The sequence below is a fragment of the Pristiophorus japonicus genome, chromosome X (assembly GCF_044704955.1).
Source record: "Pristiophorus japonicus isolate sPriJap1 chromosome X, sPriJap1.hap1, whole genome shotgun sequence".
NCBI classification, from domain to species: Eukaryota; Metazoa; Chordata; class Chondrichthyes; family Pristiophoridae; genus Pristiophorus; species Pristiophorus japonicus.
This window is the reverse complement of record NC_092010.1, coordinates 35,139,145-35,240,132: the sequence shown is the minus strand read 5'-3', so window position 1 is coordinate 35,240,132 and position 100,988 is coordinate 35,139,145. Positions and strand designations below refer to the sequence as shown.

The window sequence follows — 100,988 nt, the reverse complement described above, 5'->3', positions numbered from 1 at the left end:
TGTAATATATATGGACTTTCAAAGACCTTTGATAAGGTTCCGCATGGTAGACTCATGAGTTAGGGGGCGAGTAGCAGAATGGATAGCAAGCTGGCTACAAAACAGAAAACAGAGTAGGGGGTTAAAGGTCGTTACTCAGAATGGCGGAAGGTGAGAAGTGGTGTTCCACACGGATCAGGGCTGGAACCACTGTTGTTCACCATTTACGTATACTGATTCCTGAGTCCAAATCATTTATCAACATTTGCAAACACCAAATTGGGAGGTAAAGTTAATGCTGAGGAAGACTGCAACAGCGTACAAGAAGACGTTAACAAACTTGCACAATGGGCGTGTAAATGGCAAATTAATTTCAATATGGAGGTAGTATATTTCGTAAGAGTAAGGAGGCCACATACTCCTTGGAAAATAGGACTTTAAATGGGATAGAAACACAAAGGGATCTAGGGATTCATATTCAGATTAAAAGTAGCAACAAAGCCACAAAATGCATACATAGCACTGGAATACATTTGTAGAAGAATAGAATTTAAAGGCAGAGAAGCTATATTAAATGATATAAAACCTTGGTTAGACCACACTTGCAGTTCTGTGCACAGTAGTCTCCATTTTACAAGAAAGCTATAGAAGCACTGGAGAAGGTGCACAAAAGATTTCAAGGATACTAGAACTGAGAGGTTATAATATCAGGAACGATTGAACAGGCCGAGCCTCTTTTCTCTGGAAAAGAGAAGGTTAAGGGATGACCTGATAGAGGTCTTTAAAATTAGGAAGGGGAGTTAGAAAGTAGAGAAGATGTTTCCACTTGTGGGGGAGTCCAAAACTGGGGGCCATAAATATAAGATAGTCACTGATAAATCCAACAGGGAATTGAGGAGAAATTATTGATGGTGAAGTTCAACTTCTACATATGAGCACTCTGAGCTCTGCTAAATAATCCTCTGTATATACTGAGGTGTGCACAAGTGGATATTTATGGACACAATTCCTGTTCTTTTTATTACTGTAATATTCTCACTTGTAGCAACACGTATTTTATTGCTGCAGAGCATCGCTTTGCGTAAAGCCTCCAAAATGTCTAAAGATATATTGAAAGCAAATGAAATTAGTTCCTCTAAACCTATTGTAGTTTGGACCAGTGAGTTGCTTGTGGCTGCTAATCGATCAAAAACGCCGAATAACGCGAAGTTTCAGCGTCGAAAAATGTAAATGAACAAAACTGCATCGTAATGACCTATGCTATTAAGGCAGATGTCATTTAACCAGCCAGCGCGGTAAATCCGAGCTGTGCGGGGCTTTGCTGGGCGGGTTAATGCTGTGACGTGTTACAGGAGGTGGGGCTTTGCTCACATACACAGTAACACAACAATTGGAAACTTTTCTGGTTAATGCTGCCGTTGTCCTGGAGGATTTAGTAGGATTTGATACATTAGTCCAGAAAAAGCAATTTCATTTTCTAGAGTTCCAACCACACATGTTTCGAAACCATGGATTTGAGAGCGTGACTATAGCCGAGTATTTGTATATGAGGGTAATTGTGAACGCAAAGCAGGGTCAGGCTAATGCGAACACGAGTACTGAGTGAATCAGTGTGACTAAACATAAGTCTTGAAAGCCTTCGAGGCAGAGATTCTTAGAAGTACAAAATACAGTATTCCTGTGCACATGGCATCCAGGGGAGCCCTGAAATAACAGTGCACATGACATCCAGGGGAGCCCTGAAATAACAGTGGATATTACATCCAGGGGAGCCCTGAAATAACAGTGGATATTACATCCAGAGGGGCCCTGAAATAACAGTGGATATTACATCCAGGGAAGCCCTGAAACAACAGTGGATAATACATCCAGGGGTGCCCTGAAATAACAGTGGATATTACATCCAGGGGAGCCCTGAAATAACAGTGCACATTACATCCAGGGGAGCCCTGAAATAACAGTGGATATTACATCCAGGGGAGCCCTGAAATAACAGTGGACATTACAGTCAGGAGAGCCCTGAAATAACAGTGGATATTACATCCAGGGGAGCCCTGAAATAACAGTGCATATTACATCCAGGGGAGCCCTGAAATAACAGTGGATATTACATCCAGGGGAGCCCTGAAATAACAGTGGACATTACAGTCAGGAGAGCCCTGAAATAATAGTGGACATTACAGTCAGGAGAGCCCTGAAATAACAGTGCACATTACATCCAGGGGAGCCCTGAAATAACAGTGGGTATTACATCCAGGGGAGCCCTGAAATAACATTGGATATTACATCCAGGGGTGGCCTGAAATAACAGTGGACATTACAGTCAGGAGAGCCCTGAAATAACACTGGACATTACAGTCAGGAGAGCCCTGAAATAACAGTGGATATTACATACAGGAGAGCCCTGAAATAACAGTGGATATTACATCCAGGGGAGCCCTGAAATACCAATTCACATTGCATCCAGGGGTGCCCTGAAATATCAGTTCACTTTACATCCAGGGAGGCTAGCATGACTGCCCATTACATCTAGGGAACACCTGAAATAACTGAACATTGTATTCAGGGTAGTCCCACAGTAACTGCACATTCTATCCAGGAAAGACTTGCTGTAAAGGTGCACAATGCTCTGACATAATCCTGAGACTTTCTTTAGGTTTTTTTAATTGATCATGTGTACTTTTTATCGATTTGCCCATCAATCATGTTTCAACCCAATAAAATGATCTCTTCCTGTTATATGTTGCACAGCTATACAACAAAACACAGAGGTCATAATGGCGGTAGCTAGCATCATGAAGGAAAATTGGTATCAATAAGGAACATATTACTAACACTGAATAGAAAAACTGAGCAGTAGGGAACATTTAAAAACATGTACAGAAATCCTTACTCACTGGGTCTAACTGTCTGCATGCATCTGTTTGGTGTTGTGGAGGATGGATTCTGTCATGGAGTATGTTATTCTCATGTATTCCACTGACCTGTATGGCTTTGGACTATGCTAGCTCTAGAATTAAGACAGGGATTTTCTCTGCAGCCTGTTAAATAGAACTATAGTATTTCACCACTGACTCAATGTGTGCATTGTGGAACACTGAAGTTGCTGACTATGACAAGTATTGTTGAGCTTTTTTGATGATTTCCCCCATTCTTTTTGCTTTTCCAGCCACTTCCATCATGTGCTTGCTGCACTGTAGTTCGTAGATTCTAATGAAATAAGAAAGCACAGAGCGAGAAATAGCCATTTGGCCCATTAGACCCGTTCCTTCCACAGATCATGCACAATTTGCCCTTTCATGGAGTAAACCCAACTTACTAATCTCATGAGTGAAGGTTGTGTAGTTTCTCCCTGTCCCCTAACAGTAATCAGAATGTCGATTTAACCATACAACCCACATTATTCATCTTTGACCAGATTTTTCTCCATAGGATGACACGGCCATGGTCCAGAAACTATCATTGTTCCTAGCTATTCTTAGAATCATTGAATGATACAGCACAGAAGAAAGCCATTCAGTCCATCTTGGCTGTGGTGACTTGTATTGTCTACTTAGAACCTGCAAACCTGTTCCTAACTAGACATTTATCATGTTTTAAAGGAATTAATCAACACAGCATTAATTGCTTTTGTTGGGAGTCTGTTCCACTTATCCACTAAATTGTATGGAAAAAAATCTTTCCAATCTCTAGTGTCACTTGAAGCTTGTAAATATAATTCTTGTGTAATCTAGTTCTACATTCACTGTCCACGTTAAATAGCCTGCTTACATTTACATTTATTAATGCCTCGCAACATTTTAAAGACCAGGATCATGTCCCCTCTGAATGATTGTTTCTCCAATGAAAAACAAGTTCTGTTCTGCAAGTTTTTCTTCCTAACTTTGAGCCCTAAATCAGAATGATTCTTGCTACTCTTTGAATGTTCCTCAATGCTTCAATATTCTTTTGAAAGTAGGGTACACAGAACTGCAAACATTAAACTATAAATGACCTCACCAATGCTCTATAGAAGTTAAAAGAACTTGTTTTGAATGCTAATCAAATGGCCTTGAAAAGCATCCCAGTACATAGTTAACTTTGTTGATAACAGCTTCACATTGATTTGATACTTTCAGTGAATGGCCAATAATGACATCCAAAACCTTTTCACCTTTGCTAATGATCATCCCTTCATTTTCAATGCATTTTATGTTTCCTGTTTCAATATTCATTATCTTACATTTGTGTATGTTAAAATCCATCTGCCTATAAACTTATAGTCTGAAAGAGGTGAATAATTGCAGATGAAGAGAGCTTGATATCTTTGTTGAAGACGATGGTTGGCGACATCATGGTTAAGACTTCTGAACAGGGTTAGCATCTTGGCCATTGAAAATAACATCTTGCTTGTCTGCTTATTCTACAATTCTGTCTATCTGCCAATGGTAATTCAGTCACGACTTGCCTTTCAGATGGTGAGTTAATTAATCCTGTAAAGGATGTCACACCAGCAAAAGCAGCATATTTTTGATGAGATGCACCGATGTTCTGACGAGAAACCATGTAGGATTAAGCATGCTTCTCTATGTGCAGATGTGATTGAAGGTGGACATTTGTTTGTCATGACCTGGCAATTGAGTCCTCTGAGTCCTGCATTTGATTCAACAGATGGGCAGATATGCCACAAGAGACCAACTTTATAAGGCTGCTGGAATGCCGCCTTCTTCTTAGGCAGTCCCTCGGAGTCGAGGATGACTTGCTTCCACATTAACATGAGTTTTAAGGTGGCTGATGAGTCCAATGTGGGATCTACAGACTCTGTCACAGGTGGGCAGATGGTGATTGAAGGGACGGGTGGGTGGGTGGGGTGCTTGGTTTGACGTACACTCCTTCCGCTGGAATACCACACTTATTGAGGCATCAAAATTTCAACTTCATGCTGGGCATCAAGAAAATTGTTCCATTTCTGGATCATGAGTTTAAGAATATCTCAACTTGACTGCTTTGAGATCCCAAGCTCTTATCCCATTCAGGTTAGCTTTCTGGGATCTGACATTTTAATGAAAATGCTTAACATTCTTGTGGCTGTAGTTAGGTCACCCTCACTGGATTACTGTACTTTGACAGAACACGACAAGATCCAGATCTTGGATTTCAGATGAATTTCAGCAAATGTAATTTTCAAGGTCCTCTGCCTTATTCGTGGAGATATAACCTGTGATTCTATCTTTAAGAGAGAATTTGCATTTATATAGCCTCTTGCACATCCTCAGGATGTTTCAAAATGTCTCACAGGCAATGCATTCCTTTTGTAGTCACTGTCATTACATAGGCAAACGTGGCAGTCAATTTGTGCACAACAAGGTCCCACAAACAGCAATGAGATAATTGACCAGTTACTCCATTTTTGCTGGTGTTGATTGAGTCATCAATGTTGGCCAGTCCCCTGCTTTTCTTCATATAAGAGATAGGATTGTGAGGTTTGTCCAATCTTCGACCCCTGTCTGGGAACATGCAATTTGGAGCTGACCTTTGACTTGTACGCCTGGGAGGCAGGATATTTTCTGGCATGTTTCTACAAGAGCATTTTTGCTTCTTGTCTAGTGCTACAACACACTTTTCATTAAACCAGGGTTGTTGGACAATCCCAAAGAGTAGCTGCTCAGATGAGTTATGACAGTACTTTGCTAGAAATGATCTGAGGCCAATTTCCCACTTGAGACAATTTCCCCCCAAAATAATTTTAAAATATTTCAATATCAGGTGTGAGTTTTTATTCCAAATTACAATTATGCTAAAGTAACACACCTTTCATATTAAGATATAAATTTGCAAACAAAATTGTAATTGTTCAGATTTATTGTCTAAGGATAAGGGGTAAGCCATTTAGGACCGAGATGAGGAAAAACTTCTTCACTCAGAGAATTGTGAACCTGTGGAATTTTCTACCACAGAAAGTTGTTGAGGCCAGTTCGTTAGATATATTCAAAAGGGAGTTAGATGTGGCCCTTACGGCTAAAGGGATCAAGAGGTACGGAGAGAAAGCAGGAGTGGGGTACTGAAGTTGCATGATCAGCCATGATCATATTAAATGGTGGTGCAGGCTCGAAGGGCCGAATGGCCTACTCCTGCACCTATTTTCTATGTTTTTAAGAGGCTCTTGTGTTGATAAGGTCCATTTCCTGTCGGTTTGTAAAATGTATTACACACTTAAAAGGTGGACTTTGCTCTATTTTAATAAATTCTACATTTTTGCCGTCCAGCTCCTGAGCACTGGCCAGTGAATCCTGCTGGAAATTGCGGGCACTGGGTAAACACTGGACGAGGCTCGGCTGTGATGTCCCTCATGATTGAAAAGCCTGTCGGCACTCACCGTTTGGGCTCAAATCTGAAGAGTGCTCCCTTGGGCCTGAGGTCCCCAGGGGCCATGGTCCTGCACTGTAGCAACAATCAGTGCTTCGGGAGAGGAGGAGAGAAAAATATAAATGTCATTAGTTGACCCACAAATAAAACTTATCACCATGTGCTGCCGTGCTGTGGTGTGAAACCCGGCTTCTCACCACCAAGTTGCTATTGTTTTGCTTTCACATAATGCATTCGGGGAAGAATGACTTCACCATGAACGGCTTCTGGTCCTGTATTGTTTAAGATGATCTATTCTTAAAAATCTTGCCTGTCCACAAACCTCACTTCCTGTTGTCACAATTTTCGGTCCTGCTTTTCTGTCAACATGAACCATTGGAAACTGCTGGCCCCACATTTCCCAATCAAACTCTCCTGTCAAAGTGGAGTTGCAGCCTCTGGTCTTTAGGTGGCGCGATGGAGCAAATTCCAGAAGTTTCTCTCGCGGCTCCGTCGCCATTTTGTTTCCATTCTTCAACTGACCGTGGTCCAGTATTATGTAAATACACACGTATTCATCAGCGGGATATTCATTGGGTAATCTCCTGGCTGTCATGTGGGGAGTCAGCATGTTAGATCAAGTGCTACTGAAGGAATACAAGGACAGTAATTTTGCAAAAAAAATTGCTTTGCACAAGCTGGCAACAGTTACATCATCCTTTCCAGAATGGACTGTACTGAGATAAACAATGACATCTGCCTGATGCTGAACTAAAATGCATAGCTCCACCATACAGTATTGAGTGCATCACAATACTCGGCATAGGATTTCTTCCATGTATAAATTGTAGAAAAATAGGGCATTGCTCCTTTTTAAAAGGTCAGTTCCATTTAACTTTCTTTGGTTTTGATCAAACATTTTAGATGCAGTTGAAGGACATTTCTATGTTGGGTCATTCAATAACATGTCTTGTAAAGTTCAAAACATTTTTGGAGTCCCTGGTATTTAAGGTAGATCTTATATAATGTTGCACTTTGGCAGAAAAAAAATCAAAGAGCAAGTTATTATTTAAATGGAGAAAGATTGCAAAGTGCCGCAGTACAGGGGGACCTGGAGGTACTTGTGCATGAAACACAAAAGGTTAGTATGCAGGTACAGCAAGTGATCAGGAAGGCCAATGGTATCTTGGCCTTTATTGCAAAGGGAATGGAGTATAAAAGCAGGGAAGTCTTGCTACAGTTATACAAGATTTTGGTGAGGCCACACCTGGAATACTGCGTGCAGTTTTGGTTTCCAGATTTACGAAAGGACATACTTGCTTTGGAGGCAGTTCAGAGAAGGTTCACTCAGTTGATTCCGGGGATGAGGGGTTTGACTTATGAGGAAAGGTTGAGTAGGTTGGGCCTCGACTCATTGGAATTCAGAAGAATGAGAGGTGATCTTATCGAAACGTATAAGATTATGAGGGGGCTTGACAAGGTGGATGCAGAGAGGATGTTTCCACTGATAGGGGAGACTAGAACACGAGGGCATGATCTTAGAATAAGGGGCCGCCCATTTAAAACAGAGATGAGGAGAAATTTATTCTCTCAGAGGGTTGTAAATCTGTGGAATTTACTGCCTCAGAGAGCTGTGGAAGCTGGGACATTGAATAAATTTAAGACAGAAATAGACAGTTTCTTAAACGCTAAGGGGATAAAGGGTTATGGGGAGCGGGCGGGGAAGTGGAGCTGAGTCCATGATCTTATTGAATGGCGGAGCAGGCTCGAGGGGCCGTATGACCTGTTCCTATTTCTTATGTTCTTATGACCCATCTCTCCCTTTTGAGTGAATTGTCTCATTGCACAATATTAAGAACTGAACATATAATGTGAAACATATCAGTTAAATTCAACTCATGACAGCAGAACAGTCCATTTAGAGCAGATGATCAACATAAATGTAATAACATTAAGTCATTGTAATATTATAATTTAATGATGGGATTTTTCACTTATCAGAAGTTTTAAAAAGTTGGGGATTTCCTCTGTTGGTTAATTGTAGTGAAATCATGAACACAAAAGTAAAGAACCTGTTTATGATTTCACTACAAATATTGAATTGAGGAAATCTCCCTTTGTCATTCTCAGTAATGGTGAGGCTGCCCATAGCAGGATCCTCCATTCTTTTGGATCAGATCTGGTTACTGCTATGAGCATTGTTTACACTGAGAAATTCTGCTCGACAGAACAAGAGCAAAACTTGAACTTCTTGTGCTGCAGGAAAGTAATGAGATGACAAGGGTTTGTGCCTGCGATTGCCTACATGCTGAATTCTTGATCTTAACAAAGCTGTTGTGTGTAGACAACAATCAGAGACAAGGCAATTCCTACATGGAAAGAGAGAGGAGTTGGACAATCACCCTTGGCTACTCTCATACACTTCCTAGTGGCCAATTATGGAGCAGCATTGGACTAAGCCTCCAATTCCATCACCCCTGTGCTCGCTGAACTACATTGGTTCCCGGTCCACCAACGCCTCGAATTTAAAATTCTCATCCTTCTGTTCAAATCCCTCCATGGCCTTGCCCCTTCATATCTCTGTAATCTCCTCCAGCCCTACGAGTATTCTGCGCTCCTCCAATTCTGGCCTCTTGTGCATTCGCCACTCTCTTCACCCCACCATTGGCAACCTTCAGCTACCTAAGCCCTAAACTCTGGAATTCCCTCCCTAAACCTCTCCACCCTCTCTTCTCCTTTAAGACCCCCCTTAAAACTTATCTCTTTGACCAAGATTTAGTCATCTGTCCTAATATCTCCTTACGTGGCTCGGTGTCAAGTTTTGTCTGATTATGCTCCTGTGAAGTGCCTCGGCACGTTCTACTGTGTTAAAGGCGCTATATAAATGCAAGTTGTTGTTATTTCTTTATTTCGACACTGGTGGAAAATCATGTGAGTAACAGCAACCACTTTCACTAACGTAGCATTTCTAACATAGCTGCAAGAATAGATTTTGCAGCAGCGTACAAAATATATAAATTATATATGGCCAGTGCGGCTCTGCAGTGTATTTGTCCTTTGCCAATGAGCGTTGCCAGTTGGATCACAATCAGTGAGAGCAGTGTGGACCTGATTAGGCAAGTCTATTGTACTGAGAGTTTATTCCAGTAAAATTCTGCTGACAGTTAATGCCTGGATTTGAATACTCCAGCCTGCTATTGGCTGGAGAACTAGATAAAATCTGTTCAAATGGCAGCACATCCCTGACTTTCCTGCAGTGTTCTGAACGCCTCCCCAGAAAAAAAATAGGGAATTGCCCAGACCTTGTTATATTCTTACCTTAAATACCAGCGATACAGTCTCTATGAAATAGTATTTGTTATAATAAGGATGGTGAATTCTTTTGTGTTTAACCATCCAAATAAACAATTGTGTAAGGTTCCACATAACAGACTGATGTCCCATGAGGACCTGCATCACTTAGCATTAATACACATCATAAGAAGCAACTGCTGTCATGTTTGTGAGCAAGGGCACTATCCAGCCTGGTATGAAGCTATGCAGACCTAGAGGGTGCCATGTTTGGTTCCTGTTCTGTACTGAGTTAACTGATCTCAGCTGGGCCAGTTGTTGGGGGTGCTACAATTAGCCTCAGCATTCTAGGCTAATGAAGGGGAAATCATCTATTGTTCCTGTTCTTGATCGCTACCTAATCACTCCTGCTGGAAAACAAGCATGCGGGGGCATCAGGTGGGGTCAGGCTCCAAGGCTTTGTTGCTTGCCATGGTTAAATAGCCTGCCATCTCTCACTGTCATGGTTCACACATGAAGGATAGCCACCTGGGCACCCATGGAACTGTACCCCACCCAGTATGAATCAGTGACTTCAGGAGAGCAGGGAAAATTGTAAAACAAAAATTAAGAATGATAACATACACAATATTAGGTCTCTGTCCAGGATTACAGGCAGTAATCCAATCTAGGGGTTCAACTGACAACTCAAAGTTCACTTTTGTGGCTTACGATGTCATGTAAATTCCTTAATTAGGTTACTGCCGGCCATCCAGTGTCCTCTGTATGAGATGAGTCTGTACAGAAAGTGTTGTATATTTGCATAATTTACTACATTAAACAAAATCTGGTATTCTGTAAGGCCCAATGCCACAACAGTTATGATCAGTGTCACAGAGCAGAACTTTAATGAAGACAGCCAGGACATCAAAACAGTGATGTTTAAAAATACTTTTGATAAATATCAAAACTGACTATGCACTAATTGTAAGTAATAGTGTCCAGCTGTCATTGAATTTAGGATAGTAATTCAACCAAGATGATTAAAAGAGAGCAACAACAACTTGCATTTATATAACACCTTTAACGTAGGAAAATGTTTCTTGAGTTTCAGCTTTTTAGTGCTATGCCTTCACGCACCAACGCCATGATTGGATTATTGTCTTGTAATTGCCATCTAAAAAAAGAAATAACTTTCATTTATACAGCACCTTTCGCTTCCTCAGGATGTCCCAAAGCGCTGCACAGCCACTGAAGTACTTTTGAATGTAGGAAACGCAGCAGCCAATTAGCGTACAGCAAGGTCCCACAAACAGCAATGAGATAAATGACCAGATCCAATGTGTTGGTTGAGGGTTAAATATTGGCCAGGATACCATCTGCTCTTTTTCAAATAGTTCTGTTGTGTGCATCTGAGAAGGCAGACAAGGCCTTACTTTAGTGTCTCCTCCGAAAGACGCCACCTCTGATAATGCAGCTCCTCCTCAGTACTGTACTGGAGTGTCAACCTAAACTTTTGTGTTCAAGTCTCTGGAGTGAGACTTAAACTCACAACCTTCAGACTCAGAGGCAAGAGTGCTACCACTGAGCCACAGCTGACACCTGTAGCTGCTCAAAAGATAATGAACATGTATTGTTTTATTTCCTCTCAAAATCACTGACTTAAGCCAGAACACTGTTCTATGGCAGTCATCAGCTCTCAGGTGCCCTGGCCAAGTACTCAGTAATCATGTTTGAGCCTAGACAGTGAAACCTTGATTTTCTGTTCCGCATTATGTTAACATCAGCAGTAACTCATTTAAAATAAAACAAGTTACCGCCAGTACTAATGCTAGTTAAATAAAATAGAGTTCTCCAAGGATCATTGAGGCTAAGTTAACACAGTATACAAGTAATTGAACTTTTCATTCATGGATCAAAGTGCTTTTCATTAAATATCCATTGAGTAGGTTTTGTTTATGATTTTAATGGCAGTGTTTTTTATATTCATTCCTGGGGTGTGGGCGACCCTGGCAAGGCCGTATTTGTTGCCCATCCATAGTTGCCCTGAGGAGATAGAAACATAGAAATTAGGTGCAGGAGTAGGCCATTCGGCTCTTCGAGCCTGCACCACCATTCAATAAGATCATGGCTGATCATTCAACCTCAGTACCCCTTTCCTGCTTTCTCTCCATACCCCCTAATCCCTTTAGCCGTAAGGGCCATATCTAACTCCCTTTTGAATATATCTAATGAATTGGCCTCAACAACTTTCTGTGGTAGAGAATTCCACAGGTTAACAACTCTCTGAGTGAAGAAGTTTCTCCTCATCTCGGTCCTAAATGGCTTACCCCTTATCCTTAGACTGTGACCCCTGGTTCTGGACTTCCCCAGCATCGGGAACATTCTTCCTGCCTCTAACCTGTCCAATCCCGTCAGAATTTTATATGTTTCTATGAGATCCCCTCTCATTCTTCTAAACTCCAGTGAATACAAGCCCAGTCCTGAAATCCCAGAATCAGTCTGGTGAACCTTCGCTGCACTCCCTCAATAGCAAGAACATCCTTCCTCAGAAAACTGAATACAATAGTCCAGATGTGGCCTCACCAAGGCCCTGTGCAACTGCAGTAAGACCTCCCTGCTCCTGTACTCAAATCCTCTAGCTATGAAGGCCAACTTGCCATTTGCCTTCTTCACCGCCTGCTGCACCTGTTTGCCAATTTTCAATGACTGATGTACCATGACACCCAGGTCTCGTTGCACCTCCCCTTTTCCTAATCTGTCACCATTCAGATAATATTCTGCCTTCCTGTTTTTGCCACCAAAGTGGATAACCTCACATTTAGCCACATTATACTGCATCTACCATGCATTTGACCACTCACCTAACCTGTCCAAGTCACCCTGCAGCCTCTTAGCATCCTCCTCACAGCTCACACCGCCACCCAGCTTAGTGTCATCTGCAAACTTGGAGATATTACATTCAATTTCTTCATCTAAATCATTAATGTATATTGTAAATAGCTGGCATCCCAGCACTGAACCCTGCGGCATCCCACTAGTCACTGCCTGCCATTCTGAAAAGGACCCATTTATTCCAACTCTCTGCTTCCTGTCTGCCAACCAGTTCTCTATCCACGTCAATACATTACCCCCAATACCATGTGCTTTAATTTTGCACACTAATCTCTTGTGTGGGACCTTGTCAAAGGCCTTTTGAAAGTCCAAATACACCACATCCACTGGTTCTCCCTTGTCCACTCTACTAGTTACATCCTCAAAAAATTCTAGAAGATTTGTCAAACATGATTTCCCTTTCATAAATCCATGCTGACTTGGACCGATCCTGTCACTGCTTTCCAAATGCGCTGCTATTTCATCTTTAATAATTGATTCCAACATTTTCCCCACCACTGATGTCAGCCTAACCGGTCTATAATTCCCTGTTTTCTCACTCCCTCCTTTTTTAAAAAGTGGTGTTACATTAGCTACCCTCCAGTCCATAGGAACTGATCCAGAGTCGATAGACTGTTGGAAAATGATCACCAATGCATCCACTATTTCTAGGACCACTTCCTTAAGTACTCTGGGATGTAACCTATCAGGCCCTGGGGATTTATCGGCCTTCAATCCCATTAATTTTCCTAACACAATTTCCTGACTAATAAAGATTCCCTTCAGTTCCTCCTTCTCGCTAGACCCTCAGTCCCCTAGTATTTCCGGAAGGTTATTTGTATCTTCCTTAGTGAAGACAGAATCAAAGTATTTGTTCAATTGGTCTGCCATTTCTTTGTTCCCCATTATAAATTCACCTGATTCTGACTGCAAGAGACCTACGTTTGTCTTCACTAACCTTTTTCTCTTTACATATCTATAGAAGCTTTTGCAGTCAGTTTTTATGTTCCCAGCAAGCTTCCTCTCATACTCTATTTTCCCCCTCCTAATTAAACCCTTTGTCCTCCTCTGCTGAATTCTAAATTTCTCCTAGTCCTCAGGTTTGCTGCTTTTTCTGGCCAATTTATATGCCTCTTCCTTGGATTTAACACTATCCCTAATTTCCCTTGTTAGTCACCTTCCCCGTTTTATTTTTACTCCAGACAGGGATGTACAATTGTTAAAATTCATCCATGTGATCTATAAATGTCTGCCATTGCCTATCCACTGTCAACCCTTTAAATTTAATTTGCCAGTATAGCCTAGCCAATTCACATCTCATACCATCGACATTACCTTTCCTTAAGTTCAGGATTCTAGTCTTTGAATTAACTGTGTCACTCTCCATCTTAATAAAGAATTCTACCATATTATGGTCACTCTTCCCCAAGGGGCCTCGCACAACAAGATTGCTAATTAGTCCTCTCTCATTACACAACACCCAGTCTAGGATGGTCAGCTCTCTGGTTGGTTCCTCAACATATTGGTCTAGAAAACCATCCCTAATATACTCCGGGAAATCCTCCTCCACCGTATTGCTACCAGTTTGGTTAGCCCAATCTATACGTAGATTAAAGTCGCCCATGATAACTGCTGTACCTTTATTGCACGCATCCCTAATTTCTTGTTTGATGCCATCCCCAACCTCACTACTACTGTTTGGTGGTCTGTACACAACTCCCACTAGCGTTTTCTGCCCTCTGGTATTCCACATCTCTTCCCATACAGATTCCACATCATCCAGGCTAATGTCCTTCTTTACTATTGCGTTAATTTCCTCTTTAACCAGTAATGCTACCCCACCTACTTTTCTTTTCTGTCTATCCTTCCTGAATGTTGAATACCCCTGGATGTTGAGTTCCCAGCATTGGTCATCCTGGAGCCATGTCTCCGTAATCCCAATTATATCATATTCGTTAATAGTTGCCTGCGCAGTTAATTCGTCCACCTTATTAGGAATACTCCTTGCATTGAGACACAGAGCTTTCAGGCTTGTCTTTTTAACACACTTTTTTAACACTCTTTGTCCCTTTAGAATTATGCTGTAATGTGGCGCTTTTTGATTTTTGCCTTGGATTTCTCTGCCCTCCACTTTTACTTTTCTCCTTTCTATGGTGGTTGTATTGAATGTTTTCTTCGACAACTAAGTGCCATGCTGGGCATTAAGATTCAACCATGTAATGTGGGACTGGAGTCACATGTAGGTCGGACCAGGTGTGGGCGGCAGGTTCCCTTCCTTGAAGGACATCAGTGAATCAGTTGGATTTTTACGACAATCTGGCAGATTGCATGGTCATTCTTTAGCGCCAGTCCACAAATTGCCAGATTTATTTCATTCAATTTCACAACTTACCACTGAAGGCACAACATTTAGGTTGCTCGCCCAGTACCATAACCATTAGGCTACCATAGCCTGTGTGTTTAGAATGTCTGTGTTCTCATTAGTGTAAGGTTAAATCATCCGTGTTAATGGCAGTGGGAAGTTGCAGTGTCTGCATGCTAATGGCCGTGTGAGGAATCTGTATTAATGGCAGTGTGAGCTCAGAGTGTCTGTGGGTTAATGGTGGTGTGGGAAATATGTCTACAGAAGTGTCAGGTTAGATGGGTAGTTTATGAAAACCTACCTGCCGAAAGGAAAGTGGAAAATCAGTCACAGTGCTCGTCAAATTTCTTTATTGTCTATACAAAAGAGGCAAAATGAACACAACACTGTATATAATTTAATTAACACTGAAAGAGTTATTACTGAGATAAATGAAAATAAGACTGAGGAATATAATGTTGACAAGCTTTACTGATTAATTCAATTGCTCATACAGAAATTTGCTATCAATATATAGATTGATTACCACGAGAAAGGTGTCTGCTAATTACTAGTACTAATAGTACTGAATGGGGGCAAGTATTAGCAAAATGCAAGTAAAGTGGCTACTTATAATAATTGGATAAATTGCACCCCTTCCTATGCACTTTCTGACATAACATCCCCTCCTTATGGCGTTTGTTGCTATTCCGTCGCTCTGATACAGCACAGATTGATTAAAGATCCAGCACTGATAGAATACCTGTGTATAACCTCCCCCTTCGCTGTAACACTGATATATTACACCCTCAAGGAAAATACTAACTGATATATCACACCTAACTGCAACACTGTTTAATATTCCACTCTCCCTGTACAATGCTGCTCAATATCCCACACCCTTACTACAACACTTCAATATCTCATACACACATCGCTGTTTGATATACCACACCCTTGTACTAACTGGACAGCACATAACTAATTAACACCCAGATATACCACCACATATGACATAACACAGATTTATGACTTTCTCAAATAGAAAATTCATATAATGAGACAGTGACGAACACTTTTTACAGCTCCTAATGACAGTTGTAGTAATGGTTTGCTACAGTAATAACTATTCCCATTTTCTTTTCTTATAATTTCAAGTTTGTCCTTTATTCACCTGCACTCACGGGGCTAAAAGGATGTTATATTCAATTTTTATTTCAACAAATCCTTTCTAACAGACCTGTATCTAATATCTGTTACTAACAGATTCTGTTTGATTGTTTCAGCAGAACCCAAAACCGTTGTAAAAAGTCTTAGAATGCTTGCTTTTACGACCTGGTATTACTGCTGTGAGAATATGAAAACTTGGATATCAGAAGACGTATCATAGGATCATTGCAAAGATTTAATAATTAAGTCTCAGTATCTATTAAGGGAAGGGTGGGCCTAAATAGTCAAGTTTCCTTTCCCAAGAGTGAGTCGGGTACAAGAATATTTCATTGGCCTTTCATCCCTGGGAGCCGAATTCAAATCCAACCCAGATCGATAAGGTGAAAACGACCTCTCTGATCGCTGTCAAATGGGTTTGGAGTATTCTCAGTCTAATTGCCAGTAGAGATGACCCCATAGCACAAAAACTGCTGACAATTTGGCACAAGATGTGAAACCCATTCAGAATGACACACGGAAAACAGAAATATTACATCAGTGTTCTACTAAGGCTGGGGTTAAGGCACATTGTTGAGGCAGTATAGATCACCATGGAGATATATCTGATCTGGGAATGCTTAAGACTGAGTGACACATTTTGAAATGATTCCATTCTTTAAGGAAAGTCATCCCTCACATCGATTTGACAAAAAGAATTTCTTGTTTTCTAGACAGTAGCTCAAGCCTCAGAGTCTTCAGGACAACTACCTGTATCAATTAGAATAAACTGAATCTGTGCCTTATATGGAATGGGGTAATCAAAGCTCAAACCGACTCTACCTTATTTAATAGAATTTCACCCAATTATTACAAACTGCATACTTATAATACTTTTGTAATTTTGTTAAAACCAAAACCGTCATATTCTGGAGAGATTTAAAGGGATTGATTAAGTTAGGTTGTATGCACGCTGTTATGTTTTTGAGGTGTTTTTTATTAAATGATTGATATCCTTGGCTTCCATGTTTCAGATTATTCTTGTAGATGAGCCCCATCTCCCTATGTGCAGAGGTAAATAGGTCATCCCCAGGGTCTGATCACAGAATTTTAGCTACTGCTTTTATCACATGACCCTTCTTGTCTTTGGAAGGTGGCAGAATAATATTACATTAGAATTTGACACGCTTTTGCGCCCAAATTTATTAACCAGTAAAAGAACAAGTGAATACTAGCAGTGACCCAACATATATCTTTACAGTAGTTGTTAAGCTTAGCCAGCGTCTCGAGTCATAGAAAATAATAACTATACCTTGTTATAACTATGAAAATTAATTGGCTTCCAAGGATCATTTTTAATGAGGATACAATGCACTGTCTTTTTAAAAAATTCAAGAATATTTTGTTTTATTTTATTTCCTGTTCAGCTCTGAGGGGATTTAAACAGAAACGGCTCTATTTTACAACTTTTGTCTCTCTCTGCCCATATCAAAAGTGAATCATAAATATGATGTGGTACATAAATGAGAATTCCCTTTTCTTCCCACCCAAATTTTATATCCTGCTCTTCTGAAAATGTTGAGCTCTTGCTGGGATATGGTCTCACGGTCCTGGGATATGGTCACACGTTCCTGGGATATGGTCACACGTTCCTGGGATATGGTCTCACGGTCCTAGAATATGGTCACACGTTCCTGGGATATGGTTCCACGGTCCTGGAACATGGTCACACAGTCCTGGGATGGATGTTCTCATGGTCCTGGAACATGGTCACACAGTCCTGGGATGGATGATCTCATGGTCCTGGAATATGGTCACACGTTCCTGGGATATGGTCACATGATCCTGGGATATGGTCACACGGTCCTGGGATATGGTCACACAGTCCTGGTCCCATGGTCCTGGGATATGGTCACACGGTCCTGGGATATGGTCAGATGTTCCTGGGATATGGTTCCACAGTCCTGGGATATGGTCACACGGTCCTGGGATATGGTCACATGGTCCTGGGATATGGTCACATGGTCCTGGGATATGGTTCCACCATCCTGGGATATGGTCATATGGTCCTGGAATGTGGTCACACGGTCCTGGGATATGGTCCTGGAATGTGGTCACACGGTCCTGGGATATGGTCACATGGTCCCGGGATATGGACTCACAGTCCTGGGATATGGACTCACGGTCCTGGAATGCGGTCACACGGTCCTGGGATATGGTCACATGGTCCTGGGATATGGACTCACGGTCCTGGGATATGGTCTCACGGTCCTGGGATATGGTTCCACAGTCCTGAGATATGGTCACATGGTCCTGGGATGTGGTCACACGGTCCTGGGATATGGTTCCACAGTTCTGGGATATGGTCACATGGTCCTGGGATATGGTCACATGGTCCTGGGATACAATTCCATGGCCACTGGTAAACCGTTACATGGGCATCAGCAACCTCCTTGTACCTCACCCAAATGGCCATTCTTGTGAGTCAAGACAGTGAACGACTGATAATGCAATGGCGTACATGCGTGGAGGCCTGAGGCCCACCCCACATCTGATGCATCTAGTGCACCCATGGGGCTCGCCAGCGCACAAGGCTTATTAAGGCCTCATATTTTATTTAAATTATTGAGCTTCCCAGTGATGTGACTGGAACGCTCCAGTTGCACAGCCTCTATTTGGAACATGCATTGAATTGGAGGCTCTGTTGCCACCTTTCCCCTTCAGTCAGGAAAAAGCTGCTGGTACTCCACATGTAGCCAAGGGCCGTTCACCGGCTGTTGTTAACTAAAATTCTAGCTGTTCCCCATCTCCCCCCCCCCCGCACCCCCATCCCACCAAAAGCCAGGACACTGTGAGCTATACAGCGAGAGCACCAGAAAAATATTTAACCTTGTATTATCGAGTGAGGTCAGCATATTTGTGCACAGGCATAGGCAGTGCTGAAGGGATATTATTAGCGGGACATTCAACTGTGGCAGATTTTGCAGCCCGCCTGATATTCATATATGTACTTTCTAGCAGGAGATGAATGAACAAGAGCAGGGTCCTGGCAGATATTTTGCTCTCGCTAACCCAAGAGCCCTGACACTAATATTAGTGCATCAACTGGCTGCTCTGTGAGATTAACTAACTCAGCACACACTGGGGGATTTGAACTGGGAACTTTCTGGTCTGTATGGATCAGTACCACTCGAGTCAGCACACTCACCAACAGAACCATCAGAGTGCGAACACTAATCGACTTCCATGTGTTAATATTTGTGACAAACCACGTCTCTAGCACAGATTCAAGAAAACAATCCCTTTAAAGTCAGGCTATCTATGTAGGTAAGTAGACAAATGTATAATGTTAACTTTAACTGTTGTCCTGCACTTTTGCAGTCTGTTTTGCTCGCATTGCGGACTGCGTGACCGTCAGTAACGATGAACGGCTCACGCTGGCGGTTTCCACAATCTCAATATCTTTGCAGGTGATACAGGCAATGAGCTTTTCTTGGGAGGCGCTGGAGGCAAAAAAGAACTCGTAAGAAATGCCACCGAGGATAGCACCAAGGATAGGGCCAATCCAGTACACCTGCAAAAACAATGAATAGAAAGTTCCTATTAATATTATTAGTACTTACTTTTTTAATGTGATGGCACATCTATGCATTAGTTACGCCACTGTTAACTTAAACTAATAGCTTCAAATTCTAGGCTGATGCCTGTCACTTGAATCCACCTGCTACTGTTAGGGTGAATATTTTTCATTTTCAACCAAGCTACTGGAATAAGACATTTCATTAACAACCATGTACACATGCCACTGAGCACCCCTGCCAATCACAAAGTTAGAATCCAGCACTGGCATGAAGGTTTGCTAACACAAACCTCATATTACTGAAGTTGACCTTTGTTGTGGAAATGTTTAAACGGCTGGTGTTAGACTGGTCCCAGGTCCCTCAAATCTCATTCCACAATCCAACACTATAGGTGGTACAGGAGAGAAAGTCATGGGGACTCTCTCTCCAATTTGCTTTCTGTCCTGGTAGGAAAAATTGCCTGTGTTTGGTACTTCTTCAATGCCTTCGGCTGAAAACTCACCACAAAGGAATAATATTTTAAAAGAATAAATGCTTCAAACTTTGGAGTAACAGTAACAAAATGTCAATACTGCAGAGGGTAACATTAGCAATAAATCCAAAGGCAACGGAAGGGGACTTCAGTGCAAACAGTTTTGAAATCAGAAAAGACGTATAGTACACAAAACTTTATAGAAGAGCAATACTGTGGAGGAAGCACTCTGCACAAGTCCCAGCCAGTTGGCAGATCTTCAGCAGACTGACAAATGATAAGGCAAGGGAAGTAAATGATATTTTTAAACATCCTTTGAGTGAGTATCTTATTGAAAGTACCTCTTCCCCAGTACTGTTCCTTTAACAGAGATTTTGATGGGATAGGGAAAGGCCATTTGGCACAACAAGCTTGTCACTTTTTCGAACATCAGTCCCATCTCCTTGTCACCATATCCCTCAGCCCCTTCTCTCTCCAAAAACATATCTAGTTGTCTCTTGAACCCATTCATAGTGTCTGTTTCAATGACCTGTCCTGGTAACTTATTACACAACTTTGTTACCCTTTGGGTAATAAAGTTCCACCTTCCAAAAGACTCTGCAGAATGTCTCCCCTTTGAGTATTTGAAGTGGGACTTTCGAGCTCTGCTATAATTAAAGGGTTAAGAATGGATCTCGGAACTAAAACGAGCTGAAATAGGCCTTTGTAGTGGTCAACTTTACAAGCTGTGTAACCTGAGAACAATTACAAATAGCCAAACTGTTGGACCACAGGAGGCCCAGAGGGATAGTTAAACAGGGCAAGGGGTCAAAAGTGACACGTTGGAAAAACTCCATTTGGTATGAGACATAGGTGAATGATTGTGACGTGAAAAGGAATTAGTCAAGCAGCAATTGTGCACGCGGGCTTTAGGCCAATTAAATGGCATGGGGGGCCGTGCACAAGGCTGACATGCATCATTAAGCGTATCAAAGATTGCTTGGAACTTTGTATCATTGGAGAAACCTGGCTACAGACAAACCAGCAGGCAGGTTCTCCACCGGTGCAAAATGAAGACTACTTGAATCTTCGAACCCAGACCTGGTGTTGAGTGTTTATTTTAAATACTCCAATACAAAAATTGGCGTAGTCGACAGGATCGCAAGTGGACCGGCAGATGGAAGCCATGTCAAAGGCGTGAGTTCGTTTTAATTACCATGCACAGTTCGAACAAGGGCAGAAATCTGTCTGGTGTCAGCTGCCTGAGAGATCCGAATCTGCAGGTCTGGCCAAGACTTCAAATAATCAGCGGAAGATCCCAGGTGAAACAATTACGATCAGTTATATAGAAGTGTGTCTGTGTAATGTTGCGATTGATAATTGGTATAGGTTGCAAGTTACAGTCTCACTCGTGAGGAGTAAGTAAGGGACGTATCGCTGACAACAAATCAGGTTTCAAGTAACGGTCTCACTCGTGAGGAGTAAGTAAGAGACATGCCGCTGACAACCAATATGTTGCAAGTATTGGTCTCAGTCAGGACGAGTAAGTAAGGGGCGTACCGCTGACAACCAATAGGTTGCATGTATCGGTCTCACTCTTGAGTAGTAAGTAAGGGACATACCGCCGACAACAAATAGGTTGCAAGTATCGGTCTCACTCAGGACGAGTAAGTAAGGGACACACTGCTGACAACCAATAAGGTTGCAAGTAACAGCCTCACTCGTGAGGAGTAAGTAAGTAAGTAAGTAAGGGACGTACCACTGACAACCAATAGGTTGAAGTATGAGTCTCACTCAGGGCGAGTAAGTAAGGGACGTATCGCTGACAACCAATAGCCATGGGAAGTGAGAAATTCGAGTGGGGACCAGAGGGGTCTCTGACACGGTATCTAGTAGACAAAAATCAAAAACTAATTGAAATACTGATTAAACAAAATTGGAAACCAGACGACCCACCCGTTGAACAAGGAAAATGGTGGGAGTCGTAAAAGAAACAAAAGGAGGAGAAAGCCTTCATTTTAGTCACTCGCACGTATTATGAATTAAGTAGACGGACTAGACTATTAACTGAGAAAACAACAAAATAAACTGACAGAAGGTGTGATAGCGACAGTACCCATCAGGACGCATGATATTGAAGAAACCCTGGAAGACACTCAATGGTGGGAACATGTATGGAATTGGGGAATTAATGTGAATATCTATCCGTGGATTCGTATGGCCTCTCACGTGTTGGTGGTCATACAGTTAGGGCTAGCTATCAGATGGGGAATTGGGTTATGCATGGCATGCAGAAAGAGGCAACGGAGAAGGAAAGCAAAAGCTTTGATTAAAGAACAGCGAAAGTTGTTAGCCGAGTACCCTGAAATACTTTGAGACGTAGGTCACGTCCTGAGCCCCCCAACCCGCGTGGCTGATCACCACAGAATGGAGCAGGGGACACAGGATGAAGCAGAATTAGGTTGGTAATCTTGGACTGGGTAGCCAAGTACCAAAATGGGGTAACTGAAGTGGGGTTTTCGAGCTCTGCTATAATTAAAGGATTAAGAATGGATCTCGGAACTAAAACGAACTGAAATAGGGTTTTGTAGTGGTCAACTTTACAAGCTGTGTAACCTGAGGACAATTACAAATAGCCAAACTGTTGAACCACAGGAAGCACAGAGGGGCAATTAAACAGGGCAAGGGGTCAAAAGTGACACGTTGGAAAAACTCCATTTGGTATGAGACATAGGTGAATGATTGTGTGACACGAAAGGGAATTAGTCAATCAGCAATTGTGCACGCGGGCTTTGGGCCAATTAAACGGCATGGTCGGGGGGGGGGGGGGCATGCACGAGGCTGACATGTTTAAAGGTTGCTTGGAACGTTGTATCATTGGAGAAACCTGGCGATAGACAAACCAGCAGGCAGGCTCCCCACCGGTGCAAAATAAAGACTACTTGAATCTTCGAACCCAGACCTGGTGTTGCGTGTTTATTTTAAATACTCCACTACAGTATTTAATGAACATTGTAGCCTTTAATTGTAAATACAGTGATGCTGGCCTCACAGATTACTTGCATAGAAATCACTGTTGTAACTTTGGCTTAAATGCAGTGGAAACGGGTTTTCCATTGAACTTCTGGTGGCAGGCTGGGAGTACTAAGGGAAATACTCCCTCACTACAAGGCTAATTTAGCATAATCCAGGATTGAACCTGGGACTTCAATGGTATGTATGGTTCAGTACACCACTGGGGTGTGCATTTATCCTCTGAGCGACCAGAGTTGCTTCTCTATCAGTTTTTGAAATAAACTTAAATCAGGCTTAAAACTGCACTTTGTTGAGCAATACTCATTCATTATCAGTTAGCATCAGGGGCTGCCGGGCGACCAAGGCTAGGGATTGAAACAGCAGAGGACATTTTTAGGCCACTAGCACAGAACAAGTATATGATGGGATCGATGCATCTGATCTTCTAGATAGCCCGAAGTGTTCTGATATAAAATGTGCAAGAATTTTACTAAAGCCATGCAAATTAAGAGTATTTACCTGATTGAATAATTTCCTGATTTTTGCACCAGGACTGTGTTGTGTGGTTGATCACCAGTGGAAAGTGGGTAAGAAAGGGTAGACATGTTCTGGCCTTTGGGGAACCGAGTACTTAAAAGGTGCGTTGCTGGATTTTGATCTCTGGAATTTTATTTGCTGCATTTTGCTTTGCTGCACTTTTGCTTTCTGCATTTTGCTTTGCTGCACATTTGCTTGCTGCATTTTGCTTTTCTGCAGTTTTGCTTTGCTGCACGTTTGCTTTCTGCATTTTGCTTTGCTGCACTTTTGCTTTGCTGCATTTCCATCCTTGGATTTTGAATTGCTGCATTTTCCATTTCTGCATTCTTGTTTTCTGGATTTTTGCTTGTTGCATTTCTAGTTTTGTGTGGGCATTGCTGGCAAAGCCCATCCCTAGTTGCGCTTAGAAGGTGGTGGTGGACCTTCTATTTGATACAACTTGCTCGGTTACTTCAGAGGACAGTTTAAGAGTCAAGATGTTGGTGTGGGACTGGAGTCACATATAGGCCAGAATGGCTAAGGATGGCAGGTTTCCTTCCCTAAAGGACATTAGTGAACAAGTTATAAAAACAGAAAATGCTGGAAATCTCAGCAGGTCAGGCAGCATCTGTGGAGAGGAAGCAGAGTTAACGTTTCGGGTTGATCGGCCTGAAACGTTAACTCTACTTCCTCTCCACAGATGCTGCCTGACCTGCTGAGATTTCCAGCATTTTCTGTTCTTATTCCAGATTCCAGCATCCATAGTATTTTGATTTTGTATTAGTGAACAAGTTGAATTTTTACGACAATCTAACAGCTTCATAGTCACTTTTACTGATACGAGCCTTTTATTCCCAGATTTTCTAAACTGAATTCAAATTTTCAAACTGCCATGGTAGGATTTGAACTCCCATTCTCTGGATTATTAGTCTAGGTCTCTGGGTTTCTAGTCCAGTCACATAACCAAGGCAATGCAGTACCCATTACCTAGTTCATTTGAGTGTAAAACCCACAATGCACAGATTCCATTCAGTGATACAGAAAATCTACCCTATCATGTCTTAGCGGTTCCCAACCTCAGAAACAGTGAATTGGCAGCACGGCCATCCTGAAGTAAACATTTGAAATCTACTTTTCCGTGTCAAATATATTTCAGAATTAAAGATAAAGAAATATTTTTTTATAAAAACGCTTGAGGATACAGCCATCATGGGGCTCATCGCACATAATTCCTTTAACTTATGTTCAGAGCTTTATTTACATTTCTCTTGAAAAATATTATTGCTAGCTTGTATTAAAATGTTTGTGGTGTAATGGCCACAAAGCTCCAGTGAAGGCATTTACAAAGGAAAATACTGCCGTGTGCATTGAAAACCTTCGTTTTACCCAGTGATGCTCCCAGAATCCGGTGATTACCGCTGGTCCGAGAGATCTTGCGGGATTCAGGCTGCCTCCTGAAAACGTACCCTACAGAAAATAAACAAACACAGAAATCAGGGAAACGTGCTGGTTTCCACGGAGCTAAAGGGGCCATCTTACAAATGTTGTGCTCCCGTCATGGTGCTTTGTTGGCCCCAGTGTGTATCGGGATTTCAGATTCACATTCCCCAGGATCGTTTGTCAAAAATGGGCAGTCTTGGGGTCTTGTGGACTGCCTGCCTGAATTCCCGATATGTACTCTCGCTCTCCAGAGCCCCATGGTGGGAGCACAATTAGTAAAATAACCTGTTAAATTTGATCTGGTTTTAGTGACTGAGCAGGAAACACAGACCAATCCCAGCACTGCTCCCATACTTAAAGGGCTAACAAAGTCTGCTGAAGAACCCTAAATATTATAAAGGGAAGTAGCTGTACATTTACTGGTGCTTTCAATCATCATTCACTACCCTATTGTATGCTTTAAAATTGTTGGTTAACAGCAGACATTTTTTGTCGATCTCTTCAGTATCAGAAGGGCAGCTGCTACCACACCACTGTGATATTTTTAATTTCCTGTATCAGCCCATTCTTCTGGCATCTCTGCGTCATGTTGTTAACTTAGAGACAATTTTGTGTTGTGGGCCCATGTATACTCGGACCTCGATTGACATTCCCCAAACTGATTTCATGTTGGCCCTTGCTCCTGAGCTAGGACTGAACTTGGTGAAAGGACAGTACGCTAACCTCTTGCACTACAGTCCCTTTAAACCTAGAATGAGGTCTCAAGCCATATCTTCTATCTGCTCAGTGTTGAATTGTCCTATGGTTCCAATGGACATTTACAGTTCAAAAACCTAGAACTCATTGCTTATGTGCGAAACCTAGATAAAAGTTGGTCTTTAAAAGCACAAAACATTGGGATCTTCTTATTACTGTTGCACTAATTGGCCCAGCCTATAGTGAGAATTCATATCCCTCTGCCATTCACTATAGAGGAAGCATGTCTCTTTGATGTAGAGGTGCTTTTTTGACCCATGCACAGTATCACTGGTTAAGCAGCAGACATTTGTGGTTCTTACCGATGCCAGGATTCCTGCTGACAGGCTGAAGGCTATTGCTAGACTGCCAGGTTCTCCCACTTCTCTACGCCGATGATCATCCACAGCAAATATAGTGAAAACCAACTGGAATGTGGCAATTATCTCCATCGCAAGTGCTTGGCCAGCATTTCCATCTTTGTTGATCTGCTCAGAAATACATGAAATCATCTAAGATTGAGACTCCCGGGATACGTAAATGAAACCATGTCTGTATGATGAGGGGAGAATTTCTAACTACTCTGTACTGATTGAGACTGTGTATTTAAATGCTTTGTATAGATCTTGTATATTATACAATCATGAACAGAGAAATGCATAATGCCCTGAAAGTGCAAGTGTAGGTAGATAAAGCCATAAAAAAGTGAATTAGCATTTTGGGTTTTATAAATATGGCATAGAGTACAAAGGGTAAAGGCATAATGATAAATTTGCGCAACGCATTGGTAGAGTACTGTGAGGTTTTGGACGCTCCATAATAGAAAGGACATTAAAGTCATAGCAAGTGTTCAGGGAATATTCACCAGGGTGACGGTGGGTTTGAGAGACAAAAGTTATGAGGAGAGACTTGAGATACTGCGACTATTTCCCCTGGAGCAGAGGTGGTGAAGAGGAGATTTAATTGACAATTTTAAACTGAAGGGTTTTGATACAGTGCACAGGGAAAGATTCTTTCCTCTCTGCATGGGGAGTCACTGTTGAGGGGGCCATCAATTTAAAATTGTCGCTAAGACAGTGAGGAGAGAGGTTGGGAGAAATTTCTTTATGCAGAGAGTTATTGGGGCATTGAATGTTTTACAACACTGAGTAGTCGAGGCAGAGACCATTGGCTCTCTTAAGCGAAAGGTAGATAAAATTTGAAACAGAAGAAGATATAGGGTAATGGGGAGAAAGTGGCCATGGAGATTATTTCTCGGTTTCTGCAGCCAAGAGCTGGCACAGGCACAATGGGCCGAATTACATCTTTCTGTGCTGCATACTTCCATGGTTTCAAAATAAAAGTACCAGCTCAGATGCCTGGGGCACACCACTACCCACATCCCAATAACCTGAAAAACATTAATTTACCCCAACTCTTTATTTTCTCCCATGACATTTATTGATTCATGTGGATACTTTTCATTTAATACCAAGGAGTCGATTTTCGTCTTCACCGCCTGGATGGCAATCTGGTGGGGCGGGTCGCCCGCTCTTTATTGAGCCCGCCATGTGTCTCTTATGTGACACTTTATTTAATACTTTCTGAAAATCCATATATATATATATATTTATATACATACACACAACACCCACTGCATTCCCTTGATCTATATACTCTGATTTCCTGTTGCTTGGGTGCTCTCATAGCTTAAGTGGCTCTCACTAGTTTACCTCTTCAGATTCCGCTTAAGATGTAGCCAAATACCAGAGTTCGATTTGCTCTTTCCCAGCTTAATCAGCTGTAACTATGCAGTTAACAATTAACAACTAACAACTAACCGCCAGTCACTCAGTCCCAAGTTCAGCACTTACAGGTTTAAACCAGTTGCTAGTTTCTGTGAATCAACAACTGAAAGTTAATCAATATCTACCACTGAACTCCTGTTCAAAACCAAACTCCCTCATTAAGTCATTGATAGAGTAGATACAGAGTGCGTGTTTCCACTTGTGGGGAAGAGCAAAACTAGAGGCCATCAATATAGCCATCATAAGATAGTCACCGAGAAATCAAATAGGGAATTCAGAAGAAACCTCTTTACCCAGAGAGCAGTGAGAATGTGGAACTTGCTACCACAGGGAGTGGTTGAGATGAATAGTATAGCTGTATTTAAGAGGAGGCTAGATAGGCATATGAGGGAGAAGGAAATAGAGGGTTATGCTGCTAGAGTTAGATGAGGAAAGACGGGAGGAAGCTCGAGTGGAGCATCAAATGGAGCATGGACTGGTTGGGCCGAAAGGCCTGTTTCTGTGCTGTATATCCTATGCAATCCTGTGTAAGTGAATCTCACTCTATTGCTCCTCACTTGGGTAAATTCATGTTAAATGAGTATTTTTAAGTTATTGTTTAGTGTCACCAAGGAGTGGTATTGTTGGTGGATTTTATTTGTCTAATTGAAGATTGAGGGTTTATTTTCTAGGGGGTTTCTCTGGAACATATATGCTCTTGTTGCTGGTTAAACGTGCAGCATGAGCATTAGTCAGGGCAGAAAACCAGAGCGATTCTATTCAGAGAATTCTATTAAGCGTAGAGGAGAGTCGATGAGAGGTCGTGCCATAGGAAACACTGATTTAAAGGAAGTAAAGGGGCGAAGGGGCGATGAGTAGCGAAAACACCACAGGAAAAGGTTTAACTGAAGTAAAGGGGAGTTTGGGGCTGAGGGGGATGAGTAGAGAAAGCACTGGGAGGAAGTTTAATGCAAGGAAATTCAAGGAGACAACAGGAATGAGTGGAAAAAGCAACCAAAAAGAAAGTTCAATGGAGAGAAAGTAATGGAAATGGCAGGAGGGAAGCAGGGGCTTTGTGGTGCTGTAGTGGGCCTGGCTGCTGGAATCTGTTTCGTGCCTTCACATTGATTCCTTTTCAGTTTGTTTTTACCTGGCATTTCTCTCCAACCCAAAAGTTAAAGTTAGCATGGCTGTAACATAAATATTACTTGGTCAACTTTTGATACAGTTTTACTCATCAGGCAAAGAGGGGCTGACAGCAGATGAATGGACTGAATCAATTGTGTAGAAGGACTGAAATATGGCAGATGGATTTTAATGTGGATATAGATGTAAGGTAATGCATAGAGGAACCACGAACAATAAATGTGTGTAATGTGAAAGGGTCCAGTTGTCAAAGCTTGGTAGCTATCAAGGGACTCAAGACGTTGACTGTTAATGCAATTTACAAGGGCACAGTGGTTATGGTACTAGTCCACCTAACCAAGTTGAAATCCCACTGTGGTAAATTGTGAATTGAATAAATCTGCCAATTTGTGGGAAAATAATTATAAAAGCTGCCAGATTGTTGTAACAATCCACATGGTTCACGAATGTCCTTCAGGGAAGGGAACCTGGTCTGGCTTGTATGTGACTCTAGTCCACAAGATATGATTGATTCTTAATACCCTCTGAAATGACCAGCAAACTCACCATCTTCTCAGGACAAATAGGGATAGGCATTAAATGCAGCCACCTTCCAAAAAACAAATACCTGCAATAAAAAACAATGTTTTGTCTGCAACACCTCTGGTGAATTGATTTTTTTTGTTTGGGCTCCAGTCTCCATTTTGGGGAAAATGGATTTCTATTGTAAATCAACAGGGAAAATATTATAGTAACTGCAGTAACATAAATGGACTCACCATGTTGACTAAATGTCTAGATGTTGACTTGATCGGCAGTGACATGTAGATTATCCCTGATCCAATCACAGCTCCAAGACACTGAGCCAAAAGATAAGACACAAACTGGAGAAAATCCAGTTTCCTGGTGCACAGGAATGCGAGTGTGACAGCCGGGTTTACCTGAGCACCGCTAATCTCTCCAAAACAGTGGATCAGGCTGACAGTAGAAAACCCAGCAGCTACAGCCACCTGCATCAACACTGGAACTCCATTTTCATGTCCAGGGGCAGAGGCGCCCAAAATAACTGAGACTAAGACCAAGGAACCAACCAGCTCTGCTAAGACTGAGCGCCAGAACCTGCGACTCTTCAACTCCTAAGACAAAGAGAGACAGTGTCACTGTGGAAATTCTTTTCCCTTTTCGATTTTACTTCTTTGCAAATTTTACATAGAATTATATAGAATTTTACAGCACAGAAACAGGCCATTCAGCCCAATTGGTCTGTGCCGGTATTTACGCTCCACACAAGGCTCCTTACCCCCCTCTTCATCTCACTCTATCTGCTTATCCATCTGTTTTTCTCTCTCTCATGTACTTATCCAGCTTCCTCTTAAAGGCAAACTGATCTTCATTTAGCCACAAGGATGAAATGATCTTCTTTGTGCACGTTTCCACAGCTATTCTCAACACTCATCCCATTGACTTCCACTCCTATTGCTATCACCACTTAGATAATCTTCCTCCCCCCTCCCCCCCAAAAAAATCTGTTATTACCAGGCTTCACACTGCCTCACAAGGATTATATTGACTTCTGGATGAGGACTCCAGCCTTCCTCACAAAAAATATTTTACATATCTCAAGTGAATCCTGCAGGTTTTTCCACAAGAACCCAGCACCGACCCTGGATCCACACACGAATGTTCCATGGACTCCAGCAAATGTCCCACAGGTTCTAGTGGACACATCCTGGATTTCCATATATGGATCGCCCTGAGACTGTCAACTCCAGTCTTCCTGCAAAGATCTTTCTGCCTGAACATTCGTATTTTTCATCAGTACACTGTTGATGTTATCTTGCAAAGTGAGAACCTGGGATAGTTGATACTTCAGTTAAAAAATGGTTTATAGATACCAGACATGAGTTTACAGGGAAACATTTCAATTCTGGTCTTGCACAATCCAACATTTTGGTTCGGTTCTCTGCTCACTCCAGTGTGTTTAGGTGCATAAGCAATTCACATCAGCCAGTGATGTTCTGTTTCTCTCTTTTTCTTTATCTCATCTCTGTCATTCTTTCAGTCTTTCTCTCCCTCTCTATCCTAAATTTTGCAAGTCTGCACCAGTGGTGAGGTGACTTGCCCACTATGCTAGCAGACACTCACGGTTATGTTGTCCGTGATTTATTGTCATGTCACCAGGGCATATCGGAAAGTTTGTGGGGTATAAATCGTCCGCCTGTTTTGCACACCGCCGAATTTCCGTTTCCATTGGTCAAGGGTAAAGAAAATTGGGCGTAGTCAAGTGTAAAACAGGCTGTCGATTCGCTATCGCCCGTTTGCACTAACACCAAAAATTAATTTCTATCCCTGTGTCTCTATTTTCCTTTTACTTTGTTCTCTTCATTGCTCTCTTGTTCTGTCTATCTTTCTCTCCACATCTCTACAGACTTGATTTGTTCTCTCCATCTTTCTATTGTTTTCTCTATATACATCTCACTTCTTTCTATCTACATTACAAACATCATGAAAGGTAACACATGTAACACAGGACTATTTTACAGGGGACAGACATAGATTGATTAGGCAGCTTCTATACCCACTTTAAGCACTACGCAGGGAAATGACAGATGCTCCATTATCAACACAGACCTTCAGGATCTCAAACACTGTTCCCATGCTGAGGTTTATGTAACTTACAATGTATACAGAATATGATAAATTCCCGCCCGTCAGCTCAGCAGCGATGATGGGGCCGAGCATAAACAATGGAAAGTAAACTTCCCAAGCTATCCTACAGGAGCTACATACCACTTGCATCATTTGTACAGGAGATGTGCACTATTTATGCCACTACTGCATCCATCCGAGAACTTGAAAATGAATACCAGCCTCTCTGTCATCAAAATATCTCATTCAGCAATTAAATATCAACTCTGCTAAGCTGGACATGTCATTTCATATATTTACAGCAGCTGCATACAGGAGAGAACATTGCATATAACAACCACACAATACCAAATCAAATTGAGTTGTTTTACCCAGTACAAATGGATGAGATATAGAGTATATTAATCTTATATAAAGACTCATATAAGCTAAGATATGTAGGAATTGTTAACAATTAAATTTATGTGCGCCGTATTCGTTTACATATCTATCATGTCTGCTAATTATTTTGTGTTTTTCCACCTCTGATTTGTTTCTTTATATCCATTTGTTTAATAGCCTGACATTTATAGTCAGACTTTATGCAAGTTTCAACATCCAACCATTGCCTTTTTATCTATCCCCTCGCAATGCTACATATGTTGCTATCTATCTCCTGCATATCCATCTGCCTGTATTTATCCATCATTTTGTCTTTCAAGCTAGTGTCTAATTTTGGTTTTTGATTCACCTATTCACGTCTCTCCATTACCCTGTATCCATCTATTTTTCCCCCTTTTTTATCTGTCATGTTGACAAATCTCTGGATAGTTCAAAAATACAAGTTTTAAAGCCGTTATCTGCAGAAAAATAGTGAGCACTTCAAACCACTTGTTAAAGCACGCTTGAACGAGATCATTTAGCATCCTATGATGAACAAACTACAATCGGACATTAATTGCCTTCAAGCTGAGAATATCCCTTGATTGATTAGGGTGGGGAGAATTAAACCCCTTTCCTTACCTCTCGGAAAGACATGCTGACTGCCAAGGGGAGATGCTTCTGGTGACTGATCTCACTCCACAATATTTCTTCTGAGCTGTGTCTTTCAACAGAACCACAAGGGGACCCCCAAAGAGCTCAAGATTAGGAGACACAAACTAACTGGCAGACCTATCACTCTCAAAAGAAACAAATGAATCAATTTAATTCTGCAACCGACCTCCTCCTCCTTTGCCCCCCCCGCCCCCCTCAAACTGCGTTAATCTGAAGAGAATAGAAAAGATTGCAGGGCAGTTAGATCAGCTCAATACTCTTAATAACCCTTTAATGCTTAGGGTAACATTAGTGTAGCAGAAATGTTATACAGAGAGCACACAATAACTTTGACAACAATTATTAGAATTATCAGTGTATTACGCAACTAGGTGAGAAACAATGTAATGAGAAAAGTCCAGGTTCACAAATCCACTGTTAGAAACTCGAAAGGACAAGACTGGAGTAACTTCCTTCTCATCACTTTGCTCTCCCATTGAACAGTCTTTTTTACATCTTTCCTTTTCCCACCAAAAAGGTGCCACAATCTACAGTTCCGTCACTGTGTACGTCAATTCCCATTCATGCCACCTCATCAAAGCAACTTCCAAACCTTGCCAAGAACAGTGTCTGTACATGTAACAACTTTAGTGTTACCATCACTTACAACCCGTGTGCATGTGCCCACTTCTTACCATGGTGTTTCCCCTTGGTGCAGGTGGATGATGCTTGACCTAATCTAGTGACCCTCCTAGATGTTACCTGAGTGTCAGGAGTGCATGAGGTAGCTGGCTACTGCATTCCAATATGCATCTTTTGGGTGGCCCTTGTCTTATAACTCCTGCGATAGAACCTCTTCTCCTGTTACATGGGCACCATGGTCCTCTGAGGGGGCTGGCAGGAGGTCACACATGTGCTGCTATCTTGAAAGACAGCAACATCAAATGAGCAAATTCTTGCCATGTCACTGGGTCCTGGTTCTGCATGGGCCCTGATCTGCAGGAAAGCAAATCTAATGATACCAAGCAGATGAGTGAAGCCCTGGGAGATACTTGTCCATATCTCATCCCCACATGCTTGGAGGTGGAAAGAGACATTACTCTGCAATCTGGCTCACAAAGCCTCGATGGCAGAAGTCTGTGCAACAGGGCAGAAGCTTAAAAAAGAAAGAACTTGCATTTATACAGTGCCTTTCACAGCCAATCAGTTACTTTTGGAGTGTAGTCACTGTTGTAATGTAGGAAACGTGGCAGCCAATTTGCACACAGCAAGCTCCCATAAAAAGCAAAGTGATACTGACCAGATAATCTGTTTAGTGATGTTGGTTGAGGGATAAATGTTGACCAGGACACCAGGATAACCCCCTGCTCTTCTTCAAATAGTGTACGGGATCTTTTACGTCCACCTGAAATGGCAGATGGGGCCTCGGTTTATCAACATATCCGAAAGACAGCATCTGACAGTTCTGTACTGGAGTTTCAGCTGAGATTATGGTGCTCAAGTTCCTGGACTGAGACTTAATCCCACAAATTTCTAAGTCAGAGGTGAGAGTGCTACCCACTAAGCCACAGCTGAGGAAGAGGAGTTGCTGAGTAAACACAGGTGTACTGACCCCTTAAATGCTTTGGTCACACCCGTCACTACCCTGGGATCTGTGTTTCACATGTAGCTCGACATGCCAGAACACATGCTGTCACAGAGTTGTGAATTCTGATGCATGATGACAGGACAGTTCTTCCCATAGATGTGAAGGTCATCACAGCATGAAGTTTTCATCCGATCACATCCATCTGAGCCACCCCAGGAGACAGCTGCCACATCAGGCAGTCTGCCGTACACATCTGTATCAGGGAATTGACAACTTCTATGCTTGCAAGGGGGAAACACCTTCATTAGTTTTCCTGTGCAAAGGAGGGATCAGCTGGACAGGATGGCAGGGTTCTCTTGAGTGCAAAGAGTTGCACTTCGTACTTCAGTAGGCATCAGGGCTCTTCATGTCAACCCTACAGCTTTCATTTTGCACGTTAGTTGCTATTATCCAGGAAGCAGCCATTGTTATATATGTGAACTTGTATGTACTCTGTACAGCCACCAGAGGGCTCATTCCCTGGAGTCCCAAGGGATCCCATAATCCCTTGGGAGCACAGGTATTTAAGGAGACCTCACAGGTTGAAGAGGCACTCTGGAGACCTGCAATAAAAGATTAAGGTCACACTTTACTTTGAGCTCACAGTGTTCAGTCTGACTCTTTACATAACAACTGGCGACGAGATACAGATAGCGAACCCAAAGATGCAGAGAACAGTGGGCATCCTGGAGAAATTCTCAGAGGGAGATGATTGGGAAACTTTTGTGGAGCGACTCGACCAATACTTTGTAGCCAACAAGCTAATGGGGAAGAGAGTGCTGCCAAACGAAGGGTGATCCTCCTCACTGTCTGTGGGGCACCAACGTATGGCCTCATGAAGAATCTGCTCACTTCAGCGAAACCCACGGAGAAATCATACGACGATTTGTGCACGCTGGTCCGAGAGCATTTGAACCCGAAGGAAAGCGTTCTGATGGCGAGGTACCGGTTCTACACCTACAAAAGGTCTGAAGGCCAGAAAGTGGTAAGTTATGTCACCGAGTTAAGACGCCTTGCAGGACATTGCGAATTTGAAGGACGTTTGAAGCACATGCTCAGAGACTTTTTCGTACTTGGCATTGGCCATGAAACCATACTTCGCAAACTTTTGACTGTAGAGATCCCAACCTTGAGTAAGGCCATAGCGATAGCCCAGGGTTCATTGCAACCAGTGACAATACGAAGCAAATCGCTCAGCACACAAATGCTGCTACAAGTACTGTGAACAAAGTGATGCTGTTTTTGAATCGTAACATACAGGGCAGGTCACACATACCTGCAGCTGCACGTCCGCAGATGTCTCAGAGTCCACCATCAAGGATGATGAAACATAGAAACATAGAAAATAGGTGCAGGAGTAGGCCATTCAGCCCTTCTAGCCTGCACCGCCATTCAATGAGTTCATGGCTGAACATGCAACTTCAGTACCCCCTTCCTGCTTTCTCGCCATACCCCTTGATCCCCCTAGTAGTAAGGACTTCATCTAACTCCCTTTTGAATATATTTAGTGAATTGGCCTCAACTACTTTCTGTGGTAGAGAATTCCACAGGTTCACCACTCTCTGGGTGAAGAAGTTTCTCCTCATCTCGGTCCTAAATGGCTTACCCCTTATCCTTAGACTGTGACCCCTGGTTCTGGACTTCCTCAACATTGGGAACATTCTTCCTGCATCTAACCTGTCTAAACCCGTCAGAATTTTAAACGTTTCTATGAGGTCCCCTCTCATTCTTCTGAACTCCAGTAAATACAAGCCCAGTTGATCCAGTCCTTCTTGATAGGTCAGTCCCACCATCCTGGGAATCAGTCTGGTGAATCTTCGCTGCGCTCCCTCAATAGCAAGAATGTCCTTCCTCAAGTTAGGAGACCAAAACTGTACACAATACTCCAGGTGTGGCCTCACCAAGGCCCTGTATAACTATAGCAACACCTCCCTGCCCCTGTACTCAAATCCCCTCGCTATGAAGGCCAACATGCCATTTGCTTTCTTAACCGCCTGCTGTACCTGCATGCCAACCTTCAATGACTGATGTACCATGACACCCAGGTCTCGTTGCACCTCCCCTTTTCCTAATCTGTCACCATTCAGATGTCTGTCTCTCTGTTTTTATTACCAAAGTGGATAACCTCACATTTATCCACATTATACTGTTGCACAGGAGGGCAGGAAAAAGAGTTGGAGAGCGATAGTGATAGGGGATTCAATGGTGAGGGGAATAGATGGTGAGGCCGCAACCGAGACTCCAGGATGGTATGTTGCCTCCCTGGTGCAAGGGTCAAGGATGTCTCGGAGCGGGTGCAGGACATTCTAAAAAGGGAGGGAGAACAGCCAGTTGTCGTGGTGCACATTGGTACCAACGACATTGGTAAAAAAAGGGATGAGATCCTACGAAACGATTTTAAGGAGCTAGGAGCTAAATTAAAAAGTAGGACCTCAAAAGTAGTAATCTCGGGATTGCTACCAGTGCCACGTGCTAGTCAGAGTAGGAATCGCAGGATAGCGCAGATGAATACGTGGCTTGAGCAGTGGTGCAGCAGGGAGGGATTCAAATTCCTGGGGCATTGGAACCGGTTCTGGGGGAGGTGGGACCAGTACAAACCGGACGGTCTGCACCTGGGCAGGACCGGAACCAATGTCCTAGGGGGAGTGTTTGCTAGTGCTGTTGGGGAGGAGTTAAACTAATATGGCAGGGGGATGGGAACCAATGCAGGGAGACAGAGGGAAACAAAAAGAAGACAAAAGCAAAAGACAGAAAGGAGATGAGTAAAAGTGGAGGGCAGAGAAACCCAAGGCAAAGAACAAAAAGGGCCACTGTACAGCAAAATTCTAAAAGGACAAAGGGTGTTAAAAAAACAAGCCTGAAGGCTTTGTGTCTTAATGCAAGGAGTATCCGCAATAAGGTGGATGAATTAACTGTGCAAATAGATGTTAACAAATATGATGTGATTGGGATTACGGAGACGTGGCTCCAGGATGATCAGGGCTGGGAACTCAACATCCAGGGGTATTCAACATTCAGGAAGGATAGAATAAAAGGAAAAGGAGGTGGGGTAGCATTGCTGGTTAAGGAGGAGATTAAGGCAATAGTTAGGAAAGACATTAGCTTGGATGATGTGGAATCTATATGGGTAGAGCTGCAGAACACCAAAGGGCAAAAAACATTAGTGGGAGTTGTGTACAGACCTCCAAACAGTAGTAGTGATGTTGGGGAGGGCATCAAACAGGAAATTAGGGATGCATGCAATAAAGGTGCAGCAGTTATAATGGGTGACTTTAATATGCACATAGATTGGGCTAGCCAAACTGGAAGCAATACGGTGGAGGAGGATTTCCTGGAGTGCATAAGGGATGGTTTTCCAGACCAATATGTCGAGGAACCAACTAGGGGGGAGGCCATCTTAGACTGAGTGTTGTGTAATGAGAGAGGATTAATTAGCAATCTCATTGTGCGAGGCCCCTTGGGGAAGAGTGACCATAATATGGTGGAATTCTGCATTAGGATGGAGAATGAAACAGTTAATTCAGAGACCATGGTCCAGAACTTAAAGAAGGGTAACTTTGAAGGTATGAGGCGTGAATTGGCTAGGATAGATTGGCGAAGTATACTTAAGGGGTTGACTGTGGATGGGCAATGGCAGACATTTGGAGACCGCATGGATGAAGTACAACAATTGTACATTCCTGTCGGGAGTAAAAATAAAAAAGGGAAGGTGGCTCAACCGTGGCTATCAAGGGAAATCAGGGATAGTATTAAAGCCAAGGAAGTGGCATACAAATTGGCCAGAAATAGCAGCGAACCCGTGGACTGGGGGAAATTTAGAACTCAGCAGAGGAGGACAAAAGGTTTGATTAGGGCAGGGAAAATGGAGTACGAGAAGAAGCTTGCAGGGAACATTAAGGCGGATTGCAAAAGTTTCTATAGGTATGTAAAGAGAAAAAGGTTAGTAAAGACAAACGTAGGTCCCCTGCAGTCAGAATCAGGGGAAGTCATAACGGGGAACAAAGAAATGGCAGACCAATTGAACAAGTACTTTGGTTCGGTATTCACTAAGGAGGACACAAACAACCTTTCGGATATAAGAGGTCAGAGGGTCTAGTAAGGAGGAGGAACTGAGGGAAATCTTTATTAGTCGGGAAATTGTGTTGGGGAAATTGATGGGATTGAAGGCCGATAAATCCCCTGGGCCTGATGGACTGCATCCCAGAGTACTTAAGGAGGTGGCCTTGGAAATAGCGGATGCATTGACAGTCATTTTCCAACATTCCATTGATTCTGTATCAGTTCCTACCGAGTGGAGGGTAGCCAATGTAACCCCACTTTTTAAAAAAGGAGGGAGAGAGAAAACAGGGAATTATAGACCGGTCAGCCTGACCTCAGTAGTGGGTAAAATGATGGAATCAATTATTAAGGATGTCATAGCAGCGCATTTAAGGCCATTAACACCTTGTTGGCGCTGCGGGGGTGATCATCGTTTCCATTCATGCCGATTCAAAGGGTACGTTTGCAAGGGCTGTGGAACAATGGGACACCTCCACTGAGTGTGCAGGCGAGCTGCAAATTCTGCTAAACCTGCAAACCACCATGTTGCAGAGGAGGACAGATCCACGGTGGATCACGACGAACCAGAGCCTCAAACCGAGGAGGCAGAGGTACATGGGGTGCACACATTCACCACGAATTGTCCCCCGATAATGCTGAATGTTGAACTAAATGGACTCCCGGTGTCAATGGAGCTGGACATCGGCGCGAGCCAGTCCATCATGGGCAAAAAGACTTTTGAAGTGGTGCAGAAGGGAGGTGCAGAAGGGAGGGATTCAAATTCCTGGGACATTGGAACCGGTTCTGGGGGAGGTGGGACCAGTACAAACCGGACGGTCTGCACCTGGGCAGGACCGGAACCAATGTCCTAGGGGGAGTGTTTGCTAGTGCTGTTGGGGAGGGGTTAAACTAATATGGCAGGGGGATGGGAACCTATGCAGGGAGACAGAGGGAAGTAGAATGGGGGGCAGAAGCAAAAGATAGAAAGAAAAAAAGTAAAAGTGGAGGGCAGAGAAACCCAAGGCAAAAAGCAAAAAGGACCATATTACAGAAAAATCCTAAAGGGGCAAAGGGTGTTAAAAAGATAAGCCTGAAGGCTCTGTGCCTCAATGCGAGGAGTATTCGGAATAAGGTGGACGAATTAACTGCGCAGATAGCAGTTAACGGATGTGATGTAATTGGGATTACGGAGACATGGCTCCAGGTGACCAAGGCTGGGAACTCAACATCCAGGGCTGTTCAACATTTAGGAAGGATAGACAGAAAGGAAAAGGAGGTGGGGGTGGTGTTGCTGGTTAAAGAGGAAATTAATGCAATAGCAAGGAAGGACATTAGCTTGGATGATGTGGAATCGGTATGGGTGGAGCTACGGAATACCAACGGGCAGAAAATGCTAGTGGGAGTTGTGTACAGACCACCAAACAGTAGTAATGAGGAAGGGGACAGCATCAAACAAGAAATTAGGGATGGATACAATAAAGGTACAGCAGTTATCATGGGCGACTTTAATCTACATATTGATTGGGCTAACCAAACTGGTAGCAATGCGGTGGAGGAGGATTTCCTGGAGTGTATTAGGGATGGTTTTCTAGACCAATATGTCGAGAAACCAACTAGATGGCTGGCCATCCTAGACTGGGTGATGTGTAATGAGAAAAGACTAATTAACAATCTTGTTGTGCGAGGCCCCTTGGGGAAGAGTGACCATAATATGATAGAATTCTTTATTAAGATGGAGAGTGACACAGTTAATTCAGAAACTAGGGGCCTGAACTTGGGGAAAGGTAACTTCGATGGTATGAGACGTGAATTGGCTAGAATAGACTGGCAAGTGATACTTAAGGGTTGACGGTGGATAGGCAATGGCAAACATTTAAAGATCACATGGATGAACTTCAACAATTGTACATCCCTGTCTGGAGTAAAAATAAAATGGGGAAGGTGGCTCAACCGTGGCTAACAAGGGAAATTAAGGATAGTGTTAAATCCAAGGAAGAGGCATATAAATTGGCCAGAAAAAGCAGCAAACCTGAGGACTGGGAGAATTTTGTAATACAGCAGAGGAGGACAAAGGGTTTAATTAGGAGGGGGAAAATAGAGTATGAGAGGAAGCTTGCTGGGAGCATAAAAACTGACTGCAAAAGCTTCTATAGATACGTGAAGAGAAAAAGATTAGTGAAAACAAACGTAGGTCCTTTGCAATCCGATTCAGGTGAATTTATAATGGGGAACAAAGAAATGGCGGACCAGTTAAACAAATACTTTGGTTCTGTTTTCATGAAGGAAGACACAAATAACCTTCTGGAAATACGAGGGGACCGAGGGTTTAGTGAGAAGGAGGAACTGAAGGATATCCTTATAAAGCGGGAAATCGTGTTAGGGAAATTGATGGGATTGAAGGCCGATAAATCCTCGGGGCCTGATAGTCTGCATCCGAGAGTATTTAAGGAAGTGGCCATAGAAATAGTGGATGCATTGGTGATCATTTTCCAACAGTCTATCGACTCGGGATCAGTTCCTATGGACTGGAGGGTAGCTAATGTAACACCATTGTTTAAAAAAGGAGGGAGCGAGAAAACAGGTAATTATAGCCCGGTTAGCTTGACATCAGTAGTGGGGAAAATGTTGGAATCAATTATTAAAGATGAAATAGCAGCGCATTTGAAAAGCAGTGACAGGATCGGTCCAAGTCAGCATGGATTTATGAAAGGGAAATCATGCTTGACAAATCTTCTGGAATTTTTTGAGGATGTAACTTTCAGAGTGGACAAGGGAGAACCAGTGGATGTGGTGTATTTGGACTTTCAAAAGGCTTTTGACACAAGAGATTGATGTGCAAAACCAAAGCACATGGTATTGGGGGTAATGTACTGATGTGGATAGAGAACTGGTTGGCAGACAGGAAGCAGAGAGTCGGGATAAACGGGTGCTTTTCAGAATGGCAGGAGGTGTCTAGTGGGGTGCCGCAGGGCTCAGTGCTGGGATCCCAGCTCTTTACAATAAACATTAATGATTTAGATGAAGGAATTGAGTGTAATATCTCCACGTTTGCAGATGACACTAAACTGGGTGGCGGTGTGAGCTGTGAAGAGGATGCTAAAAGGCTGCAGGATGACTTGGACAGGTTAGGTGAGTGGGCCAATGCATGGCAGATGCAGTATAATGTGGATAAATGTGAGGTTATCCACTTTGGGGGCAAAAACACGAAGGCAGAATATTATCTGAATGGTGGCAGATTAGGAAAAGGGGAGGTGCAACGAGACCTGGGTGTCATGGTTCATCAGTCATTGAAAGTTGGCATACAGGTACAGCAGGCGGTGAAGGCGGCAAATGGTATGTTGGCCTTCATAGCTAGGGGATTTGAGTATAGGAACAGGGAGGTCTTATTGCAGTTGTACAGGGCCTTGGTGAGGCCTCACCTGGAATATTGTGTTCAGTTTTGGTCTCCTAATCTGAGGAAGGACGTTCTTGCTATTGAGGGAGTGCAGCGAAGGTTCACCAGACTGATTCCTGGGATGGCGGGACTGACATATGAGAAGAGACTGGATCAACTAAGCCTTTATACACTGGAGTTTAGAAGGATGAGAGGGGATCTCATAGAAACATATAAGATTCTGACGGGATTGGACAGGTTAGATGCGGGAAGAATGTTCCCGATGATGGGGAAGTCCAGAACCAGGGGACACAGTCTTAGGATAAGGGATAGGCCATTTAGGGCTGAGATGAGGAGAAACTTCTTCACTCAGAGAGTTGTTACCCTGTGGAATTCCCTACCGCAGAGAGTTGTTGATGCCAGTTCGTTGGATATATTCAAGAGGGAGTTAGATATGGCCCTTATGGCTAAAGGGATTCAGGGGTATGGAAAGAAAGCAGGAAAGGGATACTGAGGGAATGATCAGCCATGATCTTATTGAATGGTGGTGCAGGCTCGAAGGGCCGAATGGCCTACTCCGGCACCTATTTTCTATGTTTCTATGAAAGATTGTGGTGCAACAAGGCCTCAAGGCCAGTCTTAACTCCAGTTCGCACAAAACTGAGAACTTACACCAAAGAATTGATTCCTGTAATCGACAGTGCTACCGTAAAGGTCTCATACAATGGAGCGGTGCACAAGCTAACACTCTGGGTGGTACCGGGCGATGGTCCTACGCTGCTCGGAAGGAGCTGGCTGGGAAAGATACGCTGGAACTGGGACGACGTCCGAGCGCTATCGCCCGCTGATGTCACTTCGTGTGCCCAGGTCTTAAACAAATTTATTTCGCTGTTCGAACCAGGCATCAGGAAATTCCAAGGAGCAAAAGTGCAGATCCACCTAATTCCGGGGGCACGACCCATCCATCATAAGGCGAGAGCAATACCGTACATAACAAGAGAAAGGGTAATGATCGAGCTAGACCGGCTACAAAGAGAGGGCATCATTTCACCGATCGAGTTCAACGAGTGGGCCAGTCCGATCGTTCCTGCCCTCAAGGGAGATGGCACTGTCAGAACCTGTGGCGATTACAAAGTAACAATCAATTGTTTCTCCCTGCAGGACCAATACCCACTACCAAAGGCCGATGACCTCTTTGCAATGCTGGCGGGAGGAAAGACGTTCACGAAGCTGGATCTGACTTCAGCCTACATGACGCAGGAACTGGAGGAATCATCGAAGGCCCGCATCTGCATCAACATGCACAAAGGTCTTTTTGTTTATAACAGATGCCCGTTTGGAATCCGATCAGCGGCGGCGATATTCCAGAGAAACATGGAAAGCTTACTGAAGTCGGTCCCGCACACCGTGGTCTTCCAGGACGACATCTTGGTCACAGGTCGGAACACAGTCGAACATCTGCAGCACCTGGAGGAGGTTCTTAGTCGACTCAACCACGTGGGGCTCAGGTTAAAATGCTCGAAGTGCGTTTTCCTGGTGCTTGAAGTGGAGTTCCTGGGAAGGAGGATTGCGGCGGACCGCATCAGGCCCACCAACGCGAAGACGGAGGCAATCGAGAACGCACCAAGGCCACAGAACGTGACGGAGCTGCGGTCGTTTCTGGGACTCCTGAACTACTTTGGTAACTTCTTACCGGGTCTTAGCACACTGTTAGAACCATTGCATGTTTTACTACGAAAAGGGAACGAATGGGTTTGGGGCAAAAGCCAAGAAAGTGCCTTTGTAAAAGCGAGAAAATTGTTTTGCTCAAACAAATTGCTTGTGTTGTATGATCCATTTAAGCTTTTGGTACTAGCATGTGATGCGTCGTCATATGATGTCAGGTGTGTATTGCAACAAACTGCAACCGGTTGCTTATGCATCCAAGAGTCTGTCTAAGGCTGAGAGAGCCTACAGCATGATTGAGAAAGAAGCGTTAGTGTGTGTCTATGGGGTAAAGAAAATGCATCAATACCCGTTTGGGCTAAAATTCGAATTGGAAACTGACCATAAGCCACTCATATCCCTGTTTTCTGAGAGTAAAGGGATAAATATCAACACATCGGCCCGCATCCAGAGATGGCCGCTCACGTTGTCCGCATACAACTACGCCATCCGCCACAGAAAACTGCGCCGATGCTCTCAGTAGGCTGCCATTGCCCACCATGGGGGTAGAAATGGCGCAGCCCACAGATCTAGCCATGGTTATGGAAGCATTTGAGAGTTAGCAATCACCCATCACTGCCCGGCAGATCAAAACTTGGAAAAGCCAGGACCCCTTATTATCTCTAGTCAAAAGCTGTGTGCTTCACGGGAGCTGGTCCTGTGTCCCAGTGGAAATGCAGAAAGACATTACGCCATTCCAGCGGCGCAAAGATGAAATGTCTATACAAGCAGACTGCCTTCTGTGGTGCAATCGAGTAGTGGTCCCCAAGAAGGGCAGAGACACCTTCATCAATGACCTCCACAGTACACACCCAGGCATCGTAATGATGAAAGCGATAGCCAAATATCACGTGTGGTGGCCCGGTATTGATGTGGACTTAGAGTCCTGCGTTCACAGATGTAATGCATGCTCTCAGTTAAGCAATGTACCCAGGGTGGCGCCACTAAGTTTATGGTCTTGGCCCTCCAAACTGTGGTCTAGGGTGCACGTCGACTATGCACCCCCATTCTTGGGTAAAATGTTCCTTGTGGTTGTAGACATTTATTCCAAGTGGATTGAATGTGAGATAATGTCAGCTAGCACATCTGCTGCCACTACTGAAAGCCTGCGGGCCATGTTTGCCACACACGGGTTACCCGATGTTCTGGTGAGCGACAATGGGCCATGTTTTACCAGTGCTGAGTTCAAAGAATTCATGACGCGTAACGGGATCAAACATGTCACATCTGCCCCGTTTAAACCAGCGTACAATGGTCAGGCAGAGAGAACAGTGCAAACCCATCAAGCAAGGCTTGAAGAGGGTAACTGAAGGCTCACTGCAGACTCGCCTATCCCGAGTCCTGCTTAGCTATCGCACGAGACCCCACTCACTCACTGGGATCCCACCTGCTGAACTGCTCATGAAAAGAGCACTCAAGACAAGGCTCTCGTTAGTTCACCCTGATCTACATGAACAGGTAGAGAGCAGGCGGCTTCAACAAAGTACATACCATGATAGCGCAAATGTGTCACGCAAGATTGAACTCAATGATCCTGTATTTGTATTGAATTATGGACAAGGTCCCAAGTGGCTTCACGGCGCTGTTGTGGCCAAAGATGGGAGCAGGGTGTTTCGGGTCAAACTTTCAAATCGACTCATTCCCTGGAAACACTTGGACCAAATCAAACTCAGATTTACGGACTATCCTGAGCAACCTACCTTTTTTGATCCCCCAACATATACACCAGTGGCAACCGGCACCACGGTTGACCACAAAGCAGAACCCATCATCCACAGCAGCCCAGCAGGACCCAACACAACAGGCAGCCCAGCAAGGCCAGCTGCACAGCAGCCCAGCAAGGGCCCAACAAATGATTCAACGACACCAGCTTTCACACTGAGATGATCAACCAGGGCAAGAAGGGCCCCAGATCGACTCACATTGTAAACAGTTACACTATTGACTTTTGGGGCAAGGAGAGTGTTGTTATATATGTGAACTTGTATTTACTCTGTACAGCCACCAGAGGGCTCATCCCCTGGAGTCCCAAGGGATCCCATAATCTCTTGGGAGCACAGGTATTTAAGGAGGCCTCACAGGTTGGAGAGGCACTCTGGAGACCTGCAATAAAAGACCAAGGTCACACCTTACTTTGAGCTCACAGTGTTCAGTCTGACTCTTTCTCCATACATAACAGCCATGATATATTTATTGTGTGGCATTCCATGGTGCCTGCATTCCAAGATTTTATGTTCCCCAGCTAAATGTGCTACAAGTTCTTTGGGCAAGCCTTTTCCTTGTGGTCTATTCAAAATAGGGGGCAGGCCTTAGATTGCAAAGTTTGGTGTGAGCTACCTGCTCCCTCCCCCCCCAGCCACAGAGATGTACAGCCCCAATTTTTCCATGATTGCAAAGTGAGGGCTAAGATGTTTATGGTACTGGCAATACTTTGAAAATGGAACCTAAAGCCACAGAGATCACTCATTCCCCAAGCTTCTCAGTTCGAGATGGCTGAGTGAGTCGTGGATAAGATGAGAGCCCTTAAACAGGGAAAATTATGCTAAAATGTAGATTTAAAGATAAATATTGAACGAATGCACAAGCAGCCATCACCCCCTTTGATGTGCACAAATACATGATCAGTGTTTGATCTGCCCTATGCTGAAGTCACGTGGTTCTAATGAAGTACAACAAAGCCTGCAACGTTAATGGAGCTCAAAAATAACGGCGTACATTGCAAGGATCAGGTACTGTCCTAGAAGCTCTCTTTAATTCTAATTGTATGAATTTGTATTTGTCTAAAAACTACATATTATAATAAGTGCAGACGCCAGCCTGACTAGAATACAGCATTCGTATTGTTGGGTAGTCAAGTTTGGCTCTTCTCTTTCTACCCTCTTGTGCTGGGCTTTGGTTCAAAACCTCTTCATGTGTGAGCCTAGTCAGGCAAAGTCCGCAGGCTATTTTACCATGTAGGACATCACACCCAAGCCCAATCCTGTCCTCATCCAACATCGATGCATGCGATATATCCAGTAAGCCGCAGTACAGTGGCAAGGATTCAATTTCTGGGCCTTGTCACATTTATCTAGATATTGAGTGGGTAAAGGCTCACCAGAGGGCTCATTTGACACTACCCTTCAGCAAATTTAATGCAATTCAAATGTTTTTCTACCCTTTTATTGCCAAGTTAAATGAGTTTGCTAGTAACTCTTCATTTTAAATCTCTTTTCCCCTACAAAATGGCTGATCTAATTAAGGTTCCTGATTATTATCGAGTAATAATTATTTAGTCCGCTTTACAAACAAATTTCACATAACATGAGGGAGAAACTAATTTTGGCCCTAGCTAGAACTGCCTCTGTATCCACCTATTCCTAATCATATGGAGACAAATTGGGATAGTTTCTCAAACTGAAACTTCTCCCCTGTAGACTTTCATTTCCCTTTAAGTTTATAATTTGGGACCAGGATACTGTGTTGAGGTGAGCCAGCGGTGTGACAATTACAGAAGAGCAATAAACTTGTTTGTGATATTATTGTTACAGGTCCATGAGGGGAGACGCTAGGCAATGTGCTAGCTGTCAGTGGGGGTCGGGGTCGAAGGGCAGGAATAAAAGCATTGAAGGCAAAGCAAAAGGAAACAAAGGTCTGTACAAATTGTTTTCGCTCTGTAGCTTTCTGAAGTACCATTGAACGTCACGTCGTCATGGTAACAAGGTCTTTTCATTTCAAAGCACAGGAGAAGCTCTTTCCCCCACAAACTGCAGTTACCATGGCAACTGTTGTCCACCTTTTTCTGCTGAGCTTTGGAGAAGTAGGCACGACAAGGGAGAGAAAGGACTGCTTTATGAATAGCAACCTTAAATTGCAAGCTCATTTAATAAATATGAGCATCAAATAAAGATTTGAAGTATCATGGTATCAAAAGGTGATTCCATGATACTTCACTGTCTGACACTCATCTATTTCATTAAAAATCTGTGAGCGGTTTTAGATTTCTATTCCAAATCAGGGCACAGGCAGCTGTTTCTCCTTCTCGTTTCTCATGATCACTCCACTTAGTGCCATTTGTCTCCATGAATCCTCATTAGGCGAGCAAGGGTAATCATTACTAGATTAAACTATCCACTGAAAGTACAACAGTTCGAAAACATGCAAATATATAAATTAGTATCAACTAGAATTACCTTTTGCCATGCCCAAAAACGAATAAACAGGATAGGAAGAGGGCTTAGGTTCTGAAGTTTGCTTTGTTGCTGAGGAAGTGTCGTTGAAAACATTACCGGCCACTGTCCTCTGCCCCCTCCCCACTCCCCATCATCAGTAAGTGGAAAAATCAGGTTTCTATTAAAGTATAAGCAGAAAATGTTGGAAATACTCAGCAGGTCAGGCAGCATCTGTGGAGAGAAACAGTTAATGTTTCAGAGCCATCTTTTGTATCTTTTTTTGTCAATTACCACCCCATTTTACTTTGCACCTTCATCTCATTCAGTTCTGACGAAGGGACATCGACCTGAAACGTTAACTGTTTCTCTCTCCACAGATGCTGCCTGACCTGCTGAGTGTTTCCAGCATTTTCTGATTTTATTTCAGATTGCCAATATCCGGAGTATTTTGCCTTTGTTCTATTTTAAAGTGTCTTGAGAATTTTTTAAAAACTGTATGTTGTAAAAAATCTGACTTTTAGTATCCATTTTACATTTTAGAAATTTCTTGATAGCTCATTAAAAATGGAACTGTCCAGTCCCATACTAGATGATGGCATTCCTATGAGAAAGATGTTATGACATCAGAGATCTATTTGCAACATCACAAGAGATATATTATTCAATATGTGATAATTGATATATGTTACAAGTCTCTGTTAGAGTTGCTGTCTTGTGTGGTGAGAAGTCTGGAATATACTGTACATTAATTTCCATGGTAACTGTCACTATTAGGCAGTCATAGATACCAGCACAAGATTTTTTCCACTAAGTTTATACATCTTTTCAAATGAGGAAACAATCTCCATGTTTAGGACATTTTAGGAAAGATTTCTAAAAGTAAAGTTTATAATGGGATACAGCGCTCCATGTTGATTATGGCTTCTATCGATTCTACTCGACTCATGTTTTTGTGATTCTGACGTGTAGAAGGAAACCTCGAGAACAAGCTCTCAAGGTGGAACTACCTCCCTTCATGGGTTGTATCTAAAATTACACTTGACCTTAGAACACAGACCACAGGAGTCCAGCATTTTGTGCAGTGGCTACTGTGATGCCTTGTGACGCAGAACCTGAAAAATGCAGAAGCGAAGATTTGTTAACCTTAAAACAGAGATGGGGCCGTACTTTACAATCTTCTAAGAAAGGTGGTTATAATATAAAGCTAGATCTTTTCTGATGTCTATGCTGCTTCCATAGTTAGGTGATGTGCTGACTGTTGTCATGGAGCTGTGATTCTCAGCATCAGCATCTGAAATGCAAGGCCACCAATATGAACAATGAACGGTAGCTATCACCCCCAGATCTGCTGTGCTGGCTGGGCTGAGTTTCAGCATGAACAAGATCAGCAAAATCTCACTGTTTTTGACCACCTCTTGATAAACTCAGTGTTTATCCCCCTTTTGCAAACAGAACAAAAAGAAAAGCAAAATAAGTAACACATCAGCTAAATCCTGACACATCCACTCTCCCCTGACCCTATGGCTCATCCCCATTGTTTTGACAGCTCTGAATTCTGGAATTTCTTTTTCTCGCTTTGCTTAATTTTTTTTTTCAATCTAGTTTGCTGACTGCCAGAGAAAAAGCAAACAATTGATAAGCTGTGTGTTCAAACAGATTCTAACAAAAGAAAGGACTGAGAGAAAGAATGTTTTCCAAATCGTGCCATGTGCCACTTGTCACATTATATTAAAATCAACATTTTGCCTAGTATGCTGACCCCATGTCATTGGAGCACTCCTAGGTTGCACAAAAATACTGCCAAAGTGAATATGCTAACAGTGAGGGATAATCAAACCCTCAACACTTGGACTGTTTCGTAAGCTTTCGTTATGAAACACACCTCGCATATAGGCTGACTTGTATTACACATTTTGCATCAATTCAAAGGTGTTTCAACTTTGCATCGACACTGAGGAGTCAATTAAGTTTAGGCAGATAGCATGAGATGCCTAGAGGTGGTAGTTTGGCTTTGGACTAGTTGAATTCACTGACTAGTTCCACATATAAAGAATGGCTACTTGGGTGAGATACCAGAGGGCTGCTAGCATCTATTGAACTGTATCCAGCAAGAGTCTGTACAGTGGGGAGAAAACTGGGAGGAAAATGTAACAGATGACATGGAAAAGTGCAGAGAGAAGCAATTAAACGGTGGGAGAGGAGAGGAGAATTGCATTGTTCCCCAGGCACTAGCATTCATTTTCAACATTATGCAGGTTCTCCAGATAATTACTCACGCATATGAGTGTTTATCTGAGGACTGATTTCTACAGAAAAGCCTGGCTTCACTTTCTTTACATTTGTTTTATTTATTAATTATTAGATTAACAGATGGTTCTGTCATGAACCACTTGTCAGAGACAGGAAAAGCATTAACAAGCAGCATGTGTTCAAGACGTGAGACAATGTTGCTCCACAGTTTCCCAACCACCAAATATTTTCTCAATTCATGCATGACTTCAAAATGTTATTTATTTAATTCCAAATTGCATCCTAAAGTAAGCTCAACTTGGAACTGAAATCAGCCTCAGTAATACAGACCAGGAAAGACTCGCATTCGATTCCTGCTCTGTGCTGAGATAGCTCATCTCATCTGCAGTGAAAGTATACAAGTGGCTTCTGTGCCCAAAGGGAAACGTCAGCTATAATTCCCATTCCTGATCCCTATCCGGTGACCCTGCTCGGAAGTCCATGTGTGGATGCTGGGCGAGAACAGTGATTCAGCTGTGATATCTCCATGGTTAAATCATTTACCAGCACTCACTGTCCAGTGATTGTTGGCAGCCTATTCATTGTGTGCATTTACCTCCCTGAATATGCACTTGTAACGACAAAAATTAGGGTTTGTGATTGGAACAACAACTTGAATTTATATAGTGCCTTTAACATGGTAAAACATCCCAAGGTGCTTCACAGGAGTGTTATAAGACAAAAAAATAAATTTGACACCGAGCCACATAAAAAGAAATTGGCGCAGACGACCAAAAGCTTGGTCAAAGAGGTAGGTTTTAAGAAGCGTCTTGAAGGAGGAAAGAGAGGTAGAGAGGCGGAGAGGTTTAGGGAGGGAGTTCCAGAGCTTGGGGCCCAGCCACCAATGGTTGAGCAGTTATAATCAGGGATGCTCAAGAGGGCAGAATTTGAAGAGCGCAGACATCTTAGAGGGTTGTAAGACTGAAGGAGATTACAGAGATAGGGATGAGAGAGGCCATGGAGGGATTTGTAAATAAGGATGAGAATTTTGAAATCGAGGCGTTGTTTAGCTGGGAGCCAATGTAGGTCAGGGAGTACAGGGGTCATGGATGAGCGGGACTTGGTACGAGTTAGGACACGAGTTGCTGAGTTTTGGATGACCTCAAGTTTACATAGGGTAGAATGTGGGAGGCCAGCTAGGAGTGCGTTGAGTAGTCAAATCTAGAGGTAACAAAGGCATGGAGGGCTTCAGCAGATGAGCTGAGGCAGAGGGCGGAGACGGGCAATGTTACAGAGGTGGAAATAGGCAGTTTTAGTTATGCATGGATATGTGGTCGGAAGCTCAATTTCAGAGTCAAATATGACACCTAGGTTGCGAACAGTCTGGTTCAGCCTCAGACAAATGCTGGGGAGAGGGATGGAGTCAGTGGTTAGGGAACGCAGTTTGTGGCGGGGACCAAAGACAATGGCTTCGGTCTTCCCAATATTTAATTGGAGAAATTTCTGCTCATCCAGTACTGGATGTTGGGCAAGCAGTCTGACAATTTAGAGACTGTGGAGAGGTCGAGAGAAGTGGTGGAGAGGTAGAGCTGGGTGTCGTCAGCGTACATGTGGAAACTGACTGTTTTTGGATGATGTTGCCAAAGGGCAGCATGTAGATGAGAAATAGGAGGGGGCCAAGGATAGATCCTTGGGGAACACCAGAGGTAACGGTGCGGGAGTGGGAAGAGAAGCCATTGCAGATGTCCTGGCTACGATTAGATAGATAAGAATGGAACTAGGCGAGTGCAGTCCCACCTAGCTGGACGATAGTGGAGGCGTTAGAGGAGAATAGAGTTGTCAACCCTGTCGAAGGCTGCAGACAGGTCAAGAATCGGGATAGTTTACTTTAGTCACAGTCACAAAGGATGTCATTTGTCACTATGAAGAGAGCCGTTTCGGTACTCTGGCAGGGTCAGAAACCAGACTGAAGGGCATGGATTAAAGGAGGCGACAACACATTCAAGGAAAGAGAGGTTGGAGATGGAGCGATAGCTTGCAAGCACAGTGGGGTCAAGGGTTGGTTTTTTGAGGAAAGGGGGACCGTACCCGAGGAGAACCTGTAACAATGTCAGCTAACATGGGAGTCAGAAAAGGAAGTTGGGTGGTCAGCAGTTTAATGGGAATAGGGTCAAGGGAGCAGGAAGTGGGTCTCATGGACAAGATGAGCGCAGAGAAGTCAAGAGGGAAGATTAGAGAGAAACTGAAGATGTGAGTTTAGGGCTAGGGCAGGTGGTAGCCTCAGATGAAGTTTGGCCCTGTGGGCTAGGGGGAAGGATGGGATGTGGCAGAAGCAGCTAATCAGATAGTCTCAATCTTTGGGACAAAGAAGTCCATGAGTTCCTCACACTTGTTGGAAGTGAGTGTGGTGGAGACAGGGGAGAGGGATTTAAGAAGACAGTTAGCAGTAGAGAATAGCAGCCTTGGGTTCTCTTTGCATTCCAGAATAATCCTGGATTAGTGAGGTAGAGGTTGAAATCACCGAGGATGGGAACTATTCCTTATGATGGCATTCTGGATTCTCTCCTCACTTCTTTGACCGAGGAAGACAGAGGGGACTGTTTTCCACTGCTGTTTAACAGAAACAGAGGTGGAGAGTGACATTAAAATAGGAGACAACGTGAAACCATTAGCTTCAACTGTTTCAGCACTGGAGTTTACACCCTTTAAAAGCACTGACTGAAATATTTTAGAAAATGGTGCTGTGTTCCACTGTGTTTTTACATACATGTCAACCATCAGTGTTTCAGGGGCCCAGTCTGCGTTTCAGAATTTGCTGACAAGAATCAGCGTAGGGCCCTCGGCCCTCAGTGCCACTCGTATGGATGTTCTGCTGTTAGTGGAAGTGGCTTTGGCTGCTGTATACCTTGAGCTAAAATTCTCATGAGAACAGTTCCTGACTGCAGTATGCAGCAACTGGAATCACTTCGCAGCAGGACTGAGGTAAAAGCAGTGCCGAGGCAATATGGATAGCAACAGAGGAGAAAGGGGCAGAAACTGGGAGCGACGCTTTAAGGGGGAAGTGGAGAGAATCTGGGAATGGCACTTTAGAGCTATAGGAGGATTTTGTAGAACACTTACCAACAGTGACAAGTAGGGCCAAGCTTAAGATTTCTAGTTTTCTGCTAGTATTTCCAGTCAACTATGGTCATGACTAGTTTCTGACGAAGGTTCTACTCTCAAAACTCATCAGCAAGAAGTGAGAAACTAAGAGTTTAAAATAGTGTAAGATTTAGATAGAGTAAATAAAGAGAAATGGTTTCCAATGGCTGAAGGGTCAGTAAGCAGAGGGCACAGATTTAAAGTGATTGGCAAAAGAACCAGAGGCAACATGAGGATAAACTTTTTTACTCAACGGCTGGTTAGAATTTGAAATGCACTGCCTGATAGGGCGGTGGAAACAGATTAAATAGTAGCCTTCAAAAGGGCTCGGATAAATAGTTGAAGGAGAAAAAAAACTGCAAGGATATGGGGAAAGAGCGGGACTAACTGGATTGCTCTTCGAAAGAGTCGGAGAAGACTCAATGGGCCAAATGGCCTCCTTTTGTGCTGTACTATTCTATGATTCTAACTGCACTGTAAATGGTGGCGTCATGACATCTACTAGATAACCGTTAAAGACAATTCTAAGTAAAATCAAGCATGCTTCCCGTGCATAGATGCTATCTACAGCATCTTTCACTGTTGTATACAAGTGTTCCATTGGACTGGCTGTGTGTGTGTGTGTGTGATTCCTATGTACAATGAGACACATCTTTATTAGATACAAAACATCAACAGACCTCACCAAGATGGAGAAGTCCTGAGAGCACATGATTTATAAATACAATTAATTTAGGTCGAGAACTACTCTAAAATTTGGTGCATTTAGGAGGGGAAAAATTGGTTGGAGATTAAATTAAACCCTAATGCATGTTGCACAGATGAGAGAGGGAATGTTAGCTATCTACTGATGGTTGGTCTTCCTCATAAAGTACAATTTACCTATGCAAAAATGATTTGCAATCATTCATGACCTTGAAAATAGCAAAGGATATCATCCGTTTGAAATTCATACCCTTGTGCTGCCACTATGGTTGGTTATCTTTCTCTATTCCAAACAAGTCTTGTGGCTTTTACCAGAGGGACTTGAAATTACAGCACAACAAGGCTAGAATTTCCTCACATCGCCCATTTACCACTTTTGAGAAAAATGTAAAATCTCACCCATTTCACCTCCCGATTAGCACCGGCGGTAATTTGGGCCTACTATTACCGCTGACGTTGCTGCACATCGCCCACCCATGTTTCCCACCCAAAAATTGATCAAAATTCCCCTGCAGCGCAAATTTCCACAAAAATGTTGTTTTTACCGCCCGCTGCCGCCTGTTATAGTTTAGGATCGAAACTGCCCTTTTTTTTTGGTACTTACCTTACTTGGGCCCAGCGTTATGCCTCCATTTTGTTTTTTTTCTCTGGGGAAACAGCTGCATTTTTAGTTTATCTTTCACTCCCAATGTATATTGAAGGAGGACAAGAAGAAACAGGAGCATTTGATCACAAACGAACGATAATCAATCAGTCAGCCCAGCAATCTCGAGGCCTCAGAAAATATTGCAACTGAGGTTTAAATTTCTGGCTTCTTCAAATTGTTTCCTGTCTCTTGTTTTATTTTGCAGTGCTTTCAAACAAGTATTATTACCCTGAAATCTTACAGAAACCCTCCCCTTGCTTTTGCAGGGTTCCAAACTGTTACCATTAACTCACAATTCAGAGAACATTAGTGTCTCCATCAGTAAAATTGTATTGCTTCAAAATATTTCCCCCAAATTTGCAGGGGAATCGGCTGACTAAAATGTTACATTTTTTAATCTGCCCCTAATAAAGATGAGTTACAACCATGCACTGCCCTCTATACACAGATTTTATTCAGCAGCTCCCCTCTCTCTCAGATTGACCCACCTCTGCACTTTCAAAATGTTCAGCACTGTGTTTTCTGCGCATGCGCAGGGTCACCTTTGACCCCCAAATTGCAGGAGAATGGCTGCACATGCGCAGAGAAGGAAAAAAACGCATGTTTGCCAGGGGTACAAGCAGTAAGGCAAGCAGATCGCCGACTTGTAGGCCCTTTGCCACCGCTCGCTACCGCAAAGCATCGCCACCGCTGAGACTCAACCACCGAAAATCACAAGAGCATGCAGCAGCGGTATTCCAGCAGTTTAAAGTCGCAACCAGCCGGAATACCGCTAAGAATCCAGCGGCAGCGATCCCAGGGGAAATTCTAGCCCACAGTATTTATGGCACAAAAATAGGCCATTTGGCTCAACAGGTCTATTCTGATAAGTATATCCACACAAGCCACACTGTAAACATACATCATGTTATACAATAGAACTCTGTCCTGTCAGTGCAGTAATTAGGGATTTTGATTGAACTGATGCTAGTGAAGGAGTTTCATTAAATTCGGGCTCCCTGATGACACAGTTTGAACAGAGCCATACACCCAGGTTTGACTTAAATAAAAACAGAAAATGCTTGAAATCTGTGTGGGTCAGGCAGCATCTGTGGAGAGAAGCAGATTTAACTTTTCAGGTCGTTGATCCTTCGTCGGAACTGACGAGTGTTCGAAATGAAACAAACCCAGGTTTGACTGCTGTTTTGTGTTGAATTAGTTGGAACTGGATAGAGGTGGGACCACCATATCGGCCAGAGTTGCCGCTCCACGATTGCTGTCCAATGACTCTTGCTGGAAAGAGCACACGTGGAGTTCTGGTGAGAGTGCAACTGTGTTCAGCTGTGAAACCTCCCATAGCCAAATAACCCGGCAACACTTACTGTCGAGATTCACACTTCAACAATGACATCTTGGGCAAGGTACTGAATGCCAGCGATCCCCAGCAAACATCAGCACCTTATGGAGAGAATATTCCCATTTATTTGAGTTGGTCCACTGTAAATATTTTGAGCTAATTTTGTTTGTTTCTAAAAAGATTGAACTTCTGAAAACATCTTGATGTTTGTGTTCATTTTTTGGTGGCTACAGACTCCAGTAAATTCAGTGTGGAGTGGTGCTCATTTGCTGTTAGTTTGCATACATTGACTGATTTGTGCTCTATTCTTTGGTTTTGTTTTTTTGACCCATATTAAAGCTATTTCTCTCTTTAGGTCTCCTCCCCACTGAGAGGAGCAGAGAATAACCATCTCTCAGCCAGTGGCAATGCTTCTGTGTAAATGGTTAATGAGGTGTGTGAGAGTGAATGTGTGATTGCTGATTGGTACAGATGCAAGAATGTAAATCAGATTTCACTGTTTTCTTTGCAAAATACATCCCATTTCAAAATAAACACTCAGATATTTGCAATAAAGTTTTATTTGCATAGTACATACATATACAAAAATGTACAGGACATACAAAAAATGCTCAAGGGACTAGTGTAACCATAATGGACGAAAGGCAGTCATGAGGTGTTTAAAGATGAAAGGATAAACTTTGCAGAGACTTTGCCAGATTTAGTCGAGACATTTACAGTAAGGTATTATAATTTTAAATGGAAAATCTGAAATTTGCAATTAAGAAATTTAAAAAACATCTTACAGTAGAGTCAGACTACTACTATGTAGTTTCCCTGTAAGGCAAAGATTAGTCAAAAGCAGAAGATACGAGATTGGAATAGTTAATTTATAGAAAGTATTTAAAGCTCAAAATAATTAAGCAAAGCTTCAATTTGTTTTGTAACTTGTATGGTTCTAAAATAGGGTCAAAGGAAAACAATTTAAATTAAGTGCCTAACCGAGCATCAAGGGATGAACTCAAGAGTCAGGACCTGAACATTTTGCATTTAAAAAGTGTGCTGGAACAGTTTTACTGACACCCAAATTACCAGGTCACTTGCTTATCAGTAATTGGAATAACTGGAATTCTGTCAGAATTATTAAAACTCAATCCCGGTAGACAAGAGTGTTTCGATGTTTCTTTCAATGGGAAACAGGAAACTAAAGACAATCACTAGATTTATATCAGGCCACATTTCCATAATGAGGATTAGCACTGATGCAAATATGATGCCCTGTAGTAGCTTGCAGCCACACCAAACAATGGAGAGATGTAGAATGGGTGCTGTATTTTTAAAAAATTTGAAAACATGGTTTGGTGGTGGCATTAAAGACAAATTATTGCAGATGAACTCTGGTTAGATCTTAAAAGTTGAACACTCCTGGTAGAATCTGAATCAAATCTTTAAATGATTTTGGGAACTCCACTATCAACAAGTTATTTTACACTTGGCCAACAATCCAGCTTCCAACAGATAAATACCGCCATCTTTGGGACAGTTAGAAAAAAATCACCCTTATACTGCAGGATCAGTCACATGATCCAATATCGTCAGGTCTTCAGTTCGAAAACTGGCAATATCTATTACGTGGCAGTAGTCAAGTTCCTGCCACTCCTGCCTTCTTAATATTTCAATTAACTGATGTAATTCAAGATTGTGAAACTGCAGGATCCTGTGATATTAAATCAAGCAAATCCAAAAAAAAATTGCAGTAACATTTATAATCATGTCTTTTTCATATTCCAAATTTTAGAAAACAAAGCCCGACAAAAAGATCTGAACCAACTGGTTAAAGATAGTGTTAAATACGAGAGCTCAGGCACTTGGAGTAAAGTCAATTCTGTAACTTTTAGCTGGAGACCTTTAAAGGGATAGCAGGACAAAAAGAAATTGATGCTGGAACTCTAGATTAAAAATGAAAGCCTTCATGACCGAGAAGGCATCATTTTTGATGAAATGGAGAATGTATTTTGAAAATTAGACAATTTACACAGTGATGAAACCGATTGTTTATAAGACAGCAGGTAAAAGTGTTATGCCACTGGGATACTTGTGCTGATTAGGCAGTTTATATAGCTGATTGATCACAAAATGCTGCCATCGACTAGTGAAGCAGCTTGAGTATTACATAGACAGCATGGCTTTTCTGTTTTAGTGAGGAATCACCATGGACATTGAAAAACAGCTATCCTACTGTTAATGTACCCAACAGGCAGAGTCAATCAAGCTCTTGAAGTGTCCACAACTTTACATTTCTGCAACTAAATCAGTCTCTTCACCAGAATTAGAGGCAGTGATACAGATGATGAAAAAGAAAGAAAATACGAAACTTCATAATTGCGCCACCCACGGGACAGAACTGGTTTGCTCCTCATGAACCGACACCAGAAATTGTTGGAGACACTTTTGGCTGGTTATGCAAAGGGGCAGCTCGATTGGGACAAAGTGCTGTGGAGCAGAAATATGCAGAGTTAGAATCCAAGATAATACCAATTTAAAAGTTTCTGGGATCAGTTTCAAAGCTGCAAACAAATCTGAAAGGATGAGTGCAGCTCCAACACTCAAGAAGCTCAACACCATCCAGCACAAAGCAGCCCGCTTGATTGGCACCTCACCACTTTAAACATTTATTCCCTTCATCACCGTGGCTGCAGTGTGCACCATCTACAAGATGCACTGCAGCAACTCACCAAGGCTTCTTCGGCAGCACCTCCCAAACCTGCGACCTCTCCCACCTAGAAGGACAAGTGCAGCAGGCGCATGGGAACACCACCTCCACATTCCCCTCCATGAAACACACCATCCTGACATAAATTTATCAGCGTTCCTTCATCGGCACTGGGTCAAAACCCTGGAACTCCCTCCAAAACAGCACTGTGGGAGTACCTTCACCACACGGACTGCAGCGGTTCAAGGCGGCGGCTCACCACCACCTTCTCAAGGGCAATTAGGGATGGGCAATAAATGCTGGCCTCGCCAGTGACACTCACATCCCATGAACTAATAAAATAAAAAGAAAAGCTTGGAACAAAACGAATAAAAATCAACAGCCCCCTCCAGATAGACTTTGCAAAACACCCATCCGAAATGACCCTTGGCTCTAGACTCCCCAGCCAGGGGAAAACATCCTCCCTGCATCTACCCAGTCAAGCACCTTATATGTTTCGATGAGATCACCTCTTCTAAACTCTAGGGAATATAGGCCTAGTCTGCCTACTCAAGCTATCCTCATAGGAGAATCCCCCCATCCCAGGAATCAATCTAGTGCACCTTTGTTGCAACTCCCTCTAAGTCAAGTATATCCTTCCTTCGGTAAGGAGACCAAAACTGTACACAATACTCCAGTTTGGTCTCACCAAGGCCCTGTATAATTTCAGTAAGACTTCTTTATTCTTATACTCCAATCCTTTTGTAATAAAAGGCTAACATATCATTTGATTTCCTTATTGCTTGCTGTGCCTGCATGTTAACTTTGTGATTCGTGTACAAGGACACCCAGGTCCCTCTTTGGAGGCAGCAAAACCCTCCCGTTCCCCATGAGGGCTTTAGTCTCACTTTCTGAAAGCCAGGCATTTAGATCAGCTTTTACAAATATTTAGGTCAACATATAACTGTTGTCAATCTTGGTTTGTGACTTGCACAACAGTTATAAATTAAAAATGCTACTGTAAGGAAGATTGACCTTGTTCTCTCCTGTCCCACAAACAAAATTCACTCTAGATCATAAGAATTAGAAACAGGAGTAGGCCATCTAGCTCCTCGAGCCTGCTCAGCCATTCAACAAGATCATGGCTGATCTGGCCGTGGACTCAGCTCCACTTATCCGCCCGCTTCTCGTAACCCTTAATTCCCTTATTGGTTAAAAATCTATCTATCTGTGATTTGAATACATTCAATGAGCTAGCCTCAACTGCTTCCTTGGGCAGAGAATTCCACAGATTCACAACCCTCTGGGAGAAGAAATTCCCTCTCAACTCGGTTTTAAATTGGCTCCCCCGTATTTTGAGGCTGTGCCCCCTAGTTCTAGTCTCCCTGACCAGTGGAAACAACCTCTGCCTCTATCTTGTCTATCCCTTTCATTATCTTAAATGTTTCTATAAGATCACCCCTCATCCATCATCCGGACGGAATTCCTCATTGGCGCCAAACCCCGGAACCTCCCTCGGGGGCCGGCGCCTCACAACTTGAGCCGCCTCGGGGAAATCCCCTCCGTGCCCTTCAGTTCCGCGCGGAGGGGTTTCCTGTACGGGCTGCTCCTGCACACACTCAACTTTGCCATCCTCGCCTGCCGTCCGGACACGCCATGACGTACCATCCTGCCGTCCGGAGGAGGCGGGGGTCCCCGATGGAGGGCACTCTATGCAGGGGTCCACCCACTATTCATCGGGGACTTGGCCTGGAGGGTGGTGCACGGAGCAGTGCCGTGCAATAAATTTTTAAGCCGGTTCACGGACTCCCAGGCCGCCTGCAATTTCTGCGGTCTGGAGGAGTCAGTGTTCCATGTTTTTATTGAATGCACGAGGTTGCAGCCCCTGTTCCATTATATGAAGGGGCTGCTCCTGAAATTCTGGCTGCACTTACAGTCCCACTCTCCTGATCTTTGGGCACCCTGTGCGGAGGGGAGCGGGTAGGTCCGAAGGCCTCCTCGTAGGACTGCTCCTGGGCACGGCCAAGGGTGCCATCAGCCGGTCCAGGCAGCGGGCGGTCGAGGGGGTCGTTCAACCTGACTGCCTGCCTCTCTTCCGCTCTTACATCCGGTCCAGGGTGTCCTTGGAGATGGAGCACGCGGTGTCCACCGGTACGCTCGCGGCCTTCTGCGAGAGGTGGGCACCGGAGGGACTGGAGTGCATCATCACGCCCGGCAACCAAATTTTAATTTGATTTTACGTTTTTAAGTTTAATTTGTTTTAATTGCCGGTGCTTTTAGTGTCCCCCTTCCCTTTTATAGGGGGCACTGGGGAAAAATTGTGATTTTAGTGCCCAAAAAAAACCAAAAAAAAGAAAAACACAAAAAAAAAACAAAAAAAAGAGAAAAAAAAAGGGCCTTGTAAATGTCTGGTGTGTCACCCAGGTCGGGTGGCACGGTTTAATGTTTTTTGTTTTGCAGATGAACTCCAAAAAGAGTTTCATACACAAGGACCCCCAGGTCCCTCTGCACCGCAGCATGTTGTAATTTCTCCCCATTCAAATAATATTCCCTTTTACTGTTTTCCGCCCCCCCCCCCCCCGCAAGGTGGATGACCTCACACTTTCCGACATTGTATTCCATCTGCCAAACCTTAGCCCATTCGCTTAACCTATCTAAATCTCTTTGCAGCCTCTGTGTCCTCTACACAACCCGCTTTCCCACTAATCTTTATGTCAAGGGACAATACCCCAGAAATTCCTCTTTGGTGGTGGTATTACTCACCATAACTTCTTGTTGCTCAAGTATTTTGGCTACTGGATTGGTGCAGTTTCTTTCCCTCTTTATCCTCCCATCAGGTGACTGGATGGCATGAGCGAGGCAGCAGGAAACCTCGTTGTCCAAAAGTGCCTCCTGGAAACGTTTTCGGCATCCAGGAAGAACTTCAACAAACCTCTGCTTATTGCTGGTCGAGAGCAGGCTACCTCTACCTGGAGGTCAGAACAGGCAGCTTTTAAAATTCACAGCACAACGCTAATGTTACTCATAATTTCCAATAAACTAGGATCAACTGTCTTTTGGTTGAATATCTGTACCTAAGTGGGGCATCCAAACCCAGAACTTGTCCTTTTTATACTTCTCTGGAAAAAGAAGCATTTCTAAATTGCACCTGTGAACAGACTTTACAATTCATGAATAAAAAGGAGTGGGATCAAACTTCAATAGTTATTCATTGATCAGCTTTGCTCAGTTGATAACACTTCCACTTCCACTTCCAAGTCAGAAGATTGTGGGGTTCAGGCACCACTCCAGGACTCAATCTAGGCTGACACTTGAGTGCAGTACTGACACAGCTGGAAGTACTGTGATAAATGAAATGTTAAACCAAGGTTCCATCTGCCTGTTTGGGTGGAGGTTAAAGATCCATTAAATGTCCCAGGCAAAATTTCACCCTCAACCAGTTCCACTAAAACAGATTAGCTGGTCATTCTGCTTATCGTTATGTATGGGAACTTACATTGTGCAAAATGGCAGCTATGGTTACCTACATAACAGCAGTCTTTGCACTTCAAAAGTAGTTCATTGTATGTGAAGCATTTTGAGATCTTGGTGAGATATACAATAAAGTGCTGCACAAATGAAAGTTTTTTTCCTTTTAAAAAAAAAAAAATTGCTTTTGTAGGTGGTATGGAATGTTCTTAATGATGCCAGTCAACTTTTATTCCTATTCAGAGATCTGGCTGCTGTGACGAGAATGAACATTCCCAGTTTCTGCTGGATACTTTTAGCTCAGAGACTAAACAGGGATTCAAATCACATGAGAAAGGAGCTGTGAATCTCACTCTGAAGTAGACACTGTGACTGCTCAAAGTGATGGGTATTGTAAAGTGATTTATTTCAATACCGGTATTTATGTGGAACTCCTGGTCACTTTACAATTCTAATCCTTATTTGCTGAGAATTGAAATGTTCTCACCAGCTTTATAACCAACTATTAAAAGGACGATGGAGCTTCGACGGCACAAGTCATTTCATTTCAATTCTAAGTTAAAAAGGAATTTCAATGTGGAAAGGAGGTGCTGGTGGAGAAGGAAGGGGAGAATGGATCAAATCGCCAAGGCCATAGAGAGCTGCTGTCTACCTTAATATCATGGCATTTCTCATCCTTACAATAAGTCAGGATATTACTTCAGAAAGTCTCAAAATATAAATAAACAAAGATAGGCAGTCATTTTATATTGACCTGGAGCCATACAAGCACGTGCAGATCCGAAAACCTCCTTCACCAACAGAAATTAACCTCATGATCCCCATTTACAACAATTAGGAATTTGTGGCCTTAAAAGGACTTGCCAGGTTAACTGCAGTAGCAGAATATCATGCTGTAATAATATGATATAACAGTTAACATTATAAAAGCAGCCTATCTAAATCTACATAAATGATTCTATGATACAAATGAGAAATTGCTCACCTCTGTTTCCACTGCAAAAAGGAGATTGGGATTTTAACCCCTGGACAGTTATGTGCAAGTGTGAAGAGCTATGGGAAATAGGTGTGGGCAATGTGTCCATCACATTCAAAGCCAGGTCAGTAGAAGGGAGCAACATCTCAGACTGGTGGCCGATGGTAGGAAGACTATTTGGAGCTCCAGAAACATTGTTAGTTTGTATTGAACAGTCCACAAGCATAGGTGTTTGATTGGAAGTCAGGGCTGTATAGTGGGAAGGCAGGGAATGTTCTTCAGTTTCTTGCTGCTTCCATGCTGTAGCGATTGGTCTGCTTTTCAAGGCGGCACCAGCCAAATTGGGATGTTCTTTTGGGAAGATGGGTACACTTGCATCACAGCTGCTTTCTGTGAGCGTCTCTTCGATCACCTTTACCTCGTGCATCTCTTTCTGTAGAAGTTGTGCAAGACGTTCAATATTCTATAAAATAAAAATCTCACAGCTCAAGAACCTGGAGAAAATGGAACAAAAAAAACCAATGATGACACAGTACGCCCTTAAACGGGCTGTGTGGCCCATTCAAAATTTCACGCATGCGCAAAATCTCCCATTCAAAGGCCGGTAAATGACCTGCATGGGACCTCCAGACAGCTGCACAGCTGCGTAGTTTGCGGGAACGTTGATGCATACACAGCTATGCCATAGTGAGGAGTGGCGAACAGAAGTACTGGTTGAGCAGCTCTTTTGCCAGGGAACAGCAGACAGGGGATGAAAATTAGCACTAGACCTTAAAAATGAACAAGAGAACACTAAAACCAAAAAGGGAAAACACTCCCATTAGTCTTGGTACCTTAGGTTGAAAGAATCATAAGCTAATTACACAAACTGTATTCATTAGTTCACAGCTTTTTAAAAATAAGGATGCTGGAGGGTAGAAAAGAGAGACAGACAGAGTTCCTTTTTTTCCCCTCCCTTTTCCATTCCCCCCAGCCATATAAAATTGTTCGGAAAAGGGAAGGAAATTGACGAGGCTGTGAAAGGAGCAAAGTTTTATAACACTCAAGTGATACAAAGTCAACAAATGACGACATTACTGGAAGCCACACGAGTGTATTTTAACCAGTGTTTAAATTGCAGCCATTAAACGCTGGTTCTTGTACCTTTAGTTTTTCCAGCTTTAGATCCACGAGCCCCAGACCCGGCTTGGACTTTGGTCTTTCCAATTCTTGCTTCAAGCTAGGGGTCTCTGTTGCTTTCTCTACTTCATTTGGATCTTCTGAATCATTAAAAAGACGAAGTACTATCTGATCCTAAAATAGAGAATGTGTCAAGCCCATTACATACACAGTGCAAAATCTCATCACACCTTCACTTTGATATGTTATTATACACAACTTCATTTGCACCCTATCAGAGAATTGGAAAACATTGATGGCGGTCCGAGAGAGTGTACCTCCTAGTGACAGTTGATGGAACAACACTGAAGGCCTTAGCCTGGATTTCTGCCCTTCTGCATATTCAAGACTGCTTAAAAGTTGTAATTAAGACAGTTAACACACTCTTTAAAACCAGGAGGCCCACCTAATTTGAAAAAAAAAGGTAACCAACATGGTCACACCCCTTTAATTTCAAGAAAGCCAATTTCTGCATTTTGTTCTGAGCACAGTGACCAGCTATTTGGACAATGTTAATTTAGTGCGATATTTAGCAGCCTCATTCAACAGCAACGTGTGTCTATAAGGCAACGATAATGGAGAAAAACTGTCCGAAGTACTTTAGAGGGAGAGAAAAGGAATTGATTCCAAGCCACTGGGAGAGTTAAGACAGGTGACCGACAGCTTGGCCAAAAAGATAGGTTTTATGACAGCTCTTTCATCCTCCGTGACATAAATTCTTGTCTTGTAAAAGAGTATATACAGTAGTCTTAGAACAATCATTACCAGTTTAAAATCAATAGAAAAAGTTGTACTATGCCACGTGATATAAATATGGTCTCACTATCCTTCACCCACCATTGGCAGATAGTCACCATCCTTTGCATGGTCTGAGGCACTACTCTCATCTGCCTTGCCCTTAAGAGCATGAACATCTGACCATTTCCCAATTTTGTAATTTTCAATCTGTAGGAATGAAAAAAAGTGGGTTAACAAAAGAATCTGGACCAAATTTCTGAATATCTGTGAATGAAAAAAGACAGTGCTTGGAACCAGAAATTCAGGATCTCAAATTCTCAACATATACATACAGGAGAAGGAACACTACAAATTGAACTGGGTCGTGAGAATTTTCAAATAATTTATTAAGATTATTAGCAGCAATAGGAACACATTTAACAGCTCACTTTGAAGTCATTCTGGCTTTGTGGATTTGTCAGTTATTCCATTAATTTGAACACTGATTTAGAAAAAGAGCTACCCAGCCTAATCCCACTTTCCAGCTCTTGGTCCGTAGCCTTGCAGGTTACGGCACATCAAGTGCACATCCAAGTACTTTTTAAATGTGATGAGGGTTTCTGCCTCTACCACCCTTTTAGGCAGTGAGTTCCGGACCCCCACAACCCTCTGAAGAGTTCTTAACTCCCATTTTGTACCAATAATGGCAATTAAAATACACATGTACAAGTTCTTTATTAAATTGCTGAGCCCATACTGTCACTAAAAGTTAATGGTTGTGTACTCAAATGTCCCCAGTATTTATTAGAATTTAAACTCATTTTACTTCAATAAACTTGTTTTGAACTGAATTTGCAATTATGCTGTAAATGTAACTGAACTAAACAATTAAATGCAGAGTATTAGGGAAAAATATTGTTCACTTATGTTATGCAACACAATTAACTCTCAAAATATCAAATGTTAAAATCTTAACACAGTTGAACATGAATTTCTATTTTATTTCCAGCAAGTTCCTTTATTCCCCCCTTAAATTCCCCCTCCTCTTGTAAAGATAGCAACTTATGCTGATGTATTGTTCTACACTTCTCTATTACCTCACCTAAACAAGGATTCTTTATACATGATCCTAGACGTAATGTAATGTTGCCAAGTTTGCTGATGATACAAAGATGGGTGGGAAAGCAAATTGTGAGGAGGACACAAAAATCTGCAAAGGGATATAGACAGGCTAAGTGAGTGGGCAAAAATTTGGCAGATGGAGTATAATGTGAGAAAATGTGAGGTTATCCACTTTGGCAGAAATAATAGAAAAGTAAATTATAATTTAAATGGAGAAAAATTGCAAAGTGCTGCAGTAGAGACACCTGGGGGCCCTTGTGCATGAAACACAAAAAGTTAGTATGCAGGTACAGCAAGTAATCAGAAAGGCAAATGGAATGTTGGCCTTTATTGCAAGGGGGATAGAGTATAAAAACAGAGAAGTCCTGCTACAACTGTACAGGGTATTGGTGAGGCCACACCTGGAGTACTACGTACAGTTTTGGTCTCCGTATTTAACGAAGGATATACTCGCTTTGGAGGCAGTTCAGAGAAGGTTCACTAGGTTGATTCCAGAGATGAGGGGGTTGACTTATGAGGATAGGTTGAGTAGGTTGGGCCTATACACATTGGAGTTCAGAAGAATGATAGGTGATCTTAAGATAATGAGGGAGCTCGACAAGGTGGATGCAGAGAGGATATTTCCATTCATTGGGGAAAACTAAATCTAGGGGACATAGTCTCAGAATAAGGGGCCGCCCATTTAAAACTGAGATGAGGAGAAATTTCTTCTGAGGGTTGTAAATCTGTGGTATTCACTGCCCCAGAGAGCTGTGGAGGCTGGGTCATTGAATATATTTAAGTCGGAGATGGACAGATTTTTGAGATATAAGGGAGTAAAGGGTTATGGGGAGCGGGCAGGGAAGTGGAGCTGAGTCCATGATCGGATCAGCCATGATCTTATCTTATTGAATGGCGGAGCAGGCTCGAGGGGCCAAATGGCCTCCTGCTCCTATTTCTTATGTTCTAGACTGCAAGTGTCAGCAGGCTAGTCACTTTTTTGGGAGGAGCAGGGGGGCACAGGTACATTGTCTTCTAACCCAGTCTGTGCTGGGTTAGCCGATCTTAGTCACAGTATTCAAAGAGGCACTACAATTGGCCTCAGTGCCCTGGATAGGAAAACTAAAATAGAGAAAGGAAGAATGAACACGTGTGACTGTGATAAGACCGTCCCTCCTCCAACAATCAAAAGGCTTGAATAACTGACACTGGGTGAGGATGCAGATAGAAAATAGGCAGGAAGAGAAAGAAAACAAAACACATACCTTAACCTTAAAGTTATACATTAACCTCAAGACTTAACACTGATTAATATAAAATGCTTCCAATTTCCTTTGTTAGGACAGTCATTACAAATACATTTTCCAGTTACTCGTTTATTTTACCAATCTACTACCTTTTGATCATCGACACTCAAAATAATCTTTTGGAAGTTTAATACCTAAACCACCAGTTCAAACCCAACCCTAGATATATACTGACCACAGTTGAAGGGGGAGCAGGTATACGTCTCGGGTGCCATAGGTTTTGAGATGATGGAGCCCGAGTACTATTGAAGTAATTGTTAGATGGTCGAAACACTCGGTCAGGTGTTTGCATTTCAAGATCTGAAAGAGAGGTATTCACAGTATTAGCATCACCTCAGTCCTACAAAACCATCAGAGTGATACATCTGTGGCACAATGTGTTAATTTTACGGCTCAGACTTTGGTTTTAAGCTAGCACAAAGGATGATGGCATCTCCTCTGACACGGAGATCAATAATCTTCAGTGAAAACTTTGAGCAGTCTCAAATACACATTCCACCTTGATAGCAAAACTCGTAATTGACAGATAAATACTGTTAAGAGTCTCACAACTCTGGAGAGGTTTCTCACTCTCGGTTCCACATATACACTGACGACAACCAGCTCTACCTCACCACCATCTCTCTCGACCTCTCCACTGCCTGTGTTGTCAGACTGCTTGTCCGACATCCAGGCCACCACCACAAACTCCGTTCCCTAACCACCGATTCCAGCCCCCTCCCTGGCCACTGAACCAGACTGTTCGCAACCTCTGCGTCCTATTTGACCCTGAGCTGAGATTTCGTCCCCATATCCTCTTCATCACCAAGACCACCTACTTCCACCTCTAATAGCGCCAGTCTCTGCCCCTGCCTCAGCTCATCTACAGCCGAAACCCTTATCCATGCTTTTGTTACATCCAGACTGAACTATTCCAATGCACTCCTGGCCGGCCGCCCATCTTCCACCTTCAATAAACTTAAGCTCATCCAAAACTCTGCTGTCTGCATTCCAACTCACACCAAGTCCCATGCGAAACTTTATTTTAAATCTAGATGCTGCAAAAGGTCAAAAGTGAATGGAGAGCCATCACTAGGCCACTCATTTGCCTCCTGACATTCAGCCAAGAACAGCACTGGGACAAGGTCACCCATCCTGCCCTGTCATTATCACATTGATGTCTGCGGATGCTAGCTGTGCGCAAAATGGCTGCCTCAGTTCCCAATATTACAACAGTGACAACACTTCAAAACTATTTCATTGGCTGCAGGTAGTGAAAGGCGTTATATAAATACAAGCTTTTTTTCCTACCTACCTTTGGCATCTGGTTTCTGAGTGCTGGGAACTCCAGCAGAAACAAATGTGGGGGCAGTACAGCTAGAGGATTCACAAGCTCTTTCCATCTGGAGAGAGAGAGATAGAGAGAGAAGAAAATGTTATAGTTCTAGATTATCCAGATTTCATTGGGGAGGGGGATGCAGGGACACAAAAAGATAGGAAAAAATGGCTAAATTATGGGAATGGGTAATTTTGGGAAATGGGAAAAGATTGATTTGCAATAGCACCATTTTGGCTCTAATGATCTCACTGGCAGAGTTATTAATCTATCCCAGTTTTACATCTACACTCTTAATTTATAGCAACTTGAAATCAAATAATCGGGAGAGGTCTAAAGAAAAAAAAAAAAAAAAAAGTTCAATCTTTGCTCCGAAACACCAGTGGCCAGATAACAAATAGATGCTTGAAGTTTTGAAGTTTGTAGTTAGTTAAAACCATTGATTCTACAGACAGAGGACATCTGAAGTTCGCCATGGCTTCCAATTTTTCTAAATATTGGTTTGAACATTTAAGACTACCAACTCTTCTTGTTTCATCTATATTTAATACTTGCAACAGAAAGTCGGAGGCTGGGATTGCCACTTCCTGTGTAGGGACGACCAAATCTAAAAAGGGATCAGCTCACAGCTTAGGTAACATCAACGGAATGCACAAAATCTGAACCAGGCTGAACTGAATCAGAGACTCATTTGTAGAATAGCTGAAGTGGGGCGGGGATAGGGGGGAAAACAATCCATATTCCATACATGACACTCTTCCTTCCTTCTCTAACCCTCCTTAAAAATAATGCTTTACAATGGCCCAGATTAGTCCTTCTGTATCCCAAAATATATTGAGTTAGGAAGCCAACATCAATTTCCCTGCTCATGGTGACTATTGCTGGTATACTTTGTAATCAATTGTTCACACATGCCATGCAGTATTTCCCCCACTTTGCACCTGCCATAGGAATGTTGGAGCAGTCCTTGAATGCAAAGTTCTGATGTGTGTAGACCCAGGACTGCGTTTCAAACCCAATCCCAAAACAGCACAGCTATTATCCCAAAGTGAGGGGCATCTTAGGGTCTCATTTTTCTTTTGTGAAAAGACCCATAAATCACAAGTGAGGACACAGAACAAAAGATTGATACAATAAATAGGAACTATTAGCACAAAGGAGATTTCACATAACCCAAGTTTGCCAAAACTTGTAGGGGACAAAATTCAGTTAAAGGGGAGGACCGCTGTGAGCTCGGCAAAGGGTTTAGTTAGGCCCACTGGACCACCAGGGAAGGGTGTCAGCCAGGCACCCAAGAGGCCACTACTGACGGGCCAAACTCAGAGTTGGAGTCAGGCAGACAATTAAAATAAAATGGAGGCGCCAGCAGTGCGTCCTCCCCTTTAAGAGCGGATGCGCCGCCCAGGCACACACAGCTTCCCGCGGGGGGAGCGGTCAGTGGCACCCGCTGGTGGCACTGTCGCACCCACAGGGCAATTTCTCACTGGGGTCGGTAAGGGGATCGCCACTGGTCGGTACATGCCAGACGGGGCGGCAACACGCACGGTGCAGAAACACGTTCCCGCCGCTCCCGGCCCTGGGATAATTTCTGATGGTCAACCCATCTGCCTGCCGGTCCATCCCATCCGTCGGCGAGTCCTATTCGCTCTTAGAGGTGGTAATGGAGCTCAAGGACGGGGGCAATTTCGGCCCCGTAGAGGGTTAATTTATGAGAGAGAGCCAACTGATTCGTCATACTGGCCAATAGTAAAACAGTTGCTCTACTCACCATCATCATCATCATCGGCAGCCCCTCGGAATTGAGGAAGACTTGCTTCCACTCCTGAAATGAGTTCTTTGATGACTGAACAGTCCAATACAAGAGCCACAGACTCTGTCACAGGTGGGACAGATAGTGGTTGAAGGAAGGGGTGGGTGGGACTGGTTTGCCGCACGCTCTTTCCGCTGCCTGCGCTTGATTTCTGCATGCTCTCGGCGATGAGACTCGAGGTGCTCAGCGTCCTCTCGGATGCACTTCCTCCACTTAAGGCGGTCTTGGGCCAGGGACTCCCAGGTGCCAGTGGGGATGTCGCACAATATCAGGGAGGTTTTGAGGGTGTCCTTGTAGCATTTCCGCTGCCCACCTTTGGCTCGTTTGCCGTGAAGGAGCACTTGCTTTGGGAGGTCTCGTGTCTGGCATGCGGACTATGTGGCCTGCCCAGCGGAGCTGATCGAGTGTGGTCAGTGCTTCAATGCTGGGGATGTCAGCCTGAATAAGGACGCTGATGTTGGTGCACCTGTCCTCCCAGGGGATTTGTAGGATCTTGCGGAGACATCGTTGTGATATTTCTCCAGCAACTTGGTGTCTACTGTACATGGTCCATGTCTCTGAACCATACAGGAGGGCGGGTATTACTACAACCCTGTAGACCATGAGCTTGGTGGCAGTTTTGAGGGCCTGGTCTTCAAACACTCTTTTCCGCCCAAGTTGCTTTACTATAGCATTTCTCACCCCCTACAACACAGCAGGAGTGGGTCAGATTAAGTAGAAACAATGGGATTGAGAAAAATGACTACAATTTTTCCCTCTTTTGGTGTTCCCATGCCACTCGATGACCAAGATAGTCAACTTACTCCTAGGGTAATTTTGTTATTAGCTACTAGGAGGAGAACAATACTTGTAACTGACTCCATCTTAAGAGGGAGCAGCCACCTGGTTTCCATAAGGAACCTTCTCAATGGTCTGACTGAGATTGCATCCAGTATCATTTAATAAAGTACATTACACTGTAACCAGCCACCATCTTGATATCCCTATGCTTTGGGGGTGGGGTGGGGGTGGGGGGGGGCGAAGACGAGGGAGAAAGGAAGTAAAGGAAAGAAATGTATAATTCATAAGGCCATCTCAGCATATTATTCTAGTGAGCCTGGGCAGTGGGGGGCAGAGGGGTGGTAGAAGAATTTGCACAAGCTATAGTCCTGCTCATTAGCAAAGAATACCAAGATGCTTGGTACTCTATCACTACTACCTAGAGACATATACAGACCAAGTTGAAGTCCAGGCCATCAGGTTTACGTCTGGCTGATTTCTGGGATGAGAAATGATGTCTACTGCTCACTTGGTTATATAGTTTGATTGGCTGAAGAACTCTGTTTGGACTACCTATTTCAGTACCTGAAAGGGAAAGCAAATGGCAAAGTATTAAACCTCTTTCATGCAAAGCTAAAATAGTAATTACCAGGAAAGACAGAATGAATGTATTTTAATAGTATTTTTGAACACTTCATAATTTGCAGTATTTTAAATTAGAGGTTGAACAAAGTTGAGAAGCACAAAGGTATAGGACAAAAATATAGCAGGTGCACAAGGTCAATCCAGAGAAGAAATAAAAAAGACTGGCGTATAGCAGAACGGGAGTTCTGCGTCAAGATCGTTTGGGCTTCTGATCTGCTGTCAAGTCAAAATTAGTGAAAGTTTAAACCTGGTGGTCTGACTGATACCTTGCCTAAATGGTGTTCTGCAACTACTCAAGAGGAGCAGAACTGTAATATAAATGCATGGATCAAGGTTACATTCTGTATTACAGGAGTGGTCTTCATTCCTTCAAAACAAGTTCAATCTACACAGGACAGCAAATCCTATACGGAGAAAAATAGATACCCAAAAATAGAATAGATTCCTATTTAGCAAGGGGAACAAATATATTTCTATTAGGTACTTTGCCACAGTACATTTGATTTAGTGAATCTGGTACAATGACATTCTCAAAGTATCTTGAGAATATAATCATCTGCTGCAGCTTTCCAGCATTCAACTCCTTTCCTCCAGGGCCCAACACTCTACCTTGTTTTACTTTCGATTTTCTCACTATTGGTGAGTGCAGATCACATTGGAGGAGGAAGATAGCTATAGAATCATAGCAATATCTGCACTGAGGACAACTCCAAGTCCAGAAGAGATTCCCTACTGGCGCCTGGGTTTTCTGTGACACAAACCTCTTGTGAGGCTGTGCAGGAGTTGGCCATCAAAAATGGTCCTAGGTTCCTAAGTGGCAGAATAATGAGTTCACCCTTCCTGTCAATTCTAATTAGGATATTCATCCTATCCATCTGGGAAGTTAGTCAGTATCAAAGGGCTAGCAACAGAAGGAGCAAGTTTCTGTTGGTGCTCTATCAGCGATACTGTGAATGCCAATACCAAAGTCTTGAGTCAGTATCAGAAAGTCAGCAAGTCTATAGTAGCCATCTGCACACCCAGTGTTCTTAAAGACTCAATGTGCCAGTGTACATAATGCTTAAGGAGTCCTTTAGAAAGTCTGAGAAGATTCCCCAGTCAACAACTCATCTCTTGCATTTGCAAAAGCTGCATCAATTGGAAAGTTCGTCAGGCAAAGCTGCCCCCGATTGGGTGTAGAGCAGTATGGGAATCTTTACAATTACCAGGTTGGAGACAGTAACATAAGGTACGGACACCACCATCTACGCAAGTATGTTGATGCACAAGTCAGTCCCAGCATCAGGCTGCACTAAAGCAGTTCCACAACCAGAGGTTGTGTGGGTCTTGACACCTTCTTTCCAACCACAAATCAGTGTACAACACTGGTCGACTAGTGTCTCTTTTTTTCTGGATTGCTCCCAAGCGTAATCTCTAGCTGAATCAGATTATTTTTGATGTGGAGATATAGATGTACTTCTTGGAACGTTCAAAACTATCCATTTGAAAGAAGAGTTTGAACATTTTTATAAATTAGGATAGGAGGGTGAGATGGTGTCATTGGTCATTTTGGAAAAAAAGAATTTAACTAAGAATACAAGCTACATTTTTATAGAGCGTTGAGGAGTTTGATACACAGGCTCTCTCTTATGCAGATAGGCAAATCAAGACTGTTGGCAAAATGAGAGAAGAAAACAAAGGATATGGTTCACCATGCATACAACGAAGTGGGAAAAATGAGGGAAGATCACCTCACCAAAGTTCCCTTGTCATTTCCCCACTCATAGCACTAAGTTTTACACATGGAATGAAGCAATTCTGTACAGCAGCTTACCTTTGGTACCCAGATTAGCAATGCAGGAGGCACGGCCCCAGGCAAGTGGTAAAGTGGAACGATTACAAGGCATGCAGGATGATCTCCCCATCTGCAAGAAAGAGAAAATAAAACAAAGAAATGTGATGGTGGCTTATATAAATTCTCAACACGTTTACAGAAAAATTGAGAATAGGGAAAAAAAAGTTACTGGATCCAGAAAAATATAATTTTGCAGCAAATTCAACTTTGTAAACTTAATCATAGACAGCTAGTATGCTCAATGCAGTTATTGCTCGGCACCCCTATCAAAACATGAACAGTTGTGTAAAAACAGGAATTGCATCTTAGTAGTCTCAAATATTTCAGACTCCTTTGTAGAACTTATCTGCTACAATGTTGGAATGTCTTGCACGAATCTTAAAACCAACTGGAAAACGGAAAAAAGCAACAAGTTGATTAAGGGAGTTATTAGTCGGGGAACATACTGACATTCTGCTGTCACTTGTCACTTGAAGCCTCATGTGGAGTGTGGGGGGTCCCTCAAGAAAACACTCCGATGAGGCAAAATTCTCCCAACATTGGAATTAGAAATTACAGTACAAGATGTCAGACAAAACTAATTTGGTTCACAATGGGAGTGGAGAGGGGTGGACCGGAGTCCAAACCCAGACCTCCAGAGAGGTTTCAATAGGGTCATGCAAGGCAACTGGTCTACTTGGATGCTCAATCTCAGACACTGAGGTGCACACAGTTTGGAATGCAATTATTGTCCATTTGGAGAAAGTCATTGAGACATGGTCCCTCAGGATCTGCAGTTTGAGTTGCATGGCATTAAGAGCCCCACCAAAGGCCAGTTCAGCGCTTTTCAGACAACTAGCAGCAAATTATGCTTACACAACAAAGGAAATTGATCAGAATGCTGGACTACTTACAGTAAGCTTCAATATTTCAACAGTTCAGTGTCCACATACAAATGAATAGGCCATCATCCAAAACAAGGAAACCACAGGAACTCATTCCGAAAGTTCATCTCATTCTTCTGCCCTGCCTTTATCGGCAGCACATTATGCCAAGGAAGGTACATGGCTTTCTACAGGGTTGTGCTTTTATTTTGATAATTCGCCCCTGCTGTCGAGATGCAGCTTCACAGATGCTGGTCCACCCTCTGGTACCTTGCCCAAGTAACGACTACTCATGTGATCAGAGACGACGAGCATTAGCAGGCAATTTGACCATAGGGGCTATCACAGCAATGCAGAATTTTGTCAATGTGAAATAACCATGTGCTCACTTTCTAGCAAGAATCACTGGATAACAATAAGGAGCAGGAACCCAAGCTTATTTTTCCCCTCCCTCAGCCAGGAGCACCAAGACCACTAGTAGCATCACAATTGCAGCCTTGGTTAACTCAGCATAGACCAGCAATAAAACTTGGGATCTTTTGGTCTGTATGCCTCAGCATTACAACAAGCCAGGTCACATAATTGTCTGGATCAATAGTTGATTTTGGGGTAAATAGCTAGCTTAATTCAGTTGAAATTTAGAAAGTTTACTATAGGTTTTAAAATACATTTAACTGCTTTCACATTCAAGTTGGTAGATTCTGTAATTGTAGTGGACTCATCCTTGGCTTTAGTCAATGCCAGTACCCCAGCTTCAAGATCTGCTCACCAATCTTTTCTGTGACCACACGTAAATTGTTATTGTTGTCTACTAACGTAATTCTTTGTTTCAGTTAAGCAGCTGCACTTATCGTGAACTTGCGGGAAAGGCTGGCTTTGCTCCATACAAATATCTTTGGTTCTGGCTTCTCAAGGCAAGATCTGTAGGTTCATACAGACAACTACTGCTTGGGGGCTGTTCCCAGAATGCAGGTAGGGCTCCAGTATTTGACATATTAGCACCAATATACATGATTGAGGTTAAAGGAAAAGATAAAAAAGAACATACAATAATTTTGATAGTGTGAGCAATTGTAGGTTAAATGTAATTCACTATATCACTAGTGACTAGACATGTAACCATCACTATAATTCAAAATGTTTTCTGCAGACAACTCAAGTTTAGGAGGACAGAAACTGTAATTTTAATGCTAGATGTGTTCCGCAAGTTGAGTGGACAAAGAATAAAAAGTTCACACGTCTAACACGGTGTTTTACAGAAATCTTAGTGACACTGAGCTCTTATCAGCAAGGGAAGATTATGATTCACGAGACATTTGCCTTCGCAATTAATAACTACACTCCAGAAGTAGCTCATGGGCTGAAAGACTTGGGACATCTTGAGAATCTGAAAGATGCTGTGCAAAGTCCTAGAGATACAGTGCCTCGTCAATTTAACTGAGATACAAAGTTGCGAACCTCTCCTAAAAGTGTTATATCATTGCATTTATCCAGTTACTAAATATTCCAGTGACAAGTTGACTTTTGAAGGTCAGTCGGGAGTTTAACATGCCTGGAAACCCACCTCGTACCTTGCTCAAGAATCTCCAAATGATCAACAAATCCACACAAGTAGTTTATTTGCTGCGTATGAATCACTCACTCTCCTCCCCCATTCGGCACACATCACTCTTAGTTTAATTTGAATGCAAGGTGGGAAAAGCCAAGGCTTAGGTACCCCTACTTGTGCATTGGAGTGCTCCTGGAATTTAGCAGGCTAAAACTGCATTGTTTTAGCACAAACCACCAGTAAAGCTTCACGTTGCATATCCACCCAGGACCACCATACCAGTTAAGCAGTTATCAGGAGCCAACTGGGAAGAACGCCAACCCATAGTGACATCCTATGCCTCAAGCTGTCTATACCTGAAGATCTCATCAATGAGCCAAGTTGGCTGATCAATCAACAGTGTGTTGGAGTAATACGAGGTGCCTGGCTCAGACATCAGATTATGGAGCCTGCAACAAAGGACTGACTCTCTTCCAATCTCCCATCAACTTAATTCCAAAGAGAAGATTTTTTTTCCAAGGAGTGTAGTTGCCAGCTGATCATTAGACACCAGCAAAAAGAACTTGCACTTATATAGCGCCCCTGTTGTAATGAAGGAAACGCAGCAGCCAATTTGCGCACAGCAAGCTCCCCAAAAAGCAATGCAATACCAACCAGATAATCTGCTTTAGTGTCAAGTATGGGTTAGAGCTCACTCGGTGGACGGCATGTACGAGAAACTCCTCCCGGTTAGCACAACAGGCCATAACCTTTGTGGACATTAACACCATGCCCCTGAATACAGCATGGGTACAACTCATACCTCAGGAAATGGTAACTCCACAAATTGGACACAGAGAGCAAGTGCTTGCCTCTCTGCAACCCAAATGAGGTAGGCACCGAACCCTGAATAGACCAACTTCTAGGTAATGCCTTCCAGCAGCGGTCATCCTAAGATTCAGAGTGTCATCAGCTATGACAGACATCTTCCCTCTGTGGCAGGAGGAACGATAAATAACAGCTTGAAATGTGCTAGCCACTTCGAGATTCTATATGGCAAAATCCAGTGCTCTATACCAGGCCTATTCCACCAACACCTTAATACAGGGCTCATGTAGGGCCAAGAGTTATGCCTACCATGAGCTTGACTATCTTTCCAGGGAGCCCTAGTACCAGTTTCCCCTTTTTGCCACAAATCCACTTCACAGCTTGGTCCTGGAGCTTGTACATGGGCCGAAAGAAACAGCATGCCTAGGAACTCTGAACGATGGTGTAATATAGAACAGTTGTGCACCTTTGCCAAAATTGCGCACTACGGTTACTCGAGACGGTTCAAAAGAGAAGTGTCTTTTCTAAAAAAAAAGACTTGGTTCTTACAGTATTTGCAAATCAGTGCAAGCGTTAATTGCGTTAAAGACCTACAACCAACATAACACTTAAATTGCTTACAAACATAGGCCGTGCGATTTCTTGCAGCAAATATTTCTTGCATTCTTTTCAAAGTGACCTACCACATATGGGTTTTGCGCAGAATACTTGTAATGGAGTGCATTGTCCTTCACAGGGGCTCGCATTGCCAGGCTAGGTTTGCCACAGAGGATGCTGAAAGTATTCCCGTCATCAAGAGTCGATGGGGCATTCCCCATTGCCATACCATCATTCTTACCTACACCAAGAAAATCCACACAATAAAATAAAACCGACAGCCATGGTCCCTTTACAGCCTCCAGTCTAAACAATGCTTCCCAGTTTGAAATAATTTCGAAATTGTTAAAAATGCACTAAAGGGAAAATACCTGAATTTAGGTTAGACGGCTCATGATTTTGGATATTCTTTTTCACAGACACTCCGTGTGCCAGATTGAGTTTGTCTTTGACAATATTAAAAGCATTAACTCCAACATTCGATAGGATGCTCTGTAGTGCCATTGGATTACCCACAAAATCTCCATCACTATTGCCTACAATTGTACAGAAAAACAGTAATTTTAGATCCCTCCAGATGGAAACACTACTCCCAATTTTAAATCATTTTAATATTAGCACTACATTATATGCTGTAATTCAAGAGGCTCAAATAATATCAAATCAAACCCTTAAACTCACTGCCTACGTATATACATAAAACATTTAGAAACACATCTTGCCCCTTTGTTGGAGAATTCCAACGTGCATTAGATTCCACTGTAAAAGGTTTACTGAACATATGAATCTGCAGCATAAAAGGCCACTTATATAAATAACCTCGTCTATCCAGTTGATTGGCGTGAGAGAAATGGGAAATTTGGTGGTTTTTAAAAATAGCTGGAGTTAAAATGGAAACTTATCCCATTCCAAGTTACAAAATGGCAGATTCAGCATGTGGGAACAGACATATAAAATATCCTTGCTGCGAACAAATCTGCGGGTGATGATATTAACAGCTTGACAGATAATGGTGGAGCTGCTCCTAATCTCTCAGTATTCAGAGAGAGTAAGAAATTCCATAATAAATGTGAAAGCCCAGTAAAAGGAAATGCATGTGGGAAACAGCAGAATCCAGATGATATCAACAGATCTTTCACCTTGTGAACTATTGTGTTTAAGAGAACATGAAAGATGTCCAATGGCATAGAGCACAGCTCAGACTGCTAAGCTCCAGTTCTGACAGTGCATCCAAACTCCATAGGCAAACTGGAATTTCAGTCATCCATGCACAATATCTCTGGAGGGTTTACCAAGGCTGAATGTTTCATCCAAAATAGTTTGAGTTTGTACACATTGGTCGAATTATTTTCCACCTTTGGAACTAATTGGAGGACACAATGGACATCCCACCTAGTCTCCAGAGAGAAATATCCTGTAATTAGGAATTGTTAGCCAAGACATGATACCCCATACACGCCAGTGAATTGGGCACATTTTGCTTCATAGGACATTGTTTGCACATGGAAACTGTGAATGCAGCAAAGGTCCAAGCTAACATGGTGCTCCACCTTTGTGAAAATCTGACCCTCAAGACCACTTGACTCATGTCTCGAAGCTTATTCCGCCACTTTTCAAGAATGTCCACCATAGGAGCAGCTGGCACCTGCAGCCAAACAAAGCAGCAGGGCATGGCACACAGGGAGCGGACCTGTGTGGGAGCAGCAGTGGGAGCAGAGGCGAGGCAGAGCGCTTAAAGGCAGCGTGGCGAGTGCAGGCTCGACAGAGTCAGCGGACCCGTGTGGGAGCAGCAGCGGGAGCTGAGGTGAGGCGGAGCGCTTAAAGGCAAGGCGCAACAGGCAATATAAAAAAGGGATGTCGGCACAAGGGAAATAGCTGATTGGTGAGTGGTTTTTTTTCTCTGTTAAGTTAATACTTAGTCTTTAAATAAAGGTTAGTTAAATCAGCTGATTGCTGAGTAGTTGCTGGGTGTGTTTTGCTAAGGTTTAGAGTTTATTTTTGCTTGATAGTTCAGAGTCTAACTAGAGGGATGGCAGGGCAGCTCAGTCCCGTGGATTGCACGTCCTGTGGCACGTGAGAAGTCCTGGACACTTCGCACAGCCTGGACGACCACATGTGCAGGAGGTGTCTCCAGTTGCACCAACTCCAGCTCCGCGTTTTGGAGCTTGAGCGGCGGCTGGAGTCACGGCGATGCATCCGCAAGACTGTGGATTGCACGTTGAGAGGTGGCCACCCTGTAGCTTAAGAGTGTGTAGGTAGAGAGGGAGTAGGTGACCGCAAGACAGAAGAGGAGGACTCGGCAGGTAGTGCAGGAGTCCAGAGTCCATCTCGCTTTCCAACTGGTATTCTGTTCTGAGTACCGGTGGGGGCGACGGTGCCTCTGGGGAGTACAGCCAGAGCCAAGTCCACGGCACCACCGGGGGGGTGGGGGGAGGGGAGGGGGAGGAAGAAGAACGGAAGAGCTATAGTGGTAGGGGATTCAATAGTCAGGGGAGCAGACAGGTATTTCTGCGGCTGTGGGCGTGCCTCCAGGATGGTATGTTGCCTCCCTGATCCCAGGGTTAAGGATGTCACTGAGCTGCTGCAGGGCATTCTGGGGGGAGAGGGTGAACAGCCAGAGGTCGAACAGCCAGAGGTCGTGGTCCATATCGGGACCAATGACATAGGTAGAAAGAGGGATGAGGTCCTGCAGGCAGAGTTTAGGGAGCTAGGAGAGAGATTAAAAACAGGACCTCAAAAGGTAGCAATCACTGGATTACTCCCGGTGCCACGAGGTAGTGAGTACAGAAATAGGAGGATAGAGCAGATGAATGCGTGGCTGGAGAGATGGTGCAGGAGGGAGGGCTTTAGATTCTGGAGGCATTGAGACCGCTGCTGGGGAGGTGGGACCTGTACAAGCCGGACGGGTTGCACCTCAACAGAGCCGGGACCAATATCCTTGGGGGGGGGGGGGGCGGCGTTTAAACTAGCTTGGCAGGGAGACGGGAACCCGAGAATACAGTCAGTAGGGAGGGGAGTAAAGCTGGAATTGGAAAGCAAAAATGTAGAAAGTAAATGTGAAGGACAGAGGAAACAAGCAGGAAAAAATGGTAAAAATAAAAACAATTTAAAAGCTCTGGATGCACGTAGCATTCGTAACAAAATAGATGAGTTCACAGCACAAATAGATACAAATGGGTATGATCCGATCGCCATTACAGAGACGTGGTTGCAAGGTGACCAGGACTGGGAAATAAATATTCAGGGGTACTTAACAATTCGGAAGAACAGACCGAAAGGAAAAGGAGGTGGTGTAGCACTGTTAATAAAGGATGAGATCAGTGAGTTAGTGAGAAATGATATTGGCTCAGAGGATCAGGATGTTGAATCAGTTTGAAGGGATAATAAATGGAAAAAGTCACTGGTGGGTGTAGTCTATAGGCCCCCCTAACAGTAGCTACATTGTTGGACGGAGTATAAATCAAGAAATAATGGAGGCTTGTAATAAAGGAATGGCAATAATCATGGGCGATTTTAACCTTCATATTGATTGGACAAAGGAAATTGGCCAGGGTAGCTTTGAGGAAGAGTTCATAGAGTGTATCCGGGATAGTTTCCTTGAACAGTACGTTGCGGAACCAACCAGGGAGCAGGCTATCTTCGATCTAGTACTGTGTAATGAGGCAGGATTAATAAATGATCTCAGTGATCCTCTAGGAATGAGTGACCATAACATGGTTGAATTTCAAATTCAGTTGGAGGGTGAGAAAGTTGGTTCTCAAACCAGTGTCCTAAGCTTAAATAAAGGAGACGACAAAGGTATGAGAACAGAGTTGGCTAAAGTGGAATGGGAAAATAGATTAAAGTATGGGATGGTTGATGAGCAGTGGCAGACATTTAAGAAGATATTTCATAACTCGCAACAAAAATATATCCCAAGAAGGAAAGACTGAGAGAAGGGATAACCATCTCGACTATTTACAATCTATATTAATGACTTGGATGAAGGGACCGAGTGTAATGTAGCCAAGTTTGCTGATGATACAAAGATGGGTGGGAAAGCAAATTGTGAGGAGGACACAAAAAATCTACAAAGGGATATAGACAGGCTAAGTGAGTGGGCAAACATTTGGCAGATGGAGTATAATGTGGGAAAATGTGAGATTATCCACTTTGGCAGAAATAATAGAAAAGCAAATTATAATTTAAATGGAGAAAAATTGCGAAGTGCTACAGTACAGAGGGACCTGGGGGTCCTTGTGCATGAAACACAAAAAGTTAGTATGCAGGTACAGCAAGTGATCAGGAAGGCAAATGGAATGTTGGCCTTTATTGCAAGGGAGATAGAGTATAAAAGCAGAGCAGTCCTGTTACAACTGTACAGGGTATTGGTAAGGCCACACCTGGAGTACTGCGTACAGTTTTGGTCTCCGTATTTAAGGAAGGATATACTTGCATTGGAGGCTGTTCAGAGAAGGTTTACTAGGTTGATTGCGGAGATGAGCGGGTTGACTTTTGAAGATAGGTTAGGTAGATTGAGTTTATACACATTGGCGTTCAGAAGAATGAGAGATGATCTTACTGAAACATAAGATAATGAGGGGGCTCAACAAGGTGGATGCAGAGAGGATATTTCCATTCATAATTAGGGGACAGTCTCAGAAATAGGGGCCGCCCATTTAAAACTGAGATGAGGAGAAATGTCTTCTCTCAGAGGGTTGTAAATCTATGGAATTCTCTGTTCCAGAGAGCTGTGGAGGCTGGGTCATTGAATATATTTAAGGCGGAGATAGACAGATTTTTGAGCGATAAGGGAGTAAAGGGATATGGGGAGCGGGCGGGGAAGTGGAGCGAAGTCCATGATCAGATCAGCCATGATCTTATTGAATGGCAGAGCAGGCTCGAGGGGCCAAATGGCCGACTCCTGCTCCTATTTCTTATGTTCTTAGAAGAAAATGCCGCAATTTCACCAGTAGGCCTTCCGAGGAAATTGAGATCAGGATACATAGACGGCTCGGTGTCCGTGGCAGCAAATCTGCCACAAATCTCAGTCACGTCACCTGGAGGGAGGTGAATGAATGAAGCACTTTTGTAGTCACTGTTGTAATGCAAGATACGCAGCAGCCAATTTGCGCACAGCAAGGTCCCATAAACAGCAATGTGATAACAGAAACAGATTATCTGGTCATTATGTTGCTTGAGGGATAAATATTAGCCAGGAGAACTCAGCGCTTCTTCGAAATAATGCCATGGGCTCTTTTACGTCCATTTAAGAGGGCAGACAGGCACTTGGTTTAACATCATACCAAAAGACAGTGCAGCAAACACAATGGGCTGAAATGGCCTCCTTCTGCGCTGTAAATTTCTATGTTTCTATGTTACTGCATTGGAATGCCAGCCTAAATTTTGTGCTCATGTCTCTGGAGTGGGATTTGCACCTTCAACCTTCTGACTCAGAGGCAAGTGTGCTACCACTGAGCCACAGCTAACACCATGAAGGCTCAGAGATCCGTATCTAATGATGTGTGGCACTAACAGGTGTGACCCGAGTCTACAACTCTCAATTGCAGCAACAGCAGGGAAGCTTTGTCTTTGTTTCAAGCACCAATGAACCGTGTGGCAGCTTCACTGCAATCTGCTGCTGACTCCCACCTAAACAGTGGCCAGAGACCAGTGGGTCCTTCCACCTCCGCAGGAACACAGACTGCAGCTCTGGTGGTAATAGGGAAGAGAATAAATAGCACCCTCCAGACCAGCTTTCACACCATGGTGGCTGTGCTACAGGCTGCTGTCTCTCAGGGCTATCAGGATCTGATAGCTGCCATTAACTCAGTCATCCCACTGATCAGTGGGGGACACAGATCCTGATCCAGTAGAATTGCGACAGCTAGAGTCCACCTGCCCGATACTAGCACAGCAGCACATGCCAGGTTTGCCCCCCTCCGAGCAAGTCAGTGGAATGTGAGAGGAGACACCAGGCTGCCCAGGAATAAGGTCTATAGATGCAGCCAGGAGTCAGCTGCCATGAAGGAGGGCCAGCGCAGTCCCATGTCTCTTTTGTAGAAGATAAGCAGCCAACCACCTCATGATCGTGCCCTCAGGTTGAACCTAGGAGACGTACTTAGAATAGGAGAAAGAAAGGCGAAGCAGTGTTAAGAAAGACTGGTTTGGCTCCTTTTCACTTAGGACTTTATTGTAATAAAATAGAACGTGCGCTGATGTCACACTTCATTATTCATGGAATTTAGACTCATACAGGAAAGGCTGCACTTATTCATAGGTGATGATTATTGGCAGTGTCATGTCAGGGCAAGGAGGGCTGATTTTTTTGTCACGTTGTAGGATGAGTAGAGAATTGAGGGAATGTCCCTTTATTTGAACACAGAAGAGGAGGTACGGCACTGGTATTACATAGAAGAGAAGATTTCAATGACAAGATGTGCCCTGATGGCCAACGTTCCCCTTTAAGCTGCGCGGCTGTGCAGCGCTCCAGGGTTCCTGCGCAGCCGACTTTTCAATGTAAAAACGCGCTGCTCGATATTTTGAATGGCGTACACAGCAGCCCCTTAAAGGGCACCAAAAGAAATTAGAGGGAACATTGCTGATGGCACTTGCAGTAAATGCTGCCCGACTTTCCTTTGTTCCATCCTGTGCTGCTCCTCCATGATAATGACATACCCGCTCCAGAGAATCCCTCCTGGTGGTCTCATCCCATCAGAAGCAAGTTCAGGTGCGTGTCGGCACAACGGCAAAAAATGGTGCAAAAAAGTGCTTTTCAACTGCAGAAATCTCTAGTGAAACTCTCCACACATTTCAGTCTCAGAAACTCCTCACCAGACTATCTGAGCTGAGCCTGACAACCGGTGTACCTTGTAACTCTCGGTTTAACTTACCTCAAGTGCTTTGAGAGTGTAAAAGTAGGAAACTGGGAGCTGCAGTGCCAATCGCCCTCATTATAATATATGCAAATGAGGACAATTGGGATTCAGCTGGCAAATCGTAGGAAGGGCCAAAAAGCCCATGAGAATGTGCGTACGGGAGAAAAAAGATCAAGTTTGAGGTAGATAACTGGTGTTATCAGCCCTTGCCCCATTTTCCTGCAACAAAAAGTTACTTGCTCCGATTATGCCAATAAACGGCATGGTAATTCTCCACTAGAGTTTTTGCTATCTGGATTTCTTTACTCATTGTACAATTGGTTTTATTGTGTTCTCTGGTTAGTTATCTGTGCAAAGCATGCTGATTACATCTTGAATTCGAAGCTTTTAAGTGAATATCCCAAACCTATAGTATCGCGCTCATTTTGGGGATATTTTACTATTTATTAGAAATACAGAAGAGACTGAAGAGAATGAGTCACAAAGTTAAACCTAGAGTTCAAGGTTCAGACAATGTTCAACTCATCTAGATCCCAAGACTACATTGCATTCTAAGATGACTCAAAATGGGACAGACCTTCTGACAATTGAAGTCAATCTCTGACCTGGATTTGAAATATAGGCCGGAATTTTAAATCGGGAGGCGGGTTGAAAACAGGTGGTGCTGGGATGCAGTTGAGAATTTTGGGGGGGGGGGGGGGGGGCGGAGAAAAGAGAAAAAAAAATTAAAAATCAGAGGCCTCATGGGGGTTCTCAGATCGTGGAGGTTGGGTGAGAAAGGGACGCTGGATCCAGGTGACAAGTGTAAAGTCACTTACCTCCTGCATCCAGCAGTCCCATCCTCACTTTAGATGGCGGGTTCCCAGAAGCCTGCGAAACCCGACCAGCCAGTTAAATCTGAGGCCTCATTATAATATTTAAATGAGTGACCCACCTTCCGGGAACGGGTTGGCTGCCCGCCCCCGTCCCACCTCCATTAAAATCGGAAATGGACGAGTTGTAGGCAGGTTCTGGTCGGGATTTTTTTTTTTTTAAATAAACGCTTTAACCTCCCACATGACCCCAACCTACCCATTTTGTGAGGTTAAAATTCCCCCAAAGTGTTAACACATCCCCTCCATTTTAATCAATTATACACAAATACTAGTTTTACAGCCTACAACTTTAGAATCTTGCACCATCTTTACATTTACCACAAGAATGGATCTTATGCTTAAACTCACCATTAACCTCGAGCATCGTTTTGCCCTTTTTCCCTTCAAAGCAGAAAGAAAAAAATTGCCACACCTTCCATCGAGCGAGGAGGGAATGACACCGACGATAACCACAAAGCAAGAGTTCTGCTTTTCCTAAAGGCAGCTGGCATAGTAACGTAACTTCTCTATTTTACTGAACATGTGTTTTGTGACTAAGGGGTGGTCAGACATAGGGATAGGGCAAAGCAAGATGCCTCCATAGTTCTCTCCACAATACCAAAATCACAGCTGTTGGTAATGTTTCAACATTTACAGATAAGCAACCTGCACATGTTTTAGTCAAACTGCCTTTGGTTTTGTATATTTGGGCCAATTAGGTCCACTGGCTCCCATGGGTACATTCACCTATTTAAAACAGAAGGTTGAATGCACATGCCTCCATGTGTATTCCACCCTCTTCAAGATTGCATTAAGGGATTTACTCCAAGTACCTGTATTTGATTTAATGGTCTCATTCCATAGGATCTCCATTTTTGCTTTTTCCGGTGGTGAAGGCGGCTTGACCTCATGTGCTGAATTCTGGACATAGGAGCTCATGGTTTTACTTGGAGTGGCGTTTGTCTGCCAAGGACCAAAGCTGGAGACAGAAGGACAGTGAAACTACATTGTCACCACAGCACTGAACCACAATAGGAGACACAAGACAGACCAGAAGTTCAAGATCATTGAATGCCATTGATGATTCGAGGACTCAACCCTGCTAAAAATACTTTTTGATACACCAACCAACTAGGGGAGATTAGAATGGAAAGAGTTTGCACTATAAATTTAGAACGATTTCAGTGTTGAGTAAACATGGTCTTAATAAATGTATGATGCTGGCTGCTTAAAACAGAGTCAAGAAAATGTGATATATACATCACCCCCTACCCAATTAAAACAATGGACACTATTATTCAGCTATTAGTTCAGGAATGCGTGCACAAGTTATCTGCTCTGGCTCACTTGTAAAAAAATAAAGAGGTCAATTGAAAATCCTTCAAGTATTGTTTCACAGTCAATAAAGAAAGAATTGCTGGACTTGGATGCAAATCCTGTAGGCAACGAAGTGACAAGCTGTGAAACAGTCACCAATCATGATCCGCCTCGAAGATTTTTACAGCGGATGACAGTTACTACATGTATTTTCACAACATTTTATTGATCGAATGGTTCATGAATTGGCACTTTGTGCCATGTTAACCACACAAATGATTTTGTTTTGTGTCATTTCAGCTAGCCTGTGCGGCAAGTAGAATCAGCTGGAAGAGCAGTACATCACTGTGCACCATTCCTGCTAGGTCATCACCAGCCAGCCTTTTACACGTCAACCTCACTTTAAAAAAAAGTGAACATAATTAATTTGAAAAATCAACATCTCTTACAAAACTCTGATTGATTATCCAACTTTATCAGCACTTTTCATTTTTTTTTTACAAGTGGGGACAGGGAGAGAGATATGAATTTTATACTTACTGCTTTTCTTTCTTTGCCACCTCACGCTGGTCAAGTTTCAGGGTTGCAACACGAGGACCCAAGTCTCTGCCCTCTTGGTGAGCTGCTGGCCCACAGCCTTGGTTCTGGATTGCTTTTGTTTCAACTGCAGCCTGATCTGTAGCTACCATTACACACTTAGCATTAACTGGATCACTTTCTTCAGATTTGGCTGACCCTTTCTTGGTTACCGTGGATGATATCGCCAGTGTATTCTCACCAACTGTTTGATCTGTGCTCACGAGCAGAGTTGACTTGGCTCCTCTGGATGTTGCAAAGTTAAATGGAACTGGCTGGGTGCAGGCCTTTTTGGTAGCTGTTTGTTTCTAAAATGATAAACGAGACAAAAACATCCAAGAAGTGATCAACTGTCTTTAGAATAAAAATATTCAAATAAAAACAATGCAAGCAAGGATACTGGCAACACAAGTTGACTGAATTCAGTGCTGTTTAGCATGAAATGAAAGATTCAATTGGCCAATTTCAAACTCAGTCAGGCTCATGTTAAATTAAAATTGGTTAAAATTAAATGTGAGGAATTTCCCATTCTCTGCAATCATCTCAAAATCTAGAAAACAAATAAGTGGTTTGGACTGTAGTAGAACTAACTCAAGAAACAGTTTAGAATGCTGGAGGGGAGGGGTTCCAGCTACAGGTATAAAGGTTCTGAAATGTGAAGAATTCACAATGTGGTGATAAAGTATTTTTAAAACAACATTTAAAATATTCAATAAGTGTTTTACAAGGGTTTATCTTGGAATCATTTTTCGTTAATACTTATCTCAATGTAATGAGTCAAAGCAATGAACACAAGCCAGCCCCATCTCAACTTAGTCACTGTAAAACACATTACATGTTTTTAAAGTTACCTGAAAAGCTTGGGGTGCAGAGCTTACGAATCAATAAAAGGTTACGAGGATGCTGCCTGGAATGGAGAATCTTAGCTATGAGGACAGATTGGATAGGCTGGGTTGTTCTCCTTGGAACAGAGGAGGTGGAGAAGTGACCTCATTGAGGTGTGTAACATTTTGAAGGGCCTGGATTTCGTGGATAGCAAGGGCCTATTTCCCTTGGTGGAGGGGTCAATTATGAGGGGGCATAGTTTTAAAGTGGTTGGTAGAAGGTTTAGAGGTGATTTGAGGGGAAGCTTCTTCACAGAGGGTTGTGGGGGTCTGGAACTCACTGTCTGGAAGGGTGGTGGATGCAGAAACCCTCACCACATTTAAAAGGTGCTTGGATGGGCACTTGAAGTGCCGTAACCTGCAGGGTTACGGACCTAGAGCTGGTAAGTGGGATTAAATTGGATAACCTCTTGTTGGCTGGCGCAGATAAAATGGTAAGTACTGCATGGAATTGAATACAGCCAGCGTGATCTCCTGAACTAGTTTTGATCGCCTGGATGGGTCGGAGAAGATTTTTTTTCTCCTCAATTGGCCTGGGTTTTTATCTGTTTTTTTGCCTCTCCCAGGAGATCGCATGGCTCCGGTTGGGGTGGAGTGTAAAATGTTGCGATGCATGGGGTATCGCAGTTGTGTGGGGCGGACTGGTTGGGCTGGATGCTCTTAACCTTTCCGCCATTGTTCACTGGTTTACATGCAACCTTCAGGGCTATTGACCAAGGGCCGTGCGGCTCTTTGTCGACCGGCGCGGACACGATGGGCCGAAATGGCCTCCTTCTGCGCTGTAGATTTCTGTGTTTCTATGTGCTAAATGGATCCCTTGCCGTCTTTGCTGAGTTAGCTAACCTAGCTAGGATAACGGTGAGAGTGCTACATTACACTTCAGTGTCTGGGCTGCGGAGGAAGAGCCAGACAGGAATTCCCCCACACCCCCAACACTGGAAAGAGAGTGAAGGGATTGACACAAGGGCAGTGTCAGCTATAATTGACCATAGGGGAGAGAAAAACAAACAACTTCCCAGTGCTGCTTCGATTCACACTTGAATGGCTACTTAGTTGAGTTATCAAAGGATACTGGTTAGTCATGGAACCTCGAGCTATCACAAGCCAACATCTTGAGGACAGAATTGAAGAAAAGGAAGCTTTTCCTGAACGTTTGATGTAAGTCACAGGTGTGAACAATACACTGGATATTTACAACAATTCTCTTCTGATCGCAACAGAAGTGAGGCAATTGTTCGGAGTGGGAGATTAAATTCTAGAGCTGGTTTTATTAATGAGTGAAGTCCCTTATGAGATCTTTACAGTTTTCAATGATGAATAATCAGAATTCATTCACATGGCTTCCATGTAATATGTATAAAATAAGTGTCCTGTGGTTACTCAACTAGGAAAACGCAAAAGATTTGCCCAACACGTGCTATGAGATTAGTACAATTTAACATTGAACTGATGCCAAAACGTAGCACTTAATCTCATGGTATGGTGTTCAATAAATTGATGGGTGATTTAGAATATCTTGCAGTTTAGAGAGCCACTGGTAATATTATAGACAGCACGTGTCTAACATCTCAAGTCCAATTTCTGCTGACATTTGGCTTGTGCAATGAAATGACATGATTTGAAGTGCAGTAACATTCTTTTTATTTATGGAGGCTGAGTAACATAGTGGGTTAGCAGACTGCCTGCTCACCTCGGACCCCAGCCTGGCTTCGAGATGACAATCTACCTAAAGTTGTAAGGGAGGTTGAGGCAATGTGCACCTCGTTCCTAGTGGATGTGGACTTGTAGCACAAAAAGGTCTATAATGGTAGCAATCTCACCAAGCGTTCACAACCAGAAGGATGATTGATGTGAGCAATGGAAAAATCCACACAGGTGCTCAAAGGGTATTTCATTCTGCATCTGGCTTGGGAGTGCTCAATCACAACACTCCGTACCCAATGTGGAATTATAATTTTCATTCCCCAGCTCTGATGGCCCTCACGTGGAGCATGAAACAAATACACACATCCTGTATCAAATGTATTCTGGATATGCCATTTCTGTAAAACATGGAGCGAAATAAACTGCTATCATTGCTGGTTTGGCCACACGGTTCAATTAAAAGGAACAGCCATGACTTATACCACTGCCAAAAAAAAGCTTGCTGAAAGCAGAAGCAAGCAGCTGCCTTTCATGTTTCATTTTCTGATTTTGCCTGTGTGATGGGATCTACTCCCACCAGAGGTACATATTGGAAATCTGGGCACATACACAGTCCACAGTTCTTTTGATATGTGTTTTTAAATAGAAAGACTTGCATTTCTATAGTGCCTTTCATGATCTCAGAACATTCCAATACATTTTATAACGAATGAAGTACTAAGTGTAGTCACTGTAGTAATGTAGGAAACGTGGCACACAGCAAGCTCCTACAAACAGCAATGATATAATGACCAGATAAATCTGGTTTTGTTATGTTGATTGAGGGATAAATATTGCCCAGGACACTGGGGAGAACTTGCCTGCTCTTCTTTGAAATAGTGCCCTGGGATCTTTTATGTCCACCTGAGGGAGCAGGCAGGGCCCCGGTTTAACATCTCAGCACTGCACTGGAGTGTCAGCCTAGATTTTTGTGCTCAAGTCTCTGGAGTGAGACTTGAACCCACAACCTTCTGACTCAGACGAGAGTGCTACCTACTGAGCCATGGCTGAAAAGCAAACAAGGCTCCACACCAGGGGCACCAAGTCACAAATAACCTCTCATTTGTATACAAGATGAACAGGTTGGAGCACCTGAAGGTTGGGCTAACATCAAGAAATTGTGCAAGCTTTGCTACTATAGTAATAGTGCCACCAGAACCCCTCAGTGAGATTGAATTTCCCTTGCCAAAATTGCAAAGATCCCTTTTAAAACTAGTATCTCAGGTTTAGCTGATGAAGATTAAACCATTCAAGCTTTCCTCTTGGGTATAATTGAGGTTCCTTTTCCTTTAGATGCCCTAGAATTTAAAATCCACAGAAATGTATCCCGCTGTTCTGATATTGGGATACAAAACTTTGCTCAAACTCACATCACAGATTAGCAAGCTCTCGAGTGCCTAGCAATGCCACATGTACTGGAGAACACCTTTACCTTCTGGAAGTTTTGATCCCAATTTTGATGCAACTTTTTGAAGTCTGGAACCGATTTTACTTTTAGTTTTTTCACTGGCACAGGCAGTTTACTGCGACACACAGCAGCTCCTTTCTCTGGCCTCACTGGTCTTAGACAGTTTTCTTTGTTGGCCAGAGCTGGCTTCCCAGGTCGAGCCTTGTGAGTGAGACATTCATTTCTGCCAAGAAACCAAATAGTCAATTATTTTGAGCCCCATGTTTTGTGGTGCATGACAGTGCACACAATACCAAAGCAAAATGATGGCAGGTTACTTTTCTATCGGGTAACAAATAGCATATTGAAATTGAACATTATGCGAGTGTGTGCCGACAGCATTCATGGTTGTTGTTGATGATGATTGGAGAGGTGTTGTACAGGTTTTTGCCTGGAAAGCCAACAAAGCATCTGGGTCTCTTCTGCATCAACTCCACCGGTCTCTTTCCTGCCACCCCTCCACTGCCCTGCCCAAACCAAATTGGCCAAGACCACAGAAGGAGCAGGAAGTTGCCAACCTAAACACCATCCCACGTTCTACTAAATATCCAAGTCTCCTCTCGCACCACTGCCTGCTCCCAGTAAATAACATGCTCAATCCCTGGCTGTCCCCACTTAGGCTGCAACCCATTTGTCCATTTTACAAACACGGTGGTCATTCCATGTAGGTCATAAAATTTTGAGTCAAGTATGTCAGGTTAAGAAGAGTTCATCAATATTCACTTTGTATGCGTGATGTAAAATAGGATAGGTCTTTCATGAGTTTATACCTATACCTATACTAACCCAGCATCATTTCAGTACATCAAGCAAAGTTAGATTACACACAACCAGCATTGTCTTTATGGAATTTCTCCACCATACACGTTAGAATATTCTATAATTTGGGAGAGGGGGAAAGAATGGAGAGGTCCAAGGTCAGGAAAGGCCATGTCAGGCACAATGCATAAGAGGAAGTCTCAGAACAAGACTACTCAAGAGCACATGACCTGGTTACCACAAACCACCTGCAGCATGGCACTTCACTAACCAGAGAGCCCACTCAGAACTGAAAAATACAAGATGAACAAGCATACTAATAGAATCAAAGGGGACGGAGAGGGAAACATCAAAAGCAGAGAGCAAGTATCAGTGGAAGGATTGTTGGATTATATAACAGATCATCTCAGTCAAATAATAGAAAAAAGCATTAATTAAACCAAGGAAGTGTAAAAGACTAAGGCAGTTGAAGGCCTAAGAAAAAGGTGAGCAAATAAGAGATGGAAAACAGAGAAACTGGGGATCAGGTTAGAAATTTAAACAGAAGATACTGGCAAAATACTGCAGGTCCACTGTCTCCAAAAGAACACCGTTCTTTCTCCTTTTGCAGTTTTTAAAGCAAAAAGCAGAGGGGACGTTTTTTTTGCTAGGCTTATGCAGCAGGGTAGTTAAGAGTTACATTGTATAAGTAGAGCAAGACAACCAACTGATGTGGGGAAGCTTAGCATATTCATTATTTTGTATCACTACACAAAGAGCTCAATTTTCCCTGTTCATTTGTGCTGGTTTTTTTGGCGTATTTATTTTTTTCTAAAGTTTCCCCCTGCGATCTGCGTTGGTGTAACTGACTTGGTTACGATTTTTCTAGGCCAGTTTTTTTTAGTCGTCATGTCTGCACCGTTTTTTCCCCAATTGGTTGCAGCTTGGCCAACATTTTTCTCTTAGGTCGGCGTATCTGGCCACTTCCGAAAAACCTTCTAGTGAGTTAAGAAAACCAGCGCACATTCACAAATCTGCGCTGAAAGACGCCATTGTTTTTAAATCGAAGATTTTGGAGGGAGTCAAACACAGTCAAAATCAATAATAAAGTTAAATTTTTTTTAAAAACCGGTCAACGTAGAAGTGTAAATTTGCTGGAATTTAGAAGTTCTCTCATTTTGTAAACTCACTTATACGCCACCAGTGAATGTCTTGAAGCAGGGCTGGAGAGGTCGTAGGTTTAGCAGGTAGAATCGGCCCCATGCCTGGACACAGACGTACGTGTGTGTGTGTGAGCGTGTAAAAACCCAGGGAGGAGTCACAAGACTCCGATTAGTAAAGGTGGGGGTGATGGTGGAGAGAGAGAGGTGTTGAGAGAGAGAGAGAGAGAGGGGTCACAAGACTCCAATTAAGGGGGAGGGGGAAAAAGAGAGAAGTCACAAGACCTTTGGGTGTGGTCCATCCATACAAACCTGGAGATACACAACTGTATCTGTGCTGCCTGCTTTCCTGCCGTTTTGAGCTTCTTTCAAAGGTTAACTTTAAGTATAGGGGCAATACCATACCTTCTGCATCATGGTGCTACGTGGAAGACAACTGATTCGACTTCATTGCATCAGGAACATCAGAGCCCGTAGAGTGCTGGACAGGAGGCCTTATCCACCTCGGGTATATCTAGACAGGCGTTCGTACGTCCACCTGAGTGATGCAGACTGTGTCAGAAGGCTGCGTTTCCACAAAGAAGTTGTAAGTGAGATCTGCGAGTTGGTGAAAGCAGACCTACAACCTAGAAGCATCAGGAGGACTGCTTTGTCAGTTGAAGAGAAGGTGACAGCTGCACTTTCATTCTATGCCTCCAGATTGTTTCAAGCTACAACTGGGAATGCGTGCGCCATCTCTCAATACGTAACACATGTCTCCATGTACGCGCGTAGGAATGACTTCATAAAGTTCCCCATGACTACCCAAGCAATCTATGACAGGGCTGTGGGCTTCTCCAGGATTGCTGGCTTCCCAAAATGTACAGGGCTGCATTGATTGTACCCACAGCGCCTGGCGAGCACCTTTGAAGGATTCAGAGATGTACAGGAACAGAAAAGGCTTCCACTCCATTGGTGTGTGTGACGACATGCATCATATCATGTTTGTCGATGCATGATACCCTGGCAGCACCCATGATGCTTTCATCCTACGTGACAGCATTATATCTGCCATGTTTCAGCAGCAGCCAGAAGGGCACAGCTGGCCACAGGAGACAAAGGGTACAGCCTCACCACCTGGCTCATGACGTCCCTATGCGTAACCTGGATAGAAACCGACAGTCAATACAACATGTCGCACATTGCGACGCTCAGCATCACGGAGAGGACCATTGGCATATTAAAACAGCGTTTCCAATGCTATACTCCCCCGAGATTGTCAGTCAGTTCACTTGTGTGCTGAATGCTGCATAACTTAGCCATCATGAGGCAGCAGCACCTGGTCGTGGAAGACCCATCTGCGGTGAGAGTGGCTGATGATAATGATGTGGAAGATGCAGGTGACGAGCAGGAGGTGGAAGAAGAAGAAGCCATGCAAGTGCCCGAGGCCAGAGCACAACGGGGGAGGAGGGCGGGCCATCGTGCCCCTTTAACGATTGCTCAAGTCTTGTACCAGCAGCTCATCAGTGAATGCTTTACTGATGCCCAAGGGCAGTGTCAACTATTCCACATGGACATGTTTACTGTTTGGAGCTGTTCCATAATGTTGTGTTGTTAATGGAACATGATTCAGTTTTAATGTATAATATGTTTTATTCAAAAGTTTACAATGTACTTAAATAAAATTATTCTTGTATCAAACTTTACTTTAATATCACTCTTTAAGATCACTTATAAACTTGTAAGTTATGTAAATTTACAAAAAACATTTAAATTTTAGAAGTTACAACAACAACAACAGCACCAAAGAAAGGCTGCATCCACCTCTCATCCCCCTTATTCTAAGACCACTCGCTGTGCTTGGGTCTTGGACTCTCCACCAGCCCTGCCCACAGGCGGTGGCACAGTGTTTCTGGGCTTGATACCAAGCTTATTCTTTCTAACATCTCGGGTACTGCACATCTCGAGGGTGGGGGATGTCGGCGTCAGGCGGCAAATTGGAGGGCCCGGCTTTGGGCTCTTCAGAGGCTGGTTTGGGGATTGAAGTGGGAGTGACAGTTGATTCTGTCAATGGACACAGGTTCAGGCGTGTTCCCTTATTGCAGCAGCTAACTCCGTCCCTCATGTGCCCCGACAGTGTCTCAACGACCTGCAACATTCCCTCCCTCATGGTCAGTGACATGGTTTGCACTACCTCAGACATTCCCTCCCTCATGGCCACTATTCCCTTATTGATGGTCCCGGATATCATTCCCATTTCTCGTGTCATTGCTTATACTTATCCCAACACTCCCGCTACCTCATCACTCACCCCACTGATGGCGTCCAGGAGTGATCGGGTAAGGTCAATGCTCTCTGCACTCAATGACATCATGTGAACCACATCTGTTAGATCCTGCACTTCAGGAGAACGCGTTTGAGCTCTCCTTCCCCCTCCTCCCCAAGGGTGTGGCTCGCACCCGCAGCCTGGGACAGTGGGGCCCTAGCTGTGCCTCGCTGCACCCCACCACTGGGACCCGCAACCTCAGAAGGTGTGAAACCGTGGAATGTCCCACCAACACTCAAACCACTAGTCACGGAAGGGGCTGTCACCTCCATGAGCGGCATCTCCTCCAAAGTCAGTACAACAGTGGGAGCTTCATCCAGCTCCATCCTCTTCCCCCACCTCCCTGCCCCTGTACTCAAATCCCCTCGCTATGAAGGCCAACATGCCATTTGCTTTCTTAACCGCCTGCTGTACCTGCATGCCAACCTTCAATGACTGATGTACCATGACACCCAGGTCTTGTTGCACCTTCCCTTTTCCTAATCTGTCACCGTTCGGATAATAGTTTGTCTCTCTGTTTTTACAACCAAAGTGGATAATCTCACATTTATCCACATTATACTTCATCTGCCATGCATTTGCCCACTCACCTATCCAAGTCACTCTGCAGCCTCATAGCATCCTCCTCGCAAGCTCACACTGCCACCCAACTTAGTGTCATCCGCAAATTTGGAGATACTACATTTAATCCCCTCGTCTAAATCTCCCACCCTCCCTCAGGAAACTCAACAACTTATATTCATATAGCATTTGTATAGTGATACAAAATATTGAATACGCTATGCTTCCCCACATCAGTTGGTTGTCTTACTTTAATTAAACAAACTCTTAACTCCTGCGAGAAAGGGTGGTCCAATCCCAAGCTTCTAATACTGCTCTCAAATGGACTGCAAAAGGTACACGAGTCAGCACCCTGATGGAGGCACCCAATTGACCCAACACCCCAGTCAGCATCTCCCTGGATATTTAAACTTAAGAGCTACACCCCAGGAGACATTATTTGTGTATCAATGTGCACAGATCACAATGATTTAGTCAGAAGTTAATTTTAATGAAGCAGGAATTCGACTATATTTTGTGGAGGGAAGGCTTACTGTTAAAAAGGCCACCGGGTTGGGTCTCCCCCAGTCTCGGTTATTTACCATATGCTCCCCAGTCACACCCCGACGGTTGACCTGGACGGTGCGATGTTATGGCCGTCTCTGGCCAGGAACTATCTGAATTATAGAGCTGGGTCAACTCCTGCCCCGTCGGCCCACCGGACATCCTTACCTGGGGGCTGTGGCAACCGAACCCTGTGGTTTCGCTCCCCTCTCGGCTGTTGCCATCCTCGGTGAACTTTTCCTTTGTAAACGAGGCCCGGTGCCTTTCGGGCTCCGCGCAGCTTCTCCTCAGGCTGTGTTGTTGCCGATTACGAGAAGGGACCCTCCTTTCGCCCGGAACGCAGCCTCGCCTGTGATCTGGTCTGATCAGCTCACTCTCTCTCTCCGCGGGTATGTTGAATTTTCCCCGTCCAATTCGTAAAAAAATAGCAAACGTTCGATTGGTCCATTCCTCCACCGAACTGTCCAATCCACTACCGCCGAGCAAAAACATCACCAGGACAACCTGCAAGGTCTCAGCAGATCTCACGAGACTTCCTGCGGGCTCGAGAGAGAGAGAGAGACGGAGTCTGCGCAGGACGCTGGAGTGCTTTCCACCACAAGTGGGCACAGTTGACACAGGCAATAATATCCTGATTTCATTCGAAAAGTTTCTTTTTATTTAATCTGCATTATTGTTTGCGCTAAAGGGGGGCACTTTTTGTTAATTTGATTGCTGATTAATGACAAAAGCCATTCCAGTTGGCACTAAACAGCTGCAGAGCAACCATTTGTAGTCACTTTATCTAGATGTTTTGCAGTTTTTTTCATCATTTAGAGTACAGTAGTTTAGCTCATTTCCCAGCAGGCCACCCGACAGGATTTGAATAACTTGACCTGGTTTTATATTGGCAATCCAAGTGACCTGCATCCATAAGCTAGTTCCCCCTCTTTACACGCCTACATTTGTGCCTCTTATCATGAAAGGATGGGACTATGATTATGGCACTGGGATAAGAGAGTGCGGATTTGCAGTGTAAACAAAGGGAGCCAGTTCACAGAATTGCATCGAAGTGGATTAAGATTTTCACCTCCACTGCTTGTGGGAGTTGTGTACAGACCACCAAACAGTAGTAGTGAGGTTGGGGATGGCATCAAACAAGAAATTAGGGATGCGTGCAATAAAGGTTATCATGGGCGACTTTAATCTACATATAGATTGGACTAACCAAACTGGTAGCAATGCGGTGGAGGAGGATTTCCTGGAGTGTATTAGGGATGGTTTTCTAGACCAATATGTCGAGGAACCAACTAGAGGGCCAGCCATCCTGGACTGGGTGATGTGTAATGAGAAAGGTCTAATTAGCAATCTTGTTGTGCGAGGCCCCTTGGGGAAGAGTGACCATAATATGGTAGAATTCTTTATTAAGATGGAGAGTGACACAGTTAATTCAGAGACTAGGGTCCTGAACTTAAGGAAAGGTAACTTCGATGGTATGAGACGTGAATTAGCTAGAATAGACTGGCGAATGATACTTAAAGGATTGACGGTGGATAGGCAATGGCAAACATTTAAAGATCACATGGATGAACTTCAACAATTGTAAATCCCTATCTGGAGTAAAAATAAAACGGGGAAGGTGGCTCAACCGTGGCTAACAAGGGAAATTAAGGATAGTGTTAAACCCAAGGAAGAGGCATCTAAATTGGTCAGAAAAAGTAACAAACCTGAGGACTGGGAGAAATTTAGAATTCAGCAGAGGAGGACAAAGGGTTTAATTAGAAGGGGGAAAATAGAGTATGAGAGGAAGCTTGCCGGGAACATAAAAGCTGACTGCAAAAACTTCTATAGATATGTGAAGAGAAAAAGATTAGTGAAGACAAACATAGGTCCCTTGCAGTCAGATTCAGGTGAATTTATAATGGGGAACAAAGAAATGGCAGACCAGTTGAACAAATACTTTGGTTCTGTCTTCACGAAGGAAGATACAAATAACCTTCCGGAAATACTAGGGGACCGAGGGTCTAGTGAGAAGGGAGAGATGTGGTGGGGGTGGGGGAAGAGTAGGAGGGAGGGAGAGTTGTGGGAGGGAGTGGGAGGGAGGGAGAGATGTAGGAGGGGGGGGAAGGGTATGGAGAGAAAGCAGGAAAGGAGTACTGAGATGAATGATCAGCCATGATCTTATTGAATGGTGGTGCAGCCTCAAAGGACTGAATGGCCTACTCCTACACCTATTTTCTATGTTTCTATGTTTCCTGGAAGTTATGTGTTGATCACTCTTTGTCCAACTCAGGAACTTTGCATGTTTTCCCAGTTACAGGTTGCCAACCCTCCAAGATTGCCCTGGAGTCTCCAGGAATTAAAGATTGATTTCCAAGATACAAACAACCCAGGCGTTGAAAAAAATGGTGTTTAGTGTATTTTATTCATTTTCTTTTAACACTTTTTCATTTATTAGAGATGGGGAAAAGTGCTGTTTGGATGATTCTTGACTGTCAGTCAATCAGGTAACAGAGTTTAATCACTTTATAATTGGCCGTGGGAAGGCAGTGCGCCGCAAGGATGCACGTGCTGGGTGACCAATGGTGGGAGTGGGGTTGTTGGAGTCGGGAGGTCATGTGACAAAACTTCCAAGAATACGTCCATCCAAACTTGACAATCCTACTTCCCATGAGGGAGAAATGCTGATAGGGTGAGATGAAGAGGGGTGGGAGGAGGCTCGTGCGGAGCATAAACACCGGCACGGACCCGTTGTGCCGAATGGTCTGATTCTGTATGTAAAAATAATTTGTAGCACCAGGAGCGATTGATCTCACATTGACATCACTGCACCACAAATTCCATCTTTGTGCCTTTCTTATACTATACATCTGCAGTTGTAGTTTCTCTTTGTTCTAAGCCTTTAGTTTTTTTGCACCTCAACACTTTGTCCCCTGAATTTGCTGATTTTTCTATTGAAATTAAAAGATTGTGAGGATGTGCATGGCAGATTTTACCATTAGGGGGCAGTAGAAACCTTTCGTTGTAGCCATTTCAGAGTTCCTCTTAACTTTTGAGTATTGAAAAGGCATCTCTTTTCATTCATGCAATGCCTGTCAGGCTGATTTTCTGTAACAATGCTTTACCTAGCCAACCATCTTGTTATCTCTGCTTTTCTTTTTGTCACCATTCTGATGCTTCTCCAATACAACTCATACACGAGCTGGACAAGAAGCCTCAGGGGTCAGAGAGAAATGTCCCTGTTGCTTGTTTCACCCACAGTTATGCACCTCCCTCAGGGGATGGAATAAGTTGGACAGAGTCCATGCAAAAAACAAATTGGACACGGTCTGTGGAACAAATAGGTTTGATTAGTAAAATGTGAATTTCCTCAGGGCTTGGCCCGTTTCACCGCCCTAACTTCAGCAGAAACCCTGTACATGCGTGTAAACGGGGTTTCTGCAGAACTTCCACTGAAGTGACAGCAGCGCAGTTGGAGAAGCCCTTAGGAATTTCACCCCCGCCATCTTTTCAAATACAGAAGTAGTCACATAGACTGACTTGCAGCACCTTTCTGGACGTCCCAAAGTGTTTTACAGCCAATGAAGCACTTTTGAAGTGTAGTCACTGTTGTAATGTGGGAAACGTGACAGCCAACCTGCGCACAGCAAGCTCCCACACACAGCAATATGATAATGACTAGATAATCTGTTTTTAGTGGTGTTGGTTGCGGGATAAATATTGGCCAGGATAGCTTGAATGGCACTGGAAGAAAATGTTGCTCTTCTTCGAAATAGTGCCATGGGATCTTTTACGCCCACCTGAGAGAGCAGACGGGGCCTCAGTTCAACGTCTCATCTGAAAGACGGCACCTTCAACAGTACAGCACTGGAATGACAGCCTAGATTTTGTGAGTGCTCAAAAGTTTTTGGAGTGGGACAATCTTTTGACTAAGAGTGCTACCAACTGAGCCACAGCTGACACCATTTTCTTCGAGTGCCTTTCAACTTTTTGCAGTGGAGGCTGGATTTCAGGAACACGTGCTCTGTGTACTCCTGTCACGGTCATCTGTGCTTGTCTCCTTGGTTCGAGTCCTGTGATTGTCAGGGACATAGAAAATAACAGGAGAGGTCAGTGCCAATGAGTGCACAAAGGAAAACTTGCAGCAAATGGACCTCTGCTGTTTAAAAAGTAACTCCAGTATTTTAACGGACGGTCCTGGAAGAAACGTTTTTCTTTTGTGGAGGGCAAGTCTCCCTCTTTAAGGGGGTATTTTTCTCTCCATGCCAGCGCCTCCTTACCCCACTCACAATCTGTGACTGAAAGGGCCGGTGGGTGATTGTGTCCAAGGCCTCCACCGATTCTGTCCTGAAAGCAGATGACAGGAGGTGTGTGAAAGGATTGTCCTCTACATCCTTGTGTGAAACCTCTGAGGATAGAATTTCTGGGATATAAATTGGTCTCTGGCAGTAGCACACAACGGGCGATAGCGAATCAGCTGCCTGTTTTATAGCCCGCCTTGAATCCCTTTGCAAAGAAAATCAGACAGAGTGCCGAATCGCTGTCGCCCATTTTGTGCTAACGCCCAACACAAATTCATGCCCCTCAGAGTTCTCGGTGCACTGCCTGTGATTTTCCAATCCACAGTCACGATGGTCAAGGACTGAGAATATCTACCTTTTGGCCTTCACTTGGTTACCATGCTGAGAGTAGGAACTTAGTTTGTAAGAGGTATTGCAGGGAGATCTCACCCCACCACAGATTTCTTTTGAACAATTGGGAGTTAGAATCATTGAGCCACAGCAGCACAGAAAGAGGCCATTTTGCTCATCATGTCTGTGACTGCTCTTTGCTAGAACAGTCCAAAGGTGATTCCCACTGCCCTGTTCTCTCTCCCACTTCAAAGTTCTTGTTTATATACTGAGAAAATATCACTGCAACATCTTCAGAGCATTGAAGAGGGGACATTCATGCATGAGCTTCTGTAGAACATGTGTTTTGAAAGTGAAGTTAGTCATGCGCAGCAGAGTGTGATTTTGCCCAGTGAGGTCTGGAAGATGGGCCCCTGGTCTCCTCTTCCCTACAGCTTCCAGCTCATGAACACCTCCTAGTGGATAGTGTAAGAGCAGCACAGACATCTTCTGTGGAGTGAAAAGCTGGTTAGACCATCTCACCTTGACCAAGGATAATAATAAAAAATAGATCTGGAGAGGTAGGGGTAGGCAGACAGACAGAAAATAAAGGGGAAAATATACATTTGAAGAAAAAGGGCCGGTTAGTTTGTAAAATATTTCTGGTGCAACTTTGAAGAAAAAAAAATATGCATTGAATTTGTTTCCATTCAGTCTACAC

The 100,988-nt window shown here is 43.4% G+C and overlaps 2 protein-coding genes across 3 annotated transcripts; both read right to left on the bottom strand.

The window, feature by feature from the left end:
- Positions 1–19,289: 19,289 nt before the first annotated feature.
- Positions 19,290–32,229, bottom strand: LOC139240866 (aquaporin-4). Its single transcript, XM_070869362.1, has 5 exons — positions 32,215–32,229; positions 29,343–29,699; positions 25,996–26,160; positions 24,884–24,964; positions 19,290–19,508 (listed from the first exon to the last, which is right to left on the bottom strand). Exons 1-5 carry the CDS (start codon positions 32,227–32,229, stop codon positions 19,290–19,292), a joined length of 837 nt encoding a protein of 278 aa, XP_070725463.1.
- A 23,546-nt stretch (positions 32,230–55,775) lies between these two features.
- LOC139240969 (uncharacterized) lies at positions 55,776–96,054 on the bottom strand. 2 transcript variants are annotated; one of them, XM_070869586.1, is made up of 15 exons: positions 95,847–96,054; positions 90,357–90,555; positions 86,322–86,665; positions 85,298–85,443; positions 77,125–77,289; positions 76,840–76,994; positions 72,917–73,007; positions 70,916–71,043; positions 67,869–67,956; positions 66,750–66,874; positions 64,287–64,394; positions 63,435–63,584; positions 62,301–62,754; positions 60,611–60,816; positions 55,776–57,648 (listed from the first exon to the last, which is right to left on the bottom strand). In XM_070869586.1, exons 1-15 carry the CDS (start codon positions 95,900–95,902, stop codon positions 57,532–57,534), a joined length of 2,532 nt encoding a protein of 843 aa, XP_070725687.1. In that variant the 5' UTR covers positions 95,903–96,054; the 3' UTR covers positions 55,776–57,531. The 2 variants fall into 2 exon arrangements, with proteins under 2 accessions (XP_070725687.1, XP_070725688.1); XM_070869587.1 differs by lacking the exons at positions 55,776–57,648; positions 60,611–60,816 and having other exon boundaries at positions 62,712–62,785.
- Positions 96,055–100,988: the final 4,934 nt, after the last annotated feature.

What these genes read in the sequence shown, in the direction of transcription:
- LOC139240866 (XM_070869362.1), bottom strand. An exon ending in CTAGACATTTAGTCAACATG is followed by an intron (nt 26,161 to 29,342) that starts GTGAGTCCATTT and finishes ATTTCTGAGCAG; the next exon opens with ATCAACAAAGATGGAAATGC. An exon ending in CAGCAGGAATCCTGGCATCG is followed by an intron (nt 24,965 to 25,995) that starts GTAAGAACCACA and finishes TATTTTCTGTAG; the next exon opens with GGTACGTTTTCAGGAGGCAG.
- LOC139240969 (XM_070869586.1), bottom strand. Translation starts at nt 95,902, where the DNA reads ATGGCAACAGCCGAGAGGGGAGCGAAACCACAGGGTTCGGTTGCCACA. An exon ending in TTTTTGCAGTGGAAACAGAG is followed by an intron (nt 60,817 to 62,300) that starts GTGAGCAATTTC and finishes TCTGACCTCCAG; the next exon opens with GTAGAGGTAGCCTGCTCTCG. An exon ending in TTGAGCAACAAGAAGTTATG is followed by an intron (nt 57,649 to 60,610) that starts GTGAGTAATACC and finishes TCTGCTCCACAG; the next exon opens with CACTTTGTCCCAATCGAGCT.